This window comes from Salvelinus fontinalis, chromosome 42 (assembly GCF_029448725.1).
Source record: "Salvelinus fontinalis isolate EN_2023a chromosome 42, ASM2944872v1, whole genome shotgun sequence".
Taxonomy (NCBI): Eukaryota; Metazoa; Chordata; class Actinopteri; order Salmoniformes; family Salmonidae; genus Salvelinus; species Salvelinus fontinalis.
This window is the reverse complement of record NC_074706.1, coordinates 19,778,371-19,922,549: the sequence shown is the minus strand read 5'-3', so window position 1 is coordinate 19,922,549 and position 144,179 is coordinate 19,778,371. Positions and strand designations below refer to the sequence as shown.

Genomic DNA, 144,179 nt, shown 5'->3' with positions numbered 1-144,179 from the left:
TAAATTGACAGTTATGACGGAAGCCTATAGTTTTTTTTCTAGGCGTGAAGATGTTTCAACAAGTCCAGGCGATAACACGCTGCACTGATAACTCGAGCTTGGATCCCAAGTTTCTAAACCATCTTTGGTGTAGTGTCGCAATAATATTTGAATTGAGGAAGTGTGATCATAATCATTCCGATATTTTAGCGAGCCGCAGTAGAATACGTCCTAAATGCCCCCCAGCCTTCAGACGTGAGCAAAACAGACAACTTGCACTTGATATGCGTTTTAGGCTATGGATGAGAAAGTGAACTGTGTTAAGTTGGCTGTGTTAAGTTGGCTGGATGTCCTTTGGGTGGTGGACCATTCTTGATACACATGCGGAAACTGTTGAGTGTGAAAAACTCAGCAGCTTTGCAGTTCTTGACACGCTAAAACTGTGCACCTGGCACCTACTACCATACCCTATTCAAAGGCACTTAAATATTTTGTCTTGCCCATTCACCCTCTGAATGGCACACACAATCCATGTCTCAGGCTGTGTTCCTAATGTTTTATGCACTGTGTATGTATGTATGTGTATATATATATATATATATATATATATATATATATATATATATATATATACACATACATACATACACAGTATATATATATATATATATATCATTAGGCTGAATGTAGTTTTAGATATAGGCCTGTTGTAAATGTGTATCACACACAACTTTAAGCTACATATTCATTTGACAGAGATAATGAACTGCTCATTGATCAGCACAGCAATTGGTAAAACAAAATCATCCAATAACTTGTCTGCAGTACAAATCACATTATTGTGGGAGCACCTCCTCTAAGAATATGAATTAGGTTGTTTGACAACATAGCCGCCCCACAACAAAACCATAGTGTTAAAAAAAAAATGATATGGAATCGTTTTATAATAAACTTGAATAACAGTGTGCTGGGCTTGACTATCACGTTTTAGGTAAGACCCAGATGCAAACAGTGTCGAAGTAACAAAAGTGTATTACTAGAACAGGGGGCAGGCAAAACAATAGGTCAAGGGCAGGCAGAGGTCAGTAATCCAGTGTGGTGGGGCAAGGTAGGCAGGCAGAATGGTAGAAACCGGGAAAACTAGAACACAGGAACTATAGAAAAGACAGGAACAAGGGAGAAAACACTGGTAGGCTTGACGAACAAAACGAACTGGCAACAGACAAACGGAGAACACATGTATAAATACACAGGGGATAATGAGGGGAGATGGGAGACACCTAGTGGGGGGTGGAGACAAGCACAAAGACAGGTGAAACAGATCAGGGTATGACACTTGACTATGGTTAAGATTTTAATAAGAATCATGTCATGTTTCTGTGTGTGTAGCAAAGACTTAATTATATAAACCTTTATGCTTTTCTCTATAAGCTTTGCTTTTGCAGTCTGCAGCCCGTGAAGACCTGCTGATCACAGACGGCCAGTAGCACCTTAATTGGGGAGGACAGGATCATTGTAATGGCTGGAATGGAATACATGGAATGGTATCGAACACGTCAAACACATGGCTTCCATGTGTTTGATACCATTCCATTTACTCCATTCCAGCCATTATTATGAGCCGTTCTCCCCTCTGCAGCCTCCTGTGCTGCTGATATCCGGTGTTGCTGGGGGGAAGAGTGGACCTCTGAGGTTGCTGGTCACAAACCCTGGCCGCGGATCAGGACCCTGAATCAGGAGCCATCGCTCTTCCTTCCTTCCCGAGTCGAAAACCAAGACCCTACCGTGAGGGACAGAGACTCCACCACCACACAGAACACAACCAGTGGACAGGTAGACTGAACAACCTCAGTCCTGGTGGTCATCAGAGAGACAGAGGCTCCAGTCAGGGATCCAGTCTGCAGCCCAGACTCTTCTCTTCACAGACTCAGTGCAGGGATGGAGCAGGGCCAGGGGCTGATAGAGATAGACCCTCCTGTTCCTATGATACAAACACCACAGTATCCACGATGAACAGAGCAGGTCACCCTGGGCTTCAGCCTTCACAGAGAGTAGTGGGAGACCCCCCTGGTGGTACTGTGATGGAAATGCTGTGCTTTACTTATAACTAATTCATGTGTTCTATTCATGTGCTGTTCTAATAACCAATTTCTGTGTTCATGCAAATGACTGATTGAACGAATCCTCACTTATCAGTATCTGCAATTTGGCAGTCCGCCCAGACCTTGTTTTGAGAATGAAATATATCTGTTCAGCTTAGAGAGAAGAAGCCTTGTGAGGTATTGGTCTGTCACATGTTATGAACCAGTATTGGTCGGTCACATGAATGAAACAAAACGGTAATGATTAATGAATTATGCTAAATCATGCAAATATAACTTGTGTGTATAGCCGTATATAAGACAACTGCTGGGACTGCCCCAGCAAAGCTTCTGACAGACATTCAATATGGTGCATTAAGTTTGTTGGAACCTCTCCAGCGCGCCGACAATAAACAATGATTCATTTAAGATTGACTTCGAGTGTCCCTGTGTAAGAATTTCCACAACAGTAGTCTTTCGGGAAGTCTGTCTTCTCCTTCAGGGTCTCGTCTAATGCCTGGTGACTGGGTTAATAAAAGCCTGGACCTGGGTCTAGCCTTCCTCAGTTACCTCATGGTTACCTCACCAATATAAACAGGGTCAGGATGGGCGTTCAACACGAGAGGTACCTATCCTATAACACAGCACACAATCCCAACAACACCCGATCAATGGTTAGAGATCAAGGAGGGAGCTCAAATACTAACGACCTGAGTGTGGCTCCTGCTTCTACCTCCTCTGGTGTCATTGGGTCACAACATGGGAGCATTAGGATGGATGCAGACAATGCATACACCTGCCCCACATGTGGGAAGCGCTTCGCCCTAAAAATTGTCAAAAACCCCAGCCACCCCAGTCATAGACTGTTCTCTCTACTACCGCATGGCAAGCGGTACCGGAGTGCCAAGTCTAGGACAAAAAGGCTTCTCAACAGTTTTTACCCCCTAAGCCATAAGACTTCTGAACAGGTAACCAAATGCTTACCCAGACTATTTGCATTTATGTTCCCCCCCCCAAACCCTCTTTTACGCTGCTGATACTCTCTGTTCATCATATATGTATAGTCACTTTAACCATACCCACATGCACATACTACCTCAATAAGCCTGACTAACCGGTGTCTGTATATAGCCTTGCTACTGTTATTTTCAAATGTCTTTTTACTGTTGTTTTATTTCTTTACCTACCTACACACACCTTTTTTTCGCACTATTGGTTAGAGCCTGTAAGTAAGCATTTCACTTTAAGGTCTACACCTGTTGTATTCGGCGCACGTGACAAATAAACTTTGATTTGATTTGCATGTAACAATGGTGACAGGTGTGAGCAATAATGAACAGCCTGGTGACCTCGAACACCGGAGAGGTAGTATACGTAACAGTACCCCCTCCCTGATGCATGGCTCCAGCCACAGGACGCTGATCAGAAGGGCGGTCCCAGGGACCAGGAGCGGGCTGGTTGCTTCTGCTGAGGCTGGGAACGTATCGAGCCGGCTGAGGCGCGGGAGCCTGGCGAGCCGGCTGAGGTGCAGGAGCTTGATGAGCCGGCTGAGGCGCGGGAGCCTGTCAAGCTAGCTGAGGCATCCTCGGTAGACTCGGCAACGGACGCTTGTCGGGCCAAACGTCAAGACGCGGGAACCTGTCTAGCCAGCTGGGGCATGGGAACCCAAGCCAGCTTAGGTGCGGGAGCCTGACGAGCCGGCTGAGCCACAGGAGCCTGATGAGCCGGCTGAAGCATGCAAGCCTGACGAGCAAGCTGAGGCATCCCCGGTTGCTCTGGTAGGACCGACATCACCTACACACAAAAAAAACAACAAAAAAAACACTTTCTGATGCTTTCCTTTGGTGAGGCGTTATTCTGTAACGTGTATGCTGGGAGTTGGGAAGTAAGTACAGGGAGTGAGTTTAATAATAAATAACACAGGGAACAAAACAAGAAACATAAGTAGCATACACATATGAAACGCAAACAGAAACAATAATGCCTAGGGAAAGAACCAAAGGGAGTGACCTATATAGGGAAGGTAATCAGGCAGGTGATGTAGTCCAGGTGAGTCTGATGAGCCACTGGTGCGCGTAACAATGGTGACAAGTGTCCGTAATAATGAGCAGCCTGGTGACCTCAAGTGCCGGAGAGGGAGTGTACGTAACAGAAATGCCCTGGAATAATTGAATGAAGTACTGAAGGAATTGCGTAAATTGGCTCTGCAAAACAGAGTTTCTTGACTATATTTTGGCAGGTCAAGCGGGCCCTTGTGCAATAACTGGAGATGAATGTTGCACTTTTGTCCCCGATTGGTACTCTAATGTTACTGATCTCACCAAATACATTGCCACTGTGGCTAAGAACAATTCCCCACAGCCCGAGTGGAAGCTTGCAACTTGGTTGAAATCTGTGATTGGGAGTTGGGGATCCCAGACTGCCCAATGGGCTGGAACATGTGTTTTTTGCTTAGTCTGTCTAATTGTATTACTAGCATGTTGTAAGGCTTTTGTGCCTCCCTGGCTGAGAAGGTTTCGGCAGGCATTATGTTTAATGCTCCTCAAGAGGATGGTGAGACTGATTAGCTGCCGACACTGGACAAGCTTCTTTTCCCCCCTGTATATAAGGACAATATGTGAGAATAGGGGATTGTTTTTGTTTGACAAGTTTAGAAGGCCCAAGCGGATTTCTTTTATGTTTTGACCCTTTTATGTTTTGACTAGTCTAAGGAACAGTTCGTGCAGAACAGATGTCGCTGCAATCCGATGGTGGTAAGAACTATGTAAACAATGTTTAAACATTGAGAGATTTAGTCAATCCTGAGTTTACAGATCCCTTGTGTATGCGTGTGTATTTTAGATTGTAAAACCCAGAGTGAAGGGCTTGTAAGGATGGAGTGTCTGGTGCAACGTTTTGGATTTAATTTACCATAATATAAATATATTGATAGAACCTCCTTTGATAGAAGCTATAATCTAATGCTTACATTAATGTAATGATAATTATCCCAGAGTGATAAAAGGAGGGAATGTGAGGGAAATGTTATGTTTATGTATCAAATCAATGCTACTTTCTAATAACTAATTGGAAAGGTTCATGCAGGTGACTGACTGATCGTATATGGAGGAATCCTCATTATCATTGTTCCTCAACTTGTATACCGACTCAGGATGTGACACAGATGCAGACACGGGAGGCAGATAGTACAGTTCTCAGATGATTTATTGTAAACATGGGGCAGGCAAAGGGCAGGTAGAGGACAGGCAGGTGTTCGTGATCAGGTCTGAGTCAGGCAGTTACAGGATGGCAGGCAGGCTTGGGGTCAGTGCAGGCAGAAGTCAGAACCAGGAAAACTAGGAAACAGAACTTGAAAAAAGGAAGACTGGAAAGCATGCTGTTAAGACCTGACAAGACGAACTGGCAACAGACAAACAGAGAACACAGGTATAAATACACAGAGGATAATGGGAAAATGGGCGACACCTGGAGGGGGTGGAGACAAGCACAAAGACAGGTGAAACAGAACAGGGTGTGAGAAATTGGCAGTACGCCCAGAATATTGCTATGGGAACACGAGGTCTCTCAGTTTCAAGGTCTCAACTTGGAGAGAAAGCCTTGTGAGCAATTGGTCAGTCACATGTGCGAGCCACCGTTAGTGATGAATTAATTATGGTAAATCATGCAAATATAATTTGTCTGTGTATAGCCGTGTATAAGACAACTGCTAGGACTGCCCCAACAGAGCTTCTGATAGACCTGTACGGGTTTGTTGTAACCTCTCCAGCTTGCTGATAAAGGAGTTATTCATTTTAAGATTGACTTCAGGTGTCCTTGGTGTTGAATGTCCACCACAACAAGATGGCTGTGGCTAGGTGAGATGGCAGAAACAGATGTGGCACTTGAATCGGATGGCGGTGAAAAAAAAAGATGGGTGGACTTTTGTCCAAAATAATGGGAAAAGGAGCAAAATTGCTGTGGAAAATGTCTAGCTCTGATCATACCCTGTCATACCTGCTACAAGTGCAGTTTTTGAAAAAACAATCTGTAGTTGGGGACTAGTGAACTACATGTAGTTCAACTAGTAATGGAACTACATTTTGCAGTAGCTTGGTGGTAGTTTAACTAAATTCAAATCTATGCAGTGTTTTAAGCAGTTAATTACTTTTTTGCCGTGTAATGGTGTAGATAACTACTGGATCTACACAATATATTTTCTTAAGGGGTTAGCTTTAGTCCAGCTTAACTTCTTCCAGTGTGAAATAATTGGCATCTTGGTAAACTATATTTTCAGAGTAGCTTCCCCAAATGCTGGAAACAATGTATGCCAGTCTTGGTGAATCTGTTTGAAGCATCTAAAATGGTGGAGAAAGCTTTGGGTAAAGTGAAATCGGTGAAGATCACGAGAAATGGCCTTGTTTTGTGTGTTTCTGCTGATCAGAAAAGGTGTTGGGTCTCCCCCAAATTGATGAATTGAATGTGTCTTGCTTTGATCTGCGGAGCAGGGCTCCTGTCAAATGAGTAATTTCTGGAGTCTCAGAATAATTTTTTATTTAACCTTAATTTAACTAAGGACAGTCAGTTAAGAACACATTCTTATTTACAATGACCTGTGGTGTAAAGTACTTAAGTAAAAATACTTTAAAGTACTACTTAAGTAGTTTTTTGGGGTATCTGTACTTTACTATTTATATTTTGACTAGATTACTCCATACATATTCCTTGACACCCAAAAGTACTCATTGCATTTTGAATGCTAAGCAGAACAGAAAAATGGTCAAATTCACACACTTATCAACAGAACATCCCTGGTCATCCCTACTGCCTCTGATCTGGCGGACTCACTAAACACACATTCTTTGTTTGTAAATTCTGTTTGAATGTTGGAGTGTGCCTCTGGCTACCCTTAAATTTATAAAACAACAAAATGGTGCGGTCTGGTTTGCTTAATATAAGAAATTTGAAAGGGTTAATACTTTTACTTTTGATACTTAGGTATATTTTAGCAATTACATTTACTTTTGATGCTTAAGTATATTTTAAACCAAATACTTTTACTCAATTAGAAGTTTACTGGGTGACTTTTACTTGAGTCATTTTCTATGAAGATATCTTTACTTTTACTCAAATTACAATTAGGTACCTTTTCCACCACTGACAATGACGGTCTACCAAAAGGCAAAAGGCCACCTGCGGGGACGGGGGCTGGGATTAAAAATAAAATATAGGACAAAACACACATCACAACAAGAGAGACACCCCAACACTACATTAAGAGAGTCCTAAGACAACAAAATAGCATGGCAGCAACACATGACAACACAGCATGGTAGCAAAACAACACATCACAACAACATGGTAGCAACACAACATTATAGCAGCACAAAACATGGTACACACATTATTGGACATAGACAACAGCACAAAGGCAAGAAGGTAGAGACAACAATGCGTCAAGGGAAGCAGCCACAACTGTCAGTAAGAGTTTCCATGATTGAGTTTTTGAATGAAGAGATAGAGATAAAACTGTCCAGTTTGAGTGTTTTTTGCAGCTCATTCCAGTCACTAGCTGCGGCGAACTGAAAAGAGGAGTGACCCAGAGATGTGTGTGCTTTGGGAACCTTTGCTCTACTGAAGAATGTTCCTGGAGAACTATGCACGAAGGATGAATGATACTTGGATGTGGGATGATTTTTGTAACGTTTTTATTTTATTTTATTAGTAGTGTGTGTGGATTCATTACGTTTTTCCCTTATCCGTAATGGAATGTACTTTGTCTTTTCTTCCCGACCCCCATCCAGTTGGTGGTGGCTATACAACATTAGTTGTGGTACGCCATAAAACCTCTAAGAGGTTTAAAACGGAAGTTTTAAAACGGTAAACGGACGCGCTCCAGGACTTCACGGCCGAATCATTGCAAGGAATATTGAATGAAGATGTTCTCCCCTCCCAGGCTCCTGAGTCTGTGTAGGGATCTGAGAAGACATTTGAATCCGACTGAAGGAGTACATTTATTTTGTTGTAAATCCCTGTGAACTACCGAACTTAGTTATTATAATTTCTTTCTCCAACTGGTTATCCAAATAATAGTTTGTATTTGTATTTTATTAGGGATCCCCATTAGCTACTGCCACTCTTCCTGTCTCATTGCTACATCTCCCCAACTGGCTCGAGAGAAGCGAAGGTTGAGAAATGCATCCTCTGAAACATGATCCACTAAGCCACGCTGTTTAAACCGGAAGTCAGCAGTATCAATGTGTCGGCGGAAACATTGTTCAACTGACGACCGAAGTTAGCTTGTAGGTGCCCGGCCCGAAGAGTCGCTAGAGTACGATGAGCCAAGGAAAACACCGCCGGCCAAACACTCTCCTAACCTGGACGGCACTGGGTCAATTGTGGGTTGCCGGATGGGGCTCCCGGTAATGGATCGAACCCCAGGATGAAGTGGCGCCTCAGCTTAGACAGCTGCGCCACTTGGGAGGAAGGTGGAGCTTGCAGTGCAGCTTTGCTAACATCAGTTTAGCTGTTTCCACTCATGAAAACTGACAATGCTAATATGGCTGTAGCCATATATAGATTTAGCATGAACTATCCCTTTAAAACCTCTAACGAGTCACAAACCCGGATCCGGGATCCCCCCCATCAAAAAAGCTGACTAGCATAGCCTAGCCTAAAGCCACAGGGATATCATATAATAAAATGTTCATGAAATCACAAGTCCAAGACACCAAATGAAAGATACACATCTTGTGAATCCAGCCATCATTTCTGATTTTTAAAATGTTTTACATGGAAGACACAATATGTATTTCTATTAGCTAACCACCATAGCAAAAGACACAACTTTTTCCCCCACCATTTTTTCCCTGCATAGGTAGCTATCACAAATTCGACCAAATAAAGATATAAATAGTCACTAACCAAGAAACAGCTTCATCAGATGACAGTCTGATAACATATTTATTGTATAGCATATGTTTTGTTCGAAAAATGTGAATATTTCAGGTATAAATCATAGTTTTACATTGCAGCCACCATCACAACTCTCACCAAAGCAACTAGAATAACTACAGAGACCAACGTGAATTACCTAAATACTCATCATAAAACATTTATGAAAAATACACAGCGTACAGCAAATGAAAGACAAAGATCTTGTGAATCCAACCAATATTTCAGATTCTTTAAGTGTTTTACAGCGAAAACACAATTGAGCATTATATTACCTTACTACAATTGCCAACCACACAGCAGCATTGATTCATGCACGTTAGCGATCGCGAATAAACCAGCAAAAGATATTACATTTTTCACTAACCTTCTCAAAACTTCATCAGATGACAGTCCTATAACATCATATTACACAATACATATATTGTTTGTTCGAAAATGTGCATATTTAGCGGCACAAATCGTGGTTATACAATGAGAATAGTAGCCAAGCTGCAAAGAAAATGTCGGGAGAAATACAGGTTGGACAGGAAATGAAAGATACATTAGTTCTTAATGCAACCGCTGTGTTAGATTTTTAAAATTAACGTTACTACGACATACAGCGTGCGTTAAAGCGAGACCGCACTGAAATTAATGGCGGAATAGTAGTTTTACATTTTTCAACAGAACAACGAATTAACATCATAAATAGTTCTTACTTTTTGATGCGCTTCCATCAGAATCTTGGGCAAGTTGTCCTTTGTCCAGAAGAATCTTTGCTCGGTTGTAGATTGTCGCCTTCAACTTTGGAATTAGCAGTAAACATTAGCCATGTGGCGAAGACGTGTCCAACTCACTATAACGCAGCACTAAGAAAATTCCGAAAATCGCAATATACTGATATAAAATGATATAACTCGGTTTAAAATAACTACATTATGACGTTGTTAACACCTATATCGAATAAAATCAGAGCCGGATATATCTAAGGCCTATAACGAGAGCTTTCCAGAATGCCATCCTGAGGTCTGTCTTGCGTCATGGCGAACGTTGAAAAGAGTGCACCCCACGTACCAAGACCCTTTATATGGCCTCAGATCTGCCTAGCAACTCCATTCCAATTCTCACTGCTTGCTGACATCTAGGGGAAGGCTTATGCAGTGCATGTCGACCAATAGAATACATGCAAATTAATAAACTGACCCTAGAACAGAGTGCCCGATTTCAGATTTCTCACTTCCTGACAGGAAGTTTGCTCCAACTTGAGTTCTGTTTTACTCACAGATATAATTCAAACGGTTTTAGAACCTAGAGAGTGTTTTCTATCCAATAGTAATAATAATATGCATATTGTACGAGCAAGAATTGAGTATGAGGCAGTTTAATTTGGGAACGAATTTTTACAAAGTGAAAACAGCACCCCCATATTGACAAGAAGTTTTTAAAGTAACCAACTACTTTGCAGACAGAGTTCAGTGTGTCAAATCGGAGGGCCTGTGGCCTGTTGTCCGGACCTCTGGCAGTCTCTATGGGGGTACCACAGGGTTCAATTCTCGGGCCGATTCTCTGTATATATATCAATGATGTCGCTCTTGCTGCGGGTGATTCCCTGATCCACCTCTATGCAGACAACACCATTCTGTATACATCTGGCCCTTCTTTGAACACTGTGTTAACTAACCTCCAAACGAACTTCAATGCCATACAACACTCCTTCCGTGGCCTCCAACTGCTCTTAAACGCTAGTAAAACCAAATGCATGATTTTCAACCGTTTGCTGCCGGCACCTGCCTGCCCAACTAGCATCACTACCCTGGACGGTTCTGACCTAGAATATGTGGACAACTACAAATACCTAGGTGTCTGGCTAGACTGTAAACTCTCCTTCCAGACTCATATTAAACATCTCCAATCCAAAATCAAATGTAGAATCGGCTTTGTATTTCGCAAAAAAAGACTCCTTCACTCACGCCGCCAAACTCACCCTAGTAAAACTAGACTATCCTACCGATCCTCGACTTGGCGATGTCATCAACAAAATAGCTTCCAATACTCTACTCAGCAAACTGGATGCAGTCTATCACAGTGCCATCCGTTTTGTCACCAAAGCCCCTTATACCACCCACCACTGCGACCTGTATGCTCTAGTCGGCTGGCCTTCGCTACATATTCGTCGCCAGACCCACTGGCTCCAGGTCATCTATAAATCTATGCTAGGTAAAGCTTTCCTTCCAGTTCTCTGCTGCCAGTGACTGGAACTAATTGCAAAAATCGCTAAAGCTGGAGACTTATATTTCCCTCACCAACTATAAACATTAGCTATCTGAGCAGCTAACCGATCGCTGCAGCTGTACATAGTCCATCTGTAAATAGCCCACCCAATCTACCTACCTCATCCCCATATTGTTTTATTTACTTTTCTGCTCTTTTGCACACTAGTATCTCTACTTGCACATCATCATCTGCTCATTTATCACTCCAGTGTTAATCTGCTAAATTGTAATTACCTCGCTACCATGGCGTATTTATTGCCTACCTCCTCACGCCATTTGCACACACTGTATATAGACTTAATTTTTTTCTATTGTGTTATTGACTGTACACTTGTTTATTCCATGTGTAACTCTGTGTTGTTGTTTGTGTCACACTGCTTTGCTCTATCTTGGCCAGGTCGCAGTTGTAAATGAGAACTTGTTCTCAACTAGCCTACCTGGTTAAATAAAGGTGAAATAAAAAAATAAAAAAAATAAAGTCTCCCAGTTTTCAACTCACCCAATAGGTGGCGGTAATACACCTTTTTGGTAAAGGCTGCCAATAAAAACGAAAGTAAACGGAATTCCCTGTCTCTATTGAAAAGTTTTATCATCCGGCAAATAAATAGGATTGACCTACTATGGAGGCATTAATATTGCTATGGAAAATCGTGAGACTGGGTGTAGTAGTGTGATTTTGCTGCTTTCCAGCCTACTTGGGAATGGGCAGGAATGTAATAGTAGACCGGGTAGCCAAAGGGCTATAAACTATATATAATTTATATTCCCGCTCCACTGGGTAGAGGTGAGGACAAATGCAGTGGAGGCTGGTGGGAGGAGCTATAGGATGACAGGCTCATTGTAATGGCTGGAATGTGGTTTCCATATGTTTGATACCATTCAATTCATTACATTCCAGCCATTACAATGAGCCTGTCCATCCTATAGCTCCCCCCACCAGCCTCCACTGGCCAAATGTAAAATTAGAGCTATTATGAGAAATGTGTGGCAGAACAGGTGGGACAGTGAGCCCAAGGGCTGGAATTTATATGCCCTCTAAAAGGTGGGTGGACCAAGACTCAAAGATCATGTGGGGCTCTTTTTTATTTTCTTAGTAGTGCAGGATAAGGCAGGAAGGTTTAGATTTTCCTTAATGTTTGTTTATTTATTGTTTTAGTTTGTAAACTGTGATTGACTACACACTCCAGTACAGTAGGTGGCGGCATGCACCTCTAACGGTTGTTTGCGGACCGCCATAACACCATAAACGAAGAAACCGTAGTAAACGAAAGTGTACAGTGACCAAGAGCAATTTAATTGTTGTTAGACGTTTAACACCCTGGAACTCAAAATAAGATTAATTTGACCGCACAGTATCACATACTTACTCCCGATATTCTTTAAATTTCATTGGAGACGACTTGGTTGATAGATGTGAACTAGGTAACGCTAGCTAGCTGCTAACAATGGCTAACTGTATGGTTTTTCACACTCAAATGGCATCCATCATGGAGGTGCTAGCGAATGCAGCCGTGGCGGAGATCTGTAAACTCGTAGACGACGACTATGCAGTGTTTCGTTTGGAAATAACTCAAAGCCAGAAAGAAAACAAGGCAATGCGGAGGAAACTACAGCAACTAGAAATTAAGGTGGCACGGGACCGAGCAGACAGGACAATGCGAGAGCGCGTCCTCGCCAGTCATCCTAGTAATGTCAAGATCCTCGACCGATACAGAGGAAAGGCTAAAGGTACATTTTGTCGGAGGCTGCACGGTGTGTCTCCTTTCATATAGAGCTCAGTGCTTGTCGCCCCGTTCCCCTCTGCATGTGTTCAGATGTGTTACCCAGAATTTGGTCTTGGTCTGTTTTTGGATAGTATGCAATAATTCCCCATCTTGCTCGTAGACACTATCATATTCTAACCACATTCTTGATTTATTGCATTTCCAAATATTTACTAAATGAAAACAATGTGATGCATTGAACATAATACATCAATCAATAAGTAGTATATCAGAAGTGTTACCTTACATCCTTGCCAATTCTAGACCGTGTCAATAGAATACAATATACCTAACCACCTCTTTTCCTCCAATCACTCTCAGGTGAAGGACATCTCACTGGAGGCCACAGAAGATTTGTGAAACCAGCAGGACAAAATACATGGAGAGATGACCAACCAATCACTGTTGATGAGGGGAGTGGAACCTCAACCCAGCAAGTTATCATGATAGAGGTTAGTGTTATATAAAACATGAGTTACTTTGTAAATCAAATGTAGACAGTTTATTTCAGTAGCTTCCATGTACATCCTTATTTATCTGCCATATGGGAGCTTTTGAGACTTCCCTATGACATTGTTATACAATTCAACCCATATACCTGTAATAACCTCCTCTCTTCTTGTGTCAGTCTGCAGATGCAGAGGATGCAGGTCCTGGGGTCAAGCAGGAGAGGTCTGAAGAACAGGAGGACCCACGGCACAGCAGAGACATCCAGACTGGAGCGCACCCTGTAGCTACGGAGAACCCCACCACCGCCCAAGAGCAGTCCAGGACCCAACGCAGCATTATGGAGGTCAGTGGAACGCTGAACACCATCCTCAAGTCAGAGACAGACACCGAGACTTTAACGGGGATAAACCGACTGGGCTGTCCACCTGCTCCACGCGCAGAGTATTTACTTTACGGCAACCTCAGCCCGATGACTGTTCTGTCCCATCGGGACTCAGGTGACACTTTACAGACTGTCAATGATCCATCGTGTTCAGACACTACAGAGACAGAGATGATACCTGGTGACATGCCTGTGGTATTAGATACACAGACTAATCCAATGAGAGGGAACTGGAACCAGTACAGTAGTAGTGTATACTCTGAACAGTGCAGAGATAAGAAAGGGGAGGGTCTGGTCGTAGATGAGGTGACTGTGAAAGTGGAGGGCGACGTTTCTCTGACATGGAATGCATACGAAACTCACTTAGGAGGACACTCGCAGGGCAGCACCAGTGACTTCTTAGACTACAGAGAAAGCTTAGAGACGAATCTAAATGTCGCGACCCGCTCCCCTTTACACGCGTTCAAGGATCAGGACCCATTATCCATGTCGATGGGGCCTTCCGATTCACACAGGGAACAAAAGGCCAAGGCGCGGGGAGGGGGAGCCACCTCAGGCAATAGTAAAGAGAAACGGTTCCTCTGCATGTTCTGTAACAAAGGCTTCCGCTGCCCCCAGAAGGTGGACATCCACCAGAGGGTTCACACAGGGGTGAAACCCTTCAGCTGTACCCAGTGTCACATGCACTTCGCCCAGGCATGCACCTTGAAAAGGCACCAGAGGGTCCACACAGGGGAGAAACCCTTCAGCTGTACCCAGTGTCACATGTGCTTCGCCCAGGCTGGTGACCTGAAGAGGCACCAGAGGGTCCACACGGGAGAGAGGCCTTTCGCCTGTGCGCACTGCGGGAAGAGGTTCTCAGAGAAGAGCTACCTCAGGTTACACGAGCAGAAAAAACACTCCACTCTATAACAAACACTTATATCAAAAGACAAAGATTAATTTTAGTTGTCATCAGAAAATATCCACAGATGCATTTGGATATTCCTGGGTAGAATATTACATCCAGACATTGCGTTAAGGAATACTGTATATACAGTCCCTACAGTGCATTTGGAAAGTATTCAGACCCCTTGACTTTTTCCACATTGTTACATTACAGCCTTATTCTAAAATGTATGAAATAATTTCCCCCCCTCAATCTACACACAATACCCATAATGGCAAATCAAAAAAACATGTTTTTAGAAATCTTTGCAAATATATTAAAAATCAACTGAAATATAACATTTACACTACAGAGATGTGTGTATTCAGACCCTTTACTCAGTACTTCGTTGAACACCTTTGGCAGCAATTACAGCTTCAAGTCTTCTTGGGTATGACGCTACAAGCTTGGCACACCTGTATTTGGGGAGTTTCTCCGATACTTCTCTGCAGATCCACTCAAGCGCTGTCAGGTTGGATGGGGAGCATCGCTGCACAGCTATTTTCAGGTCTCGCCAGAGATGTTAGATCGGGTTCAAGTCCAGGCTCTGGCTGGGCCACTTAAGGACATTGAGACTTGTTCCAAAGCAACTCCTGCGTTGTCCTGTTGGAATGTGAACCTTCACCCCCAGTCTGAGGTCCTGAGCGCTGTGGAGCAGGTTTTCATCAAGGATCTCTGTGCTTTGCTCTTTTCATCTTTCCCTCGATCCTGACTAGACTCCCAGTCCCTGAGGCTGAAAAATGGTGCCAGGTTTTCTCCAGACGTGATGCTTGGCATTCAGGACAAAGACTTCAATCTTGGTTTCATCAGACCAGAGAATCTTGTTTCTAGAGTCCTTTAGATGCCTTTTGTTCAACTCCAAGCGGGCTTTCATGTGCCTTTTACTGAGGAGTGGCTTCCGTCTGGCCACTCTACCATAAAGATCTGATTGGTGGAGTGCTGCAGAGATGGTTGTCCTTCTGGAAGGTTCTCCCATCTCCACAGAGGACCTCTAGAGCTCTGTCAGAGTGACCATCGGGTTCTTGGTCACCTCCTTGACCAAGGTCCTTCTCCCCTGATTGCTCAGTTTGGCTGGGTGGCCAGCTCTAGGAAGAGTCTTGGTGGTTCCAAACTCCTTCCATTTAAGAATTAGGGAGGCCACTGTGTTCTTGGAGACCTTCAATGCTGCAGACATTTTTTGGTACCCTTCCCCAGATCTGTGCCTCGTAACAATCCTGTCTCGGAGCGCTACAGACAATTCCTTTGACCTCATTGCTTGGTTTTTGCTGACATGCACTGTCAACTGTGGGACCTTAAATAGACAGTTGTGTCCCTTTCCAAATCATGTCCAATCAATTGAATTTACTACAGGTGGACTCCAAGTTGTAGAAACATCACAGATGATCAATGGAAACAGGATGCAACTGAGCTGAATTTCGAGTCTCATAGCAAAGGGTCTGAATAATTATGTAAATAAGGTATGTTTTTTTATTTTTAATAAATTTGCTAAAACGGTTTTTGCTTTGTCATTATGGAGTATTGTGTAGAATTGTTTAGAATAAGGCTGTAACGTAAGTGTAAAGTCAAGGGGTCTGAATACTTTCCAAAGGCACTGTAGCTCCTTTCATATTTCCTTTGATCCTGACCAGTGGTGGAAAAAGTAGAAGTTATACGTGAGAATAAGTAAAGATACCTTAATAGAAAATGACTCAAGTAAGTGAAAGTCACCCAGTAAAATACTACTAGAGTAAGTCTAAAAGTATTTGGTTTTAAATATACTTAAGTATCGATCATTTCTAATTTCTTAAAAAGCAAACTAGACAGCACAAGGTGGTTTTTTAAATTGTATTTATGGAGAGCCAGGGACACACTACAAACAAAGCATTTGTGTTTAGTGCATCTGCCAGATCAGAGGCAGTAGGGATGACCAGGGATGTTCTCTTGATAAGTGTGTGAATTGGACTATTCTCCTGTCAAAATGTACTTTTGGGTGTCAGGGAAAATGTATGGAGAAAAAAGTACATTATTTTCTTCACGAATGTAGTAAAGTAAAAGTTGTCAAAAATATAATTAGTAAAGTACAGATGTTTCGTGTAGGTTTATCCTGGGGTGACGTTTTGATAACCATGTAAATCTTTCTCGGACAAGGTGAATTTTGTCACAAGCCGGCTCATAGCCTGTGACAAAAATGAGGGGACACGAACAACAGGTATAGGCCAATTCAAAAGTGTTCTTTATTATTAAACAAACTATTAACTTAAACTAAGAAACAGGAATGAGGTGTGGATGTATCATAATGTAAGGTGTATGTAAAGTGCATGGGTGCATGAATATGTGTGTGTGAACATGACTGAGTGGAAACTATGCAAAACTAAAAAGGAACAAACAAATCATGAGCATACCTGGAGGAGCAGAGAGAGAGAGAGAGCAAGACAGGGAGAGGTGATTAGTAAGCAGTTTTATACCCTGAGCCCAGGTGGCTCCAATCACTTAACGACCCTCCTCTGCCTGCAGGAGGAACCGCCCCCTGCACTGCAGAGGAGGAGCCGTGACAATTTGATCAATATATTCAGCTCTATTTACTCTGATTCTAAAATGCTAATTAGCATCAAAGTAGACATCATGCAAGACTACAAATCCATGCAAAGCCATCTCTAGCTGACACCTTTGCTAACTGGTTTGTGTCAATTTAAAACTTGCAGAAGACAGTTCACAGAATTGTCCATTTTAAAGAAATGTAGCCAATTTATATTATACAGGCGAATATATTGATAAGTCACCTTGTCCTCGAGATTTACACCATTATCAAAACGTCACGCCAAGGTAAGCCTACATGAAACACAGCCCTTATTTGAAGTGTTTCTTAAATCCCCTATTGGACAAATGAATGGTGGAAAAACAATTGGAAAAAGTTCCTTGTCTGACCGCTAGGTTATATGGGTATTATGACTCCTACTATGGTACTCTGTATGGAACTGGATGAGGTGAACAGGAAAGAATGAGTATGATGAGGCAAAGTAGATGATTGTGATGGTTGGTGTGATGGTGTCTGTAAAAATGCTTCAATGATGAAGAGTGAAAACCTTATCTTTGATGCTGGTGTTTTATGAGGGAATTTTAGTGCCTTAATTTATGTTTACTTGACATGAAGTAGTGAAGATGTGTGTAATGTTAAACCTTTTCCAAAGTATTCAACAATTCATTTTATCAAAGCGAGGGTACCAGATTTACAGAAAATGTAGTGTTACCATAGGGAGAAAAGTTATTCTACTTGTCACAGGTATAGTTTTGTGCAATTAAAGTACATTGTGAGTGTACAGTATGACCATGTTGTTGAAATTGAATACAAAATTGACTGACTTGGTATTTTTTGTGTCATTGCAGTGACTGAGTTTTGTATATCAGTCGTACCAAAACATACTTAATTCTTGAATCCACACATGGATTTGTCCAGTTTTGCTGGCGGGAGAGCCAGGACCTCTGACGTGGCCGGTCACAAACCCAGGACCCTGGATCAGGAGCTTCCGTCCCAAGTCGGAAGCAGGATCTCATTAAATACTGTTGAAGTAATATAGATACAGGTTTATCTGCCTCACCTAAAGCCTATTCTGGTGGGAAGCTGCTATAGACCACCAAGGGCAAACAGTCAGTATCTGGATAACATGTGAAATGCTTGATAATGCATGTGATATCAACAGAGAGGTATTTTCTGGGTGATTTAAATCTTGACTGGCTTTCATCAAGCTGCCCACTCAAGAAAAAGCTTCAGACTGTAACCAGTACCTGCAACCTGGTTCAGGTTATCAGTCAACCTACCAGGGTAGTTACAAACAGCACAGGAATGAAATCAACATGTATTGATCACATCTTTACTAAATGCTGCAGAAATTTGCTTGAAAGCAGTATCCAGATCCATCGGATGTAGTGATCACAATATAGTAGCCATATCTAGGAAAACCAAAGTTCCTAAAGGCTGGGCCTAATATAGTGCATAAGAGGTCATACAATACGTTTTGTAGTGATTCCTATCTTATTAATGTAAAGAATATCTGTTGGTCCGTGGTGTGTAATGAGGAGCAGACAAGACACTGCACTTGACATAGTTAAGAAGTTGCTTATTCCAGTTGCTAATCAGCATGCACCTATTAAGAAAATGACTAAACTTAAATCCCCATGGTTTGATGAGGAATTGAAAAATGGTATGGTTGAGAGGGATGAGGCAAGAGGAACGGCAAATAAGTCTGGCTGCACAACCGATTGGCAAGCTTATTGAGAAATCATGTGACTAAATTGAATAAAAAGAAGAAACTACACTATGAAACAAAGATGAATGATAGTAAAATAGCCGACCAATCAGTCTGTTACCAACCTTTAAACTTTTTGAAAAATTGTGTTTGACCAGATATAATGCTATTTTACAGTAAACAAATGGACAAACTTTCAGCATGCTTATAGAGAAGGACATTCAACAACATCACTTACACAAATGACTGATGATTGGCTGAGAGAAATTGGTGACAAGATTGTGGGGGCTGTTTTGTTAGACTTCAGTGCGGCTTTTGACATTATCGATCATAGTCTGCTGCTGGAAAAACTTGTTAGGGTTTTACGCCCCATGCCATATTGTGGATAAAGAGTTACCTGTCTATCAGAACACAGAGGGTGCTCTTTAATGGAAGCCTCTCCAACATAATCCAGGTAGAATCAGGAAGTCCTTAACTAATGGGGCTAGACAGCTTCCTTTTTTCAATCTTTACTAATGAATTGCCACTGGCTTTGAAGAAAGCCAGTGTGTCTATGTATGCGGATGACTCAACACTATACATGTCAGCTACTACAGTGACTGAAATGACTGCAACTCTTAAGAGCTGCAGTTAGTTTCGGAATGGGTGGCAAGGAATAAGTTAGTCCTAAATATTTCTACAACTAAAAGCATTGTATTTGGGACAAATCATTCTCTAAACCTGAACTAAATCCTGTAATAAATCATGTGGAAATTGAGCAAATAGAGGTGACTAAACTGCTTGGAGTAACCCTGTATTGTAAACTGTCATGGTCAAAACATATTTATACAACAGGAGCTAAGATGGGGAGAAGTATGTCCATAATAAAGTGCTGCTCTACCTTAACAGCACTATCAACAAGGCAGGTCCTAGTTTTGTCACACCTGGACTACTGTTCAGTCGTGTGGTCAGGTGCCACAAAAAAGGACTTAGGTTCAGAACAGGGCCGCATGGCTGGCCCTTGGATGTACACAGAGAGCTAATATTAATAATATGCATGTCAATTTCTCCTGGCTCAAGGAGGAGGAGAGATTGACTTCATCACTACTTGTATTTATGAGAGATATTGACATGTTGAATGCACCGAGCTGTCTGTTTCAACTACTGGTGCACAGCTTGGACACCCATGCATACCCCACAAGACATGTCACAAGAGGTCTCAATCTCCAAGTCCAGAACAGACTATGGAAGGAGCACAATACAACAGAGCCATGACTACATGGAACTATATTCCACATCAAGTAACTCATGCAAGCAGTAAAATTCAAATTTAAAAATAGATGTAAAAAAAAAACAACACCTTATGCAACAGCAGGGACTGTGAAGCAACAAACATAGGCACAGACATACACACACAATAACATACGCACTATACACACACATACACATGGATTTTGTACTGTAGATATGTGGTAGTTGTGGAGTATGGGCCTAAGGGCAGTGTGTTATGAAAACTGTAAATGTATTGTAATGATTTTAAAATTGTATAAACTGCCTTAATTTCGCTGGAACTCAGGAAGAGTAGCTGCATGGGGATCCATGATAAATACAGATACAAACCATGAGGGACAGAGACTCCATCACACAGAACACAACGAATGGACAGGTGGGCTGAACAACCTCCGTCCTGGTGGTCATCATATAGACAGTCAGGGATCCAGTCTGCAGCCCAGGTCCTTCTCTTCACAGACTCAGTGCAGGGATAGAGCAAGGCCTGGGGCTGATAGAGATATATCCTCCTGTTCCTATGATACAAACACCACAGTATCCATGATGAACAGAGCAGGTCACCCTGGGATTCAACCTTCACAGGGAGTGGTGAGTGGAACCCCCTGGTGGTAGTCTTTCAGGAAGTGCCTAGTGGCTCAGTTCATAGAAGGCCTGGGCTTGGACCTGGGTCTAGCTTTCCTCAGCTACCTCATGGTTACTGCACCGATACAGAATGTCAGGGTGGGCGTTCACCACAAGGTACCTAGCCGATAACACAACACACAATCCCAACACCCAAACAACGGCTAGAGGTCAAGGAGGGAGCTCAAAGATTAACCACCTGAGGGTGGGGGCTCCTACTTCTACCTCCTCTGGTGTCATTGGGTCACAACGTGGGAGGCTGCGCATTAGGACAGACGCAGACAAGCCGTACGCCTGCCCCACGTGTGGGAAGCGCTTTACTGAGGCAAACTATGGGAAGAAGCTACAGACCGTTCACAAGGGCAAACTATGTTACAAGAGCTTCTCCTTCCTGCTTAACCTTACCAGACATGGGAGTGTCCACAATGGGAAGAAATCGTAGCATTGTGGCTTTAGCTGACAAATTAGTCATCATGTGAAGTGTCTTAGGGTAAGAGGGTTTTTTGGATGACTAAATCCCTCAGTTGAGCATCTGGGTATGCTGTATTTCTCACATGATACAGACTTGTTGTTTGGTGTGCTGGCATAGCCAAAACACTCATTGACGTGTAACACTATATTTCCCCTCTAAATTTTGTTTTGCCTATGTTCTATTCATAACAATTATAAATGTCTCTCTTTTTTATAACACCTTTATATTATAACATCCCTCCCCTCGACATTATTTGGCATAATCAGGTGGTACCTGTTCCTTTATGTACTATAAATAGGTGATCACATTTGTTATTGAATGAGAATTCATGTTGTCCTTTTGATGGGTTAATTTGCCTTTAATTTGCTTGTATATTATTTAGAATTAAAATTGTCCTTGGCTTCCTTCAAACGTATAGGTTTCTGTCCTTGCCACCGATGGGAGCAATTATTTTTCAGTCATTTATGGTAATTTTTCTAAACAACTCTGCTCTGAGCTTAAAAGATACCAGAGAGTGCGAGGCTAAATCTGTTGGCGAAAATAAGCCCACAAAGTGAGACATTTTTGTATGGAGTTCAATTCTTCTTTTATTCCTTGTGTTACCATTTTATTTTTAAACTGCATCGTTGGGAAGGGCTCATAAGCAAGCATTTCACAGTAAAGTATACACCAGTTGTTTTGGCATATGCCACAAATAAAACTGATGAGTGTTGGATTCGGTCAACAACAAAAAATGTAATTGCTAATTTGCTACATGAGGCTTATTTGAGTGAATATCAGTTTCGTAATTGTTACGAATGCACTGATAGGTGGACACACGTGGCATTTCAGCAATTTACCCAAAAACTACATTAAATTGGAGTTGTGCCTGTTGTCATAGAGATACAGTTGAAGTCGGAAGTTTACATACACTTAGGTTGGAGTCATTAAAAGCCATTTTTCAACCACTCCCCAAATTTCTTGTTAACAAACTATAGTTTTGGCAAGTCAGTTAGGACATCTACTTTGTGTATGACAGAAGTAATTTTTCCAACAATTATTTACAGACAGATCATTTCACTTGTAATTAACTGTATCACAATTCCAGTGTGTCAGAAGTTTACATACCCTAAGTTGACTGTGCCTTTAAACAGCTTGGAAAATTCCAGAAAATTATGTCATGGCTTTAGAAGCTTCTGATAGGCTAATTGACATAATTTGGGTCAATTGGAGGTGTACCTGTGGATGTATTTCAAAGCCTACCTTCAAACTCAGTGCCTCTTTGCTTGACATCATAGGAAAATCAAAAGAAATCAGCCTAGACCTCAGAAAACAAATTGTAGACCTCCACAAGTCTGGCTCATCCTTGGGAGCAATTTCCAAACGCCTGAAGGTACCACGTTCATCTGTACAGGCAATAGTACGCAAGTATAAACACCATGGGACCACGCAGCTGTCATACCGCTCAGGAAGGAGACGAGTTCTGTCTCCTAGAGATTAACGTACTTTGGTGCGAAAAGTGCAAATCAATCCCAGAACAACTGCAAAGGACCTTGTGAAGATGCTGGAGGAAACAGGTAAAAAATGAAAAGTGACTATATTGAAGCAACATCTCAAAACATCAGTCAGGAAGTTAAGCTTGGTCACTGTTTCTGCCTGCGGTTACGAAACCCCTACCTGTCCCAGACCTGCTGTTTTCAACTCTTAATGATCGGCTATGAAAAGCCAACTGAGATTTATTCCTGATTATTATTTGACCATGCTTGTCATTTATGAACATTTTGAAAATCTTGGCTCTCTCTAATTTTCTCCTTCTCTCTTTCTTTCTCTCGGAGGACCTGGGCCCTAGGACCATGCGTCGGGACTGCCGCCCGTGGTGACTCCTTGCTGTCCCCAGTCCGCCTGGCCTTGCTGCTATTCCAGTTTCAGCTGTTCTGCCTGCGGTTATGGAACCGCCACCTGTCCCAGACCTGTTGTTTTTCAACTCTTAATGATCAGCTATGAAAAGCCAACTGAAAATTATTCATGATTATTATTTGACCATGCTTGTCACTTATGAACATTTTTGAACATCTTGGCATAGTTCTGTTATAATCTCCACCCGGCACAGCCAGAAGAGGACTGGCCACCCCTCATAGCCTGGTTCCTCTCTAGGTTTCTTCCTAGGTTTTGGCCTTTCTAGGGAGTTTTTCCTAGCCACCGTGCTTCTACACCTGCATTCTAGCTGTTTGGGGTTTTAGGCTGGGTTTCTGTACAGCACTTCGAGATACTATCTGATGTACGAAGGGCTATATAAAATAAAATTGATTGATTGATTGATTGAAATGGGTTTTCCAAAAGGACAATGACCCCAAGCATACTTCCAAAGTTGTGGCAAAATGGCTTAAGGACAAAGTCAAGGTATTGGAGTGACCATCACAAAACCCTGACCTCAATCCTATAGAAAATGTGTGGGCAGAACTGAAAAAGCGTGTGCGAACAAGGAGGCCTACAAACCTGACTCAGTTACACTAACTCTGTCAGGAGGAATGGGCCAAAATTCACCCAACTTATTGTGGGAAGCTTGTGGAAGGCTACCTGAAACATTTGACCCAAGTTAAACAATTTAAAGGCAATGCTACCAAATACGAATTGAGTGTATGTAAACTTATGACCCACTGGGAATGTGATGAAAGAAATAAAAGCTGAAATCAATCACTCTCTCAACTATTATTCAGACATTTCACATTCTTAAAATAAAGTGGTAATCCTAACTGACATAAGACAGGGAATTTTTACTAGGATTAAATGTCAGGAATTGTGAAACTGAGTTTAAATGTATTTGGCTAAGGTGTATGTAAACTTCCAACTTCAACTGTAGATGATAGAGAACTCATCATGGATATAATCCATTTTAGCAATGACATTGCCATTGAAGGCTTCCACCATTTTGTTGTAGTCAACTGGGTGGGGATTCTTATGAGTTGGGAGCAATCAGCCAATAAAGAAGAAAATTGACTACTTTAAAATGGAGATAGCTTCAATGGTACTGTCATAGACTGTATAAATATGCCCATACTGTCAGACACAAAGAGGATACCACATTCAAAACAACTGGGAACTCTGAAATCTAAAGAGAGTCAAAAAAGTCATCCATCTTGGAATTCCAAGACATGATTTGACAGTCCCCCCCCCAGAGTTCCCAGTTGTCTTGAATGCACCATCAGTACTCTCTTGTTTTTTATTTTATTATTTGTGTACTTGTTTGACATTTTACTGCATTGTTAGGAGCTAATAACATAAGCATTTCGCTGCAGTTGCTATATCATTTACTAAATTGAGTACACGAACAATTACATTTTGATCTCTTTCGTTGGCCTGTTGTTCCCACTTGCATCGAACCTCACATTAGCTAGAATGTTCCCGCCTGATCTCACCTCCTCCCGCCTGCCTTCCATCTTTAAAGGACAAGTCTTTCCATTTTTAGAGAGGTCACTTGAATATCTTGCCAATATAATAGAAAATGGTTTAAGAGCTTTGGTGTGTAATGTAATAGCAGAACCTTATTTCCAGTGGTGTAAAGTACTTAAGTAAAAAATATCTGTGCTTTACCAGTTCTATTTTTGACAACTTTTACTCCACTATATCCCTAAAGAAAATATGTACTTTTTACTCCCATACATTTTACCTGACATTTAAAGTACTCCTTACATTTAGAATTCTCAGGCAGGACAGCAATATGGTCCAATTCATGCACCTATCAATATAAGGCATTGTCATCCCTACTGCCTCCGATTGGCGGAATCACTAAACACAAATACTGCATTTGTCAATTATGTCTGAATGTTGGTGTGCCCCTGTCTGTCCATAAATAAAAATAACAAGAAAGTCGTGCTGTATAGCATTTTCTTTTTACTTTTACTAAAAGGTATGACAATTGAGTACTTTTTCCACCACTGTACATCTAAAACCAGATACTTTTACTCAATTAGTATTTAACTGGGTGACTTTTACAAATGACTTTTATCCTTTTCTATTAAGGTGTATTTACCTTTACTCAAGTATAACAATTGAGTACTTTTTCCACCACTGCATATTTTAAGAACAGCGCAAATACAATTTTTTTTTTTTAGCCACACCCTTTGAGCTATGACGCCTACCAATAACTTATATTCTAGCGTAAACGGAAGTAAATAATGAACAAGAACAATTTCTACGTTAGCGGTTTTATTTAGACGTTTTTGGACACAATGGAACTCAAAATATGACTAACTTAACTGCACAGCATCGCATACTTACCCCAGGTAGTGTTTAATTCGCGCTGGAGACTGGACTTAGTTTATAGATGTTATCAAGGTAGAGCTAGCTAGCTGCTATGATTTTTCACACTCAAATAGCCTCCATCATGGAGGTTCTAGCGAATGCAGCCGTGGCAGAGGTCTGTAAACTCGTCGATGACGACTATGCAGTGTTTCGTTTGGAAATAACTCAAAGCCAGAAAGAAAACAGGACATTGCGAAGGAAACTACAGCTACTGGAAATGAAGATGACACGGGAGCGCGTTCTAGCCAGTCGTCCCAGTAGTGTCAAGATCCTCGACCGATACAGAGGAATGGCAAGAGGTACATTTTGTAGAAGGCCGAGGCTGTGGGGCCTGTCGCCCCGTTCCCCTCTGCGCATGTGTCACTTTAGATGCGTTAACCCAGAGATGAAGAGGCGAAACGAGAGTTTTTCTCAACCCAAAATCTGTCCACGAAAATGAGTCCAGGAAGGCATTTTTGTATGGAAATAAAGGAGTGTCGAGTTTGGTCAACATAACATGTAATGGCTAATTTCCTACGTGAGGCTTATTTGATCAATATACGTTTCATAATGGTTAGGTTGTTACCGATGCACTGATATAAGTGGCATTTCTGCAAATCTGGAAAAAAACACCTTTATATCAGAGTTTTGCCTGTCATAGAGATAGATAGAGGACTCATCATGGATGTAACCCGTTTTTAGAATGGACATTGCCATTGAGGGCTTCCACCATTTTAAAGTAGTAGTCAACTGGGTGGGGATTCCTATGAGTTGGGAGCAATCAGCCAAAGAAGAAGAAGAAAATTGACTAATTTAAAATAGAGAGCCTGAATGGCGCTGCCCATGCTCGCAGACTCTATAATGGCACAGATACAAAGATGAGTCATCTATATACTTCCTCCCGCCTGCCTTCCATCTTTGAGGACATTATTATCAGGGCTGTCACTCGTAATATCTTGTCAATATAATGGAAAGTCTTTGGTTAACCAATTAACCAGAATTGGGTCTTTGTCAGTTTTTCGATTGTATGCAATAATTCCCCTGATTACTTATCTATCTTGCACAAAGACATTCCTATTATTTAATAATTGAAAACAATAAGATGCATGGATTATAATCAATCTATAAATAGTATATCAACCAGTTTTGCGAAGTGTTACCTTACTTAGAATTCTAAAACTGTCAAGTGTGTAGCGTTGAGCATTGACAGTAGCTAACCTAACCACCTCTTTCCTCCAATCACTCTCTCAGGTGAAGGACATCTCACTGGAGGCCACAGGAGCTTTGTGAAGGCAGCTGGACACAATACATGGAGAGATGACCAACCAATCACTGTTGATGAGGGGAGTGGAACCTCAACCCAGCACATTATCATGATAGAGGTTAATGTAATAGTATTACATCAAATTTACAGTACATCAAATGTGACCAGTTTATTTCAGAAAGGTTCCCCACCGCTATTCACTTGCTTACATGTACTGTACATACTTATTTATCTGCCATAGGGGAGCTTGCGAGACTTCCCTACGACATTGTAATACAATTCAACCCATGTACCGGTAATAACCTCCTCTCTTCTTGTGGCAGTCTGCAGATACAGAGGCTGCAGGTCCTGGAGTCAAGCAGGAAAGGTCTGAAGGGGAGGAGGACCCACAGCACAGCAGAGACATCCAGACTGAAGTGGCTGGAGCACCCCCTGTAGCCACGGAGGTCCCCAGCTCCGCCCCAGTGCTGCCCAGGACCCGAGGCAACATCACGGAGGTCAGTGGAACGCCGAACGCCGTCCTCAAGCCAGAAACAGACACTGAGACTTTAACACACAGGCTCTTACACACAGGATCTGACCACAGATCAGACCCAGAGAGACTGGGGCTGGGTAGACTGGGCTGTCCTCCTGCTCCTGGCTCAGAGTATTTACCGGTATTTCACCAGGGCCAGAGGACGATTCATTCCCGTGATGGTGATGGTGACACGTTAAACACTGGCGGTGATGATCCGTCTTGTTCTTACGCTACAGAGATGGACCCTGGCAACATATCCTTGGGTTTAGAGACACAGACTGATCTGTCTAGAGGGGACTGGAACCGATACAGTGGTAGTGTATACACTGAAGGATGCCAAGATAAGAAAGTGGAGGTTATAGTCGTAGATGAGGTGAAAGTGGAGGGCGATGCTCCTCCCACGTGGAATGCAGATTGTCACCTAGGAGACGGACACTCACAGGGCAGAGATTTCTTAGATTACAGGGAAAGCTTAGAGACAAATCTAAATGTCACAACCCAGTCTCCTTTACACGTGTTCAGGGATCGCGACCTAGTGTCAACATCGATGGGGCCTTCCGATTCACATGGCCGCGTCCTTTTCGATCAGGTATTGAACTCAAACGACAGGGCTAGAGCCCAGGCTCCGGGAGGAGGAACCACATCAGGCAATAGTAAAGAGAAGCGGTTCCTCTGCATGTTCTGTAACAAAAGCTTCAGCTGCTCCCAGAATGTAGAGATCCACCAAAGGGTCCACACAGGGGAGAAACCCTTCAGCTGTACCCAGTGTCATATGCGCTTTGCCCAGGCTGGCCACCTGAAGAGGCACCAGATGGTCCACACAGGGGAGAAACCCTACAGCTGCCCCCAGTGTGAGAAGAGGTTCTCCCGCCAGGACCAGCTGAAGATCCACCTGAATGTCCACACGGGAGAAAGGCTGTTTGCATACAAACGCACCTCGGGAAGAGGTTCTCAGAGAGGCTCTACCTCAAGTTGCACCAGCAGAAAAACCATTCCCCTCTATAACATAGAAAGTAACCATTCCACTCAATAGCTTCTGACGTTTAGATCAAACCCTGCATCAACAACAAAGAGGAATTTTCAGCAATAAAGATCTACAGATGCATTTGGAATAACAAGTGTAACAGATTTCAGGGTTGAATATTCCTGGGTAGAATATTGCATCCAGACATTGTGTGATATACAATGGGGTGATAAAGATGAGCAATAATGACTTTATTAAATAAATAATTCAAACACTGAGCTATATTGTATGTAATTTAGAACATCTAAATATAATTTATATATTATTTTATACTAATAAAATTGCTCAGAGAAAAATATTTTGTTTAACAAGTAATACTTTTTTCTCAAAAAGGTAGAGGTCCAAATTATTATCACTGCTAAAGATTCTCATAGATAAAGTAGCCAAGTTTGATATTTGGTCCCATATTCCTAGCACACAATGTCTAAATCAAACTTGTGACTTTACAAACTTATTGGATGCATTTGCTGTTTTGGTTGTGTTTCAGATTATTTTGTGCCCACTAGAAATGAATGGAAAATAACCTTTTACTGCAGTGGGCTAAATCAGGGTCACACAGAGTGTTTCTAGGTAGTCTTAAACAAATCTATTTTGAAACAAAAGTATACTCCTCACACACATGGTTATGGGCTTAAAAAAAGACACTTGTACCATGTCTGATATAGAGTTGAAATGTATAAATGTTTGGCTTTGCATAACAATATTATACTTTATATACATCAAAGACTGAAATATAACAAACCATTTGAATTAGAAACACTGGATTTAACAAACAAAAAAAAGGTGTCTATTAATAGCATTCCACCCGTGAGGTCACTAGAGGGCAATTTGGTCAGTTGACTGTAGGAATTAAGTATTTTTGCCCATATTCATAGCATGCCATGACTACATCAAGCTTGTGACTCTACAAATTTGTTGGATGCACTCGCTGTTGGTTTTGGTTGTGTTTCAGATTATTTTGTGCCAAATAGAAATTAATGGTAAATAATGTATTGTGTCATTTTGGTGTCACTTTTGTTGTAAATAAGAATAGAATATGTTTCTAAACACTTCTACATCAATGTGATTACTACCATGATTACTGATAATCCTAAATAAATTGTGAATAATGATGAATGAGAAAGTTACAGGCACACATATCATACACCCATGTTGGGCTGTGGTGGTCATGAAATTTTGTCAGCTGGTTATTGCCTTGCAAAAGACTGCCGGTCTTACTGTAATTGACCGTTAATTAACATAAACACGTTTAGCATCTCCATGCCTTCACACATATAAGCCGCATACAAGCCACTGATGAAGAAAAAAATGCTTTACTCTCCCAATAATTACAGAGGGCACTGTAGCTAGCTAGCTAAGGTTAGCATGCTAGCTACACTGACAGCGTCCTATTTGTTGATGATTATCATCAACCGCATGGAAGTTACCGCACCCAATTCGTGAATATGTATAAGTAGCCTTTTTCATTTTTTGGAGATGGATCCTAAACGTGCATTTCCTCCACGGTGGGGGAGTCCTTTGATGTACAGTCACATTCACCGTAACCTCTTCCCCAGGCTAATGTGCACAGCACATATGAGGAAGTGTCTGGTGGACGAGATTACATCACAGTAGTTGTCTGAGTCAGAGAGGAAGAGGTGACATGAGAGGATTTACTCCGCCCAAAATCTGTACACGTTTGGGGTTTGAAATGGTTCAGGGAAAATAACCGAAAACCGGAAAATAATTAAGTTTTTAGAAGAACAGAATAAGAACCGGGAACGAAAGTGATCTATACTGTTCTGCAACAAAATCGTTATTTTAAAAGCATGGGAACCGGTTAATAAATGTATTTTATGTTCTAGGCATTTGTTTCCAGTCCCCCAAAAAACGCAACAAAGCGAAGCGCCTATGCAAAGCCCGCACTCTGTCACTCAGAAACGTATTCCAGTGTCTGCCTGCCTGCCAGCTGAAAATCTCTGTGTGTATGCTACCTGCCCCTCCCCACCGAAGCGTAGTCTACTAGTGACGTTGCAAGCGTGATTCAGAAATTAGGGAGAAAGATTTTTAATTAAATAATGGATTAACTTTTTCTGTGCTAGTTAAGGATACTATAGTTATCACGTTTCACAATGGATTGATTAACTACAAGAAGGTAAGATGTGTTTTCGTTTTAATTCTGGTGCCGCTCTGCACATAATGTTATTAGATAGCTAACTAGCTAGCACTGGTCCAAAGTTAAGCCAACTCTCTGAAGCTCAAAGACATCCAAAGTTCCTTCATAGAAGGCCGCTCCTCTGTAGGTTTAATTCTGTGGCCCTAATTCAGCTAATGCATGTCATAACAACAAAATGCCCAGCGCTTCAACCTAAGCTCCTCTTCCACCCTCTCTTGCTCTATCCCCACCTGCAGTCGCATTTCGCTCCCAACACTTGTCTGTCCAATGCATGTAAATAGCTTGCCCGCTCCATAGTAAGCTGTTCTATCCTCACTGATTTGATGAAGTAGATTCATGTCGAGCTAGCTGTAAAAACATTTTAGATTTCAGGCGTTTAAAAAGGAACCGAAAGGAACGATATAAATCATAGTTTTTTTTGGTTTGGTTCGAACCGGTTCAGAACTTTGTTTTACTGGCCGGATCAGTGGAAAGGAACAAGGGGGAAAAATGGTTGTGTTCAGAACTAAAGGATTGGAAAATAATTTTGGTTACAATCCCTGGTCCGTGTGAGATAAGCCATGTTTTGTATGGAGGCCGATGAGTGTCGAACTACGTGAAAATTATTTGATCGAAAATAAGTTTCGTAATGTTTAGGCTGTTACAAATGTACTGATATAGGTGGATGCGGTTGGTATTACGGCAACTTTGAGAAACTATTTAGTTGTGCCTCTTGTTCATTCATGTATCTGCCCTCTCATTGGCTAGATATCGCCTACCTTCCATCGTTTAGGACATGCATGTCTATTGTTTGAGAGGCCACTCGAATATCTTGTCAACATAATAGATCATCTTTGTCTGAGTTCACAGCTGGCGATGCCTCATCGCAATTGGTTATTCCCCATCATTTGCAACAATGTCATTGAGCTTCATCACTATCTTTCCTTTGAGGTACCTTTGCTGTTTATCAACTTTTCTGAATTGATTTTACTCCTGGCTACTCTGAGCTGGGAGTTTTTTGTTGTTGTCTTAAAACAGGTTTTAACAGGATGCCAAGGACCTTTTCTGAGAGCTTTGTGGATACGGGCCCTAATCTCACCCCATTCTGCATACACCCAACAGTGCTTTATAACCAATATACACTTACTTACTAAATATACCTACACATACCGACACCCTAATAAACACCTACTGTACATGTCAAAATAGTTTGGTCAGGTTTGTCTGATAATGACTTTTGTCTTATCATAGCTGATTTATTTGTACCCACAACCACATATTTATGTCCACCATGATGGGTTTAACAACAATGAAGTAATTTTGTAACTACAGTATAGGACTCAAAAGTAGTGGGGATGGATAAACACTCCATGTTGAAAGTGTGTTTATTATCTGTGTGTACCTGAGGGAGTGTATGTATAATCTGTATCATCTCTCTCTTCCAGGAGGAGGAGGGTCCGGAGGTGCTGCGGGTGAAGGAGGAGGGGTGTGAGGAGGGTCTGGGGAACCCTGAGGGAACCATGGTCATTGAGAACAACCAGACTACACCACCTCCTGAACCCACAGAGGAAACAGCTGAGCAACACAGGACCACACACAGTCTAACTGAGGTGAGCCCACTGTGAACTACTGTCTGTATCCACAAAGTATCTTAGAGTAGGAGTACTGATCTAGGATCAGTTTTGCCTTTTAGATCATAATAAATAACATTATTTGGAAAGTTCCTAGATCAACACTCCTACTCTGAGACTCTGTGGATACGGGCCCAGGTCTTGATTCAATTTGTCTTAAGTGTGGGACCAGGCCTTTGAATTATCAAACCATTCGGGATTTTGGCAATGAAAACTGGAAGTCTTCAGTTACAGCTAGCGTGCTAGGGGTACCCAAACATTTCCATTCATTGTGCTAAGCTAGTTAGCGTTACTGGATGCAGATACATAATAATGATATCCACACGTTCATCTGACTCTGGGGAAGTATAAGAGTGTCTGCTAGATGACTAAAATATAAATGTAGATAAAGGGTTTCATTGCCGAAATCCTGAACTATTCCTTTAAAGAGTGTCAAGTAATCAAATCAACTCTTTTGCATAGTATGAAATCAACATGTTTGCATTGTACTCATAGCAATGCCTCATTGCCCAATCAGAAGATGATCCATAGCAGGGTGCTGATATCAGATTTATTGATCCAACATCCTCTCACTCTGTATCTCTTACAGTCAGTAGACATGGAGGATGGGAAGCCTGATCTGCTGCTGGTAAAAGAGGAGACAATAGAAGACGGATCAGAGAGCATTGATCTGCTGAGTGGACTAAAGATGGGGGAGCAAGTTAAGAGAGCTATTATTTTCTCTTCGTTCATAAAATGAAATCAATACAATTTACACTCAATGACCAGTTTATCTAGTACCGGGTCGAAATGCCCTTTGCCTCCAGAACAGCCTGAAAAGGTCATACTGGTCAAGGTCATACATTATAAAAAACACACATTATAATGTATCAACTTGACCAGGTTATTGACCAAATAAAACTCCATATGTAGTTGTTACATCCATTTTGTGACTTATAAATTAATCTTCTCTGCCATGTTTGTAAAGTCTATTTTCTAACCTCTTCCTGCAGGTGGTTGGCTGGAGGTTAAAAGAGGAGACTGGGAGGCCATCTTGGATTCCAAGACCCAGATGGGTGTAGCCATGGGCCCAGGGTACGACATCACCGAGGAGGCCAGAACCAGAGATGACATAGTGAAGGTCAATGGATGGGACAGCGTCCTTAACTCTGGGCTGGGGAACAACACTGTTAATCCCAACCAGAAACAGAGAGTGGAACACAAAACAACATCCGAATTTAGTCTCCATGACAACAAACTTGTTGAAACCAGGGCGAGATGTAGATTTGGTCTGCAGGGACAGGGCAGTGTCCAAATGCAAATAGAGCGAACAGACATAGACTCAGCTAGCGATGCTCCGTCCTGCTCCTATAGTTGTGATTCAGAGAGACTGATGGCGCCTCAGGTTAACCCCCTAACAGGTGCTGCCTTCAGCCTGCCTTCTATAGGATCTATCAACTGGAACATGGATCCTGAAACAACACAGACACACCCTGGCCTTCATCCTCCTCACACTCTCCTAATGTTAAACCAGACCTCAGACAATGCCAGTGCATCAACACTAAATGGCTACACAAGACCATTGAAAAATGACAGTAGTAGTAGCGCTATCAGTTGTTCCGGTGGAAAAGTGAAGTGCTTCCCGTGTTCGTTCTGTGGGAAAGTCTTCAGTTTCCCCAAACAGGTGGAGATCCACCAGAGGATGCACACGGGGGAGAAACCGTTCGGTTGCCACCTGTGCCGGGCCAAGTTCTCCCACTCGTCCAGCTTGAAGAGGCACCAGAGGGTCCACACAGGGGTGAAACCCTTCAGCTGTACCCAGTGTCAGATGTGCTTTGCCCAGGCTGGTCACCTGAAGAGGCACCAGAGGGTCCACACGGGAGAGAGGCCGTTCGCCTGTACGCACTGCGGGAAGAGGTTCTCAGAAAGGAGCTACCTCAGGATACACCAGCATAAAATGCACAGGGCCCATGTATAGACTATAGTGACATTTAATGTAGTTAGTTTGTTTGTAGTTAATTCTGGTGGTTTTGGATGTAGTAGCGAATTGGATGAGGTGAACTGAGGAACGAATGAGTATGATGACTAGATGATATGTCACGCCTGCTCCCGCTCCTCCTCTCTGGCGCTCGAGGGCGCCAGGCTGCCCATCATTACACACACCTGTCACCGTTATTACGCACATCAGCGCTCGCTGGACTCATTGCCTTGTTGATTGCCCCGTGTCAGCATTATTGTAGTTTTTGTTTTACCCTGTCCAGGCGCTGTCCTTATTCTATTCCTGTCTGTGTTTTATTAAATGTTCACTCCTTGTACTTGCTTCTCGTCTCCAGCGTCTGTCCTCACATGATATTGTCTGTAAAAATGCTTCACTGATGAAGAGTGACAACCTTGTCCCTTTAGGTTGATACTGGTGTTTTATAATGAGATACAGATGGTGCCTTAATTCATGTTTACTTGACATGAAGATGTGTGTAATGTTGAACCTTTTCCAAAGTATTTTTAAATACATTTTATCAAAGCAAGGGTACAAGATTTACAGAAAATGTAGTGTTACCATAGTGAGAAAATATATTATACTTGTCACGTATCGTTTTGTGCAATAAATGTACTGTACTTAAAAGTTAAGTGCATGACCATTTTGTTGAATTTAAATACAAAATTGACTGACTGTTGTTTTTGTATCATTACAGGGACTGAGTTTCCCTTATCTCAGTCAAACCAAAGTATTATACTTAATTATCGAATCAACACATGGATTTTTAAAAATAAACTCCAATAGCTCCATATTGTTAGGTACTTGAATCACAGTGGTTGTGTCCGAATACCCAAACTGGGGTTCTAGATACTAGGTCCTTTGAGTATGAGAAAAAAGAAAGATTAATAGCATAGCTGTGGGAAGTAGGGGTGCTGAGGGTGCTGCAGTACCCCCTGATAAATCTAAGAAAAAAATCAAATACATTTCCACTAAATTTGTGAACTAGGCATTTGTTACTTCCTCGTTCGACATTACCCCAACCCTAAACATCTTCTTACGGCCATGTTTAATAGTATGCGACATTTAGAAAATAGAGTTTACTTTAAATGCCCGAATGTCATACTCATTTTGGCACTGACAACAGCTGATCAATTAGATATGGGGACACGCTATCGAAATCAACTAATAGCGGGAAACAAGGCAATCACGCATGACGCATTCCCAGTATGCAAACTAGAAGGTTCAGTAGTATGCAACATTTTGAAACCAGAGTATGGTTTAAATGCCAGGGTGATATACTCATCTCAGCTCTTCAACTAGTAGAATTCGATGCACACTTTTCCACAATGCATTGGAAGCGGTGGGCTGCGAGTGATAGGCCCTAGTTCTCTTCAAGTTAGTGATGGGGGCTTAAATCAAATTGTGTCGAAAAACTATTAATTACTCTGAGCTTTTAAAAACAATGCACATTAGTGACATGCTGGTCAGCAATGAAAAGCAGCGTTTGATGTTCATCTAGAAGTTTTTCCCACAATATTAATAAAATCTCTGTGGAGCAGTGGTTAGCCGCAGGTCGCCCTGTTTTTGGTGTCCCAGACGAATGTTGGTGAAATTTTATTTTATTTAACCTTCATTTAACTAGGCAAGGAATTAAAAAGGAATTAAAAATGTAATTAAATAAAAATATAGGACAAAACACACACCACAACAAGAGAGACAACACTGCATAAAGAGAGACCTAGGAGGACAAATTAGCATGGCAGCAACACATGACAACACAGCATGGTAGCGACACAACATGACAACAACATGGTAGCAGCACAACATGGTACAAACATTGTTGGACACAGACAACAGCAAAAAGGGCAAGAAGGTAGAGACAACAATACATCATGCAAAGCAGCCACAACTGTCAGTAAGAGTGTCCATGATTGAGTCTTTGAATGAAAAGGTTGAGATAAAACTGTCCAGTTTGAGTGTTTGTTGCAGCTCGTTCCAGTTGCTTACTGCAGCGAACTGAAAAGACAAACCAGGGATATGTGTGCTTTGGGGACCTTTAACAGAATGTGACTGGCAGAACAGGTGTTATATGTGGAGGATGAGGGCTGCAGTAGATATCTCAGATAAGGGGGAGTGAGGCCTAAGAGGGTTTTATAAATAACAACAACCAGTGGGTCTTGTGACGAGTATACAGAGATGACCAGTTTACAGTAGAGTATGGAGTGCAGTTATGTGTCCTATACGGAACATTGGTGGCAAATCAGATGGCCGAATGGTAAAAAACATCTAGCCGCTCAAGAGCACACTTACCTGCCGATCTATAAATTATGTCTCCGTAATCTAGCAATGGTCGGACGGTCATCTGAATCAGGATTAGTTTGGCAACTGGGGTGAAAGAGGAACGATTACGATAGAGTAAACCAAGTCGAGATGTAACCTTAGCCCGCAGCTTTGATATGTGCTGAGAGAAGGACAGTGTACCGTCTAGCCATACTCCCAAGTACTTGTATGAGGTGACTACCTCAAGCTCTAAACCCTGAGAGGTAGTAATCACACCAGTGGGGAGAGGGCATACTTACAAAACTACATGATCTTTGCTTTGGAGGTGTTCAGAACAAGGTTAAGGGCAGAGAAAACTTGTAGGACATTAGGAAATCTTAGTTGCAAAATGTTTAACACAAAATCCAGGGAGGGCCCAGCTGAGTATAAGACTGTATCATCTGCATATAAATAGATGAGAGCTTCCTACTGCCTGAGGTATGTTGTTGATATAAATTGAGAAGTGTGGGGCCTAGGATCAAGCCTTGGGGTACTCCCTTGGTGACAGGCAGTGGCTGAGACAGCAGATGTTTTGACTTTATACACTACACTCTTTGAGAGAGGTAGTTCGCAAACCAGGCCAAAGACCCCTCAGAGATACCAATACTCCTTAGCCGGCCCACAAGAATGGAATGGTCTACCATATCAAAAGTTTTGGCAAAGTCAATAAAAATAGCAGCACAATATTGCTTAGAATCAAGGGCAATGGTGACATCATTGAGGACCTTTAAGGTTGCAGTGACACCCATAACCTGAGCGGAAACCAGATTGCATACCAGAGAGAATACTATTGACATCAAGAAAGCCAGTCAGTTGATTATTGACAAGTTTTCCTACCCTTTTGATAAACAGGGCAAAATAAGGACTAACTGTGGCTGCCTTCCAAGCAATGGGAAGCTCATCAGAGAGGAGAGACAGGTTAAAAAGGTCAGAGATAGGCTTGGCGATTACAGTGCCAGCAACTTTAAAGAAGAAAGGGTCTAAAGTGTAGAGAATCAGTATATAATCTAAACCGCTGTGAAATATATTTCCCATAACCACAAATATTGTTTTTTCAAGTAAAATAAGAAAAAAATTAAACTTAAGAATGAGAAGCATAGAAATAGCGCACATAGAACTGATCTACCAAGTCTTAGACGTGTTTTCAATGATAATGGTGGATCTATAACTCATATTTCTATGTGCATTTGGTTGGGTCGGAGGTGGCTCCGGGCCGTTGACCGTCGCTGGACGCTCCGGGCCGTTGACCGTCGCTGGAAGCTCCGGACTGTACACACGCACTGGTGGACGAGTGCGGGAAGCCAGCACAGGACAAACCGGGCTGGGGAGGCGCACTGGAGGCCTGGTGCGTGGAGTCGGCACAGGTGGCACCGGACTGATGACACGCTCTTCAGGGCGAATGCCGTGCAAAATACACCTAGTCAACATATCTCTCCGGTCTACCTCCTCTAACAGCTCCATCAACTCACCGATGGTCTCTGACTCTCTCCGCAGCTCTACCGATAGCTCCTTGTGCCCCCCCAAAAAAACATCTTGGGGTTTCTGTGGCAGCGGACTGAAGACACGCTCTTCAGGGCGAGTGCGAGGAACCGGCACAAGACGTACCGAACTGGGGAGGCGTACTGGAGGCCTGGTGCGTGGAGCCGGCACAGGTGGCACCGGACTGAAGACACGCTCTTTAGCACGCCTGCGCTGTAGCATACTCCTTGCCAACACCTCTCTCCGGTATCCCTCCTCAAACTCCTCCATCGACTGCCAGACGGTCTCTGGCTCTCTCCTCTGGTCAGCCGACCGCCCCTTGTGCCCCCCCCCCCCCCCAAAAAAAATCTTGGAGTTTCTGTGGACGCGGATCCTGGCGTCGTCGCTGTCCTTCCAGATTCCTTGGCGACTCCCTCCATGGAAGGGTCTCGCATCCTCCCAGGATTTCCTCTCAGGTCCAACTCACTTTTTCCTCCATAGCACGCTGCTTGGTCCTTTTGTGGTGGGATATTCTGTCACGATCGTCGAAAGGAGCGGACCAAGGCGCAGTGTGCATATAGTTCCACATAATTTATTTCAAAGTAAACCTTAACAAAAACAACAAAGAATCAACTAATGTCCAGTACAGAGCGCACGAAGGCACTAACTGAAAACAATATCCCACAACACAGGTTGGAACAATGCACAACTTAAGTATGATCCCCAATTAGAGACAACGATAAACAGCTGCTTCTAATTGGGAACCATACAAATACCAACATCGAAATAGAAATGCTAGAAACCCCCCTAGTCACGCTCTGACCTATACACTGTAGAGAGTCCTCTGGGCACCAGCACAGAGGAAGGCTCCGGCCATGGAGCGGTACTGGACGCCGTGCCTGGACTAGGCACCGGCGCAGAGAAACGCTCCAGCCATGGCACCGGCGCAGGATGCTCCGAGCCGTAGACCGTCACTGGATGCTCCGAGCCGTGGACCGTCACTGGATGCTCCGGGCCGTGGACCGTCACTGGAAGCTCCGGGCCGTTGACCGTCCCTGGAGGCTCCGGGCCGTTAACCGTCCCTGGAGGCTCCGGGCCGTTGACCGTCCCTGGAGGCTCCGGGCCGTTGACCGTCGCTGGAGGTTCCGGGCCGTTGACCGTCGCTGGAGGTTCCGGGCCGTTGACCGTCGCTGGAGGCTCCGGGCCGTTGACCGTCCCTGGAGGCCCCGGGCCGTTGACCGTCCCTGGAGGCTCCGGGCCGTTGACCGTCGCTGGAGGCTCCGGAACGTTGACCGTCGCTGGAGGCTCCGGGCCGTTGACCGTCGCTGGAGGCTCCGGGCCGTTGACCGTCCCTGGAGGCTCCGGGCCGTTGACCGTCGTTGTTGTCTTGGTTTCCAGTGGTTTGCAGAAGAGGATGTCTTCCATAATTGACTCCCCATAAACGTAAAGAACATATACCAGGAGCTGTGCCAGGCCTGCCACGTCTGTTGACTCACTGGCTTGTATGCAAAGCAGTAATTGTTTTAAAACATCTCCTGCCATGTCACTGATGGGTTGTGAAACAGTGTTTGATGGAGGCATTGTCTGTATAGTTTTTTGGGCCTTTCCCCCAGCATTGTCCCAGCCATATCCACAGCAGCAGGAAGAATTAAGTCCTCCACAATAGTATGTGGCTTTTGCCTGTCCTAGCCACTCGGTAGCTCACCATATAAGACGCTTCTAGCCCCTTCTTATTAATGGTATCTGTTGCTTTTATACATATCATACTACTCAAAAGTCGTCTTAATTCTCGCTCCAAAAACTCCTGGGGCTTATTTTTCAAATTGACATGTTTTGTTTCTAAATGTCTGCGCAAGGTAAAGGTTTTATTGAGTTGTGAGATAGTATTTTTGCACAAATAACACACTGTGGCTGAGGAAAGGCCCCACTTCCAATATAAGTGAACCCCGATATAAATGTAGTTCTCATCATATTTGCGCCTCTTCGATGGTCCAACGTCCCTGTCTGTTGTTCAGTGCTTTCCTGGGTAAGGGGGCACAGGCTCTTCGGCTGCATCAGATTCACAACTGTCAGTGTCCATGCTAGCTGGGCTCACAACAAGAGAATAGAATAGAATAGAATTACTGATGCTAGCATTGGATGTGCTCGTGGAAGCAAAACAACTTGTGTCAGACAGGTGCAGGTGTAGTACTGCTGGTTGTAGCAGTATTACCAGTAGAGCTGGTATGTGTCACCATGAACGTGGGCCTTACTTTTTTTAACCATTAATCAATTTTCGAGCAAACGGAATAAGCAGCAGCTACGTTTGGCTACATACGGACAGTTAGTTTAGAGAGAGTAACGGTTAATGTGATTGGATGTTAATCATTTGACAAGGCTACCTGTATTTGACATTGTGTTGTTATTTTGCTGAACACTAGATGGTTTCATTTTATTTTCTGGCAGACGAGAAAAAAACTCACCCAAATGTATTGCCCCGTTGGAAAATCAACTGTTTCAAAATGTGAATCACATTTTAATTTGGCGTACCTATTGACGGCATTGCGCGTACAATTGAAGTCGGAAGTTTACATACACATAGGTTGGAGTCATTAAAACTCATTTTTCAACCACTCCACAAATTTCTTGTTAACAAACTATTGTTTTGGCAAGTCAGTTAGGTCATCTACTTTGTGCATGACACAAGTAATCTTTCCAACAATTGTTTACAGATTATTTCACTTATAATTCACTGTATCACAATTCTAGTGGGTCAGACGTTTACATACACTAAGTTGACTGTGCCTTTAAACAGCTTGGAAAATTCCAGAAAATTATGTCATGGCTTTAGAAGCTTCTGATAGGCTAATTGACATCATTTGAGTCAATTGGCGGTGTACCTGTGAATGTATTTCAAGGCCTACCTTCAAACTCAGTGCCTATTTGCTTGACATCATGGGAAAATCAAAAGAAATCAGCCAAGACCTAAAAAATAAATTGTAGACCTCCACAAGTCTGGTTCATCCTTGGGAGCAATTTCCAAATGCCTGAAGGTACCATGTTCATCTGTACAAACAATAGTATGCAAATATTAACACCATGGGACCAAGCAGCTGTCATACCGCTCAGGAAGGAGACACGTTCTGTCTCCTAGAGATGAACGTACTTTGGTGCGAAAAGTGCAAATCAATTCCAGAACAACAGCAAAGGACTTTGTGAAGAGGTTGGAGGAAACAGATACAAAAGTATCTATATCCACAGTAAAACGAGTTCTATATTGACATAACCTGAAAGGCTGCTCAGCAAGGAAGAAGCCACTGCTCCATACCGCCATTAAAAAGACAGACTACGGTTAACTGCACATGGGGATAAAAATCGTACTTTTGGGGGAATGTCCTCTGGTCTGGTGAAACAAAAATAGAACTGTTTGGCCATAATGACCATTGTTATGCTTGGAGGAAAAAGGGGGAGGCTTGCAACCCAAGAACACCATCCCAACCGTGAAGCACGGGGTGCTAGCATCATGTTGTGGGGGATCTTTGCTGCAGGAGGGTCTGGTGCACTTCACAAAATAGATGACATCATGAGAAAGGAATATTATGTGGATATATTGAAGCAACATCTCAAGACATCAGTCAGGAAGTTAAAGCTTGGTCGCAAATGGGTCTTCCAAATGGACAATGACCCCAAGCACACTTCCAAAGTTGTGGCAAAATGGCTTAAGGACAACAAAGTCAAGGTATTGGAGTGGCCATCACAAAGCCCTGACCTCAATCCTATAGAAAATGTGTGGGCAGAACTGAAAAAGCGTGTGCGAGCAAGGATGCCTACAAACCTGACTCAGTTACTCCAGCTCTGTCAGGAGGAATGGGCCAAAACTTATTGTGGAAGGCTGCCCGAAACGTTTGACCCAAGTTAAACAATTTAAAGGCAATGCTACCAAATACTAATTGAGTATGTAAACATCTGACCCACTGGGAATGTGATGAAAGAAATAAAAGCTGAAATAAATCCTTCTCTCTACTATTATTCTGACATTTCACATTCTTAAAATAAAGTGGTGATCCTAACTGACCTAAGACAGGGAATTCTTACTCGGATTAAATGTCAGGAATTGTGAAAAACTGAGTTCAAATACATTTGGCTAAGGTGTATATAAATTTCCAACTTAAACTGTACCTACCCCAGTTTGGGAATACCTGTATTAAGGTATGTATACTTTCTCTCAAGTATGACAATTTGGTACTTTTTCCACCACTGGGAGGCAGAGACTGTGGAGCATTTTCTGTTATATTGCAAGCGGTATGTTGAGGAAAGCAGGATATTTTTCTGTTAGCTGGCTGAGTTGGGTGTAACCACATTTTCGCTTGTAACTACACTACATGACCAAAAGTATGTGGACGCCTGCTCGTTGAACATCTCATTCCAAAATCATGGGCATTTACTTGGTTTTGGCCCCAACCTTTGCTGCCATAACAGCCTCCTCTCTTCTTGGAAGGCTATCCACTAGATGTTGTAACATTGCTGTGGGGACTTGCTTCCATTCAGCCACAAGAGCATTAGTGAGGTCGGGCACTGATGTTGGGTGATTAAGCCTGGCTCCCAGTCAGTTTTCCAATTCCTCACAAAGGTTTCAATATGGGGTTGAGGTCAGGGCTCTGTGCTGGCCAGTCAAGTTCTTCCACACCTATCTCGACAAACCATTTCTGTATGGACCTCGCTGTGTGCACAGGGGCATTGTCATGCTGAAACAGGAAAGGGCCCTCCCCAAACTGTTGCCACAAAGTTATAGTCACAGAATCGTCTAGAATGTAATTGTATGCTGTAGTGTTAAGATTTCCCTTCACTGGAACTAGCCTGAACAGTGAAAAACAGCCTCAGACAGCCCCTTTAGCGGCCATGTAGTCAGAAGTTGGATCAAAGATAACATTGAAAGATCCATATAACTGTTTTTTTTTAAATCTACAATTATATTAAAAACTACCCTCCCCCTTCTTTCAATTTCCGCCTGAAGACATACCCAAATCTAACTGCCTCTAGCTCAGGCCCAGGAGCAAGGATATGCATATTCTTGGTACCATTTGAAAGAAAAGACTCTGAAGTTTGTGTAAATGTGAATTGAATCTAGTAGAATATAACACAATAGATCTGGTTTAGATAATACAATGAAAAAACCATACGTTTTTTCTTTTTAATTATTGTATCATCATCTTTAAAATGAACAAGATAAAACAAACAATCAGATATGAAAATGTGGACAATTTCAGTGAATAACATAAGAGGGCAACAGTAGTTGTGCAAAGTTTCAGAATGATAACTTCCAAAATGAGTGTGCTACATGACATTTATCATGAAGTCACCCAGGTGTCCCACACAAGTAGCCCAAATGTACCCAAGTGGCCAAATTGGTGAAGGTATAGATTTTGAAACAAATAACTATATACAAAATACCAAAATGGTATTCTAACACACCCCCCCCCCCAAAAAAAATGGAGGGGAAAAAATGGGGGGGGGAAATGGGAAAGAAAATATTGAAAAAAATATATATACATTTACAAAATAACATAGGTAACTATTTACACACTTTCAATATTTGGAAGACCCTCAGTCCTCTATCAAATCAAATCAATTTATATAGCCCTCAAGAGTAAATATGAACAGTTTACCTCTAGATGGCCCGGGAGGTGTGGAGCCAGAGACAGCAGGGGTCCAGCTGGATGAACCAGCTTCAGAGGAGGATGGACACGTTGGCGGCAGACACACGCATCTCGACCCTGCTCCCTCTAATCCATAATATGTAGACTGAGGAAGCATGCTGCTGGAGGAAGTATAGCCAATGTGTACTTTACACATTTCATAAAATTTTTATATATTGCAAATAAAATGTAAAAACAATCACAAATAATATTTTATATTATTAATTTCAAACAACGGCATTAGCATGAGAAGAACTTACCAGTCCAAAACAATGTCCTCTCCGTTCAAAAAATATGCTTCCATTTGAGTCATGGTCGCTAACTGAGTCGTCTTCCAAAAGCATATGTTTCACTTTCACGATCAATTTCCTCTATAATTTCGTCTACATTCGTATATCTAGTCTTAGATTTAGCTTTCCCTGACTTATTCGCCATGATGTTCGATTTATAAACATCTGAAAATGCTTGTTACCAAAACAGTGCTGTGCGTAATGAGTTTGGTTCCTTCCAGTATGATTCTTCAATGGCGAATGACGATCTTTACGCCAGAGTTTACTACATGGGTAGGTCTTCCAAAACACAAACATTACATATTGCCGTTTTCCTCTGCTCATTGGCTATCTACCCAGCTAGATTTCAAGACGATCAGTGGTCATTGGGTTAAAATACAGTCAATCAACGAAACAGCGGTCATATAATTGGTGCACAATGAGGTCGTTACTTGTCGTCTTCCAATCGTTTTTTTCGAGTCAATACGTGCCGCAAAATGACCTATCAAGTTTGGTTGTGTTACAAACAAACAGTTGATTGCAAGGAAACCAAACATGACTGGATAAAGTCAGGTTTAGTCTATGTATTTACATTGAATGTTTTGTAGAAAATTGAATGACACGAAATTCAACGAGATAAGCATTCACAAAATGTTTTCGTGTTAGGCTATAAAAATGGATTTAACCGAACAAAAGACCATTCATTGTGTAACAATGAGCCTTGGGATTGCAAACAGAGCAAGATCTTCAAAGGTAAACGATTTATTTCAATGCAATCTGTGATTTTGTTATGCCTGTGCTGGTTGAAAAAGTAGTTTGGTATGGGGCTCTGTGCTCAGATAATCGCATCGTATTCTTTCGCAGTAAATCCTTTTTTAAATCTGACAACGCAGTTGGATTAGCAAGATTCTAGGCTTTTGAAGCATGTGAGACACTTGTATTTTCAGGAATGTTTAATATGACTATTTGTGGCGATCACCGTATGTTGTCGAATTCAAACCCGTATCCGGGATCCGTAGATCAGAGAAGTTAAATTAGAAATTTAACATACCAATGTTTTGGAGGAGAGTGACTGCCATTTCTTCTCTCATGATGTTAACATCGTTGTCCGTATTTCAAAAGACAATCGACTCTTCATTCAGCAAACTGGGGAAAAAATTTGATGGGCATTTCAGTTTTCCCCCCAAAACTGATGTTACACTTAAGATTCTAATTTGCAAGTATACCACGACACAGCTATAATATAATTTGACAGTTCTGTTTTGCCTTTTAGTCAGTATACTTTCAGTAGGTTAATCGAAATCCCCACCCCCCCTTCTAATTTCCTTAATTTTGTGGCTAGAGTAAAATACTTTCTGTGCACACATCAGAGTCAAATACTTTCTATATAACAAACTTCACGTCACGATAGGCAACCGAAATGAATAATTAATGTATGTGTGTTAGATTAAACAGAGGAGGGAGTAAAATGTAGGCAAGCAATAAACATTTCAGAACAACTACTAGTCGAATAAGACATGGGAGATGACGAATTTTAGCAAAGAGATGTATTTATAGACTAATACACTTGAAACTAATAGCCAAACCGAAAACTGCAGACATTACTAGTGCCAACAACCGCACCAATTTTAGCATAGCGTTAATCAGCAGCCATATGCACGTGAGCTAGCTAATTAGCAATAGCACCCCTTTGCACGTGAGCTAGCTGATTGCTTACAATGAGGGAATCTTATTTGGACACATTTGTCTGCTTGAGCAGTAAGCCTAGGTTTACATGTACAGTTATGTAATCAATTTGATTGTTGATTTTCTGTGTTTCCTCAATGTATGCCTTGTGTTTGGCTGGCTCTAAATGTGTATCGTTGATGCCGACGGCCATTCCCTAAGTTACACATAGTCTACACAGCCTATACATAGTATATAAAATAATGAAATGAAATGCTTATTTCATGCCTTTCTAATTATCGTGCATTTTATGTCTATGCTTATTTTCTTTGATGTATAGAGACACATTAGTGTGTTATTGGAGGGCGAGAGTCCCAAAATGAAAAAATGCAGCAGCAGTCGACTTCATCACTGCCCTTTCTGCACATAAGGCTGAACAATATTTGGCCAACAACCACATCAAAGGTCATGCTTCACTGAGGCATAGCGGTACTATTTATTTCTTTGTTTATTGAATATATTTGACATTCACTTTTTTTGGCCTTATTTTTTCAGTTACATCAGTGTATTTAATTAAATTGTATAACTTGTTACTTTACTGTTATTCCTCTCTTTCAGAGTTAACAATCATAAAGTGTGGCTCAGTTGTAGAAATGCGAATGTCAGGGGGGAGCTTTTAGGCACAACACCGGAAACAGACAAGAAAACGGAAGTGAACAAGCCTTACAACAACTTTCACGTTAGCGGTTTTATTTAGACGTTTTAACATCCTGGAACTCAAAATCTGATTAATTTAACTACACATCATCACCGTATGTAGTGTTTAGTTCGAGTTGGAGACAGGATTTATTTTCTAGCTAACTAGCTAGCTAGCTAACAATGGCTAACTGTATGATTTTTCACACTCAAATAGCCTCCATCATGGAGGTTCTAGCGAATGCAGCCGTGGCAGAGATCTGTAAACTCGTAGACGACGACTATGCAGTGTTTCGTTTGGAAATAACGCAAAGCCAGAAAGAAAATATGGCATTGCGGAGGAAACTACTGGAATCAAAGGTGGCACGGGAGCGCGCAGAAAGGACAACGCGAGAGCGCGTCCTCACCAGTCGTCCCAGTAGTGTCAAGATTGTCGAACGATACAGAGGAATGGCAAGAGGTACATTTAGCCTGTTCATAGCGTGTTACCTCGTTCACCAATGCAGATATGTTCAGATGTATTACCCAGAATTATGTCTGTATATTGTATATAGAACAAGTAGAATCGGACAGTCGCTTTTTAAACAAAAAACAATTTAATAAAACAAATGTAGGGATCTGGCAGTTCTTGGGCAATGGTCTTCCACAGCTTTGATAGGCAGTTCAGAAAGGTATTATTTTGAGAGGGAGCATACATTGCATTCGGAAAGTATTCAGACCCCTTGACTTTATCCACATTTTGTTAAATTACAGCCTTATTTTAAAATTGATTATATTAACTTTTTCCCTCATTAATCTACACACAATACCCCATAATGACAAAGTGAAAACAGGTTTTTAATATTTTTTGCAAATGTATAAAAAATAAGAGAAATACCTTATTTACTTAAGTATTCAGATCCTTTGAGACTCAAAATTAAGCTCAGGTGCTTCCTGTTTCTAGTGATCATGCTTGAGATGTTTCAATTTGATTGGAGTCTATCTGTGGTAAATTCAATTGATTGGACATGATTTGGAAAGGCACACACTTGTCTATATAAGATCCCACATTTGACAGTGCATGTCAGAGCATAAACCAAGCCATGAGGTCGAAGGAATTGTCCGTAGAGCCCTGAGACAGGATTGTGTCAAGGCACAGATCTGAGGAAGGGTGCCCACACAAATTCTGCAGCATTGAAGGTTCCAAGAACACAGGCACCTAAATGCACCTAAAGTCTCTCAGACCATGAGAAACAAGATTCTCTGGTCTGATGAAACCAAGATTGAACTCTTTGTCCTGAATGCCAAGTGTTGCATCTGGAGGAAACATGGCATGCTGCGGGGATGTTTTTCAGCGACAGGGACTGGGAGACTAGTCAGGATTGAGGGAAAGATGAACGGAGCAAAGTACAGAGAGATCCTTGATGAAAACCTGCTTCAGAGTGTTCAGGACTTCAGACTGCTGCGAAGGTTCACCTTCCAATAGGACAACGACTCTAAACACTCAGCCAAGACAACGCAGGAGTTGCTTTGGGACAATGTCCTTGAGTGGCCCAGCCAGAGCCCGGACTTAAACCCACCCGAACATCTCTGGAGAGACCTGAAAATAGCACTCCCGATTCCAACCTGACAGATCTTGAGAGGATCTGCAGAGAAGAATGGGAGAAACTCCCCAAATACAGGTGTGCCAAGCTTGTAGTGTCATACCCAAGAAGACTTGAAGCTGTAATTGCTGCCAAAGGTGTTTAACAAAGTACTGAGTAAAGGGTCTGAATACGTATGTTTATGTGACAGCAGTTATTTTTAAAACATTTGCAAGCGTTTCTAAAAACTTGATTTGTCTTTGTCATTATGGGGTATTGTGTGTAGATTGATGAGGGGAAAAACTAATTAATCCATTTTAGAATAAGGCTCTAACATAACAAAATGTGGAAAAAGTCAAGGGGTCTGAATACTTTCCGAATTCACTGTAGGTAGTACAGCCAGGCTGGGCAGTGTGGTAGAGACAATACAATATTTACTGAGATCTCTGCATAGGATGGTCCAAGTCGGTTTTAGATAGAACACCTGCCTGTGGGGAAAACAACCTATGGTTACCTACATTGCCTTCAGAAAAGTATTCATACCCCTTGACTTATTCCACATTTTGTTGTGTTACAGGCTGAATTCATAATGGATTCAAAATATAAAAAATCTCAACCATCTACACACAACACCCCGTAATGATAAAGTTGTAACATGTTATTTGAAATTTGTTGCAAATTTTTTGATAATGAAATCCAGAAATGTCACCTTTGGCAGCAATTAGAACTGTGAATTTTTGAGTAAGTCTCCAAGAGCTTTCCACACCTGTATTGTGCAACATTTGCCCATTATTCTTTTCAACATTCTTCAAGCTCTGTCAAATTGGTAGTTGATCATTGCTAGACAACCCTTTTTAGGTTTTGCCATATATTTTGTAGTATATTTAAATCAAAACTGTAACTTGGCCACTCAAGAACATTCACTGTCTTCTTGGTAAGCAACTCCAGTGTAGATTTGGCCTTGTGTTTTAGGTAATTGTCCTGCTGAATGGTGAATTAGTCTCCCAGTGTCTGGTGGAAAGCAGACTGAACCAGGTTGTTCTCTAGGATTCTGCCTGTGCTCAGCTCCATTCCGTTTCTTTTTTATCCTGAAAAACTCCCCAGGCCTTAATGATTACAAGCATACCCGTAACATGATGCAGCCACCACTATGTTTGAAAATATAGAGAGTGGTACTCAGTAATGTGTTGTTGGATTTGTCCCAAACATAACACTTTGTATTGAGGACAAAAAGTTAATAGCTTTGCCATTTATTTTGCACTATTACTTTCGTACCTTGTTGCAAACAGGATGCATGTTTTTGAATATTTTTATTCTATACAGGCTTCCTTCTTTTCACTCTGTCTATTAAGCTAGTATTGTGGACTAACTACAATGTTTTTCATCCATCCTCAGTTTTCTCTCATCACAACCATTAAACGCTGTAACTGTTTTAAAGTCACCATTGGCCTTATGGTGAAATCCCTGAGCGGTTTCTTTCCTCTGGCAACTGACTTAGGAAGGACACCTGTATCTTTAAAGTGGCTGGGTGTTTTGATGCGCCATCCACAGTGTAATGAATACCTTTACCATGCTCAAAGAGATATTCAAAGTCTGATTTTTAAAATATTTTAGGCTTGCCATAACAAAGGAGTTGAATACATTGACTCAAGACATTTCAGCTTTTAAATTTAATTAATCTGTTTTAAAAAATAATGAAAAACAATTCCAATTAACATTATGGGGCACTGGGCACTGTGTGTAGGCCAGTGACTAAAAAACATACAGTGGGGAGAACAAGTATTTGATACACTGCCAATTTTGCAGGTTTTCCTACTTACAAAGCATGTAGAGGTCTGTCATTTTTTATCATAGGTACACTTCAACTGTGAGAGACGGAATCTAAAACAAAAATCCAGAAAATCACATTGTATGATTTTTAAGTAATTAATTTTCATTTTATTGCATGACCTACCAACCAGTAAGAATTCCGGCTCTCACAGACCTGTTAGTTTTTCTTTAAGAAGCCCTCCTGTTCTCCACTCATTACTTGTATTAACTGCACCTGTTTGAACTCGTTACCTGTATAAAAGAAACCTGTCAACACACTCAATCAAACAGACTCCAACCTCTCCACAATGGCCAAGACCAGAGAGCTGTGTAAGGACATCAGGGATAAAATTGTAGACCTGCACACGGCTGGGATGGGCTACAGGACAATAGGCAAGCAGCTTGGTGAGAAGGCAACAACTGTTGGTGCAATTATTAGAAAATGGAAGAAGTTCAAGATGACGGTCAATCACCCTCGGTCTGGGGCTCCATGCAAGATCTCACCTCATAGGGCATCAATGATCATGAGGAAGGTGAGGGATCAGCCCAGAACTACAGGGCAGGACCTGGTCAATGACCTGAAGAGAGCTGGGACCACAGTCTCAAAGAAAACCATTAGTAACACACTACGCCGTCATGGATTAAAATCCTGCAGGGCACGCAAGGTCCCCCTGCTCAAGCCGGCGCATGACCAGGCCCGTCTGAAGTTTGCCAATGACCATCTGGATGATCCAGAGGAGGAATGGGAGAAGGTCATGTGGTGTGATGAGACAAAAATAGAGCTTTTTGGTCTAAACTCCACTCGCCGTGTTTGGAGGAAGAAGTAGGATGAGTACAACCCTAAGAACGCCATCCCAACCGTGAAGCATGGAGGTGGAAACATCATTCTTTGGGGATGCTTTTCTGCAAAGGGGACAGGACGACTGCACCGTATTGAGGGGAGGATGGATAGGGCCATGTATCGCGAGATCTTGGCCAACAACCTCCTTCCCTCAGTAAGAGCATTGAAGATGGGTCGTGGCTAGGTCTTCCAGCATGACAACGACCCAAAACACACAGCCAGGGCAACTAAGGAGTGGCTCCGTAAGAAGCATCTCAAGGTCCTGGAGAGGCCTAGCCAGTCTCCAGACCTGAACCCAATAGAAAGTCCGTATTGCCCAGCGACAGCCCCGAAACCTGAAGGATCTGGAGAAGGTCTGTATGGAGGAGTGGGCCAAAATCCCCGCTGTAGTGTGTGCAAACCTGGTCAAGAACTACAGGAAACGTATGATCTCTGTAATTGCAAACAAAGGTTTCTGTACCAAATATTAAGTTCTGCTTTTCTGATGTATCAAATACTTATGTCATGCAATAAAATGCAAATTAATTACTTAATCATACAATGTGATTTTCTGGATTTTTGTTTTAGATTCCGTCTCTCACAGTTGAAGTGTACCTATGATAAAAATTACAGACCTCTACATGCTTTGTAAGTAGGAAAACCTGCAAAATTGGTAGTGTATCAAAAACTTCTTCTCCCCACTGTACATGTAATCAATTTTAAATACTGTGGGCTGTAACACAAAATGTGAAAAAGGAGTGTGAATGCTTGCTTAATGTACTTGTAGGTTACCCCATTGGCTCACAGAAAAAAACGTGATCCTTTTCAAACAATTTTCTTGTCTGCTGTTTTGGTAAATTACAAAACTACGTTTAAGAAAAGTGCCTTTTTAAAAATGTATTTTTAACATTGCCTGCTTGAGAGAGAGAGAGAGATAGAGTCCGAGACAAGGTAGCACGTACGGTGAACATGTCAGGGTTCCATAGCCGCAGGCAGAACAGTTGAAACTGGAGCAGCAGCACAACCAGGTGGACTGGGGACAGCAAGGAGTTCAGGCCAGGTAGTCCTGAGGCATGGTCCCAGGGCTCAGGTCCTCCGAGAGGGAGAGAGAGAGAATTAGTGGGAGCATACTTAAATTCACACAGGACACCGGATAAGACAGGAGAAATACTCCAGACATAACAGACTGACCCTAGTCCCCAGACACAAACAGTTGCAGCATAAATACGATAACCCCAGACAGGGCCAACCAGGCAGGATATAACCCCACCCACTTTGCCAAAGCACAGCCCCCACACCCCTACAAGGATTTCTTCAAACCACCAACTTCTACCCTGAGACAAGGCTGAGTATAGCCCGTAAAGATCTCCCCCACGGCATGAATCCGAGGGGGGCGCCAAACTCGGACAGGAAGATCACGTCAGTGACTCAACCTACTCAAGTGACGCACCCCTCCTAGGGACGGGATGGAAGACTACCAGTAAGCCAGTGACTCAGACCCCGTAATAGGGTTAGAGCCAGAGAATCCCAGTGGAGAGAGGGGAACCGGCCAGGCAGAGACAGCAAGTGCGGTTCGTTGCTCCAGTGCCTTTCCGTTCACCTTCACACCCCTGGGCCAGACTACACTCAATCATAGGACCTACTGAAGAGAGGAGTCTTCAATAAAGACTTAAAGGTCGAGACCGAGTCTGCGTCTCTCACATGGATAGGCAGACCATTCCATAAAAATGGAGCTCTATAGGAGAAAGCCCTGCCTCCAGCTGTTTGCTTAGAAATTAAAAGGACAACTAGGAGGCCTGCGTCTTGTGACCGTAGTGTACTTGTAGGTATGTACGGCAGGACCAAATCGGAGAGATAGGTAGGAGCAAGCGCATGTAATGCTTTGTACGTTAGCAGTAAAACCTTGAAATCATCCCTAGCCTTAACAGGAAGCCAATGTAGAGAGGCTAGCACTGGAGTAATATCATCACATTTTTGGATTCTAGTCAAGATTCTAGCAGCCGAATTTAGCTCTAACTGAAGTTTATTTAGTGCTTTATCTGGGTAGCCGGGAAGTAGAGCATTGCAGTAGTCTAATCTAGAAGTGACAGAAGCATGGATTCACTTTTCTGCATAATTTTTGGACTGAAAGTATCTTGTTTTTGCAAAGTTACGAAGATGGAAAAAACTGTCCTTGAAATAGTCTTGATATGTTCGTCAAAAGAGAGATCAGGGTCCAGAGTAACGCCGAGGACCTTCACAGTTTTATTTGAGACGACTGTACAACCATCAAGATTAATTGTCAGATGCAACAGAAGATCTCTTTGTTTCTTGGGACCTAGAACTAGCATCGCCGAGTTTAAAAGTAAAACATTTTCTGCCATCCACATCCTTATGTCTGAAACACAGGCTTCCAGAGAGGGCAATTTTGTGGCTTCACCATGTTTCATCGAAATGTACAGCTGTGTATCGTTCGCATAGCAGTGAAAGTTAACATCATGTTTACGAATGACATAACCAAGAGATAAAATATATAGTAAAAACAATAGTGGTCCTAAAATGGAACCTTGAGGAACACCGAAACTTACAGTTGATTTGTCAGAGGACAAACCATCCACAGAGACAAACTGATATCTTTACGACAGATAAGATCTAAACCAGGCCAGAACTTGTCCATGTAGACCAATTTGGGGAGTCAATCTTTCCAAAAGAATGTCATGATCGATGGTGTCAAAAGCAGCACTAAGGTCTAGGAGCACGAGGATAGATGCAGAGCCTTGGTCTGACGCCATTAAAAGGTCATTTACCACCTTCATGAGTGCAGTCTCAGTGCTATGATGGGGTCTGAAACCAGACTGAAGCGTTTCGTATACATTGTTTGTCTTCCGGAAGGAAGCGAGTTGCTGCGCAACAGCTTTTTATAACATTTTTGAGAGGAATGGGAGAAACAAATTTAGGCCGATTTTTAGTTTTTAAAATATTTTCTTGGTCAAGTTTTGTCTTTTTAAAGAGAGGCTTTATTACTGCCACTTTTAGTGAGTTTGGTACACAGCCGGTAGATAGGAAGCCCTTTATTTTGTTCCACATAGGAGGGCCAAGCACACGAAGCAGCTCTTTCAGTAGTTTAGTTGGAATAGGGTCCAGTATGCAGCTTGAAGGTTTAGAGGCCATTACTATTTTCATGAATGTGCCAAGAGATATAGAATTAAAGAACTTGAGTGTCTCCCTTGATCCTAGGTCCTGGCAGTGTTGTGCAGACTCAGGACAACTGAACTTTGGAGAAATACTCAGATTTAAAGAGGAGTCTGTAATTTGCTTTCTAATGATCATGATTTTTTCGTCAATGAAGTTCGTGTATTTATTTCTGCTGAAGTGAAAGCCATCCTCTCTTGGGGAATGTTTTTTAGTTATCTTTGCGACAGTATAATTTGTTTGGGGGGGGATTGTTCTTATTCTCCTCAAATAAGTTGGAAAAATAGGATGATCGAGCAGCATTGAGGGGTCTTCGATATTGTATGGTACTGTCTTTCCAAGCTAGTCGGAAGACTTCTGGAAGCTTGCTTCAGGGCTCGGTTATTTTCTGTATACCTGAAGCTAGTTTCTTATGACAAATGTTTTGTTTTTAGGGGTGTGACTGCATCTAGGGTATTACGCAAGGTTAAATTCAGTTCCTCAGTTAGGTGGTTAACAGATTTTTGTACTCCAATGTCCTTTGGGTTGTCCGAGAATTTATAGTACTGTTTTTGATTATCCTTGGTTAGGGTCTGAGCAGATTATTTGCTGCGATTGCAAACGTAATAAAATGATGGTCCGATAGTCCAGGATTAAGATCCACAATATTTATTCCACGGGACAAAACTAGTTCCAGGGTATGACTGTGGCAGTGAGTAGTTCCGGAGACATGTTGGACAAAACCCCACTGAGTCGATGATGGCTCCGAAAGCCTTTTGGAGTGGGTCTGTGGACTTTTCCATGTGAATATTAAAGTCACCAAAAATGTGAATATTATCTGCCATGACTACAAGGTCCGATAGGAATTCAGGGAACGCTGTATACGGCCCAGGAGGCCTGTAAACAGTAGCTATAAAAAGTGATTGAGTAGGCTGCATAGATTTCATGACTAGAAGCTCAAAAGATGTAAACTTAGTCTTTTTTTTTTATTGAAATTTGCTATAGTATATGTTAGCAACACCTCCGCCTTTGCGGGATGCGTAGGTTATATGGTCACTAGTGTAACCAGGAGGAAAGGCCTCTTCACACAGTAAATTCATTAGGCTTAAGTCATGTTTCAGTCGGGCCAATCACATCAAGATTATGATCAGTGAATAGTTCATTGACTATAACTGCCTTGGAATTGAGGAATCTAACATTAAGTAATCCTATTTTGTGATATCACAATCTCTTTCAATAATGGCAGGAATGGAGGAGGTCTTTATTCCAGTGAGATTGCTTATGCGAACACCGCCATGTTTAGTTTTGCCCAAACTAGATCGAGGCACAGACACGGTCTCAACGGGGATAGCTGAGCTGACTAAACTGACTGTGCTAGTGGCAGACTCCACTAAGCTGGCAGGCTGGCTATCTCATTGTGGAGCTAGAGGAGTTAGAGCCCTGTCTATGTTCATAGATAAGATGAGAGCACCCCTCCAGCTAGGATTGTGTTTGTAACTGATCATCAGGCCAGCTGATGCTGTAGAGCTCATCACTCTCCCAAACTGGGAGGGGGCAGAGACAATTACTCGATGCCGGCACATCTTTCTAGCTGATTTAAACACGGAAGCGGTGAGCGAGTTCATTAGAAAGTGCATTGACGATGTCGTACCCACAGCAACGATTAAAACATTCCCAAACCAGAAACCGTGGATTGATGGCAGCATTCGCGTGAAACTGAAAGCGCGAACCACCGCTTTTAACCAGGGCAAGGTGACCGGAAACATGACCGAATACAAACAGTGTAGCTATTCCCTCCGCAAGGCAATCAAACAAGTCCCAGTATAGAGACAAAGTAGAGTCGCAATTCAACAGCTCAGACACAAGAGGTATGTGGCAGGGTCTACAGTCAATCACGGATTACAAAAAGAAAACCAGCCCCGTCGCGGACCAGGATGTCTTGCTCCCAGACAGACTAAATAACTTTTTTGCTCGCTTTGAGGACAATACAGTGCCACTGACACGGCCCGCTACCAAAACCTGCGGGCTCTCCTTCACTGCAGCCGAGGTGAGTAAAACATTTAAACGTGTTAACCCTCGCAAGGTTGCAGGCCCAGACGGCATTCCAAGCCGCGTCCTCAGAGCATGCGCAGACCAGCTGGCTGGTGTGTTTAAGGACATATTCAATCAATCCTTATCCCAGTCTGCTGTTCCCACATGCTTCAAGAGGGCCACCATTGTTCCTGTTCCCAAGAAAGCTAAGGTAACTGAGCTAAACGACTACCGCCCCGTAGCACTCACTTCCGTCATCATGAAGTGCTTTGAGAGACTAGTCAAGGACCATATCACCTCCACCCTACCTGACACCCTAGACCCACTCCAATTTGCTTACCGACCCAATAGGTCCACAGACGACGCAATCGCAACCACACTGCACACTGCCCTAACCCATCTGGACAAGAGGAATACCTATGTGAGAATGCTGTTCATCGACTACAGCTCAGCATTTAACACTATAGTACCCTCCAAACTCGTCATCAAGCTCGAGACCCTGGGTCTCGACCCCGCCCTGTGCAACTGGGTCCTGGACTTCCTGACGGGCCGCCCCCAGGTGGTGAGGGTAGGTAACAACATCTCCACCCCGCTGATCCTCAACACTGGGGCCCCACAAGGGTGCGTTCTAAGCCCTCTCCTGTACTCCCTGTTCACCCACGACTGCGTGGCCATGCACGCCTCCAACTCAATCATCAAGTTTGCGGACGACACTACAGTGGTAGAATTGATTACCAACAACGACGAGACGGCCTACAGGGAGGAGGTGAGGGCCCTCGGAGTGTGGTGTCAGGAAAATAATCTCACACTCAACGTTAACAAAACAAAGGAGATGATTGTGGACTTCAGGAAACAACAGAGGGAGCACCCCCCTATCCACATCGACGGGGCAGTAGTGGAGAAGGTGGAAAGTTTTAAGTTCCTCGGTGTACACATCACGGACAAACTGAATTGGTCCACCCACACAGACAGCGTTGTGAAGAAGGCGCAGCAGCGCCTCTTCAACCTCAGGAGGCTGAAGAAATTCGGCTTGTCACCAAAAGCACTCGCAAACTTCTACAGATGCACAATCGAGAGCATCCTGTCGGGCTGTATCACCGCCTGGTACGGCAACTGCTCCGCCCACAACCGTAAGGCTCTCCAGAGGGTAGTGAGGTCTGCACAACGCATCACCGGGGGCAAACTACCTGCCCTCCAGGACACCTACACCACCCGATGTCACAGGAAGGCCATTAAGATCCTCAAGGACAACAACCACCCGAGCCACTGCTGTTCACCCCGCTATCATCCAGAAGGCGAGGTCAGTACAGGTGCATCAAAGCAGGGACCGAGAGACTGAAAAACAGCTTCTATCTCAAGGCCATCAGACTGTTAAACAGCCACCACTAACATTTAGTGGCCGCTGCCAACATACTGACTCAACTCCAGCCACTTTAATAATGGGAATTGATGGAAATTATGTAAAAATTTATCACTAGCCACTTTAAACAATGCCACTTAATATAATGTTTACATACCCTACATTACTCATCTCATATGTATATGTATATACTGTACTGTATATCATCCACTGCATCTTGCCATCTTTATGTAATACATGTATCACTAGCCACTTTAAACTATGCCACTTTATGTTTACATACCCTACATTACTCATCTCATATGTATAGACTGTACACTATACCATCTACTGCATCTTGTCTATGCCGTTCTGTACCATCACTCATTCATATATCTTTATGTACATATTCTTTATCCCTTTACACTTGTGTGTTAAAGGTGGTAGTTGTGGAATTGTTAGGTTAGATTACTTGTTGGTTATTACTGCATTGTCTGAACTAGAAGCACAGCATTTCGCTACACTCGCATTAACATCTGCTAACCATGTGTATGTGACAAATAAAATTTGATTTGATTTGAAGCTATGTTGCACTTGGTGACCTCTGACTGTGTCATCCTAACAACGTTCGTGCCGAGGTGGATAACAATATCCCTATACTCGCCAGTTTTATCCTTAGCCAGCACCGTCTTCAGATTAGCATTTACGTCTGTAGCCCTGCCCCCCGGTAAACAGTGTATGATCGCTGGATGATTATTTTAAAGTCTAATACTGTGCGGGTAATGGAGTCGCCAATGACTAGGGTTTTCAATTTGTCAGAGCTAATGGTGGGAGGCTTTGGCGGCTCAACCTAGTTACGGGTGGAGGAGAGACTGGAGAAGGCTCTGACTCGTTGCTTAATGGGGAGAACCGGTTGAATGTTTCCGTCGGCTGAATAAGTGACACCGGTTGAGCATTTAGACAGCATTTCTTTCCAGAAGCCATGAGAAAACTGTCCGGCTGCGGTGACTGTGCGAGAGGATTTATACTACTAGCTGTACTTATTGGTGGCTTTTTCATTGTTTAACTTATATGGTGATTGGCATCTAAACTTTCATAGTATAACCACTACAACCGGCAACAGTTCGTCTTTCAATCACCCACATGGGTATAACCAATGAGGAGATGGCACGTGGGTACCTGCTTCTATAAACCAATGAGGAGATGGGAGAGGCAGGACTTGTAGCACGCGCAGTGTGGGTGCAATAATTGAATAACATAGATTCCTACATTTATTTTGCAACGCTCGCGCACGCGACTCGAGCGGTGTAGTCAGGGTATTACACGGAACCCAAACCGGCTCTGCGCGTGCGCCATCGTGCATAAATGTATTTGGTCCCCCCACACCAAACGTGATCACGACACGTATGTTAAAATATCGAAACAAACTCTGAACCAATTACATTAATATGGGGACAGATTCTTGATTTACTGCATTATTTACTAAATGAAAACAATATGATGCATGGAACATAATACATCAATCAATAAATAGTATATTTTACCTTACATCCTTGCCTATTGTAGACTGGGTCAGTAGTGTACAATATACTGCTGACAGTGCTTGACTTAAATAGGTACCAGTACTCATTTTGGGTGCCGGTACTGTTTATATTTAGGTGCAGTATCTCCACAATACTTTTGAAGTAATATTCTATAAGAGGAACAGGAGTTGAAGCAGTAGAAAATTTGATGTGCTGGTACTCAGCTCTGGTGAGCTCCTGCACAAGTCAAGCACTGACGTTGAACATTGACAGTAGCTAACCTAACCACCGCTTTTCCCCCAATCACACTCTCAGGTGAAGGACATCTCACTGGAGGCCACAGGAGCTTTGTGAAGCCAGCAGGACACAATACTTGGAGAGATGACCAACCAATCACTGTTGATGAGGGGAGTGGAACCTCAACCCAGCACGTTATCGTGATAGAGGTTAGTGTAATAGTGTTGCATAAAAAATGTGTTACTTTGTAAATCAAATGTGGCCGTTTATTTCAGAACGCTCCCCTCAGCGATTCACTTGCTTACATGTATATCCTCATTTATCTGCCATAGGTGAGCTTTGTGAGACTTCACATTGTTATCCAATTCAACTAATGTAACGGTAATAACCTCCTCTCTTCTTGTCAGTCTGCAGATGCAGAGGCTGAAGATCCTGGTGTCAAGCTAGAGAGGTCTGAAGGAGCGGAGGACCCATGGCACAGCAGACACATCCAAACTGGAACGGCTGAAGCGCCCCATGTAGACAGAGAAGACCCCACCGCCCCAGCACAGCCAAGGACCCGACGCAGCATCACGGAGGTCAGTGGAATGTCGAACGCCGTCCTCAAGTCAGAGACAGACACCAAGACTTTAACTGTAACACACAGTCTCTTACACACAGGATGTGATCACAGATCAGACCCAAAGAGACTGGGCTGTCCTCCTGCTCCCGGCTCAGAGTACTTACCAGTATTTCAACAGAGCCAGAGAACGGTTAATTCCAGTGGGGATGGTGATGGTAACTCGTTAGACACTAGTGGTGATGATTCATCTTGTTCTTATGCTACAGAGATGGACCCTGGCAACATATCCTTGGGTTTAGAGACACAAACTGATCTGTCTAGAGGGGACTGGAACCAGTACAGTAGTAGTGTATACTCTGAAGAGTGCCTAGATAAGAAAGGGGAGGGTCTGGTCGTAGATGAAGTGACCATGAAAGTGGAGGGCGACGTTCCTCCCACATGGAATGCAGATAGTCACCTAGGACCCGGACACTTACAGAGCAGAGATGTCTTAAATTACAGGGGAAGCTTAGAGACAAATCTAAATGTCACGACCCACTCCCCTTTACACACGTTCAGGGATCATGACCAAGTGTCCACGTCGATGGGGCCTTCCGATTTACACAGCCGTGTCCTTTTCGATCAGGTATTGAACTCAAACGACAGGGCTAAAGCCCAGACTCAGGGAGAGGGGACCACATCAGGCAATAGCAAAGAGAAACGGTTCCTCTGCATGTTCTGTAACAAAGGCTTCAGCTGCCTCCAGAAGGTGGAGGTCCACCAGAGGATCCACACAGGGGTGAAACCCTTCAGCTGTACCCAGTGTCATATGTGCTTCGCCCAGGCTGGCACCCTGAAGAGGCACCAGAGGGTCCACACAGGGGTGAAACCCTTCAGTTGTACCCAGTGTCACATGCGCTTTGCCCAGGCTGGTGACCTGAAGAGGCACCATAGGGTCCACACAGGGGAGAAACCCTACAGCTGCCCCCAGTGTGAGAAGAGATTTACCCGCCAGCACCAGCTGAAGATGCACATGAAGGTCCACACGGGAGAGAGGCCGTTCGCCTGTACGCACTGCGGGAAGAGATTCTCAGATAGGAGCTACCTCAGGATACACCAGCAGAAAAAACATTCCACTCAATAGCTGCAGACGTTTAGATGTATTAAATATAAAGATTAATTTTCATTGTTGTCAGCAGAAAAGACCCACAGATGCATTTGGAATAATGTGAGTAGCGGATGTCTGTGTTGAATATTCCTGCGTAGAATATTGCATCCAGACATGTGATATATATTTTAGGCATATTGTGTTTGTACTGCCCAGGGATGGGCAGCTTTGATGGGGTGGGGGCCACAAACAAATCGGTCAGATCCCGCCCTAGCCTTTTGGGGGCCCTAAGCTATATTTTGCGAGTTTTAGCAATGAGGGAAAAAAATGTTTTAGAGTTAATTTCCTGCAATTCTACACATTTTGCCATGGGGCGTTGTAACGGTTGTCCTCCTCCTCTTGGGATTGGACCAAAGCGCAGCGTTGTTATACGACATGATATTTATTAAACAAGACAAAAACTAAACACACTTGAGAATTTACAAAATAATAAACGAAGTCAACAGACCTGAACAAACGAACTTACATATACACGAAGAACGCATGAACAGGTACAGACTAGACTACACAAACGAAACAGTCCCGTGTGGTACACAGACACGGAAGACAACCACCCAACAAACAAACAGTGTGAACAGCCTACCTTTATATGGTTCTCAATCAGAGGAAACGTCAAACACCTGTCCCTGATTGAGAACCATATAAGGCTAATTACCAATGACCTAAACATAGAAACACAAAACATAGAATGCCCACCCAAACTCACGCCCTGACCAACTAAACACATACAAAAATAACAGAAAACAGGTCAGGAACGTGACAGGCGCAGAGAAAATGTTGCAATTTTTTCTGCAATTTTACAATTTTTTTGCCATGAGGTGGATAGAAGATTGCCTTTTTTAATGTAATTTTATGCAATTCTACACATGATCAATGAGGGCCCCCAGGTCAGTAATTCAATCATGATTACTACAAGTTTGGAAATAATACGTATTTGGCCATAGGGTGGAGACAAATGCTTGCAGTTTGGGGGGGAGGGGGTTAATCCATAGACAAAAGGGTCGCTGCCAGTTGCCCATCCCTGGTGTAGGCTATATGTGACGCGCTCTATCATAATCAGTCGGAAGTAGCAATGACTAATTTGCATATAAATTGTGTTTTTGTCGAAATGTTAGATTTTTTTGCTATTTAGGGGTTTCATCTGGTTTTAACAAAACAATATATTTGCTTTCATTATCTCTGTGTGTGTTATTGCTAAATCCAGTATAAATATAGTTTTTAATCTTTTAAACGTAGGATGAAACGTAGCAACGGAGCACTTTCCCATCCGTTTGGTGGATGCTAGCTTGTAACACAGGGGTGTCAAACATACGGCCCGCGGGCCGGAACCGGCCCCCAAGGAGGTTCGATCAGGCCCGCAGGATAATTTGAAAGTGGAAAAAATGCATAAAAGACATGGAATTAATATTTTTAATTCGCTGCAATTCATGGATTATCCGCTAAGGGGCGCACTCTTTCCATCAGAGTAGAAGACAAGCCGCATCACTGAGACAGACTGAAAACAGCAGACGGTATCAATGCGCCATCTGCTGCTTGTTACGACGTTGTTAATACCTTGGTCTCTACCTCTCCGCTACACCCTCATTAGCCAAAATGTCGTTATCCAAACGGAGAAAAGTAGATAAGGAGTGTAGAATTTTCAAAGAAAAATGGACCACGTCCTATTTATTTACAGAGATGCACGGAAAACCTTCGTGCTTGGTGTGTTTGCAACAAGTTTCGGTATTGAAGGAATATAATATTCGACGCCACTACGAGACTCATCACAGCGAAAAATATGACGGCTTGCAAGGACAACTGAGAAGAGATAAGATTAACGAATTGCTGGCGGGTCTGAGGAAACAGCAGTCAACTTTCATCCAGAGCCGAGAAGTCAGTGAAGCAGCGGTAAAAGCCAGCTACCTAATTGCTAGCGAAATAGCATTAGCATCGAAGCCGTATTCCGACGGTGACTTTGTTAAACGATGCATGATGAAGGCGGCTGAAGTTGTATGTCCCGAGAAGCGACAAGCTTTTGCCAATATTAGCCTGATGAGGAATACTATAGCAGAGAGGATTTCGGAACTATCGGCAGATTTAGACAGTCAATTGAAACAGAGAGTCAAGTCATTTATTGCATTTTCTGTGGCAATTGACGAGAGCACTGACATCACAGACGTGGCCCAACTGGCCATATTTATTCGAGGAGTTGATGAGACATTGACTGTTACTGAAGAGTTTCTTGAGTTGGTGCCAATGATGGACACCACAACAGCCGAGGACATTTTCGGCTCTGTCGTTGCTGCATTGGACAGAGTTGGAGTGGACTGGTCCCGCGCTGTCAGCCTGGCTACAGACGGCGCGCCATCCATGGTCGGAAAGAAAGCAGGTGTCGCGACAAAGTTCAAAGACAAAGTACAAGCCCTTAATGGAGGAGATCGTTTCTGGACATTTCACTGTATTTTGCACCAGGAGGCATTGTGTTGCAAGTCGCTGAAAATGGACCACGTCATGGAGGTGGTTGTTCGCACTGTAAATTTCATCCGGTCCAGAGGTCTGAACCATCGTCAGTTTGACAAACTTCTCAGCGACAGCAACATTACCCACAGCCTGCCATACCACACTGAAGTGAGATGGTTAAGCCGAGGCGCTGTGCTGAGGCATTTCTTTGATCTACGAGAGGAAATCGGACAGTTCATGGAGAAAAAAGGAAAACCGGTGTTGGAATTACAATCTCAGGAATGGCTACGGGACCTTGCATTCTTGGTTGATATTACTGAACACTTGAACAATCTGAACAAAATGTTGCAAGGCCGCAAAAAAGTTGTCACACAGTTTTCTGACAACATACATGCATTTAAGTTGAAGCTGACTTTGTGGGAGATGCAACTGGCAAATGGCAACCCTGCTCATTTCCCCTGTCTGAGAGATGTGTGTGTGACCAGACCTGATGCGGACATGAAACGGTACAAAGACAAAATTGCAGGACTACTGCGGGAGTTTGAGAAACGTTTTCAGGTATTTGGTGAACTTGAGACAGAATTTTCAGTTTTTCGCTCACCTTTCACAGTTAAAGCTTCTGATCTGCCGGTCGAAATTCAGCTAGAGATAATTGATTTGCAGTGTGATGCAGATTTGAAGGGCAAATTTGCCTCTGTAGGTCTGGACAGATTTTATCAGTATCTACTACCAGGGTACCCCAAATTAACAGCCCTGGCTGCTAAAATTTTGTGCATGTTTGGGACAACCTACCTTTGTGAACAAATTTTCTCAGTGATGAATATCAATAAAACAAAAATGCGTTCAAGGCTCACAAACAAGCACTTAAATGACATTCTGAAAGTGACAGCTAGTCAGGACATGACACCTGGTGTTGATGCACTTGTACAGGCCAAAAGATGCCAAGTTTCAGGAACAAATACAAGTCCAGACTAGACTAACACCTTTAAAATGCTGCCTTAGATACTGTTTGCATTGAAAGAATACAGCTCTGTGAAGATGAATCCTTACTGTGGTGATTTAAAAAATGTGCACTTTAATGTTAGTCAGCAGCTTCAAAACAAAAGTTGTGTGATGGAATTCTACTGTTCATACAACTCCATAAATTTTCAGTATGTATTGTATGTGTATGTATGTTTCATGTATGAAGTTTACAGATTTACAGGACAGGCGAACACTTTCTTCATTACACATTTAAAATTACTCTCCTTAGTTTGTAAGGTGTACGCAGGGATTACATTTAGATTTTGTATGTGTAAGTGGTTTAAAAATTCCTTTCTTTAAAAGTCTCATTTAATCTTAAAGTGCATTACTATATTTTTCAGTACCAATTAAAGTTGTGTGCCTTTGTACAATCAGTGGGATCAGTTGCAATGCATATTTGTGAATGATAAAAGTAAATTGCACATTTGTCTAAGGAAATATGAGGTGTTTCATGAAATGTTTTGTAAAAGGATAGTTCATTAAATTTCAATATTTTCCTAATGTTCTTGTGCTTCTTTACACCAAAACAAAGGAAAGACATGATATTTTGGTTATTTATAGCAGAGTATGGTATAATTTTAATGGTCCGGCCCACTTGACATCTCCCTAGGCCGTATGTGGCCCACGATGCGAAATGAGTTTGACACCCCTGTTGTAACACATCAGGCTTTCGAGGCACTAGCTTATCTGCACTATCAAAAACACATCAGGCTTTCGAGGCACTATCTTATCTGCACTATCAAACCCTCCTCTATTCCGAAATCATGAAGGAATGACAAACTAGCTAGCTCGCTATATATTTTGAATCAAGCTACAAAAGGCTATTCAATCGGATGATTTTCCTGTAGTGTATCATCCGCGGGAAAAGGCTACACTCTCGCTCTTCAAAACCCATCATACGTAGTTACACTGTCGCTACTGCCTACACCGTAGCTAGCTAGCTTTGCTTTCAACTGCAGTGATGAATTTCCGGGAGAGAGAAATGGCTAGATTTTTAAATAGTAATGTTGTGCTGGGAGCTGGTTCAGACGATCAGTGGCATCAACTTATTGCCGACTACTTTTTGACCCTGCGCCACAGTGCAACGCCATAAACGACTCAAACAAGCTCACTGAAGTCGAGGCCGAGCACCTTGAGGAGGCAACCGAGGAAGACCACCCGTTAAAGGTTGGATCCATCAATTACGGTGCTTCAGTCGTTCGAGGGGAAATATGTCAGTGGTGGTGGGCAAGAAATGGAAAAGGCTTGCGAGTTCAGGTGCACTTGCAAGTCCAATAAAGGGAAGCCGTGATATTTGGTTTTTACCCCCGAGGAGATGGTCAAGAGACGTGACCAGATGAATTAGCCAACTCACCAATGGTAAGTGCTTGCCAATCAAGTAGTAGTCACGTTTATATGGGTGTGCTTGTTTTCTGTGTCTGTCTATCTGTTAAGTGTGTTTGGGTGTGATGAGGTGTGGCTTGGGGGCGGTGAGAGTGAAGTGGGATGTGTAGCACATGCAACCTAGCTATGTAGATAGTAGCTTATGGGATCTGTGTGTGTTGTGTGTGCTGGTATTTGTCCTAAAGACAGGTTACATAAATACATGAAATGGCCATCTATAAAGTTATAACATTTCTTTATATCGAACCTGACCCATTTACACTACTAGTAAAAGTGTGTGTGTGTGTGGTATTCACGCATGCATTTCAATTTGTACAGGTTGCGTAGTTTGTGTTTTATTGAAAGTGTTTATATCACTTTAAAATGTATTGGCTAGAATAGATGACGACAATGACTGAATGTTAAAAAATTAGATATTGTTAGTTGTCTTATTTTTCAGATGAAAAACATCTAGTGTTCATTGGCAAGATCTCTGGTTCCATGAACCTCTGCAAGGAAATGGTCACCTCGAACAGGAACTAACAAAAAGGAAACATCAGAGGACATATTTCTTTGAGAAAATCTCCGGAGAAACATTCAAGTTCTGACATGAGTAAGTTTTCATTCGAGTAATACAACCTGATGTCCTCTGTTCTTATTGGGGCTGCAGCAGTATTAACAAGTTCATGAGGTATTTAAGAAAAGATGAGTAGTAGGCTATATCATGAATATAAATAAAACAGCTGAGAATACATTGTGCCTTTCAGCACATTTAAAAAATGTCCTAATTTCTACAAAAAGCTGACTGCAGTGATATAGTTCTAAGGATCGTGGTGAGGCTCCATGGAAAAAGAGGTGTGGTGGTCGTCTCGCCAGAAAACAGGTGCTGTCCTACGAGGACACTCAGTGAATTGTCCACTATGTCAACAACTTCGCCGATGTCCACGCGGTGCCGCTCCCAGGACAGATCCCTGAATTTAAGAGGTCAGACATCCTGGCGCTACCGACATTTGAGACCAAAGTCCTGTGTGTGGCACTAGTACAAAAACGTTCATGCGTGATCATGGTGAGTGTTTTCCTAAATCTCGATACTTATATTTGTACCAAACGTTCGTCAGCTCAAGCCAGCGGCAAAGACTCTAACCAAAGCTCACACGAATCGGATCCAAAGAGACTTACTCTCTGGTGACGCGCGTGTGTAGTCAGATTTTCTTTAACGTTTCTCATTTTAGTTGTTGCTTAGAGACCAGGACTTACTCTCACCATTTTTAGCTCATTCTGTTGCTTGTACACTACATTACCAAAAGTATGTGGACACCTGCTCGGCGAACATCTCATTCCAAAACCATGGGCATTAATATGGAGTTGGTCCCCCCCTTTTGCTGCTATTACAGCCTCCACTCTTCTGGGAAGGCTTTCCACTAGATGTTGGAACATTGCTGTGGGGACTTGCTTCCATTCAGCCACAAGAGCATAAGTGAGGTCGGGCACTGATGTTAGACGATTAGGCCTGGCTCGCAGTCTACATTATAATTCATCCCAAAGGTGTTTTGATGGGGTTGAGGTCAGGGCTCTGTGCAAGCCAGTCAAGTTCTTCCACACCAATCTCGACAAACCATTTCTATATGCACTTCGCTTTGTGCAGGGGGCATTGTCATGCTGAAACAGGAAAGGGCCTTCCCCAAACTGTTGCCACAAAGTTGTAGGCACAGAATCGTCTAGAATGTAATTGTATGCTGTAGCATTAAGATTTCCCTTCACTGGAACTAAGGGGCCTAGTTCGAACCATGAAACACAGCCCCAGACCATTATTCCTTCTCCACCAAACTTTACATTTGACACTATGCATTGGGGCAGGTAGCATTCTCCTGGCATCCGCCAAACACAGATCCTTCCGTTGGACTGCCAGATGGTGAAGTGTGATTCATCACTCCAGAGAACGTGTTTCCACTGCTCCAGAGTCCAATGGCGCCGTGCTTTGCACCACTCCAGCCGACGCTTAGTGTTGCGCATGGTGGTCTTAGGCTTGTGTGCGGCATCTCGGCCATGAAAACCCATTTCATGAAGCTCCCAACAAACAGTTATTGTGCTGACGTTGCTTCCAGAGGCAGTTTGGAACTCAGTAGTGAATTCTGCAACTGAGGACAGACGATTTGAGCTTCTCATTCTTTGAGCTTGTGTGGCCTACCACTTCGCGGGTGAGCCGCTGTTGCTCCTAGACGTTTCCACTTCACAATAACAGCACTTACAGTTGACAGGGGCAGCTCTAGCAGGGCAGAAATTTTACGAACTGACTTGTTGGAAATGTGGCATCCTATGACGGGGCCACATTGAAAGTTACTGAGCTCTTCAGTAAGGCCATTCTACTGCCAATGTTTGTCTATGGAGATTGCATGGCTGTGTGCTCTATTTTATACACCTGTCAGAAACGGGTGTGGCTGAAATAGCCAAATTCAGTCATTTGAAGGGGTGTCCACATTAGAGGTCGACCGATTAATCGGAATGGCTGATTAATTAGGGCCGATTTCAAGTTTTCATAACAATCGGAAATCTGTATTTTTTTACACCTTTATTTAATCTTTATTTAACTAGGCAAGTCAGTTAAGAACATATTCTTATTTTCAATGACGGCCTAGGAACGGTAGGTTAACTGCCTCGTTCAGGGGCAGAATGACAGATTTTTGCCTTATCAGCTCGGGGGATTCAATCTTGCAACCTTACAGTTAACTAGTCCAACGCTCTAACCACCTGATTACATTGCACTCCACGAGGAGCCTGCCTGTTACGCGAATGCAGTAGAAGCCAAGGTAAGTTGCTAGCTAGCATTAAACTTATCTTATAAGTCTTATCTTGTCATCTACAAAATAGCTTCCAATACTCTACTCAGCAAACTGGATGCAGTTTATCACAGTGCCATCCGTTTTGTTACTAAAGCACCTTATACGACCCACCACTGCGACCTGTATGCCCTAGTCGGCTGGCCCTCGCTACATGTTCGTCGTCAGACCCACTGGCTCCAGGTCATCTACAAGGCTATGCTAGGCAAAGTGCCGCATTATCTCAGCTCACTGGTCACGATGGCTACACCCACCCGTAGCACGCGCTCCAGCAGGTGTATCTCACTGATCATCCCTAAAGCCAAAACCTCATTTGGACGCCTTTCCTTCCAGTTCTCTGCTACCTGCGACTGGAACGAATTGCAAAAATCTCTGAAGTTGGAGACTTTTATCTCCCTCAACAACTTTAAAAATCTGCTATCCGAGCAGCTAACCGATCGCTGCAGCTGTACATAGTCCATCTGTAAACTACCCACCCAATTTACCTACCTCACCCCCATACTGCTTTTATTTATTTACTTTTCTGCTCTTTTGCACACCAGTATCTCTTCTTGCACATGATCGTCTGATGATTTATCACTCCAGTGTTAATCTGCTAAATTGTAATTATTCGATTTATTGCCTACCTCATGCCTTTTGCACACATCGTATATAGATTCTCTTTTTTCTACCATGTTATTGACTTGTCTATTGTTTACTCCATGTGTAACTCTGTGTTGTTGTCTGTTCACACTGCTATGCTTTATCTTGGCCAGGTCGCAGTTGCAAATGAGAACTTGTTCTCAACTAGCCTACCTGGTTAAATAAAGGTGAAATAAAATAAAAATAAATAAAAAATAAAAAACAATCAATCAATCATAATTACTAGTTAACTACAAATGATTGATGATATTACTAGTTTATCTAGCGTGTCCTGCGTTGCATATAATCGATGCGGTGCATATCGTTGCTCCAATGTGTACCTAACCATAAACATCAATGCCTTTCTTAAAATCAATACACAGAAGTATATATTTTTAAACCTGCATATTCAGCTAAAAGAAATCCAGGTTAGCAGGCAATATTAACCAGGTGAAATTGTGTCACTTCTCTTGCGTTCATTGCACGCAGAGTCAGTGTATATGCAACAGTTTGGGCAGCCTAATTTGCCAGAATTTTACGTAATTACGACATAACATTGAAGGTTGTGCAATGTAACAGGAATATTTAGACTTATGGATGCCACCCGTTAGATAAAATACGCACTAATAGTGTTTCAAACGTCACTTGCTCTGAGACTTGGAGTAGTTATTCCCCTTGCTCTGCATGGGTAACGCTGCTTCGAGGGTGGCTGTTGTCGTTGTGTTTCTGGTTCGAGCCCAGGTAGGAGCGAGGAGAGGGATGGAAGCTATACTGTTACACTGGCAATACTAAAGTGCCTATAAGAACATCCAATAGTCAAAGGTTAATGAAATACAAATGGTATAGAGCGAAATAGTCCTATAATTCCTATAATAACTACAACCTAAAACTTCTTAACAGGGAATATTGAAGACTCATGTTAAAAGGAACCACCAGCTTTCATATGTTCTCATGTTCTGAGCAAGGAACTTAAACGTTAGCTTTCTTACATGGCACATATTGCACTTTTACTTTCTTCTCCAACACTTTGTTTTTGCATTATTTAAACCAAATTGAACATGTTTCATTATTTATTTGAGGCTAAATTGATTTTATTGATGTATTATATTAAGTTAAAATAAGTGTTCATTCAGTATTGTTGTAATTGTCATTATTACAAATAAAATAAAATAAATCGGCCGATTAATCGGTATCGGCCTTTTTTGGTCCTCCAATAATCGGTATCGGCGTTGAAAAATCATAATCGGTCGACCTCTAGTCCACATACTTTTGTATATATAGTTTATGTGTACAATTGTGTGCACGTGTATCCATATACGTGCACGGGTGTGCGCGAAAACGATGTAGAGAGACACTATCTGTATAGTTGGAGCAAGATGTAATTTGTGTGTGAGCGTAAGTGAAAAAGAAGAACATGGGCACTCGTCAATGGATTTCATGTATTGTTTTGTATTAGGTAAATAGTTGTTATTCATTATTTGAATAAATGTCTAAGAAGTAATTGCAAACGTTGACTGTGTTTTTCTCAAAAACATGATTTGGTGATACTCTGCATGTAATGGCATGTAACTTTCTTGTAATTTGGAGTAGAGCGATCATGATGGTCTCAGTCGAAAGGTAACATTCTCCTTTTTCCAGCACTGTGTTTTGGGGTCAATGTGACTGATTATGATAAAGCGAGTCACATATCATGTTCACAAATGCCTACTTCATTATTTCCATTCCACTACTTAATTATTTTCCCAAAACCCTTTTAATGAGAAAATGAATGCAGTTCATCAAGTTCATGCCGATTTAAAAAAATAAATAATAATAATAATAATATACACTGCTCAAAAAAATAGCAGCAGGACCGTGACCAAAACATCAGCCAGGAAGCATAGGAACTGAGAAGTGGTGTGTGGTCACCACCTGCAGAACCACTCCTTTTTTGGGGGTGTCTTACTAATTGCCTATAATTTCCACCTTTTGTCTATTCCATTTGCACAACTGCATGTGAAATTTATTGTCAATCAGTGTTGCTTCCTAAGTGGACAGTTTGATTTCACAGAAGTGTGATTGACTTGGAGTTACATTGTGTTGTTTAAGTGTTCCCTTTATTTTTTTGAGCAGTGTATATATATATAAAAATTATAAAATGTATGTGATTTTCATATGGTGTATTCAACACTTGTTTATGTTTAATAAAACAATTGGACTTTTCATTCTAAGACTTTCATTGAGACTCTCTTTAGTATACATCACATCTGATCTCACCCTATTCTACATAAATCCAAGAGCACTTTATAACTAATATACACTTACTAAATATACCCACACACTAACAAACACCTACTGTACATGTCAAAATAGTTTAGTCAGGTTTGTCTGATCATGACTTATCATTAAAAAAAAATGTTTTTACCCACAACATCATATTTATATCCACCATGATGGGTTTAACAACCATGAAGTCATTCTGTTACTACAGTATAGGACTCAAACGTGGTGGGGATGGGTAAAGACTCCATGTCAAATGTGTGTTTATTATCTTTGTGTATGTCTTTGTAATCTGTATCACCTCTCTTCCAGGAAGAGGAGGGTCCAGAGGTGCTGCTGGTGAAGGAGGAGGGGTGTGAGGAGGGTCTGGGGAACCCTGAGGGGACCATGGTCATGGAGGACAACCAGACTACACCTCCTCCTGAACCCACAGAGGAACCAGCTGAGCAGCACAGGACCAAACACAGTCTCACTGAGGTGAGCCCACTGTATGGTATTAGGTCAGAACCCGTATCCAAAAAGTATCTTAGAGTATGAGTGCTGCTCAGTTTCGCCGGTTAAATCACAATGAATAAGACTACATAGCAGGGATGCAAACTAGTCACCTTTCGTCAAAATTCGCCATTTTGAATCGTGTAGATCCGAGGAGAAAAGTTTTTTTGGGGGGTGGCTTTGGATCACTACTGGCTGTAAGCGAACGAGTGACGGACGTTTGGAGCAATACTGGCGGAATCCAAGGCTCAGCCAATTGTTCACATAACAACAGAATGCAGCACGCGACTGAAGAGAGAAGAGACAGAATCAGCGCTCTGGAAGGACAGGAGTAGGGTGCAAATGCAGTTTGCCAGTTAAAACCTTTTCTCAATAGGGGGTGCTGTTTGCACTTTGTAATAATTTAGTTCCCAAATTAAACTGCCTCGTACTCAATTCTTGCTCGTACAGTATGCATATTATTATTACTATTGGATAGAAAACACTCTCTATTTTCTAAAACAGTTTGAATTATATCTGTGAGTAAAACAGAACTCGAGTTGGAGCAATTTTCCTATGAGGAAGTGAGAAATCTGAAATCTGCAGGCTGTTCTGAGGTCAGTTTATTAATTTGCCTGTCTTCTATTGGTTGAGATGCACTGCATACGCCTTCCCCTGGATGTCAGCGAATAGTGAGAATTGAAATGGAGTTGCTAGGCAGATCTGAGGCCTTATAAATGGGCTGGCAACGTGGTGTACTCCCTTTCTTCTCTTCGCCATGACGCAAGACAGACCTCAGGATGGCCTTCTAGAAAGCTCCCGTTATAGCCCTTAGATATATCCGGCTCTGATTTTATTCGATATAGGTGTTAAAGACATCATAATGTTGTTATTTTAAACCAAGTTATATCAGTTTATATCAGTATATTGCGATTTTCGGGTATTTATTTGTGCTGCGTTCTAGGGACTTGGACACGTCTGGCCCACATGGCTAATGTTTACTGCTAATTCCAACGTTGAAGGCGACAATCTACAACCGAGCAACGATTCTTTTGGAAAAAGGACAACTTGCCCAAGATTCTGATGGGAGCTCATCAAAAAGTAAGAACTATTTATGATGTTAATTCGTTGTTCTGTTGAAAAATGTAAAACTCATATTACGCCATTAATTTCGGTGCGGTCTCGCTTTAACGCACGCTGTATGTCGTAGTAACGTTAATTTTAAAAATCTAACACAGCGATTGCATTAAGAACTAATTAATCTTTCATTTGCTGTCCAACCTGTATTTTTTAGTCAAGTTTAAATTTAGTTACTGATTAGATTAGGTGCCTCTCCCAAGATTTCTCCCGACATTTTGTTGGCAGCTTGGCTACTATTCTCATTGTATAACCACGATTTGTGCCGCTAAATATGCACATTTTCGAACAAACTCTATATGTATTGTGTAATATGATGTTATAGGACTGTCATCTGAAGAAGTTTGAGAAGGTTAGTGAAAAAATGTATATCTTTTGCTGGTTTATTCGTTATCGCTATTGTTGGCCTGAATCAATGCTGTTGTGTGGTTGGCTATTGTAGTAAGCTAATATAATGCTATATTGTGTTTTCGCTGTAAAACACTTAAAAAATCTGAAATATTGGCTGGATTCACAAGATCTTTGTCTTTCATTTGCTGTACGCTGTGTATTTTTCAGAAATGTTTTATGATGAGTATTTAGGTTATTCACATTGGTCTCTGAAGTTATTCTAGTTGCTTTGGTGAGAGTTGTGATGGTGGCTGCAATGGTAAACTATGATTTATACCTGAAATATGCACATTTTTCTAACAAAACATATGCTATACAATAAATATGTTATCAGACTGTCATCTGATGAAGTTGTTTCTTGGTTAGTGGCTATTTATATCTTTATTTGGTCGAAATTGTGATAGCTACCTATGCAGGAAAAAAATGGTGGGGGAAAAAAGTTGTCTTTTGCTATCGTGGTTAGCTAATAGATTTACATATTGTGTCTTCCATGTAAAACATTTTAAAAATCAGAAATGATGGCTGGATTCACAAGATGTGTATCTTTCATCTGGTGTCTTGGACTTGTGATTTAATGATATTTAGATGCTAGTATTTACTTGTGACGCTATGCTAGGCTATGCTAGTCCGCTTTTTTACTGATGGGGGTGCTCCCGGATCCGGGATTGTGATGAAGTAAAAGTTAACTTGCAGCAGCGCGTCCCGTGAACGATAACGAAGAGGTAGGTGAGAAGCCTGGCTACGGAGATGGGGGTGAGAAGGTGAGGAAGCGTACTTCATGAGCTGTAAACCGAAAAACAACTGGTATTCGGAAAGTGTGGTGGAACAAGTATTAGCATTGTTAAGTATCTTGCTAGCTGGATCGAATTCTCCGTAGGCTAGCCAGAGAAATGTTGCGCAACATTAGCCAACTTTGCTGATCAAATAATTGAGTTTATTGTATGAAAATTAGCTGGCTAATAAAGTCAGACAGCTAGCTAGCTAACGTTACAACATCAGATGAGCTAACGTTAGTAACCTAAATAATTCGCTATAGTATTAACTGGTATACGACTCCTTTTTTGTGTTTTGAGAATGACACAAATATTAATTTCCACAAAGTTTGCTGCTTCAGTGTCTTTAGATATTTTTGTCAGATGTTACTATGGAATACTGACATCTAATTACAAGCATTTCATAAGTGTCAAAGGCTTTTATTGACAATTACATGAGGTTGATGCAAAGAGTCAATATTTGCAGTGTTGACCCTTCTTTTTCAAGACCTCTGCAATCCATCCTGGCATGCTGTCAATTAACTTCTAGGCCACAACCTGAGTGATGGCAGCCCATTCTTGCATAATCAATGCTTGGAGTTTGTCAGAATTTGTGGATTTTTGTTTGTCCACCCGCCTCTTGAGGATTGATCACACATTCTCAATAGGATTTTCTGGGGAGTTTCCTGGCCATGGACCCAAAATATCGATGTTTTGTTCCCAGAGCCACTTAGTTATCACTTTTGCCTTATGGCAAGGTGCTCCATCATGCTGGAAAAGGCATTGTTTGTCACCAAACGGTTCCTGGATGGTTGGGAGAAGTTTCTCTCAGAGGATGTGTTGGTACCATTCTTTATTCATGGCTGTGTTCTTAGGCAAAATTGTGAGTGAGCACACTCCCTTGGCTGAGAAGCAACCCCACACATGAGAGGTCTCAGGATGCTTTACTGTTGGCATGACACAGGACTGATGGTGGAGATCACCTTGTCTTCTCCGGACAAGCTTTTTTTCCGGATGCCCCAAACAATCGGTAAGGGGATTCATCAGAGAAAATGACTTTACCCCAGTCCTCAACAGTCCAATCCCTGTACCTTTTGCAGAATATCAGTCTGTCCCTGATGTTTTTCCTGGAGAGAAGTGGCTTCTTTGCTGCCCTTCTTGACACCAGGCAATCCTCCAAAAGTCTTCGCGTCACTTTGCATGCAGATGCACTCATACCTGACTGCTGCCATTCCTGAGCAAGCTCTACTGGTGGTGCCCTGATCCTGCAGCTGAGTCAACTTTAGGAGAAGGTCCTTGAAGTTCTTGATGATCTGATAAATGGTTGATTTAGGTGCAATCTTACTGGCAGCAATATCCTTGCCTGTGAAGCCCTTTTTGTGCAAAGCAATGATGACGGCACGTGTTTCCTTGCAGGTTACCATGATTGACAGAGGAAGAACAATGATTCCAAGTACCACCCTCCTTTTGAAGCTTCCAGTCTGTTATTTGAACTCAATCAGCATGACAGAGTGATCTCCAGCCTTGTCCTCGTCAACACTCACACCTGTGTTAACGAGAGAATCACTGACATGATGTCAGCTGGTCCTTTTGTGGCAGGGCTGAAATGCTTTTTTAGGATTCAGTTAATTTGCATTGCAAAGAGGGACTTTGCAATTCATTTGATCACTCTTCATAACATTCTGGAGTATATGCAAATTGCCATCATACAAACTGAGGCAGCAGACTTTGGTAGAATTAATATTTGTGTCATTCTCAAAACTTTTGGCCACGACTGTATGCTGGATGCCAATAGAGGTGAAAGAAATGCCACACACGTTCACTCTTTCAATACAGTGGATAAAAAGGGGTATGCCAAGTGTACTCTGCCTGAAAGAGATCAATTATACCAACAAAGGGTATCATGCTCTGCAGTCACATTGTAGAACGGATGTCCACAGGAAGAAAGTGTACAATGTAATAACATTCAGTGTAGCCCACAGATATTGCTTTTGTTGTGTTGAACTTGATGTCTACTATAGTGGCCACTATAATAGAGCAAAATAGAATGCCTGTTTCATTCTATTTCTACTTTAAGATGTTTTTCCCCCCCAAGTGCAATATTTAGATGTGTGTTGGGTCACAAGCGTTCTATTTTAAAGGCTGTCATGGTAACAAGCGTTCTATGTTAAAGGCTGTCATGGTAACAAGCGTTCTATGTTAAAGGCTGTCATGGTAACAAGCGTTCTATTTTAAAGGCTGTCATGGTAACAAGCGTTTTATTTTAAAGGCTGTCATGGTAACAAGCGTTCTATTTTAAAGGCTGTCATGGTAACAAGCGTTCTATTTTTAAAGGCTGTCATGGCTAACTGGAATATTATTGTATTGTTTTTTTCTCAAGACTTGAGTGTCATTTGCCGTAATGTCTAGGCAACAAATAACATTGGATTGTTTTCCTTACATTTATTAGCTGTGAGTTAGGTTCACATTAACCACTTTTTATTTTACACACAGAGACTGATCATGTAGATCATATTCTTTGTTGTTTAATTAATGAGTTAAAACCTGCATTTACCCCTAGCAGGGATTTTTTTTTGCATGTTTCAATGCAAAAAAAAGAAAGTGTCACCTTTTTGGGCCCTCACCAGTTTGCATCCCTGTATAGAGGCAGGTGGGGACCTGATCCTAGATCAGCACTCTTACACTCAGACTGTGGATACTGGCCCAGGTCTTGATTAATTTTGTTTTAAGTGTGGGACCATGCCTTTGACTTATCAAATCATTAAAGAGTGTCAAGTAATCAAATCGACTAACATGTTTGCATAGTGCTCACAGCAATCCCTCATTGCCCATTCAGATGCTCTATAGCAGGGTGCTCATATCATATTTCTTGATCCAACATCCTCTCACTCTGTATCTCTTACAGTCAGTAGACATGGAGGATGGGAAGCCTGATCTGCTGATAGTCAAAGAGGAGACAATAGAAGACATATCAGAGAGCACTGACCTGCTGAGTGGACTAAAGATGGGGGAGCAAGGTAAGAGATGAATACATATTGTCTACATACAGTAATAGATCTTCAATGGGAATAGTGATGCACCTGGCTATGATTTTTTTCTCCATAAAACTCCATATGTAGAGTTCTCTGCCATGTTTATGAAGTCTATTTTGTAACCTCTTCCCGCAGGTGGTTGGCTAGAGGCTAACAGAGGAGTCTGGGTGTCCATCTTAGATTCCCAGACCGGTGCAGCCAAGATCCCAGGGGATGACATCACTGAGCAGGCCAGGACCAGATGCAAAATAGTGGAGGTCAGCGGATGGGACAGCGTCCTCAACTCTGGGCTGGGGAACAACACTGTTAACCGCAATCAGAAACAGACTGTGGAACACAAAACAACATCTGAACTTAGTCTCCATGACAACAGACTGACTGAGACCAGGGCGAGGCGTAGATTTGGTCTGCGAGCACGGGGAGGTGTCCGTATTCAGCTGGAGAGAACAGACACAGAGTTGGTTAGCGATGCTCCCTCCTGCTCCTATAGTTGTGATTCAGAGAGACTGATGGCACCTCCGGTTAACCCCCTAACAGATGCTGCCTTCAACCTGCCTTCTATAGGATCTATCAACTGGAACATGGACCCTGTGACAACACAGACACTCCCTGGCCTTCGTCCTCCTCACACTCTCCTGATGTTAAACCAGACCACAGACAATGCCAGTGCCTCAATACTAAATGGCTACACAAGCCCATTGACAAATGACATGGGTAGTAACGCTATCAGCAGATCCAGTGGCAAAGAGAAGCGCTTCCTGTGTTCGTTCTGTGGGAAAGCCTTCAGTTTCCCTAAACAGGTGGAGATCCACCAGAGGATGCACACGGGGGAGAAACCGTTCAGCTGCCATCTGTGCCGGGCTAGTTTCTCCCACTCGTCCAGCCTGAAGAGGCACCAGATGGTCCACACAGGGGTGAAACCCTTCAGCTGTACCCAGTGTAATATGCGCTTCGCCCAGGCTGGTGACCTGAAGAGGCACCAGAGGGTCCACACAGGGGAGAAACCCTTCAGCTGCCCCCAGTGTGAGAAGAGGTTCACCCGTCAGAACCAGCTGAAGATGCACTTGAAGGTCCACACGGGAGAAAGGCCGTTTGCCAATACGCACTGCAGGAAGAGGTTCTCAGAGAGGAGCTACCTCAGGATACACCCGCAGAAAAACCATTCCACTCTATAACATAGAAAGTAACCATTCCGCTGGATAGCTTCTGATATGTTGATCAAACCCTGCAAAAAGACAAAGATGAATTTTCATTGTTGTCAGCAGAAAAGACCCACAGATGCAGATTTCAGTGTTGAATATTCTTTGGGAGAATATTTCATCCAGACATTGTGTGATATATAAGGCATATATAAGCCTAAAAAGCCTACATATTGTGTTTGTATTGTGTAGGCTATATGATGTTCACAAATACCTATTTCTTTACTTCCATTAAACTACCCCCCAATACACTTTTAATGAGAAAGTGAATGCGGTTTATCAAGTTAATGCAGAGTTTTAGTTGAGATGTGTGTTTTTCATATGGTGTATTTAAAACTGGTTTATGTTAAATAAACACTGACTTTTCAGTCTGACTTTTATTGAGACTCCCTGAAGAGACTGAGTGTACAAAACATTAGGAACATCTGCTCTTTCCATGGCAGACTAACCAGGTGAAAGCTATGATCCCTTGTTGATGTCACCTGTTAAATCCACTTCCATCAGTATAGATGAAGGGAAGGAGACTGGGTAAAGATTGATTTTTAAGGCTGGAAACAATTAAGACATGGATTGTGTATGTGCGCCATTCAGAGGGTGAATGTGCAAGATAAAATATTTAAGTGTGTTTGTACAGGGTATGGTAGTAGATAGAGATAGAGAAATTAAGGTTTCTGAAGCATTGAGGATTTCCAGCCAATTGTGTCCAAAATAGGTTCATTACTTGAGGCTTTGATCAACACAGTGTACACTAGTGGTACCTGCTGATCAAAAGCATTTAGAACAGCCAAATTATTATAGATGACGTCGCATAGGGTATCCTTTTTGTCTTCTACAGAAGCCAATACCAAACCAATCAGGTAGCTAATCGACAAAACAAAGTTTCGGACGTCATTGAACACGTGCTTCTGATAAAATTATACAAGCATCGGCAAACTGCTTCGAAGTAAACTGCTTAGCGATTTCGACGCATGCCTCGGTGCTCTGGTTTCAAACGTAGCATCACGAGTAGTAGGCGCCAACCTGACAACTGTGGGAAGCATTGGAGTCAACATTGGTCAGCATCCCTGTGGAACACTTCTGATGCCTTGTAGAGTCCATGCCCTGATGAATTGAGTCTGTTCTGAGGGCAAAAGGGGGTGCAACTCAATATTCTGAAGGTGTTCCTAATATTTTCTACACTCAGTGTACATCACATCTTTCACCCTATTCTGCATACACACAACAGTGGATTATAACCAATATACACTTACTAAATATACCCACACTAACAAACACCTACTCTATGTGAAGGGAGTCAGTATGCTGCTAACAGCTTAGCTTCCACTGTTTGACTGCCCCATACTGGGCTTGAACCAGTGATCCTCTGCAACACACATGACCGCCCTCCTTGACAGCGTGCAAAACTACTTCGCCCTACAACAGGTACCTCTTGAATAGCTCCATCGGCAACATTTCAAGCTAGCTATGGAGTGAGTTTACGGTATGTTCTTAACTCAGTTACATGTACACTTCAAAATAGTTTAGTCAGGCTTGTCTGATGATGACTTTTGACTTATAGCTGACTCATATTTACCCACAACATCACATTTATGTCCACCATGATGGGTTTAACATCAATGAAGTCATTCTGTAACTACAGTATAGGACTCAAACATAATGGGGATGGGTCAACACTCCATGTTAGAAGTGTGTTTATTATCTGTGTGTACATACTTGAGGAAGTGTATGTCTAATCTGTATCACCTGGCTCTTACAGGAGGAGGGTCCAGAGGTGCTGCTGGTAAAGGAGGAGGGTCTGGGGAACCCTGAGGGGACCATGGTCATGGAGGACAACTCGACTACACCTCGTCTGAACCCACAGAGTAACCAACTGAGCAGCACACAGACCACACACAGTGTCACTGAGGTTTAGCCCACTGTCAACTACTGTCTGAATGGTATTAGGTCAGAGCCAATACAGTATAGGCAGGTGGGGATCCTAGATCAGCGCTCTTACTCTGAGACTGTGGATACTGGCCAAGATCTTGATTCATTTGGTTTTAAGTGTGGGATAATGCCTTTGAATTATCAAACCATTAAATAGTATAAAGTAATCAAATAATCCCTCATTACCCAATCAGAAGATGCTCCATAGCTGGGTGCTCATATCAGATTTCTTGATCCAACATCCTCTCACTCTGTATCTCTTACAGTCTGTAGACATCGAGTGTACAAAGCTGTCATCAAGGCAAAGGTTGGCTACTTTGAAGAATCTCAAATCTCAAATATATTTTGACACTTTTTGGTTACTACATGATTCTTCCAAATGTGTTATATCATAGTTTGTCTTCACTATTATTCTACAATGTAGAAAAATAGTAAAAATAAAGAAAAACCCTTGAATGAGTAGGTGTGTCCAAACTTTTGACTGGTACTGTGTAGTATGATGAAGCAGAGTAGATGATATGGTGATGGTTGGTGTGATGCTGTCTGTAAAAATGCTTCACTGATGAGAAGTGACAACCCTGTCCTGTTGTTTGATGCTGGTGTTTTATGAGGAAATTATAGTGCCTTACTTCATGTTTACTTGACATGAAGTAGTGAAGCTGTGTGTAATTTAATGTTGAACCTTTTCCAAAGTATTCTTACATTCAATTTATCAATTTAAGGGTACCAGATTTACAAAAGATAGTGTTACCATAGTGAGAAAATGTATACTTCTAGTTACATATCGTTTTGTGAAATAAAAGTACTGTACTTCAAGTCCCTTCTGTTAGAGTATGACCATTTGGTGAAATTAAATACAAAATCAAATCTGTGCTGACTTATTGAAAAAATCTATATAAATCTGAGGGACTGTGTTTCCCTTATCGCAGGCGAACCAAAACATTATACTTCATTCATGAATCAACACACATATGGATACTTTTTATAATAAACTACAATGGCTCCATATTGTTAGGTACTTGAATCACAGAGTTAGCGATGGGCTTGACTGTGGTTAACATTTTATAATGTCATGTTTCTGTGTGTACAGCGGAGAGTTTCTTATATAAACCTTCATGCTTTTCTGTTCAATATGTGTTTACAGTCTGCAGTCCATGAGGACCTGCTGATATCCGGTGTTACTGACAGGAGAGACTGGACCTCTGATGTGGCTGGTCACAAACCCTGGCCCCGGATCAGAACCCTGGATCAGGAGCCGTCGCTCTTCCTTTCCAAGTCGGATCCAGGACCGAACCAAGAGGAACAGAAACTCCACACAGAACACAACCAGTAGACAGGTGGACTGAACAACCTCAGTCCTGGTGGACATCAGAGAGACAGATGCTCCAGTCAGGGATCCAGTCTGCAGCCCAGACCCTTCTCTTTACAGTCTCAGTGCAGGGATGGAGCAGGGGCTGGGGCTGATAGGAACAGGAGGGTCTATCTCTATGATACAAACACCACAGTATCCATGATGAACAGAACCTGGGCTTCAGCCTTCAGAGTGTGGTGGGAGACCCCCTGGTGGTAGTATTTCAGGAAATCTGTCTTCTCCTTCAGGGTCTCGTCTAATGCCTGGTGACTAGGTTCATAGAAGGCCTGGACCTGGGTCTAGCCTTCCTCAGTTACCCGACCAATACCCCAGTTACCCCACCAATACAGATAGGTCAGGATGGGTGTTCACCACGAGAGGTGCCTAGCCTATAACATAGCACACAATCCCAACAACACCTAAACAATGGCTAAAGGTCAAGGAGGGAGGCCAAATACTAACCACCTGAGGGTGGTGGCTCCTGCTTCTACCTCCTCGCGTGTCATTGGATCACAACGTGGGAGACCGAGCATTAGGACGGAGACCAGCACTTCGCTAGGGCAAACTATTTGAAGGAGCACCAGACCAGACCGTTCACCCCAAGGAGAGGCCCTTCTCGTGCAAACTATGTTACAAGAGCTTCTCCTTCCTGACTAACCTTACCAGACATAATAGTGTCCACAATGGGGAGAAATGATAGCAGTGTGGCTTGAGATGTACACAGGGGATGTCTAGGAATTATTCATTAGCTGACATATAGTTATCATGTGAAGTTTCTTAGGGTAATAAGGTAATTAACTACATACCCCTCATTAAAACCCTTTGTTACCTTAGACTAAACCTAGGCTCAAACAAGGACAGTTTAATATTTACCTTACTGAGGTAATGTAGATGGAATAGTACTTATATTATTTTCTACTCTATTCTTGCTACCACTGTTATTTCTAAACAAGTCTGCTCTCAGCTCGAAAGATAGCAATCATAGGACATTTTGTGTAATGTACAATGAACAAAAATATAAACGCAACATGTAAAGTGTTGGTCTCGTGTTTCACGAGCTGAAAAAGATCCCAGAAATGTTCGATACGCACAAAAAGCTTATTTCTCTAAAATGTTATGCACAAATTTGTTTATATCCCTGTTAGTGAACATTTCTACTTAGCCAAGATAATCCATCCACCTGTCCAGTGTGGCATATCAAGAAGCTGATTAAACAGCATGATCATCACCCAGGTGATGAGTGGCCATACACGCGTTCTGCGGTTGAGGCCGGTTATGGCATTGTGTTGTGACAAAACTGCACATTTTAGAGTGGCATTTTGTCTCTGCAGACCACGTAAAATGTCACTCTGAAATGTGCAGTTTTGTCAAACAACCCAATGCCACAGATGTCTCAAGTTGAGGGAGCGTGCAATTGGCATGCTGACTGCAGGAATGTTCGCCAGAGAATTTTATGTTAATTTCTCTACCATAAACGTTGTTTTAGAGGGAGTCTTGTGGGCGAGCTGTTTGCTGCAGGGGCGAAAATCTGAGATCAACCTTGGAGGGGACAATTACATTAAATTTTCTCAAGAGCAATTCCTGAGGGGGACACCAAAAGTAGTGCTGTAACACATAGCATACGTTGTTAGATGTATATTGAGGAACCATAATTCCTACAACTGGATAATTGATAGGTACAGTAGTTAACTGAAGGGTTTTCCCAACTTGTTCAAATGTTTAAATCATTATAATTCTACTACTAATAATAGTTATAGCAGTGCTCCTTACCAGTCCAGTATGTATGCAGGTATTCGTACTTACAACCAGCAATATCAAGAAAGGTCAGTAGGTGACAATGGTACTGTACACTGTATGGGTGTAGTTTTCATAAATACAAAGAACATGGTGTGATCACATCTAAAAGAATCTCCATTGAGACCCATCACAAAGTTGGTCTCCGTATTGAATTGACCTTTTAATTGGACTTTTTCTGATACATTTATATAGTCATTAAATATGTCCACCTGGCCTGAGTCTACAATATCTTTGCAAGAACAAAAAGCTTAAAATAAGTAGTTCTAAAAGCAAAATAACTGCTTCAATGAAAAACCCAAATAAATCAAACAAAATATCCTTCAGTGTCTCAACTCAGCCAGTGTCTCAACTCAGCCAGTGTCTCAACTCAGCCAGTGTCTCAACTCAGCCAGTGTCTCAACTCAGCCAGTGTCTCAACTCAGCCAGTGTCTCAACTCAGCCAGTGTCTCAACTCAGCCAGTGTCTCAACTCAGCCAGTGTCTCAACTCAGCCAGTGTCTCAACTCTTCAAACAGCAGCTATGGACAAGTATGTCGCACAAAGTAGGCCATTTTAAATAAAATAACATGAAATAAATCATTTGTAAGTGTCCTGAAAACTACTAAACAAAAGAACAAATATCAATTACACCAGGGGTTCTCAAACAGGGGTCCATGGACTAATTGCAAGGGGTCCGTGAAATAAAAAAGTGTAATGAATGTAGTCAGTACCACAAGGTTTCCAGTAAGTTTACATATAATATAGAGGGGGTGGAGGTCCCTGAGGACTGCTCAAAACCTTGCCTCAAAATATGCAGGGGTTCCAGTACCCCAAAAAGGTTGAGAACCACTGCTATACACACTACTGAACAAAAGAACCGAGCATATGTTTGCGGGTTTCCTCAACAACACATCAGTTGTCACTTTCGCAATGCCCTCGTCTGTTGTCTCCGACACCGTGTACAGCCCAATAAACTCCTTGTGAGGGACATGGTCATGGTCAACATAACGCAGACAGACACTCTCCTGTTCAGCACCAGAGACATCTTGAGTACCATCAACAATTAATGAAAATTGTACAATCGGAAGAGACCTAATCTCAGCTGCAATGCCTGTGTACATTGTGGTACGCTCTGTTAACCACTTCAGTAAAATGGGATCATCCTCTTCTGCCCTAAGTTTCAAAATCTGGTATAAATTCCCACTGTCATCCGTGTGGCCTCTAAAGGCTTGTCCCTGTCTTACTACATGCCGCACCGAACTAACAATTTTCATCAAGCAATGCCTTGCGTCATCCAGCTGTTTAACCCACGGGCTGGACATAACTGGACACTGATTGGATTTAGCTGGTGTGCTGTTACAATTACAAAGTGGCGGTGGGTTTGGCAATTTTGATGTGCTGTGAATTTTTCAATGCCTTTTCTCCAGTTCCTAAATCCTGCACTAATGAAGGCAGCATCAGCTCTTTGGCCAAAAGATGGCTGGCTTGAAAACCCTTGGCTACAGTGAAAACACAACACTCCTTTTATTGATGGATTATAATGTAGCCAGGGGAAATCGCGAAACCATCTCTCTTGAAACGTCAACACTCTGTTGGCAAGAGTTTGCGGTTCTATAAATTGTGGGTGTGGCTGATATGGTTTTGTGCCATCACTGTGGTAACTGGACAATGCTGTGCCACTGTCCCCTATACTGGTGCTGCTGGCAACAAGGGTGACACTTGGTCCTGCCGTGGCTGTGACACGGTCCTCTGAAGTCTCTCTTCCTGGCTCTTTCCCTTTCACCCCCCTAACTGACTCAGCCTGTCTCCTAGAAAATAAATAAGGTGTTTGCCGTACTCCTAACTACCGGTACCCAAAACTACACAATTAATCACAACAGCAATACCATTGCCGTAAACAAATCTTAGTTTAGTCACCAGTTTAAGTTGAGAGTCGGGGTATCCATGGCATTTTCCAATTATGTCCCTATTTTACAAGTCAAAAAAATTGAGAACCTTTCATAATGTTGCCAAACAAAGACTCAACAAACTTACCTGAGACTCCCTGTCTCTGCCAGTCTGTCCCTGCATATCTGTCCCCAGCTCTGCTGTCTGTGTGCCATCTGTTGCCTGCTCTGCCTAATGACATCATTGTGAAACATTTCCATTAGCATTTCACTTCTTTCTTATGAACATTTTATCAACTAGTCTTTGAGATATTAGGATACTAGAGTTCTTACTATGCGTTTTGGTGTACTGACAAATACTCTGATGTCCGTCTTCTTACTTTTTTCTGCCATTTTTCTACCTGGCTGGCTGGCTGGCCTAGCTGCACACACACACATTTACACAACACATGCTGCAACCTTATGTAATTTAAATAGTTTGTTTCATATTGGCTGGCTTCCAACAATAGCTGAATTTGTAAAGCTAGCGAGCACCAATTCCATTTCTGTGTGTTTGCTATAATCTTTGCTACCTGGTTAAATAAAGGTGAAATAAAATAAAATAAAAAAAGTTCACTAGCAACAATTTATCTTTTGCAACGAGACCATTATATATATTTAAGACAATGGTAGAAGAGAGTGTAGTTCTGTTCTGTTCAGTTTGGACTTCAGTTTATTGCTAACCTTATCACAGGGACGTCGAAGCACTACAGCTGCATGCTGATCTTGGAATAAACTGACGATAGCAAATATTCCATCTTTGACGACGCCACATAAATGGAATAGGTACTAGCTAGCTTGATAGTTAATGTTTGCTTTAGTTTGCGCGCTAGCTCTGCAAATTCAACTAGTGTGTGAACCCTGCCAACATAAAAATAAATAAATAACATTGCTATGGACCTGCTATAGATTGACTGGATTAACCTCACGTCAGTTACGTACATGTCCCTTTCGGACAGTAGATACGAACCCTTTATTACCTTGCCAGCTAAAGAACTGGCAGTGGATCAAACCATTGTGAGGCAAAGGGCGGGGGGGGTCGCAATCTTTTGAAATTTAAATGCACTATTAAGTGTCTATAATCAGCACAAGTGCTTTCATTGCGTATTATTAATAGTATTGAAATTACATAGTTATGTTTACAGTGATATATTGGGGGGGACAAATCATATTTTTCCCAAGATGGGGGGGTCGTGTGTCCCCCGTCCCCCCTGGGATTTCCGCCTATGGTTTGCTGATGTCAACGTTGAAAACAGAGTGCCCCATGGTGGGGTTATGGTATGGGCAGGCATAAGCTACGGACAATGAACACAATTGCATTTTATCGTGATTTGAATGCACAGAGATACCGCACGAGATCCTGAGGTCCTTTGTCATGCCATTCATCTGCCGCCATCCTCAAGTTTCAGGATGATAATTCACGGCTCCATGCTGCAAGGATCTGTACACAATTCCTGTAAGTTGAAAATGTCCCAGTTCTTCCATGGCCTGCATACTCATCAGACATGGTCACCCATTGAGCATGTTTGGGATGCTCTGGATCGACATGTACGACAGCGTGTTCCAGTTCCCACCAATATCCAGCAACTTCACACAGCCATTGAAGAGTGGGACAACCTTCCACAGGCCCCAATACACAGCCTGATCAACTCTATGCAAAGGAGATGTTGCGCTGCAAATGGTAGTTACACCAGATATTGACTGGTTTTCTGATCCACTCCCTTACTTTTCTTTTGACCTATAGTTGTATATATCTGTATTCCTAGTCATGTGAAATCCATAGATCAAGGACTAATGAATTAATTTCAATTGACTGATTTCCTTATATGAACTGTTAACTTAAAATCTTCGAAATTGTTTCATGTTGCGTTTATATTTTTGTTCAGTATAAAAACCAGTACCGCGTTTCAAAGAACGGTGCGCGTACCTTTTCATATAACCACAACCTTTGAGCTATGACGCCAACCAATAAGATAATTTCCTTTCAAGTGTAAACGGAAGTGAACAGTGACCAAGAACAATTTCCATGTTAACGTTTTTATTGTTGTTATTTAGACGTTTATTAGCATGCTGGAACATAAAATATCACAAACCTGCCACAGGCAGTGTGTAATTCGCTTTGGAGACAGGACTTAGTTGAAATGTTATCTAGGTAACGCTAGCTTGCTAGTTGCTGACGTTAACGAACAATGGCTAACGTTAACTGTTTGGTTTTTCACACTCAAATAGCTTCCATCATGGAGGTGCTAGCGAATGCAGCCGTTGCAGAGATCTGTAAACTCGTAGACGACGAATATGCAGTGTTTAGTTTGGAAATAACTCAAAGCCAGAAAGAAAACAGGGCATTGCAGAGGAAACTACAGCTACTCGAACTGAAGGCATCACGGGAGCGCGTCCATGACAGTCGTGTCAAGATCGTTGACCGATACAGAGGAATGGCAAGAGGTACATTTTGCAGAAGGCTGAGGCTGTGCTCCCTGTCGCCCCGTTCCCCCCTGCACACATGTTCAGATGTGTTACCCAGAATTGGGTCTTAGTTAACCCATTCAAATAGACGGTAAATGTTATTTAAGCAATACGGCCCGAGGAGGTGTGGTATATGGCCAATATACCACGTCCAAGGGATGTTCTTACGCACGACGCGACCTGGACACAGCCCGTAGCCGTGGTAAATTGGCCATATATATCAAACCCCCGAGGAGGCTTATTGCTGTTATAAACTGGTTACCAACGTAATTAGAGCAGTGAAACTAAATGTTTTATATAAGTGAGAAAACAAAATTCAAGTAGAAAAGATACACTTGCAAAGTTGCACCCGGATGTATTTTGAGAAACACAGGAAATGTGGAATGTAATGGTCCAATGGAAATGTGACCGCAAGGTAAGAGGAAGTGTCGTAGCCGAGACAGCGGATTGGATTAAACAGTGCGTCGTCGAGATTGTAGTTCGAGGGAGCAAGCTGGGATCAGTACCATCAACGGAGAACCTGGGGATCCGGCTGTAAACTGGGTATACGGTTCTTGAGAGCTTGGTCAGATCTTGGATAGTAAGCAATAATTTCCCTGATTACTTAGCTATCTTGCGTAAAGACACAATATAACATTCTAACCAGATGTTTGTTTATTGTATTTCCGATTATTTCCTCAATGATTTTATTTTTTATACATAATACATCAATCAGTAAATACTATATCAAGAAGTTATGAGAAATGTTACCTTACATCCTTGCCAATTCTAGACAGTGTCAATAGTGTTTAATATACTGTTGAACATTCAAGGTAGCTAATCTAACAACTAGAGCCCGACCGATATTGGTATCAGCGGATAATTGAAACTATAACCGATATGGAAAAAGGTAATCTGATGCTTATCTGAACAATTTGTCACAATGTAAGAAATCAACATTTGAAGTAGTTATTGGACAGCAATTTATTAAAATTCAGTGTGGAAAAATGACACAAATTTTCCACTGTAACAGTATATCGGTAGATATATCTGCATCGTTAAGTTTTGCCCCCCCAATACCGGAATCGGTATTAGACCCCCCAAAAAACATTTAAAAACATATAAGCACCTCTTTTCCCCGATAACTCTCTCAGATGAAGGACATCTCACTGGAGGCCACAGGAGCTTTGTGAAGCCAGCGGGACACAATACATGGAGAGATGATAAACCAATCACTGTTGATGAGGGGAGTGGAACCTCAACCCAGCATGTTATCACGATAGAGGTTAGTGTAATAGAGTTGCATAAAACGTGTTACTTTGTAAATCAAATGTGGCCAGTTTATTTCAGAAAGGCTCCCCTCAGCTAGGGATGGGCATGGTTATTTGAATATCCAAACTGTTGTTAGTATTCCATTACTAGGGAGAGTATTCATTTGTCTAAAATTAAATAATGATCTATGTGACACTGCTACATAGCCTACAAGGGTAGACTATTACATTACATTTTTTTTATAAAACAGTTTGACAGTTTTCATTAAAAAAAAAATAAGGCACCGGTAGCCTACATACGTTTCACACTGGTGTAGCTTATTGTCGGTCAATCAAGAGGAACCATGTGTAGCAAGTGAAGTGGGCGCTTTCTAATCAATGCAAAATGGAATTAAAGTTACAGAATGAAGTTGGCTACAATGATCAACCAACAGGTATGCTGTTTCATATGAACGGAGTTGTAGACAAGGGAGGGAAGCCCAGAAAAATAGTCACAGTTAGCCTTGCTACTTTAGCTAGCTGGCTAACTTAGGTGTCTACTGTAGCTAGCTAGCTTCTTTACAACGATGCAGTCAAGACATGCACTACAGGATGGCATGACAGATCAACTATGGCAGCAACAAGTTCATCTAACTAGAGCGAGTTGGTTTGGCTACTTTCTCTTTCTCCCTCCGTGCTACACACACCAGCCCCTGCTCCTCTCTAAACCCTCCCCCACCCTTAGTGTAGAGCACCTTCTCTTAAATACATAAAAATATTATGATATTATTCAAATAGTGAAATCATTTCAAATGCCCATCGCTACCCTCAGCTATTCACTTGCTGTTACGCACGCCTCTGAGAAGAGGGAACGCAACTCCCTGCTACAACTCAACTCTCTGAAGTGCAAGAGGTGTGGACTGTAGGTGCGAGCAAGGATGACACAAAAGCAGATTTTACCATTTACTTGGATTTATTTTCTTACACGGTAATATGGGGAAAAGGGGCTGGACGGAACCAAAGCAAAGAAAGTAAATATCAAAGTTCCCCCTCTCCTATCTAACCTGCCTACCCACTTAACTTACCTAACTTAGCACCGTCTGGTTCCCTAACCAAAATACAGGGGGTGGTCCGCCCAGGTCTTACCTAGTGTGCCTAGACAGTAAATATACTACGGGTATATGTATGCCCGCGGGCCTCTTGCCTAAGCACTCCCAAAGTGCCTTCTCCTTCCCCCCTGGGAACAAATGAAACAGAGTAATTATTAATGATTTCACAAACACTCAAACACAGGACATAGAAAAACTGCTACCAACAACAACAGTACATACCAAACTTTCTGATACACAACCAACACTATATCACAATCAAATTTCTCTCTCTTCTCTCTCCTCTCTCCTCTCTCCTCTCTCTCCTCTCTCTCTTCTCTCTCTCCTCTCTCTCCTCTCTCAATCTTCTCTCTCCTCTCTCAATCTTCTCTCTCCTCTCTCCATCTTCTCTCTCCTCTCTCCATCTTCTCTCTCCATCTTCTCTCTCCTCTCTCCTCTCTCCTCTCTCAATCTTCTCTCTCAATCTTCTCTCTCCTCTCTCCTCTCTCCTCTCTCAATCTTCTCTCTCAATCTTCTCTCTCCTCTCTCCTCTCTCCTCTCTCCTCTCTCCTCTCTCCTCTCTCCTCTCTCAATCTTCTCTCTCAATCTTCTCTCTCAATCTTCACTCTCTTGGGCAGAACACTGGCTTTTATCTTCAGGTGGCAATGGTGATTAGAGTCAGCTGCTTCTTGACGAGGGGGCGGGGTCAGCTCCAATCACCAATTAGCCTGGTGTTGACCAATCAGCTGGTTGGGGAGTACTTCAGGAAGCCATCTCCTGAAACACACACACTAAAATACAAAACAGAACACAGAAACTGGGGAACGTAACACGCCCACCACAAAATTGCAAACATACAGTTTGTAATAACAAAAACCAACGCTTCCCCAGTTAGTAAACCCGTGATAGAGCGTCAGCAACCACATTCGCTGAGCCCTTCATATAGGCTATCTGTACATTATATCCTTGTACAATCAGAGCCCACCGCATAAGGCGGCGGTTCTGATTGTACATTTGCTTTAAGAACACTAAAGGATTATGGTCCGTGAAGACCATTACAGGCAAGGCACTGGATCCCACATATACCTCAAAGAACTGTAAGGCTAGCAATAAAGCTAGCGTCTCTTGTTCAATTGTGGAGTACCTTGACTGACACGAGTTGAACTTACGGGAGAAGAAACTGACGGGCCGATCCACTCCGTCTTCATCTTCCTGTAAGAGAACCGCACCCACCCCCACTATACTAGCGTCAACCTCCAACTTAAAAGGTATGTCAAAGTTGGGGGCGGCAAGCACTGGGGCACTACAAAGTAGCGCTTTAGCGGACTCAAAAGCATGGTTACAGTCCTTGGACCACCTAAATGGTACCTTGGGACTAAGCAGAGATGAAAGGGGAGCTACTACCGTCGAGAAATTCTTACAGAATGTACGATAGTACCCTACCATCCCTAGGAATCTGCGCAACTGGCGTCGAGTCGTGGGAGCAGGAAAAGCAACAATTGCCTCCACCTTGCCAGTTACTGGGCGCACTTGACCTCGTCCCACTTGTTTCCCTAAGTAAGTCACCGTAGCCTTCCCAAACTCACACTTGCGAAGACTGGTGTCTCCTTTTTGACATTCAATCACCTTCTCAGGGGTGACAGACAAAAGAATGTCATGTAATTGGGGTGCGATTTCGCAGTCCCCTTCCTGAGTTTTTACAGGAGTAAAAACTGTCGGACTTGCAGAAGGAATACTCGGTGCATTGTCTTCTACTTCAATATTCTCAAAAATGGAACTAGCCAAATCCACCACATCTCCAAGCTTGCGAGATTGTGCCCTCGTTAACACACAAGCAGGAAAAACATGTGGAAATGCTTGAACCAATTTCTCATCTGCAATTTTGATTTCTGGGTTGTCTACTACCTCTAACACAGGAGTAACATTACCACCAGCAATATCATTCCCTAATAGCAATGTGACTCCTTTTACTGGCAGTGTAGACACTACACCAACACGGAAATGTCCTGATACCAAGTCTGACACTAAGTGGACCCAGTGTAATGGTACAGGTACTGTTTTTGTCTCTATCCCCTGTAATATAACATGTGAGCCACAATACGTTTCAGGAGACCAGGGTAAAGCATCAGTAATGATTACTGACTGTGCCGCTCCGGTGTCTCGTAAGATTTTAATTGGCTTTTGATCAGCTTGTTCTCCAGTTAAGGAAACACAACCAGTAGAGATAAACGGAGCATAAACAGGATCCGGTTTCTCAAATGCTGAATCAATACCTCGGACCAACGGACGAGCCAAAGACTTGACTAAACCCAAAGTTTTCCTTTTTGGGGAAGGTGACTGGGACTGTTTCGGTTTATTTTTCAAAACTGGGCAGTCTGCAATCACGTGACCCTTTTTGTGACAGTAAAAACATTCACGAATTTCATGAAAAGACTTGTCAGAGGAAAAACGACCTGAATGAGGCACTGATGACGTAATCAGTCTACCTTCAAAACGAGGTGCACCAAAGACAGTCTTGTGTGTCAAAGCGTACTCATCTGCCAAGACTGCTGCCTGGGCCAATGTCACCACTTTCTGTTCATTTAAATGAACTACAATTCTATCTGGGAGGTTGCTTTTAAAATCCTCCAACAGCATCAACTCCCGAATATCAGCAAATGTGTTAGCTTTGCTGGCGGAACACCATCGATTAAACAGAGACTCTTTGTCCCTAGCAAACTCAACAAAAGTACGGTGAGAGGGTTTCTTGTGGTTCCTGAAGCGCTGTCTATAAGCTTCAGGCACCAACTCATAAGCCCGCAACACGGTAGTTTTAACTGTATCATAGTGTAAACTGTCTTCCAGGGAGAGAGCAGCTACTACTTCCTGGGCTTTCCCAGACAATTTACATTGTAACAGGAGTGGCCAAACCTCGAGTGGCCAATGTAGCGCAGCGGCCACACGCTCAAACGCAGAGAAATAGGAATCAACTTCCGACTCTCGGAATGGAGGGACTAAAGCTATATTTTTACTTACATCAAAGTGGGCTTGATGATCAGCAGCTTTTGGAGTCGTACCGGAGCCAGCATCTAGCTCCAGTTGTCGGATCCTCACCTCCTTGTCGGCTTCTATTTTCCTAATTTCAAGGTCAAAAAGCATTTGTCTCTCTTTATCTTTTTGCTCCATTTCTAACCGGGCCAGCCTCACCTTTAGCCTAGCGGTCCCGTCTGAACGACCTGAAGCAGAAGATAAAGGATCGAATCGAGGCAATGTAAAGGGGGTACGAGCAACCCCTTCCTCCGCCCTGTCCTCCGACTTGGCATCAGAAGGTCTACCCGTCTCCTCTCCTTGCAATGAGAGAATTCTTTCTCTCACTAAACCCTCCCTGACTAGCACTAAAAGCTCAGCCTTTAGGGCTTTCTCAGGGATAACAAATCCATAATGGTCAGCTATAGCTATAAGGTCTACTTTTCGAAACCTCACCAAACACTCAATAGAGGGCGCTTCAATGAACTTGGAGATGGCTGAGGCAGCCATCTTGTACACAACAATCTACTGAAAACACAAACTAAACAAGTCATCCAAACTCACAACCTACCGTCACACCTCAATCACTAACCACAGAGAGCTCAGTGCAGCAGGGTCCGGTGGGTTTAATGGTCTCCCGGATGAGCCCCCATTATGTTACGCACGCCTCTGAGAAGAGGGAACGCAACTCCCTGCTACAACTCAACTCTCTGAAGTGCAAGAGGTGTGGACTGTAGGTGCGAGCAAGGATGACACAAAAGCAGATTTTACCATTTACTTGGATTTATTTTCTTACACGGTAATATGGGGAAAAGGGGCTGGACGGAACCAAAGCAAAGAAAGTAAATATCAAAGTTCTCCCTCTCCTATCTAACCTGCCTACCCACTTAACTTACCTAACTTAGCACCGTCTGGTGCCCTAACCAAAATACAGGGGGTGGTCCGCCCAGGTCTTACCTAGTGTGCCTAGACAGTAAATATACTACGGGTATATGTATGCCCGCGGGCCTCTTGCCTAAGCACTCCCAAAGTGCCTTCTCCTTCCCCCCTGGGAACAAATGAAACAGAGTAATTATTAATGATTTCACAAACACTCAAACACAGGACATAGAAAAACTGCTACCAACAACAACAGTACATACCAAACTTTCTGATACACAACCAACACTATATCACAATCAAATTTTTCTCTCTCTTCTCTCTCTCCTCTCTCTCCTCTCTCAATCTTCTCTCTCCTCTCTCAATCTTCTCTCTCAATCTCCTCTCTCCTCTCTCCTCTCTCCTCTCTCCTCTCTCCTCTCTCCTCTCTCCTCTCTCCTCTCTCCTCTCTCCTCTCTCCTCTCTCCTCTCTCCTCTCTCAATCTTCACTCTCTTGGGCAGAACACTGGCTTTTATCTTCAGGTGGCAATGGTGATTAGAGTCAGCTGCTTCTTGACGAGGGGGCGGGGTCAGCTCCAATCACCAATTAGCCTGGTGTTGACCAATCAGCTGGTTGGGGAGTACTTCAGGAAGCCATCTCCTGAAACACACACACTAAAATACAAAACAGAACACAGAAACGTAACACTTGCTTACATGTTGTTGTAAATGAATATCACCTGGGAGCATGAGCAGCAGTGTGCTGCGTTTTCCTTTCTGTTTTCCATGAGTTTGCCTTCAACTCCAGGACCTGCGAAAGTACCTGGATGTGTGTATGTTCTTTTTATTTATTTTATTTAACCTTTATTTAACTAGACAAGTCAGTTAAGAACAAATTCTTATTTACAATGACGGCCTAGGAACAGTGGGTTAACTGCCTTGTTCAGGGGCAGAACGACAGATTTTTTACCTTGTCAGCTCGGGGATTCAATCTAGCAACCTTTCGTTTACTGGCTCAACGCTCTCACCACTTGGCTACCAGCCGTTCTTCAGCTTTTGTACATCCACATTTTCCTGCCATAGCCTCCAGAGACCCAGAAAAAAAAGTTTGGGCATAAAAATTGATAGTAAATATGAACAGAGAACATTTATTAACAAGCTCTTGTTTAGATCTTATTTCATGTGACAATTATACCACTGCTCTGAAAACTCAAACTATTCCTGAGATATTTACCTATTAGAAGAAATGTGAAAGGTAACGTAAAGGTAATGGCGGACTGAACGACGCTATGTAGAGCACCTCAAGATAAAACATAATATTCGAAATATCTGCTAAATAGACTAAAATATTAGCACTACATAATCTGGTGAGTGATAAACCTTCAATCTGGATAATAACACAAAACAAATCCTAAGACTAGAGACATTTATCGACAAATATTACGAAAACAGGCAACAACCAAACATGACGGAGAGTAAGACAGGGGAACCGTTTACAAAACGCAAGCGAGATTCTTCGACAGATACTGACGATTTAATATTCTCACCACCGGGAATGGTAAAGGTCGAAACCGACCTGTTAAAATCAATAAATGACAAACTGGGTTTACTTGAATTACTTAGTAAGGATATAAAAGAGTTAAAGGCAAGCCTAGAGATGAGTGATGAAAAAGCTGCGACATTGGAGAAGGAAACACACGCGCTAAAAGGGACAGTCAATAAGATTCAAACCGAAATGAATGGAATTAAAAAAGAGAACATCGTTCTGAAGGAAGCCTTACTGGAGATTCAAACTAGATCCATGAGAGAGAATTTGGTACTTACAGGTATCCAAGAAAAAGAAGGAGAAGTTCCTGAATCTATAGTTAGAGAGTTCCTCCGTACAGCGCTTCAGATTCCATGCGAAGTTGTCGACAAAATCCAACTTGAACGTGTTCACCGCTTCGGACAGAGAGGGCAGAGGTACGAACGCCCAATCGTTGCAAAATTTGCTTCATTTAAAGATAAAATAATGGTAAAAAGCCTAGGTAAAAGACTTGCTGGGACCAAAATTGGCATGAATGATCAGTTTCCGAAAGAAATTGCAGAACGGCGCAAAGTTCTGTATCCAATTTTCAAAGAAAACAGATTAAAAGCGAAACGAGTAGCTCTCGTCGTTGATAAACTATATATTGATAACCAGTTGTTCAGAGACACAAAGACTACTCCATGGTTATTTTAAAATTTACAAAGTTCTCATAGACGAGGAAAATAAACACAATTCAAGCCAGGTTACTGATTGTAACAATACAACAAAAAATATAGCTTTTTTATAAATCTTCACATATAACTAATTGAACACACAAGCACTATTTTTACACAGTGAAGATAAAAACTAAGTAAACAGAAGGCACAGTATGTGTGGATGGTATGGTTTGTGTTTATTTTATTTTTTATCTTATTTGTTATGTTTGGAAAGTTGAGTGAGTGAGTAATGAAATGGTTGCATATCCCAGAGCCAATGTATTGCTGTGAGCCGGGTATGAGAGGGCTTTCAATGTTGTTCAGATGATGGATATACTTTTATAATGAATTATACGTCTTATTTATTTATTGTCCTATCATGGAAAACTACATTTTTTTTATCTTAATAAATTATATCTAATTATTATCCTATTTTAATGGTACTGTCTATGGCCCTATACCCTAGACACCCACCTGAATGACCCAGATATTAAGGAGAAGTCCCTAACTGTTTTATGTGCTCGCTGTAAGCGGTCTAAATGCAGCTAAAATGAGGTCAGAGACCAAGAGCAGCACTGCCCCCTCAAGATTCTGAGCCTGCTTGGCAGGGTTGGTCCTGCAAAGCCAAAGCCCCCTAAAGGGAGAGGAAAATATACAAGGAATTTCTCAAAGCTGCTAATGAGAACCTTGACGACCTTGTACCTAGCCGGTGGGGATTCCGGTGGGGTACCCCCACCCAGGCAGTGGCAGTGCAGGCAACACTAGCTGCAGTAACCCATGGGGAGGGGGTCACACTCGGATATTCAGAGAGGGGGTATATTATTGTGGCCCTGGCGGCACAGAATCAAGGTCGGACTGCATGGAGATGCGTGGGGACATGGTCATGACTGGTGGCCGTATTGTGGGTGTTTTTTTCAGGAATAGGGTGTACATTTGACTGCCATTATCTAGGATATGACAATGGTAAATAAATTTCAATTTTTGCTTATTTTTTTGCGCGGTCTTGCAGGCCTTCTCATGCAGCTGCAACTGCAATAGCATTTGTAAATCATGACCCATCTTGAGTTGGGCTCTGGGATGGTGCAACTGTTGAGAAAGTGAGCTTATGGTTGTGTGGGGGTAAGGGCTGAGTGTGTATGTGTGTATCCCACAACTGTTGCGAAAGAAGAAGTAAAAGATGTAAGGTACAATAGAGGATGATCCACAGCTATATATAATACAAATCGAGGTGACGGCAATGGAAATGCATATGGCAATTGATTTACTTCAATTCGGTAAATGGAACTGTATGCTCTTTTCAAAGAATGGATCCCAGTCGGTTCAGGGCTATGGGATACAGGGGGTCGAGGGTGGTCTGCCGGGCATTGGGATGACAAGCCATCTCGAGATGAGGCCTTTTAGCGGGTGGAATAGTAGGGACCAATTGGAGGTTTACTTAGTAGAAATGCAAATATCATGGTACAACTATATAGACACTCAATCATTATGTTACTTTTTAATAGTATGTTTACAAAAATATATTCTGATTAAAAGAATGAAAGGTGTGTCTCATGGTAAGTGGTGAAATAAGTATAGCCAGTTACAATTGTAATGGCTTAGCAGAAAAGACGATCAGTATTTACCTGGCTAAAAGAGAAGGATTATAATATTTATTGTTTACAGGAAACCCATTCAACAGTTTTAGATGAAGTTTTGTGGAAAAAGAACTGGGTGGGCAAAATATATTTCTCCCATGGGCAAAGAAATTCAAAAGGGGTGATGATCTTAATTAACAATAATTTTGATCCAAATGTGCAAATTGTCCAAACAGATCCTGGATGGATTATTTTAAATATGTTATTGGACAATAAACAAATATGGCTTGTTAACCTATACGGTCCGAATAATGATGATCCAAGCTTCTTTGAAAATATATATAAGAACTTATCAACTCTACAAGCAACACTAGACTCTATTATTATAATGGGAGATTTTAATACGGTCTTAAATAGCTCTATAGACCGGAAAGGAAATCACACTACAAATTATCACCCTCAGGCACTTAAGGAAATCATGAATGTCATGGATATATTGGAATTAGTGGATATATGGAGACTTAAATACCCTGATTTAGTGAGATATACATGGCGGAGGCTGAATCAAGCTAGTCGTCTTGACTACTTTCTTATTCCATTCTCTCTGGCACCAAAAGTTAAAAAAGTGTTGATAGGGGATAGAATGCGGTCGGATCATCACATAATTGGCATATATATTTCTCTTACAGAATTTCCACGTGGGCGAGGATATTGGAAATTTAATCAAAGTCTACTAGATGATAAATTGTTTAGAACTAGGACAGAAGATTTTATAACTGACTTTTTCAGACATAACATAGGTACAGCAGATCCCCTTATTGTATGGGACACTTTTAAGTGTGCCTTTAGAGGCCATGCAATTCAGTACTCATCTATAAAACAAAAGCAATTTAGATCAAAAGAGTCCATATTAACAAAGGAAATTGAAGGACTAACAGTAGATAGCAGTTAGATAGCAATAAAAACGGTACCATAGAGGCACAGAATAATTTAGAGGAAAAACAAAAAGAAATGGAGGAACTTATTCAAGAAAGATCCAGTGTAATATATTATAAAAATAAAGCGAACTGGATGGAATATGGGGAAAAATGCACCAAATTCTTTTTCAATCTTCAATATAGAAATGCTACCAAAAAAAATGTATTAAAACTTGTGACAAATGATGGAGTCACGCATGATTCACCAAATGATATTTTGAAAGAGGAAGTAAAGTACTTTAAGAATATGTTTTCGTTTCAGGCTCCTCCATCTCCACTAACTGAAACTAATTGTATGGATTTTTTTCCTATTAATAATGTAAAATTAACATCTGAACAGAAAGACTCATGTGAAGGCCAAATTACAGAGGAGGAACTGCTTGTTGCAATTGGGGCCTTTAAAGATGGGAAAACTCCAGGGCTGGATGGCATACCAGTGGAAGTATACAAAACGTTTTTTGATATACTCAAAGGACCATTATTAACTTGTTTTAACCACTCCTATATAAATGGTAGATTATCAGACACACAACAAGAAGGTCTGATATCGTTATTACTGAAACAGGACCCAAGTGGTATATATAAAGATCCAGTCCAATTAAAAAATTGGAGACCTCTTACACTTCAGTGTTGTGATGCAAAAATCCTAGCAAAATGCTTGGCGCATAGAATAAAAAAAGTTTTGTCAGATATTATTCATCCTAATCAGACAGGTTTTTTACATGGACGATACATTGGAGATAATATAAGGCAAGTACTGGAAACAATAGAACACTATGAGATATCGGGGACACCAGGCCTGGTTTTCATAGCTGATTTTGAAAAGGCTTTTGATAAAGTACGACTGGAGTTTATATATAAATGCCTAGAATATTTCAATTTTGGGGAATCTCTTATAAAATGGGTTAAAATTATGTATAGTAACCCTAGGTGTAAAATAGTAAATAATGGCTACATCTCAGAAAGTTTTAAACTATCTAGAGGAGTAAAACAAGGTTGTCCACTATCGGCATATCTATTTATTATTGCCATCGAAATGTTAGCTGTTAAAATTAGATCAAACATTAATATTAAAGGATTAGAAATCCATGGCTTAAAAACTAAGGTGTCATTGTACGCTGATGATTCATGTTTTCTTTTAAAACCACAACTAGAGTCTCTCCAGGGCCTCATAGAGGATCTAGATACCTTTGCTATCCTCTCTGGATTAAAACCAAATTATGATAAATGTACCATATTACGTATTGGATCACTAAAAAATACACATTTTATATTGCCATGTAGTTTACCAATTAAATGGTCTGACGGAGATGTGGACATACTCGGTATAAAAATCCCAAAAGAAAGAAATGATCTCACTCCAATAAATTTTTATAGAAAGTTAGCAAAAATAGATAAGATCTTGCTACCATGGAAAGGAAAATACCTGTCTATTTGTGGAAAAATCACCCTAATTAACTCTTTAGTCATATCACAGTTTACCTATTTGCTTATGGTTTTGCCTACACCTAGTGACCTGTTTTTTAAATTATATGAACAAAAAATATTCAATTTTATTTGGAACGGCAAGCCAGATAAAATTAAAAGGGCCTATTTATATAACGAATATGAATTCGGAGGGCAGAAATTATTAAATATTAAAGCATTAGACCTCTCACTAAAGGCATCGGTCATACAAAAGTTATACTTAAATCCAAACTGGTTCTCTAGTAAACTGGTACGAATGTCTCATCCTATGTTCAAGAAGGGCCTTTTTCCCTTTATTCAGATTACACCTGCTCACTTTCGGTTGTTTGAAAAGGAAATAATCTCCAAAATATCCTTATTCTTTAAACAAGCCTTAGAAAGTTGGTTGCAATTTCAGTTTAATCCACCTGAAAGGACGGAACAAATAGTACAACAAATATTGTGGTTAAATTCAAATATAATAATTGATAAAAAAACTGTATTTATCGAAGAAATGTTTAAAAAAGGTATAATTTTTGTGAATGATATCATAAATAGGACTGGTGGAGTTATGTCACACATGCAGCTAACACAGACATATGGAAAAGTCTGCTCTACCCAAAATTACAACCAATTAATTGCAGCATTACCACAAAAATGGAAGAGGCAAGTAGAAGGGGAAAAAAGTAAGGAACTTGTATGTCGGCCCTGTATTAAAGAACATAAATGGTTAAAGAAAAGTGTGATAAATAAAAACATATACCAATTTCATTTAAGGACCAAAAAACTAACAGCTGTGCCATACAAATTGCAAAATAGTTGGGAAGAGATTTTCGATGTACCCATTCCATGGCACATGGTTTATGAATTGATACGCAAAACAACGCCGGATTCAAAACTTCGAATTTTTCAATATAAATTACTGTACAAAATTCTTGCAACTAATAGAATGTTATATATATGGGGTATACAATCTTCCCAGCTCTGCAGATTCTGTTGTGAGGAGGCAGAGTCATTAGATCATTTATTTTGGTATTGTCCATATGTAGCTCGTTTTTGGTCACAGGTCCAGGAATGGCTGAAGAATTGCAACATTTGCCTAAAACTAACGCTACAGATAGCAATACTGGGGGATTTGAAAAGCCATAGTCAATCAATCAATAATATAATAATTATTTTGGCAAAGATGTTTATTTTTAATTTACAATCTGTAGAAGCTATGAGAATAGGAAGGTTCAGGTCTCTTGTGAAGCATCACAGCACAGTTGAGAAATGTATGGCAAATAGAAATCCGAAATGGATGATGTTGGAAGATAGATGGGAGGGGTTGGGTGGAGCTGAAGGGTGGGACTAATAACAAGATAAACAATATAGGGCATACGGGATCTGTGAAATGTGTATAGGTGCGGAGCTTTTGTGAAATAGCACAGTTACAAGTGGAAATAAAATTGGATGGACAACAGAAATAGAGGAAGGACTAAGAACAAATAAGAGAGAACTATTGTAAAGTGGACTGTGTCTGTAAGATAGGTATAAGATGTAGAAATTGAAGGTAAAAGCAGAAGTGTTTATAAGTTTACTCCAATTGGGGGATTGGTGGTAGGGTCGCGGGGAATAATAAAAAAGGCATATTCTTTAAAAAAAAGTATGTATGTCTATATAGGTATGTGTATGTATATATGTGTATATGTGTGCATACGTGTATGGATATATATATTTACCCAAAAAAATATGGGGGAATGGAAATGATGCAGACAATTACATTGGAAGCAACATTCTTTCCGCAATACTAAGCTGATCCACCCCTAAAAAAAAAAAGAAAAAAAAAAAAAAGAAATGTGAATCTCAAACTCACAAAAATACAATTACACACAAGAAAAAATTATGAAGGTTGACACCACTACACGTGATAATTGAAAAGCCCAAAATGTCCTCTCATAGGTACAACAGGACCTAATACTGTGGCATGTATGGCCTTAGCGATACGGATCAAAAACGAATGTCCATTAAAGAACATAAAAATGAATTGCTGGGTCTCAGGAGGATATAGGAGCTTGTGCGACATCCCTATGATATTGTTATCCAATTCAACTCATGTACCACCTCTCTTCTCATCAGTCTGCAGATGCAGAGGCTGCAGGTCCTGGAGGATCGTCTCTGGTCAAGCAGGAGAAGACTGAAAGAACAGCCCCTTTAGTCACAGAGAACCCCACCACAGCCCCAGCGCTGCCTAGGACCCAATGCAGCATCGGTTCAGTGGAATACCGAACGTCGTCAGAGATGGACCCTGAGACTTCAACTGAAACCCACAGGCTCTTGCACACAGGATATGACCACAGATCATATCCAGAGAGACTGGGCTGTCCTCCAGCTCCCGGCTCAGAATACTTACCTGTATTTCACCAGAGCCAGAGGATGGTTTATTGCCGTGGAGACGGTGATGATAATACGCTAGACACTGGCGGTGATAACCTGTCTTATTCTTACGCGACAGAGATGGACGCGGGCAACATATCCTTGGGCTTAGAGACACAGACTGATCTGTCTAGAGGGGACTGGAACCAGTACAGTAGTAGTGTAAACTCTGAAGGGTGCCAAGACAAGAAAGTGGAGGTTATAGTGGTAGATGAGGTGACTGTGAAAGTGGAGGGTGACTCTCCTCCCACATGGAATGCAGATAATCACCTAGGAGACAGATACTCACAGGGCAGAGATTTCTTAGATTACAGGGAAAGTTTAGAGACCAATCCAAATGTGGCGACCCACTCTCCTTTACATTCGCTCAGGGATCGCGACCCAGTGTCCACATCGGTGGGGCCTTCCGATTCAGAAGTCCTTTTCGATCAGGTATTGAGCTCAAACGAGAAGGCTAGAGCCCAGGCTCAGGAAGGGGGAGCCACATCAGGCAATAGTAAAGAGAAACGGTTCCTCTGCATGTTCTGTAACAAAGGCTTCAGCTGCCTCCAGAAGGTGGAGATCCACCAGAGGGTCCACACAGGGGTGAAACCCTACAGCTGTACCCAGTGTCACATGCGCTTCGCACAGACTCGTGACCTGAAGAGGCACCAGAGGGTCCACACAGGGGAGAAACCTTACAGCTGCCCCCAGTGTGAGAAGAGGTTCTCCCGCCAGGACAATCTAAAGATACACCTGAAGGTCCACACGGGAGAGAGGCAGTTCGCCTGTACGCAATGCAGGAAGAAGTTCACAGAAAGGAGCTATCTCAGGATACACCAGCAGAAAAACCATCCCACTCTATTAACATAGAATGTAACCATTCCACTTAATAACTTCTGAAGTTTAGATCAAAACCTGCATTAAAGGGTAGGTAGCATAAAAATTAAACCGAATGTAACATATGGAATTGCATTAGAATACGCATCAAAAGTCTAAATGCAAAGTTACCTTACTTTTCTATTTTTCAAGTTATTACATAAAACCCATCAGAATGCCGAAGTCATGCCGGAAGATGTTTTTGCGCGGTGTGACGTAACATGGAGGCCCCAGGCAAGCCAGCCTATTCCCCATAATGTAAACTCCAACAGACATAACTAAACCATGACTACTGGTTTCAATTACATTTGAAACCAGTAGTCATCAGCCAACTTACAAGCAAATACTTTGAATTTGTTACAAATCAGCTTGCAAGGTTGCTAGCCAACTACATTTTACATTTGAGTCATTTAGCAGACGCTCTTATCCAGAGCGACTTACAAATTGGTGCATTCACCTTATGATATCCAGTGGAACAACCACTTTACAATACTAGCCTGCAAACGTCGGTAGGGTAAAGTACTTAGGTAAAAATACTTTAAAGTACTACTTAGGTAGTTTTTGGGGTATCTTTACTTTACATTTTTTACAACTTTTACTTCACTATATTCCTAAAGAAAATAATGTACTTTTTACTTCAAACGTCTTCACTGACACCCAAAAGCACTCGTTACATTTTGAAGGCTTAGCAGGACAGGAAAATGGTTCAATTCACACACTTATCAAGAGAACATCCCTGGTCATTCCTACTGCCTCTGATCTGGTTTACTCACTAAACACGAATGCTTTGTTTGTGAATTATGTCTTATAGAGAGTGCCCCTGGCTATCCGTAAATTTTAAAAACAAGAAAAATGTGCAGTCTGGTTTGCTTAATATAAGGAATTTGAAATTATTTATACTTTTACTTTGATACTTATTAAGTATATTTTAGCAATTACATTTACTTTTGATACTTAAGTATATTTAAAACCAAATACTTTTACTCAGTATTATTTTACTGACTTTCACTTTAATGTAGACCAAAGTTTTGGAAAAACTTAACACCATCTAACCAGTTATCAAATAATGTTACCAGTACATGCAGCAGTGGAGGCTCCTCTGAGGAGGAAGGGGAGGACCATCCTCCTCAGTGAAATTTAATAAAAATAAAAAGTGAAATATTAAGTTATTTTTTTCAGATAAAACTATACTAAATATATTCAAATGTCATCAAATAATTGATTCAAACACACTGTTTTGCAATGAAGGTCTATAGTAACTTCAACAGCACTTTCTGGGGAAGAACCATGGTGTAGCCGGAGGACAGCTAGCTAGCTTCCGTTTTCCTCTGGCTAGATTGACATCAATACCCCCCTTCCATAGACCTACATGATATTTATGACCACTTCCGGAGGATGACCTCCAACCATTCAAAGATTTTGCAGTATGGACTGACATCTTATCCATCCAATCATAGGATTATGATCAGAGAATGAACCTAGTGTGTTGTATTGGTGTTGTGCTGCAGAGCATTCTGGGAGGGTTCTGTGTGTCGAGAAGCTTGGTGACATTATTGGATAGAGATCGAGAGTAAAAAGTGATAGCAAGGCCAATTGAAATAACTTCCATTAACTGGACAAAAATACAGTTCTAAAACTAAGAAAACTATTTAAAATCTATCTCCTGTAATTTGATGAATTTGAATTGAATAATATCAAACTAACTTCAGAAGCAAGTAGCAGTAGCTAGCTAGCTACCAGCGCAAGCATGCAGTTTTCGCCAGCAGAATGGCTAACGCTACCGAAAATGTTGTGGACTTTTTGTTGAAGAACCACTTTCATTCTCTGGGTTACACAGAAAAGGTGCAAATTAAAACAAAGGTTCGACCTCTTCCTGAGAACAGTTTCATGAAGAAGGATGAAAAGGTGAGGGCGTTCACTACCAACTGGTATCAAAAGTGTAGCTGGTTAACAGGGAGCCTTCCATCAAGCCACCTGTATTGCTGGCCTTGCCTGCTTTTTGGAAAGTCAGAGCCTTGTGCAAAAGGGGGTACAGTGACCTGAAGAACATCAATCAAATGCATTTATAAAGCCTTTTTTACATCAGCTGATGTCACAAAGAGCTATACAGAAACCCAGCCTAAAACTCCAAACAGCAAGCAATGCAGATGTAGAAGCAAGGGGGCTAGGAAAAACTCCCTAGAAAGGCAGGAACCTAGGAAGAAACCTAGAGAGGAACCAGGCTCTGAGGGATGGCCAGTCCTCTTCTGGCTGTGCCGAGTGGAGATTATAACAGAACATGGCCAAGATGTTCAAACGTTCATAGATGACCAGCAGGGTCAAAAAATAATCACAGTGGTTGTAGAGGGTGCTACAGGTCAGCGCTAGAGGTCGACCGATTAATCGGAATGGCTGATTAATTAGGGCCGATTTCAAGTTTTCATAACAATCGGAAATCTGTAATTTTGGACGCAGATTTTTAAAAACTATATATATATTTTTTTTTTACACCTTTATTTAACTAGGCAAGTCAGTTGAGAACACATTCTTATTTTCAATGATGGCCTAGGAACGGTGGGTTAACTGCCTTGTTCAGGGGCAGAATGACAGGTTTTTACCTCGTCAGCTCAGGGATTCAATCTTGCAACCTTACGGTTAACTAGTAACGCTCTAACCATCTGCCTCACGAGGAGCCCGCCTGTTACGCGAATGCAGTAAGAAGCCAAGGTAAGTTGCTAGCTAGCATTAAACTTATCTTATAAAAAACAATCAATCATAATCACTAGTTATAACTACACATGGTTGATGATATTACTAGTTTATCTAGCATGTCCTGCGTTGCATATAATCGATGCAGTGCGCATTCGCGAAAAAGAACTGTCGTTGCTCCAACGTGTACCTAAACATAAACATCAATGCATTTCTTAAAATCAATACACAGAAGTATATATTTTTAAACCTGCATATTTAGCTGAAAGAAATCCAGGTTAGCAGGCAATATTAACCAGGTGAAATTGTGTCACTTCTCTTGCGTTCAATGCCCGCAGAGTCAGGGTATATGCAACAGTTTGGGCCGCCTGGCTCATTGCGAACTAATTTGCCAGAATTGTACGTAATTATGACATAACATTGAAGGTTGTGCAATGTAACAGGAATATTTAGAATGATGGATGCCACCTGTTAGATAAAATACAGAACGGTTCCGTATTTCACTGAAAGAATAAATGTTTTGTTTTCGAGATGATAGTTTCCGGATTCGACCATATTAATGACCTAAGGCTCGTATTTCTGTGTGTTATTATGTTATAATTAAGTCTATGATTTGATAGAGCAGTCTGACTGAGCGATGGTGGGCACCAGCAGACTCGTAAGCATTCATTCAAACAGCACTTTCGTGAGTTTTGCCAGCAGCTCTGCTGTTTATGAATTCAAGCCTATCAACTCCTGAGACTAGGCTGGTGTAACTGGTGTAGCTAATTAGCGGGGTGCGCGCTAATAGCGTTTCAAACGTCACTCGCTCTGAGACTTGGAGTAGTTGTTCCCCTTGCTCTGCATGGGTAACGCTGCTTCGAGGGTGGCTGTTGTCGATGTGTTCCTGGTTCGAGCCCAGGTAGCGGCGAGGAGAGGGGTGGAAGCTATACTGTTACACTGGCAATACTAAAGTGCCTATAAGAACATCCAATAGTCAAAGGTATATGAAATACAAATCGTATAGAGAGAAATAGTCCTATAATTCCTATAATAACTACAACCTAAAACTTCTTACCTGGGAATATTGAAGACTCATGTTAAAAGGAACCACCAGTTTTCATATGTTCTGAGCAAGGAACTTAAACGTTAGCTTTCTTACATGGCACATATTGCACTTTTACTTTCTTCTCCAACACTTTGTTTTTGCATTATTTAAACCAAATTGAACATGTTTCATTATTTGAGGCTAAATTGATTTTATTGATGTATTATATTAAGTTAAAATAAGTGTTCATTCAGTATTGTTGTAATTGTCATTATTACAAATACATTTCTTTTTTTTTTTTTCTTAAATCGGCTGATTAATTGGTGTCGGATTTTTGGTCCCCCAATAATCGGTATCGGCGTTGAAAAATCATAATCGGTCGACCTCTAGTCAGCGCCTCATGAGTAAATGTCAGTTGGCTTTTCATAGCAAAGCATTCAGAGTTGGAGACAGCACGTCCGGGACAAGTTGGCATGTCCGGTGAACAGGTCAGGGTTCCATAGCCACAGGCAGAACAGTTGAAACTGGAGCAGCAGCATGACCAGGTGGACTGGGGGACAGCAAGAAGTCATCTGTCCAGGTATTCCTGAGGCATGGTCCTTGGGCTCAGGTACTCTGAGAGAAGAGAAAGAGAGAGAATTAGAGGGAGCATACTTAAATTCACAGGACACTGGATAAGACAGGAGAAATACTCCAGATATAACAGACTGACCCTAGCCCCCCGTCACAAACTATTGCCGCATAATTACTGGAGGTTGAGACGGGAGGGGTCAGGAGACACTGTGGCCCCGTCCGACTACAGGTCCAACCAGGCAGGATATAACCCCACCCACTTTGCCAAATGTCACGAACCGGCTCAAAGCCCGTAACAAAAGGGAGACAACGTGGAGATAAGGAGTAACAAAATATATTTATTAAATAAAGTAACCTAAATGCAATTAACAATGGTGTGTGTAATAAGTAATCAGTCGTGTAAGTGAGTGTTTTGGCATGCATGAATGTGATAATGCGGTGTGTTGAAAGGTGCTAAAGCAAACAACCAAAAAGCCACAACAAAATCTATCAAGGTGTCTGCATGGAGAGAGTCTCCTCCATGAATGGGGAAGTGGTGCATTTATCCTATGACAGTGGGCCCAGGTGTTTCCCATGTAGCTGACGACCCTCCCAAGTCCGCCCACCGGCATCCTAATAAGGAAACAAGAACAAAGAGAGAATACGGCAGACAGAGTGGGAGGGTCGTCACACAAAGCACAGCCCTCACACCACTAGAGGGATAACTTCAACCACCAACTTACTACCCTGAGACAAGGCTGAGTATAACCCACGAAGATCTGCCCCACGGCACGAACCTGAGGGGGGCGTCAACCCGGACAGGAAGATCACGTCAGAGACTCAACCCACTTAAGTGACTCACCCCTCCTAGGGACAGCATGGTAGAGCATCAGTAAGCCAGTGACTCAGCCCCCATAATAGGGTTAGAGGCAGAGAATCCCAGTGGAGAGAGGGGAACCGGCCTGGCAGAAACAGCAAGGGCGGTTCGTTGCTCCCATGCCTTTCTGTTCACCTTCACACCTCTGGGCTAGACTACACTCAATGATAGGACCTACTGAAGAGATGAGTCTTCAATAAAGACTTAAAGGTCGAGACAGAGTCTGCGTCTCTCACATGGATAGGCAGACCATTCCATAAAAATGGAGCTCTATAGGAGAAAGCCCTGCCTCCAGCTGTTTGCTTAGACATTCTAGGGACAATAAGGAGGCCTGTGTCTTGTGACCATAGCGAACGTAGGTATGTATGGCAGGACCAAATCGGGAAGAAAGATAGGAGCAAGCCCATGTAATGCTTTGTAGGTTAGCAGTAAAACCTTGAAATCAGCCCTAGCCTTTACAGGAAGCCAGTGTAGAGAGGCTAGCACTAGAGTAATATGATCAAATGTTTTGGTTCCAGTCAAGATTCTAGCAGCCGTGTTTAGCACTAACTGACATTTTATTTAGTGCTTTATCTGGGTAGCCGGGAAGGAGAGCAATGCAGTAGTCTAATCTAGAAGTGACAGAAGCATGGATACATTTTTCTGCATCATTTTTGGACAGGAAGTTTCCGATTTTTGCAATGTTAAGTAGATGGAAAAAGATGTCCTTGAAACAGTCTTGATATGTCCGTCAAAAGAGAGATCAGGGTCCAGTGTAACTCCAAGGTCCTTCACAGTTTTATTTGAGACGACTGTACAGCCATCAAGATTAATTGTCAGATCCAACAGAAGATATTTTTGTTTCTTGGGACCTAGTATCAAAAATACATTTTCGATTATTCTTATTCTCAATTAAGTTGGAAAAATAGGATGATCGTGAGCAGCAGTGAGGCTAATTGGAAGAATTCCAGCCATTTCGGTTCCAAATTTCTGGAAGCTTGCTTCAGGGCTCGGGTATTTTCTGTATACCAGGGAGATAGTTTCTTATGACACATTTTTTTTGTTTTTAGGGGTGCGACTGCATCTAGGGTATTACGCAAGGTTAAATTAAGTTCCTCAATTAGGTGGTTAACCGATTGTTGTACTCTGAAGTCCTTGGGTAGTTGGAGGGAGTCTGGAAGGGCATCTAGGAATCTTTGGGTTGTCTGAGAATTTATAGCACGGCTTTTGATGATCCTTGGTTGGGGTCTGAGCAGATTATTTGTTGCGACTGCAAACGTAATAAAATGGTGGTCCGATAGTCCAGGATTATGAGGAAAAACATTAAGATCCACAATATTTATTGCACGGGACAAAACTAGGTCCAGAGTATGACTGTGGCAGTGAGTAGGTCCGTTGGACAAAAGCCTTTTGGAGTGGGTCTGTGGACTTTTCCATGTGAATATTAAAGTCACCAAAAATGTGAATATTATCTGCCATGACTACAAGGTCAGATAGGAATTAAGGGAACACTGTATATGGCCCAGGAGGCCTGTACACAGTAGCTATAAAAAGTGATTGAGTAGGCTGCATAGATTTCATGACTAGAAGCCCAATTTTTGTATATTGAAATTTGGTGTCGTAAATGTTAGCATCACCGCCTTTACGGGATGCGCATTAACACAGGAAATGAATCAGGTTAAGCCATGTTTCAGTCAGGCCAATCACATCAAGATTACGATCAGTGATTAGTTCATTGACTATAATTGCCTTGGAAGTGAGGGATCTAAAATTAAGTAGCCCGATTGAGATGAGAGATCACATCTTTCAATAATGACAGGAATAGAGGAGGTCTTTATTCCAGTGAGATCGTTAAAGCGAACACCGCCATGTTTAGTTTTTACCAACCTAGATCGAGGCACAGACACGGTCTCAATGGGGATAGTTGAGCTGACTACACAGACTGTGCTAGTGGCAGACTCCACTAAACTGGCAGGCTGAGATAACAGCCTGCACCCTATCTCATCAATCGTTCAGCGGCATAACAAAGCAGGGAGCATATACATGCCCACATCAGATTTAAGCTTCTGGGAAAAAGCTGGATCGCTTATGTAATGGACGTAGGTCTGCGTATTCAAACTGTGCAGCACAACGAGAAAGTAAGAAGAAACAGGGACGTTATCAAGCGGTTTATCGACACCACTGCATTTTTAGGCATGCAATAATTGGCTGTTTAGAGAACACGAAGAGAGGGAAAGTTCCGCTAACAAGAGCAACTACTTGCAACTACTGCTTCACATATGGAACTTTCGACTGTCTTTTCTGAGATGTCGTAATCAATTGTTTTTTGTCTTCCTAGTCAAATCCTGTCTTGCCCTCAGTGAAAAAGTTGAGCTATTCTCCAACACCATCCATCCATGATGAGCCTGTCCTGGACTGAAGCCTGTGAACACCTCAACTCATGCCTTATACCCTCATTCAATCACTGCTGTGATCCCTTCCCAACAATGTAAGTAGCCCTCTCATTCCCATTCCCCATAATATTGTACTATACATTTATTAATTACATGCTTTAGGTTTGTTAGATTCTGGGTTAAACTTGGAACATTGTTATATTCAGAAGTATAGTATCTAAGGAGTGAAAGAGACTGTTTTTTAAATCCGAAGTTCTCTAGGAGCCAGATGGCTTTGGAATGTGTTGGGTAGACGAGAGTGTCGTGTCTTTGACTATGCCAGATTAATTGCTATGACATGCTATTCTATAAAATTATTTCTCCGTAATTAATATTACCTGATTGAACTAATCATGTAAATGTTAATTAACTAGAGAGGTACACCACGAAAGAATATTTATAGAGCTGTTATCTTTCGAATAAACTCTTTAAGATTTAGTAAGATTTTACATCCATAAGTCACATTAATCGTCATTTTATTCAGTCTCATCTGAAAGTTGTAAGTCCTTGGTTATCTGCAAGAATCCTGGCTAACAAGTTGAATCAGCAATACAAAATTGGGTTTAATTATTTATTTACTAAATACCTAACTAATCACACAGAATCACACATATACAATTAAATCATAACTTGATCACAAATTACGTCATACAGAAAAACGTCGCTAGCGGGCGGAATAGATATGACAGCTTGTTACACAAAGGAAAGGGGGTTGAGTCCTAGTGAAAGAGCGGGAGACGAACATAGGCAAGCTGTGCTATCGTAAATACAGTATCTTATGCATTCTAAATTACCGCCCATTCGAAGAGGAAAATGCAACGAATATTTACTCTGAGCTGCGCTTCAGTAGGTTGGTGGTAGATGGACCGTGTCGCCAACCCGAGTCCTCTGTCCTTTGAAGAATGTCTCTGGTAGTCACGGGATACGTTGGAGTAACGTTGGTGTAGTAGACGGGATACTTGGACTGTCCTTCCTAACCTGCGTTTAGCTGTTCCTAACTCAACGGCTAGGAGATATCACTTCTGTAGTGAATACGAGTTCAAAGTTCATACCATTCACAATCAAAGTCCATGCTGATGTTGGCTTCATCTGTAGTTATTATCTGAACCATTCTGACACCGGACCGTCATCCTGGTGTACCCGGAACAGGAAGTTATATTCTTGTTCTTGGCTTTTATAGTGGAAGGAGAGGGGTGTGTCTGAAAAGTTTATAACCCATGCCTCTTCACAGGGGCGGACCACTGTGAGCAGAGGAAAACTTATGAAAGCACAGATCTCTCATTTGGAAGCTAAAATTACATTTCACCTCTTCACAAATAATGTCATATTCAAACATTTGAATTAAACAACAATTCCATGTGAATCCGATACCTCTGACGTTTAGACTTTCCACAGTAGAGTTTGTCATTCTATCATTGATGAGAATGTGTCAGAGGGCAACCGAACTGACATAATATACCTTAAGTACCCCCGCATATGTTCAGTTGGTCGGACTACCAGAATATAGTTCATTTCCCCCAACTCCTGATGTTACCCAGAATCTCTATGTTAACCCATGGGTTTCCTTATGTCACATCAGTTATAGTAGGGAGAGAGAAAAATGGGGAAAGAGGTATTTATGACTGTCATAAACCTACCCCCACTGCCAACGTCATGACAAGAGGAAGTCACAGCATTGCTATAGGGGATACGGGTGGAGGTTTTTGGATTAGGCCTCAAGGGGTTGAGGTCAGGTCAAATCCCCTTTGGTTTATTACCGTTTGTTTCTCCCTTATCACTTCGTCTTCCTGTCGAACCATAAAATATGTAAGGATTGGTGAGAAGGGGGGAGTGCCTAAATTGGAGTATATATACTTGTGGTGGTGGGAAAAGTTTTTGTCTGAATGCAGCTGTATTGACCCTTTGAGCAGAATAAACTTGGTTAAGCTTTCATAAATGTCCATTGAGTTTTTTACTCTAAGAATTATAACATAACAGGTTAAAATAGTGTGGTTCTCTCATCCTCCTCAAATGTTCAAGTCACAAGCCTCCACTGATATGCAGGTATCTAAGCCAGCAAGCAAGCCAGCTAAAGTTGGTTATTTTAGCCTGCTAGCTAGCCTAGCCAGATAACTAGCCATAGCTTGCAAACCACCACAGTCAACATAGCTAAGTAGTAAGCTAGAGAACAACTAGTCTACACAGGCAGGAACCCACATAAAAAGCAAGCAGATATAAATTAGAGAGAGGAAACTTACCGATTGACGGCTGAGTTAGCTACCAAAGAAGAGCCAAGGAGAGGCCTTTAGAGGGAGTTGCCGTTTCACCGGCCGAGGGAGAGTCAGATAATCCAATAGAGATATAGTGTGGTAAATCCACATTGAATTTACCTGGTTTATCTCCATCACTGCTGACACTAGCGATGTACTGGTAGGTCGGCAGGCTTCACATTCACGCTCGGCACAGCACCTGGTTTCCGTCTCATTCCAAATCTTGCATTCCACTGGTTATACTAAGGCTTTGAAGTCCTCCTGGGTGAAATGAGCACCGCATACAGTAGAAGTGCTCGCTTCAACCGGACAAACCGGTCCCATTTCAAAGCTAGCTTCTCATTTTTGGGCCACAAATGACTCGTAACCCAGTCCTTGTAGGTATTATTGCACTAGCTACGGACGAGGGAAAACTACTACTAACGCTCGACTACCACGCACAGGAGAAGAGGATATGCAGTTTTTCGCATTTATTTATATAGTTACTTCTTCGTGGATGTACATAGTAGCTCACCAATGCCAACACTTGGTCTTTAATTTAATAACATGCTAGAATGGCTAATAGCTAATGTTAGCCAGATTGAGCTGGCTAGGTTGCGCCGGTTCTCCATATGACGCTGACAATAGTGCATTGTGGGTAGCTCCGGAGATATCTGAAAATAATCATAAATATTTCAAGACAACTATTTTTGGAGTTATAGGTAACCACACCGTGACTATTAAGTCTGACCACACTACGTTCTTACTTTGAGTAAACTCATGGTTCCTACCCTTTTAAAGACAAAGATGAATGTTCATTGTTGTCAGCAGAAAAGATCCACAGATGCATTTGGAATAACGAGAGTAACAGATTTCAGTGTTGAATATTCCTGTGTAGAATATTGCATCCAGACATTTTGCCATAAGTCTAAAAAGTCTGTTTCATATTGGGTTTGTACTGTGTATGATAGAACATTTCATAAATGGGAGATATAAGAGATGGAAGAAATGGTTGTATTTTGCTCTACCTCAGGTAGGGGCATCTCAAAAACTTAAGCCCTTTTTGAGAATAGCTGGTAGACAGGGTATAGGCCAGTATGGTCCACCATACAAACAGGCTGTTCAGAGCCCTATACTACAAATGTAGTTTGACGAGTTAGCGAGGTAACTTTGGTCAACTCGGAATAATAGGTACAACGAAAATGGCTTAGCTTTTAGCCAGGTATATTTCTATGGTACCGAATCCTTCAGAACGAACCCTGGTCTGGTTTCCCCAAAAGCATCTTAAGGCTATAATAACACCTTGCCCAAACCGACTGCACGCGCGTGCGCTATCGTGCATAAATTTATTTTGCCCCCACCACACCAAACACGATCACAACACGCATGTTAAAATATCAAAACAAACTCTGAACCGATGACATTAATTTGGGGACAGGTCGAAAAGCATTAAACATGTATGGTAATTTAGCTAGTTAGCTTGCACTTGCTAGCTAACGTTAATTTGTCCTATTTAGCTAGCTTGCTGTTGCTAGCTAATTTGTCCTGGGATATAAACATTGAGTTGTTATTTTACCTGAAATGCACAAGGATCTCTACTCCGACAATTAATCCACACATAAAACGGCCAACCGAATCGTTTCTAGTCATCTCTCCTCCTTCCAGGCTTTGTCATCATTTAAATTATATGGTGATCGCATCTAAACTTTCATTGTATTACCACGACTACCGGCAAAACAGTTAGTCTTTCTATCACCCACGTGGGTATAACCAATGAGGAGATGGCACGTGGGTACCTGCTTCTATAAACCAATGATGAGATGGCACGTGGGTACCTGCTTCTATAAACCAATGAGGAGATGGGAGAGGCAGGACTTGCAGCGCGATCTGCGTCAGAAATAGGAACGACATCTATTTTAGCCCTTGGTGTCGTAGACGCTCGTTGGCGCGCAAGCAGTGTGGGTGCAATAATTGAATAACATGGATTTCTAAATGTATTTTGCGACGCTCGCGCACGCGACGTGTCCGGTCTGGTCAGCTTGTAACGTTCTACTTGCTATATTGTATTTACTTTGCCATCATGGCCTTTTTTTGCCTTTACCTCCCTTATCTCACCTCACTTGCTCACATTGTATATAGACTCATTTTTCTACTGTATTATTGACTGTATGTTTGTTTTACTCCATGTGTAACTTTGTGTTGTTGTATGTGTCGAACTGCTTTGCTTTATCTTGGCCAGGTCGCAATTGTAAATGAGAACGTGTTCTCAATTTGCCTACCTGGTTAAATAAAGGTGAAATAAATAAAAATGTGCGCAATCATGGGCCAAATCGGAGATTTAATGCATTTTTATAGGGTAAGCATTAGAACATGCTCCAACGATGCACTCAGCGACCATTCTCTAGGTGGAGTGTTTTGGGAAACGGATGTTACATTATTCGGAAAGATGCATCGTTAAAACACTCGTAAACCTAAATTCCATCACTATCGGCAAACGAACTACATTTATCTTGAATGAAGTGTCTGAGCCGCGAGTTGAGGACCAATGAAATCAGATTCCCTCCCTTTCACAAAGACAACTAATTTAAATATTTTATTAATCAAATGTGTTAAAAAATATAGTTATGTAAAAATACCTATCACATCAAATGTATTTGAAACTTCACGCACAGTAACTTTTGTATGACTTAATACAACTATTTTATTGATAGGAGTGGGGGAAAATATGCTTGTGCATTGATAAGCACATCAAAGCACACCAAAATAATAAAATAAAGACAGCACTTCTAAAAGCCTATTTCACACCCTAGCCTATTGAATTGGCAGGATAACGTTGCTTTAATTTTGATTTCAGGCACTAAATGAAAATTAGGCAGAGACTTCCCCATGGATTGATGTTTCAGCATTGTTTAAATAAAGAGTTTGGCGTTTGCGTAGTCATGAGCAACATGCACGTGCAGTTACAAACCTGCTAGAGTTAGCGGCAGGCAGATGAGTAATATCCAATGTCATAGTATGAATGAATGAGCTTGAATTGGATGCTAAGTGAAGCTAGCTAGCTTTAGAAGTGAGTAGATCTAGCTTGCTTCGTAGTATACCCCTCTTGTCCTGCATCTTCTGGTGACCTATTGAAAACAGTACAAGAATGATATAGCAAATTATGATGTGTGACGTATGCCTTTTCTTTTGATGACAAAACAAAGTAGCCTACACACTTGTGGAAGTTTGTCGCTTTCAGGGTCCAACTCCAGCTCCAACTGACAGGGTTTCAAGATCCAGCTCCAGCTCCAACTGACAGGCTTTCAGGGTCCAGCTTCAGATCCAACTGACAGGCTTTCGGGGTCCAGCTTCAGATCCAACTGACAGGCTTTTGGGGTCCAGCTTCAGATCCAACTGACAGGCTGTCGGGGTCCAGCTTCAGATCCAACTGACAGGCTGTCGGGGTCCAGCTCCAACTGACAGGTTGAATACCATGTGCCTTTTTTTGTTGTTGACGATTCTATCAGCCAATCAGGGCTTGTATCCACAAATCATCTCAGAAAAGCTCCTAGGAACCCTGTTAAACCTTGTTTTAAGAAGAAGAAAAAATCCAGCTCAGATTAGGTTTTAGGATGATGTTAAAACACTGCTCAGACAAACTCTGTGCCAGGAGTAAATCAGCTCATAAAAGTTTCTCAGCTGGTAATCACGACAGTTTGAGGTAGCGCAAAGGAAAGCTGGTGACGCTCATAAACATTGTTGCAAATGATGGGGAATAACCTATCGCGATGAGGCATCGCCAGCTGTGAACTCTATAGCATGCTTCAGACAACTACGGTGAACGTGACTACATCAAATGTTGCAATGGTAAAACTTTTGATATAATTTTCACCTGCCACGATCACTTTGCCTAGTCTTAATTCTTGCCTAATATGATGCCATATCTGTGATAATGCCTTAAATCATCTTTACCTGACAGGAAGTAGTGAAGCTGTGTGTAATGTAATGTTGACCCTTTTACCAAGTATTTTAAAATCCATTTCATCAAAGTGACATATCAGATTTACAGAAAATGTAGTGTTACCATAGTAAGACGTTTTTCTACGAGATCATGTATTGTTGTGTGCAATAAAAGTACTGTGCTTTACGTTATGTGAGTGTGTGACCATTTTGTTGAAATTGGCATGTTTTATCATCAGACCCAGCTCTGCCAGCTGAATTTAAGAACACACCACGTATTGTATATAGGAGAGGTCGCAATTTACGTGACAGATTGGTCCATGCCAACTGCCAGCCACAAAAAAAATGAGCCATGTTCTTTTACACCCTCTTCTGAATGGTAGTTATAAATGCAGAGGTTGCACACAGTGCAACAATATGATGAAGTTTGAATATTTCTGCCATCCACATACAAGAAAACGGGTCCAAATAAATGACATTATTACGCGCTCCACCACCCATGTTATCTATAATTAAATGTCCATGTGGGCTGTGTTATGTAGGTAAAACCTCTCGTTCTCTCAAATAGAATTAGTGAACGTAAAAGTTCCATCAGGAGTAACAACCAGGATTATCCAGTCGCAGTACATTTTAATGACATTTCTACCTTTTTTAGATTTTGTGGCATAGAGAAAGTCAAGATATCAGACAGGAGGTGATATAAATAATACTCTGAGCAAAAGAGAATGTTTTGGGATTTTCACCCTCCAGACATTATTCCTTAAAGCTCTTAATGATGAAATGCCCATGTATGTGGTTTTGTAAATGTGAACTTGATAGGTCGATGTCCTCATTGTGGTTTTAGTCTTGTTTAATACGTTTTATGTACACACTTTATTATAATACTTATGAAATGCACATTGTTATATTTGGTAACACTTATTTTCCCTCAACTCAAAACCCATTCGATGCATTGGTGGAGCAGTGTCTACATAAGGGTGCAGGTTGTAAACACTCAAAAAATCTCTGACAAAGGCCTTGAGGCCGATACGTAAAGCTTAATACAAAGCAGTGATACTAGCAAGAGCAGTGTGCGGGTTTCTTCTTTTATTTATTTATCTTGAAATGAAATACAAAATGTAATCTGTGCTGACTGACTTTGTTGTTTTTGTACCATTGAGTCGAGATAACAAACTCAAATGGCTCCATATTATTAGGTACTTGAATCCGTGTTAGAGACTGGCTTGGCTGTGGTTAACATTTTATTATAGCATGTCCTGTTTGTGTGTACAGCAAATAGGTTATGTAAACCTTTATGCTTTTTCTGTGCAATCTTTGTTATAAGTCTACAGTCCATGGTGGACTGAACAACCTCAGCTTTGGTGGTCATCACTGAGACAGAGGTTCCAGTCAGGGATCAAGTCTGCAGCCCAGACCCTTCTCTTCACAGTCTCAGTGCAGGGATGAAGCAGGGCCTGGGGCTGATAGAGATATATCCTCCTGTTCCTATGATACAAACACCACAGTATCCATGATGAACAGAGCAGGTCACACTGGGCTTCAGCCTTCACAGAGAGTTGTGGGAGACTGGTTGGAGTCTAACAGGAAGTCTGTCTTCTGCAGGGTCTCGTCTAATGCCTGGTGAATGGGTTCATAGAGGACCTGGGTCTAGCCTTCCTCAGTTACCTCACCAATACAGACAGGGTCAGGATGGGCGGTCACCACAAGAGGTACCTAGCCTATAACACAGCACACAATGCCAACAACACCCAAACAATGGCTAGAGGTCAAGGAGGGAGCTCAAGGACTAACCACATTGGTGGCATCTCCTGCTTCTACTTCCTGGGGTGTCATTGGGTCACAACGTGGAAGGCTGAGCATTAGGATGGACGCTGACAAGCCGTACGCGTGGAAAGCGTATCGCTGAGGCAAACTGTGAAGAAGCACCAGACCGTTCACACCAAGGAGAGGCCCTTCAAGTGTAGACTATATGACCAGCGCTTCTCTTTCCTGAGTAACCTTATCAGACATAGGAGTGTCCACAATGGGGAGAAATCTTAGAAGTGTGGTTTTAGATGTACCCGGGATATCTGGGAATCATTCTTTAGCTCTGACATATTATAGCTATCATGTGAAGTGTCTTGGGGTAAGAGGGCAATTAACCACATACCCCTCATTAACCCTTTGTTAACTTATCATTTGGAACAGGCTTGAGTAAATACCTGTTTTTTTTAGAGACAGTAAACCTGGGCTAGAACAAGGACAGTTTAATATTTATCTTACTGAGGTGATGTAGATGGAATAAATGTTCTACTCTAGCTCACACACTGTTCTTTTGTAAATAAGTCTGTTCTCAGCTTGAAAGATATTGATCATCAGGGTTTGGTAGGTTACTTTCTAAGTGTAATCCGTTAGTTACTTGTCCAAATTTGAATTCAGTAATGTAACTTTTGGATTATGTGGTGGATATTATAAAATAAGGATTTGCTGGATTCCAAGTCAAACTAAGATTCTTTATTTTTCTGAGCTCAGGAGAATAACAGAGTTACACAGCGCAGTCAGTCCGAAATCCGAAGCATTGGGTGTCAAGCACATATCTTTATAGTTTCCTGTTCTTGGGCGGGACTTTCAGTTCTCCTTTCATCTATACAAGGACACAGAAGCAAGCTAGTTTGTAACACAGAATTATAATCAGAACAGAAGATTATAATACGACAGTTTTACAAGGTTAGTCACATACTCAGTTATGTGGACACATACAATTAATATTTCCCATTACAATTACCCAAACTCAGTAACGTAATATGATTACTTTGGTACTTTTGGATTACTTTCCCCTTAACGGTCAATAGAAAACGAAATGGATCCATCAAACGTATTTGTCATCATAGGCAGGGTAGCCTAGTGGTTAGAGCGTTGGACTAGTAACCGAAAGGTTGCAAGTTCAAATCCCCGAGCTGACAAGGTACAAATCTGTCGTTCTGCCCCTAAACAGGCAGTTAACCCACTGTTCCTAGGCCGTCATTGAAAATAAGAATTTGTTCTTAACTGACTTGCCTAGTTAAATAGAGGTAAAAAAAAAAAAAAAAAAATAGTGTTCTCTGACTTGTGGTCAGACTCAGTCAGATGGAACAAACTTAAACTTGCACCTTTTTTCAATGCTGAATTGAATGTCAATGAGAAAACAGAATAAATTCAACCACACATTTGTTTCATTACAAAAACTGTCTGGTGAAGTCCACCAAAAATATTGCATGTAACAGTTACATGAACTACAGCATGGTCAAGCAAGGTAATGTTTCTGACATTTTTGGACTGATAAACAACTATTAATATAGAACCGCAGAGAGTTACCGCAAGTCGCAAAGAAAACAGGAGCAGCCTCCATTATTCCAGCACCATTTCAACATAATCTAATCACCTATGCTTACTTAGTCTAATACAGTGACAGTGTAATACAGTGACAACTAAACAATACCAACAACAATTTAGTCCACTCAATGTAAGCTAAATATGATGTGGCTGTCCATGGTACTGATGTGTGTGTGGGTGTATGTACAGTACCATTCAAAAGTTTGGACAGACCTACTCATTCAAGGGTTTTTCTTGACCGCAGAGTGAAGGAAAAGCAGCATATGTGGGAACTCCTTCAAGACTGTTGGTAAAGCATTCCATGTGACGCTGGTTGAGAGAATGACGAGAGTGTGCAAAGCTGTCATCAAGGCCAAAGGTGGCTACTTTGAAGAACCTCAAATATAAAATATATTTAGATTTTTTTTCACGCTTTTTTTGGTTACTACATGATGTGTTATTTCATAGTTTTGATGTCTTCACTATTATTCTACAATTTTATTCTGCAATGTAGAAAATAGTACAAATAAAGAAAAACCTTGGAATGAGTAGGTGTGTTCAAACTTTTGACTGGTACTGTATATGCAATCCCGACGTGTGTGTGTGCAAATAGAAAAAAACATGTTCACTCACTCTACTTGTAGCGAAATGCCAATGCCATCCTCCTCTTTCATGTTGCCTAAACTACACACTTTTAGATTTTGTTGTCCTAGGCTACCTGACAAATACTTGCTCGCTAACTTCCTTTCATGGGCAACAATACGTCAGGCCAGCTAGTTAATATTAGCATACTACATCTAGCTAGCTACATGTTGAACTTCCATCCTCACAGGCCAGGGGCACAATGTATGAATTTATGGTTGGGTCAGAATTGTTGTTATAATCATTGGCCAATACGGAGAATTAAGTAAAATCACAAGTCCAAATTCTTTTCTCCATTGATGGCTAATTTAGGAAAGGGGCGATTTTAGTTAACACAAGGAGATGCAACAGTTCAACTTTTTTACTGTCAATAATTAAGTTTGGCTTGTGATGTGATTGGTCAAATCAAATCCAAACTGGCTTGACACTTATTTTGTTTGTTAGGGAGCCAGAACCATTCGCAACTGACCTCACTGTTTAGCTCAACACTGATTGGCTGGGTTTTTTTTAAATATCAGGAGGCCAAATGCTCGCTGGCTTTCCTGGTATTCCATGCTACTGGCAACAATGTCATGCACATTCTGACCAGATAGATACAGCTAAACATACTGAAACCAAGCCGTTTCAATCGCTCGGATGCTTTCTCCGGTGAGATACATTCAGCCTATTATGAATTGAAACGCAGAGACGAAATATTTCTTATTTTCTTGGTCAATTTTTTGGGGAAGCATGGTTTCCCTTGCCATCCATGAATACACGCCACTAAGTGAGTGTGTTAGCGAGTACATGTACTTAGTTACTCCCCAACACTGCTGAACATAGGATATTTCATGTGTAATTTAATCACCTGTACCGTATTTCAAAGAACCGCGCGCAAACCTTTCATTTAACCACACCCTTTGAGCTATGACGCCTACCAATAAGATATTTTCTTTTCAGTGTAAACGGAAGAACAATTTCCACGTTAGGGTTTTAATTTATCTGGTCGTTTATTAACAATCTATATAACAAAATGACTAATTTAACTGCAAAGCATCACATACTTACATCAGGTTGTATTTAATTCGCGTTGTAGACAGGACTTGGTTGATATTTTTTGAGCTAACGCTAACAATGGCTAACTGTATGTTTTTTCACACTCAAATAGCCTCCATCATGGAGGTGCTAGCGAATGCAGCCGTGGCAGACATCTGTAAACTCGTAGACGACGACTATGCAGTGTTTCGTTTGGAAATCACTAAAAGCCAAAAAGAAAACAGGGCAATGCGGAGGAAACTACAGCTACTTGAACTGAAGGTGGCACGGGACCGCGCAGAGAGGACAACACGAAAGCGCGTCCTCGACAGTCGCCCCAGTAGTGTCAAGATCCTCGACCGATACAGAGGAATGGCAAGAGGTACATTTTGCAGAATGCCGAGTTTATTTTTAGAGACAGTGCACATTAATCAACGTTTCAGTAAAAGTGCCGGTTTTAGTCAGCCGGCTAATACAGATAAGAAATGAGCAGTGAGCACATGCAAAGCAACATAGGAAAAGCAACACGTAGCACAAAAAGCAACAAAACACAATGCATAAAAGCAACAAACAGTGTTTACACACCTCTCAAGCTACAGACAACAGATAATATGGAAAGCAGCAACGCCCAGCTAGGGATTATGTTCACACGTCTGATAGTCCTTTAGCCATGTCTTTGAGTTTTTGTGATGGTGCAGTTATGTGTTTCTGATGTCAGTGTGTTCCAGACATGGGAAGGTCTCACAGAGAAAGCTGTTTGACTAAAGGTGCTTTTCCTTAAGGGAACTAACTATACTGTCACTTCTCATGGGAGACCTTGTGGCTGCTGCCATGGGTTTGGGTTTTCTGTTTGACAAAAGTACTAAGTGGAGGTGGAGCCAGGCCGGTTAGGATCTTGAATACAAGACATGCGTAGGTGTGTTGCACAAGCTTTTCTCAGATCTGAGGATGTAACAGGGATGATGTCTATCAAGCACTTTGAGAGCCTGTTTGTAGACAGACTGAATGGGTTTTAATGTTGTACAGCAAGCTTGGGCCAAACTAGTCAAGCAGTATGTTAAGTGGGGGAGTAGCATAATTGAATTACAGTTTTGCTGCCTCTGTAGTTAAACTATTTCTTATGTATCGGAAATTAGCTAGGTTCCACTGAGCATGTGTTTAGATGTGTTGCCCAGAATCAATGGTGGGAAAATTACTCAATTGTCATACTTGAGTAAAAGTAAAGATACCTTGATAGAAAAGTATTCAAATTAAAGTGTAAGTCACTCAGTACAATACTGGTTGAGCAAAAGTCTAAAAGTATCTGTTTTTTAAAATGCAAAATGCATCATACCGGCTGTGTTTCTGTATTTTGAAAGTTAGATATCTTGACATCTTGATTGCTGACAGTCCCAAAATGTTTTGCATATATCAACAATGGACTAATGAAACAAATACCAAAATATAGTTTTGGTTGGAGTTTTCCATGAAGTACAGTAATGGAAAAAGGTACTCAATATTCATACTTAAATACTATACATGAAATTCCTTATATTAAGCAAACCAGAGAGCATGATTTGTATTTTTTTACAGACAGATAGGGCACACTACAACACTCAGACATAATTTACAAACTCAGTATTTGGGTGTAGTGAGTCCGCAAAGATCAGAAGCAGTAGGAATGACATTGCATTATATTGATAGGTGAGTGAATTGTACCATAATTATGTCTTGAGTATTTTTACTTAAGTACTTTACACCACTGCCCAGAATTGGTTCTTGGTCAGTTTTTGGATAGTATGCCATACTTCCCCTAATTACTTAGCTATCTTGAATTTTTTATTTATTTTACCTTTATTTTACCAGGGAGGTCAATTAAGAACAAATTATTCTTACATACACAATATCATATTTTAACCAGATTCTTGATTTACTTAATTTCCTATTGTCATACTCAATTAAAATAATGTGATGCATGGAACAGAATCAATCAATCAATAGCATATTATGAGAAGTAGCAACTTATGAGAAGTATTACCTGACATCCAGAGCCGGATTACCGAACGGGCATGAACAAGCTCTATTTTCATTTCATCTGACCAAAGCACCGGTTCCAATCCAAGTGCCAATGCCATTTAGCAAACTCCAGGCGTTTACATATGTTGGATGACATGATAATAGAGCTCTTTGGCCATGCACACCAGTGGTGGGTTTGGCGTTGAAATGAAGATGCATGAGCAGAAAATAACCCCATACCTACTATAATATATGGTGGTGGATCTTTGACGTTATGGGTCTGTTTTGCTTCCATTGGTCCTGTGGCCCTTGTTAAGGTCAATGGCATCATGAACTTTACCCAGAACCAGGACTTTTTAGCCAAAAACCTGGTTGCCTCAAACATGGCCGCAAGTGAATCTTCCAGCAAGACTATAAGCCAAAGAATACATCAAAATCCACAAAGAAATTATTAACTGGCCATAAAATCAACATTTTGCACAGGCCATCACAGTCTCCGGACTTGAAACCCATTGAAAACCTATGGTTTGAATTGAAGTTGGCAGTCCATAAGCGCAGACAAAGGATATCAAGGATCTGGAAGGATTCTGTATGGAGGAATGGTCTATGATCCCTCCCAATGTGTTCTCCAATTCATAAAACATTTTAGAAAAAGGCTATGCGCCATTATCCTCGCAACGTAGGGTATTGAAAGGAATTGAAAACAGGTGTACTTTTTTTATGACTTGTTAAACAAAACCTCTGAGCAATTGTAAGAAAATAATATAATTTCCCCCTTTTTTTCCTTTTTAATTGCTCAGTATTTATCAAGGGTGTTAATAATTTCGGACCCCACTGTAGGTGCCCTGGGGCCCCACGTGTGGTAGTCCAGCCCTGCTTACATCCTTGCCAATTGTAGACAGTGTCAATAGTGTACAATATATCGTTGAGCATTGACAGTACCTAATTTAACCACCCCTTTCCCCCCAATCACTCTCTTAGGTGGAGGACATCTCATTGGAGGCCACAGGAGCTTTGTGAAGCCAGCAGAACACATCTCGTGGAGAAATGACCGACCCATAGCTGTAGATGAGGGGAGTGTAACCTCAACCCAGCATGTTATTGTGATAGAGGTTAGTGTCATAGTGTAACATAAAAAATTACACTACATCAAATGTGTCCAGTTTATTTCAGAAAGGCTCCCCTCAGCTATTCACTTGCTTACATGTACATCCTTATTTATCTGCCAAAGGGGAGCTTGTGACGACAACATTGTTAACCGATTAAACTCATGTACTGATAATAACCTCCTCTCTTCTTGTCAGTCTGCAGATGCAGACGCTGCAGGTTATGGAGGATCGTCTCTGGTCAAGCAGGAGAGGACTGAAGGAGAGGACCCACGACACAGTAGAGACATCCAGACTGGAGAAGAGGCTGGCGTAGCGCCCCATGTAGCCACAAAGATAATCGCCGCCTCACCCCAGCCCAGGACCCGATGCAGCATCACGGAGCTCAGTGGAACGCTAAATGCCGTCCTCAAGTCAGAGACAGACACAGAGACTTTAACTGTAACACACAGGCTTTTACACACAGGATCTGACCACAGATCAGACACAGAGAGACTGCAGCTGGGACCACTGGGCTGTCATCCTGCTCCCGGCTCAGAGTATTTACTTTACGGTAATCCAAACCCGAGGACTGTTCATTCCCATCGGGACTCAGGTGACGTGTTAGAGACTGGCAATGATCCGTCTTGTTCTTACACTACAGAGATGGACCCTGGCAACATATCCTTGGGTTTAGAGACACAGACTGATCTGTCTAGAGGGGACTGGAACCAGTACAGTAGTAGTGTATACTCTGAAGGGTGCCTAGATAAGAAAGAGGAGGTTATAGTCTTAGATGAGGTGACTGTGAAAGTGGAGGACGACGCTCCTCTGACATGGAATGTAGACGAGCCTCACTCAGGAGAAGGACACTCACAAGGCAGAGATTTATTAGATTACAAGGAAAGCTTGGAGACAAATCCATATGTTTTGACCCACTCCCCTTTACACACGCTCAGGGGTCGCGACCCAGTGTCCATGTCGATGGGGGCTTCCGATCAGGTATTGAACTCAAACAACAGGGCTAGAGCCGAGACTCAGGGAGGGGGAGCCACATCAGACAATAGTAAAGATAAACCGTTCCTCTGCATGCTCTGTAACAAAGGCTTCAGCTGCCTCCAGAAGGTGGAGATCCACCAGAGGGTCCACACAGGGGTGAAACCCTTCAGCTGTACCCAGTGTCACATGTGCTTCGCTCAGGCTGGTGACCTGAAGAGGCATCACAGGGTCCACACAGGGGAGAAACCATTCAGCTGCCATCTGTGTCAGGCCAGTTTCTCACACTCTTCCAACTTGAAGAGGCACCTGAAGGTCCACACTGGAGAGAGGCCATTTGCCTGTACGCACTGCGGGAAGAGGTTCTCAGAGAGGAGATACCTCAGGATACACCAGCAGAAAAACCATTCCACTGTATAACATAGAAAGTAACCATTCCACTCGATAGCTTCTGATGTTTAGATCAAACGCTGCATTAAAGACAAGATACATTTTCATTGTTGTCAGCGGAAAAGATCCACAGATGCATGTGGAATAATGAGAGTAACAGATTTCAGATTGTTTAATATTCCTGGGTAGAATATTGCATCCAGACATTGTGTGATATATATTGTGTTTGTACTGTGTAGGCTGTTTGATGTTCACAAATGCCTGTTTCATTACTTCCATTCAACTACTTAATTATATTCTCAAGACTTTTAATGAGAAAATTAATGCAGTTTATCAAGTTCATGCAGATGTTTTGCTGTGTATGTGTGGTTTTCATATGGTGTATTTGAATTGTGTTTTATTTAGTTAACACAAAATGGGACTTTTCATTCTGACTTTCATTGAATCTCTTTTTAGTATACATCACATTTGATCTCACCCTTTTCTGCATAACCAGGCAGTGCTTTATAACCAATACAGGGACAGAAAGTAGCCTATGAATGGGAGGCTAGGAGCCATTTGCAGTGCCTTCAGAAAGTATTCACACCCCTTGACTTTTTTCACATTTTGTTGTTACTGCCTGAATTTAATATTTATTTTTTGTCACTGGCATACACACAATACCCCATAATGTCAAAGAGGATTTATATTTTTGTGGAAATGTAATACATTTATATAAAATGAAAAGTCTTGAGTCAATAAGTATTCAACCCCCTATAATGGCAAGCCTAAATAAGTTCAGGAGTAAAAATGTACTTACGAAGTCACATAATGAGTTGCATGGACTCACTCTGTGTGCAATAGTAGTCTTTAACATTATTTTTCAATGACTACCTCATCTCTGTATCACACACACATATATTGTCACTCAGTTGAGCAGTGAATTTCCAACACAGATTCAACCACAAAAATCTCTTTGAGCATGGTGATGTTATTAATTACACTTCGGATGGTGTATCAATACACCCAGTCACTAAAAAGATACAGGCGTCCTTCCTAACTCAGTTGCCGGAGAGGAAAGAAAGCACTCAGGGATTTCACCATGAGGCCAATAGTGACTTTAAAACAGTTTAAAACAGAGTTTAATGGTTGTGATAGGAGAAAACTGAGGATGGATGAAAAGCATTGTAGTTACTCCACAATACTAACCTAATTGGAGTGAAAAGAAGGAAGCCTGTACAGAATACAAATATTCCAAAACATGCATCCTGTTTGCAACAAGGCACTAAAGTAATACTGTAAAAAATGTGTTATGTTTGGGGCAAATCCAATATAGCACATTACTGAGTACCACTTTCCATATTTTCAAGCATAGTGGTGGCTGCATCATGTTATGGGTGTGCTTGTAAACGTTAAGGCCTGAGGAGTTGTTCAGGATAAAAAATGTATGGAATGGAGCTAAGCACAGACAAAATCCTAGAGGAAAACCTGGTTCAATCTGCTTTCCACCAGACACTGGGAGATTTATTCACCTTTCAGCAAGACAATAACCTAAAACACAAGTCCAAATCTACACTGGAGTTGCTTACCAAGAAGACAGTAGCCCAGTTAAAGTTTTGACTTCAATTTGCTTGAAAATCTATGGCAAAACCTGCAAATGGTTTTCTAGGCTTGAAGATTTTGGAAATTAATATTGGGCAAATATTTCACAATCCAGGTGTGGAAATCTCAAAGATTCAGCTGTAATTGCTGCCAAAAGGTGCTTCTACAAAGTGTTGACTTAGGGGTGTGAATACTTATGTAAATGCGATATTTCTGTATTTAATTTTCAATAAATTAGAGAGCATTTCTAAGAACATGTTTTTACTTTGTCATTATGGGGTATTTTGTGTAGATTGGTGAGAAACATATTTTTTTAATCAATTTTGAATTCAGGCTGTAACACAACAAAATGTGGAATAAGTCATGAGGTGTAAATACTTTCTGACGGCAATGCACATATTTTGTGTCCTCCACCACCACGGCAGTCGTGGACATATTTTAGGAATTCCAGAGGACCCGCAACACATCAACCTTCTGAGTTTGCGGAATTTTCATGACACTTACTGTAAGCATAAAAAGATAAGAAAATAAATTAACTATTGGCATAATGTGGGCACCAATTAAACATTTTAAGAAAGAGGATACCAAAATCAGATATTAGTTTGATAATGTCAATTTTGAACTCCTCTCTAAATGGTAAAGTTTTGCTTAATCCTAATACATGTTGTTATATTCAAAAAACGTTTTCTTATAAACACACCGCTCGATAATCCTGAGGACATTGTCATGGACAGAGTTTCCCCAATTGATGACAGATTGGCAGTCTTAAAAAAAGAAAGGTAAATGCAAAAATTCAAGAATGTGTAAAGTGACAATAAAGAGAATGAAATATAATATTTTCAAAAGTTATGTGTCTGTCAAATCATTCCTGCAACAAACATTGTTAGAAATGGTACACGTGTGTGAATTTGAGTGAGCGACAGGGAGAATAAGCAAGAGAAAAAAGTGAGAAACTTTAAATGATTTATCTGTTGAATCAGGACACAAGGTCTTTGCACCAGAAAAAAGGCTAGTTAAAAGGATTTTATTTTCTTTACAAGCATATAGTATTAGAAGCAGTACTATATCAATTGGTTCGATTTACACTACGATAATGCAATCATGGGCAGATAAATAGCCGCCATGCTTCTACACCTGCATTGCTTGCTGTTTGGGGTTCTAGGCTGCGTTTCTGTACAGCACTTTGAGATATCAGCTGATGTAAGAAGGGCTTTATAAATAAATTGGATTTGATTTGAATAGCATGTCTCTGGGAATCCAATCTCAGTGAGACCTGATGCAGAGAGAACACGTTAATGGTCATCAGCACAGCTAGTACAAACCTGGCTCTTACCAAGCTGGTTAGTAGGGATCAATACACATTGAAGATCAGAGTTTCAAAGAGAAAAACAAATGTTTTGCTCACAACTTGCCAATCACTAAGGATTTAAGGAGGTGTGGTCACTCTCTCTTCTTTCCCTGGGATGTGGCAGAATCGGTCACTGGAAACTGAGTGTGTGGCCAAGCACTGCTTTAGAGGCCATCAGGTCAATGAGTGCGGTTAAATGCACACAATAATATGATTATTGCGGACAATCAGATTAATATAATAGTTCGATTAAAACGAGAATAACTATTTCCCTAATAATGCTGTTTACATGAACGCATCTGAAATTAGGCTACCTGATGGCACTCTGATATACAGAAAATCGGCAATCAAAGTAAACCTTCTACCACAGCGAACTTTATTTTTGGGAGGCGTATTTGATTCTGAGTTCGGACATATAACTTTTGTATGTGAAAACGACTTCTGAGACGCATACATTCGGTTGTTTCCAACACATTTAATTCGCGCTAAAGACGGAGGCTCACTCGGCTGGTGCTGGCACATGCGCAGATGAAATACACGGCTGGAATCCCAATTTAAGTAATTTCGACATCCCAGCGCTGGGTCAATATTGGCCAAACACAGCATTGGGTTAATTCAACCCAGCGGGTTTGAGTTGTGCATCTAACCCAGCTCCTTGGTTTGAGTGCTTGACCCAACTGCTAGGTAAATGTGACTATTTTGCTGGGTTAAACAACCCAGTGTGTTGGATTGTGACATAAACACAGCACATTAGGTTGGGGGATTGACCCAGCTGCTGGGTAATTTTTTATGTAATCCTTATTTTCAGTGTCATCCTAATTAAAATGTTGCTTGCATATTTTTGCCCTCTCTACCATTGCATCCACTCCCTTTCCTACACACACAATCAAGATACAATGTTGAATTTGAAATAATTCATTCGCATTGCCTGCATTTCAGAACATGCATCCCAGAATGCCAGAGAATGATCAATGTACAAGAACATATTCATTTTTAAATAGCACATTGAAACAAAGCCCTATTGCCTAAATATGTGTTATTTCACAAGATAAGATTTCATAAGACAGGATTGATCATTAAAATGTATTTATATTATTTCATGAACCAAACAGTCCAAACATCAGACTAAAGACTAAGCTCAACTGGATGTGCCCCCTCCGATTGCAATCTGAGAAAAACAAAGCGTGAGTGTGTGTGACACTGTCTGTCTTAAGTGGTGTTAACACAGATCCATCTGTAAGACAGTGCCAGAGCTGATCAATAGATATTCACATTCCCTGACACACTTCAGCTATCTTGGGTGACAGCACACACACACACACACACACCATGTGGTTTTGCCATACAATAATGGTCTACTTTTGGGTCGAGATAAAACATTGTTGCACAAGTGTAAAATATTACAAATCAAGATCTGTCACGTTCCTGATCTGTTTTCTGTTAGTTTTGTATGTGTTAGTTGGTCAGGACGTGAGTTTGGGTGGGCAGTCTATGTTTTCTGTTTCTATGTTTGTTTAAGGGTTGCCTGGTATGGCTCTCAATTAGAGGCAGGTGTTTGGCGTTTCCTCTAATTGAGAGTCGTATTAAGGTAGGTTGTTTCACATTGTTTGTTGTGGGTGGTTGTCTCCTGTGTCTGTGTATGTCGTTGCGCCACATGGGACTGTTTTCGGTTTGTTTGTATGTTCGTTCTTTTATGTAGTCAGTTTTCCCTGTTCATGCGTTCTTCGTGTTTCATGTAAGTTCGTTGTCCAGGTCTGTCTACATCGTTTATTTGTTTTGTAATTATCCAAGTGTATTTCGTTTCGTCTTCGTCTTGTAAAATAAATCATCATGTCATATCACAACGCTGCGTTTTGGTCAAATCCCTGCTTCTCCTCTTCGGATGAAGTGGAAGAGGAGAACCGTTACAGAACCACCCACCAATATACGACCAAGCAGGTTGGGGGAGCGCAACAAAAGAACCAGGACTCGTGGACATGGGAGGAGATATTGGATGGTAAGGGACCCTGGGCTCAACCAGGAGAATCTCGCCGCCCCAAAGCTGAGCTGGAGGCAGCGAAAGCAGAGAGGCGGCGATATGAGGAGCTAGCTCGGAGGCAGGAAAAGGATCTGGGCTACACTACGTGGGAGGAGATCGACAGGTGGGCGATCAACCCAGGGCGAGTGCCGGAGCCCGCCTGGGATTATCTGGCGCAGTGCGAGGAGGGATACCGGCGTATGGAGGCAGCACGACGAAGCGGTAGGAAGCCTGTGAGAACCCCAAAAATTTCTTGGGGGGGGGGGCTTAAAGGGAGAGAGGCGAAGTCAGGTAGGAAACCTGCGCCTACTCCCTGTACTTACCGTGGAGAGCGGGAGTACGGGCAGACACCGTGTTACGCAGTAGAGCGCACGGTGTCTCCTGTACGTGTGCATAGCCCGGTGCTGGTTATTCCACCTCCCCGCACTGGCAGGGCTAGATTGAGTATTGAGCCGGATGTCATGAAGCCGGCCCTACATATCTGGCCACCAGTGCGTCTCCTCGGGCCGGCTTACATGACACCAGCCTTACGCATGGTGTCCCCGGTTCGCCTACATAGTCCGGTGCGGGTTATTCCACCTCCCCGCACTGGTCGGGCAACGGGGAGCATTCAACCAGGTATGGTTGGGCAGGCTCAATGCTCAAGGGAGCCAGTACGCCTACACGGTCCGGTATTTCTGGCGCCACCTTCCTGTCCCAGCCCAGTACCACCAGTGCCTACACCACGCACCAGGCTTCCAGTGCGTTTCCAGAGCCCTGTTCCTCCTCCACGCACTTTCCCTATGGTGCGTGTCTCCAGCCCAGTGCCTCCAGTTCCGGCACCACACACTAAGCCACCTGTGCGTCTCCAGAGCCCTATACGCACTGTTCCTTCTCCCCGCACTCGCCCGGATGTGCGTGCCCTCAACCCGGTACCTCCAGTTCCGGTACCACGCACCAGGCCTATAGTGCGCATTGAGAGTCCAGTGTGCCCTGTTGTTGTTCCCCGCACTAGCCTGAAAGTGTGTGTCCTTAGCCCGGTGCCTCCAGTTCCGGCACCACGCACCAGGCCTACAGTGCGCCTCATCCGGCCAGAGCCATCCGTCTCCCCAGCGCCGTCTGAGCCATCCGTCTCCCCAGCGCCGTCTGAGCCATCCGTCTCCCCAGCGCCGTCTGAGCCATTCGTCTCCCCAGCGCCGTCTGAGCCATCCGTCTCCCCAGCGCCGTCTGAGCCATCCGTCTCCCCGGCGCCGTCTGAGCCATCCGTCTCCCCGGCGCCGTCTGAGCCATCCGTCTGTCCCGAGCCATTAGAGCCGCCCGTATGTCCCGAGCCGTTAGAGCCATTTGTCAGTCAGGATCTGCCAGATCCGCCAACCAGACAGGATCTGCCAGAGCCGCCAACCAGACAGGATCTGCCAGAGCCGCCAACCAGACAGGATCTGCCAGAGCCGCCAGCCAGACAGGATCTGCCAGAGCCGCCAGCCAGACAGGATCTGCCAGAGCCGCCAGCCAGACAGGATCTGCCAGAGCCGCCAGCCAGCCATGAGCGTCCAGAGCCGCCAGCCAGCCATGAGCGTCCAGAGCCGTCAGCGAGCCATGAGCGTCCAGAGCCGTCAGCGAGCCATGAGCGTCCAGAGCCGTCAGCGAGCCATGAGCGTCCAGAGCCGTCAGCCAGCCATGAGCGTCCAGAGCCGCCAGCCAGCCATGAGCGTCCAGAGCCGCCAGCCAGCCATGAGCGTCCAGAGCCGCCAGCCAGCCATGAGCGTCCAGAGCCGCCAGCCAGCCATGAGCGTCCAGAGCCGCCAGCCAGCCATGAGCGTCCAGAGCCGTCAGCCAGTCATGAGCTGCCTCTCAGCCCAGAGCGGCCATTAATCCAGAACTGCCCCTCAGTCCAGAGCTGTCTCTCTGTCCGGAGCTGCCCTTCAGTCCGGCGTTGCCCCTCTATCCTGAGCTACCTCTCTATCGTGACCTACCTCTCTGTCTTGAGCTATCTCTCTGTAGTGAGCTACCTTATCCTGGTGCTGCCCCTTATTTTGAAGTTACCTATTAAGTTAAGTAGGTGTAATAGGAGGGTGGTCATTTTAAGGGGGCGTAAGCTGTGATTGACTATGGTGGGGTGGGGACCTCGCCCAGAGCCTGAGCCACCATCGTGGTCAGACGCCCACCCAGACCCTCCCCTAGACTTTTGGTGGTGCGTTCGGAGTACGCACCTTGAGGGGGGGGTTATGTCACGTTCCTGACCTGTTTTCTGTTAGTTTTGTATGTGTTAGTTGGTCAGGACGTGAGTTTGGGTGGGCAGTCTGTGTTTTCTGTTTCTATGTTTGTTTAAGGGTTGCCTGGTATGGCTCTCAATTAGAGGCAGGTGTTTGGCATTTCCTCTAATTGAGAGTCATATTAAGGTAGGTTGTTTCACATTGTTTGTTGTGGGTGGTTGTCTCCTGTGTCTGTGTATGTCGTTGCGCCACACGGGACTGTTTTCGGTTTGTATGTATGTTCGTTCTTTTATGTAGTCAGTTTTCCCTGTTCATGCGTTCTTCGTGTTTCATGTAAGTTCGTTGTCCAGGTCTGTCTACATCGTTTATTTGTTTTGTAATTATCCAAGTGTATTTCGTTTCGTCTTCGTCTTGTAAAATAAATCATCATGTCATATCACAACGCTGCGTTTTGGTCAAATCCCTGCTCCTCCTCTTCGGATGAAGTGGAAGAGGAGAACCGTTACAAGATCACTACTAAAGGACATGGACTAATGACTCATTACTTAAGTAATAACTGTATTTCATTCATAAAGCACTTTTCACAATCCCCAAAACGTAACATTTGTATTTAAAATAAGTTGTTGTGACAGAATGAAAGCATACCAGAACACACTTCAAACAAACGAGCCACATACCATACTGTAGGCAAAAAGTAGGCACAAATGCATAAAAAAAACGGACTAAAAGTAAATTTAACAGAGCTATAAACAGTGCCCTAAGAGCATATTGTAACGGTTCTCTTCCTCCTCTTCATCCGAAGGGGAGGAGAAGCAGGGATTTGACCAAAACGCAGCGTTGTGATATGACATGATGATTTATTTTACAAGACGAAGACGAAACGAAATACACTTGGATAATTACAAAACAAATAAACGAAGTAGACAGACCTGGACGACGAACTTACATGAAACACGAAGAACGCATGAACAGGGAAAACTGGCTACATAAAAGAACAAACATACAAACAAACCGAAAACAGTCCCGTGTGGCGCAACGACATACACAGACACAGGAGACAACCACCCACAACAAACAGTGTGAAAACACCTACCTTAATATGACTCTCAATTAGAGGAAACGCCAAACACCTGCCTCTAATTGAGAGCCATACCAGGCAACCCTTAAACAAACATAGAAACAGAAAACATAGACTGCCCACCCAAACTCACGTCCTGACCAACTAACACATACAAAACTAACAGAAACAGGTCAGGAACGTGACATAACCCCCCCCTTAAGGTGCGAACTCCGGGCGCACCAGCACAAAGTTTAGGGGAGGGTCTGGGTGGGCATCTGACCACGGTGGTGGCTCAGGCTCTGGGCGAGATCCCCACCCCACCATAGTCAATCCCAGCTTTCGTCTCCCCCTACGAATGACCACCCTCATATTACACCCCCTAAATTTAAAAGGTAACCTTAAGATAAGGGGCAGCACCGGGACAAGGGGCAGCACCAGGATAAGGTAGCTCAGGACAGAGATATAGCTAAGGACAGAGAGGTAGGTCAGGATAGAGAGGTAGCTCAGGATAGAGGGGCAACTCCGGACTGAAGGGCAGCTCCGGACAGAGAGACAGCTCTGGACTGAGGGGCAGGTCTGGATAAATAGCCGCTCTGAGCTGAGGGACAGCTCATGACTGGCTGATGGCTCTGGACGCTCATGGCTGGCTGACGGCTCTGGACGCTCATGGCTGGCTGACGGCTCTGGACGCTCATGGCTGGCTGACGGCTCTGGACGCTCATGGCTGGCTGACGGCTCTGGACGCTCATGGCTGGCTGACGGCTCTGGACGCTCATGGCTGGCTGACGGCTCTGGACGCTCATGGCTGGCTGATGGCTCTGGACGCTCATGGCTGGTTGGCGGCTCTGGACGCTCATGGCTGGTTGGCGGCTCTGGCAGATCCTGTCTGGTTGGCGGCTCTGGCAGATCCTGTCTGGTTGGCGGCTCTGGCAGATCCTGTCTGGTTGGCGGCTCTGGCAGATCCTGTCTGGTTGGCGGCTCTGGCGGATCCTGTCTGGTTGGCGGCTCTGGCGGCTCCTGACTGGCTGGCGGCTCTGGCGGCTCCTGACTGGCTGGCGGCTCTGGCGGCTCCTGACTGGCGGCTCTGGCGGCTCCTGACTGACGGACGGCTCTAGCGGCTCCTGACTGACGGACGGCTCTAACGGCTCGGGACAGACGGGCGGCTCTAATGGCTCGTGGCAGACGGATGACTCAGACGGCGCTGGGCAGACGGATGGCTCAGACAGCGCTGGGCAGACGGATGACTTAGACGGCGCTGGGCAGACGGATGGCTCAGACGGCGCTGGGCAGACGGATGGCTCAGACGGCGCTGGGCAGACGGCTCAGACGGCGCTGGGCAGACGAGCAGTGCAGGCGGCGTTGAGCAGACGAGCAGTGCAGGCGGCGTTGGGCAGACGGCCGACTCTGACCTGCTGAGACGCACAGTAGGCCTGGTGCGTGGTGCCGGAACTGGTGGTACCGGACTGGAGACACGCACCTCAAGGCTAGTGCGGGGAGCAGGAACAGGAGTCAGGAGCCGCCAGAGCCGCCAGCCAGTCAGGAGCCGCCAGAGCCGCCAGCCAGTCAGGAGCTGCCAGAGCCGCCAGCCAGTCAGGAGCCGCCAGAGCCGCCAGCCAGTCAGGAGCCGCCAGAGCCGCCAGCCAGTCAGGAGCCGCCAGAGCCGCCAGCCAGTCAGGAGCTGCCAGAGCTGCCCTCCAGTCATGAGCTGCCCTCCAGTCATGAGCTGCCCTCCAGTCATGAGCTGCCCTCCAGTCCGGAGCTGCCACCCAGTCCGGAGCTGCCAACCAGTCCGGAGCTGCCTCTCAGTCCGGAGCTGCCATTAGTCCAGAGTTGTCCCTCTGTCCTGAGCTACCTCTCTGTCCTGAGCTACCTCTCTGTCCTGAGCTATCTCTCTGTCCTGAGCTACCTCTCGGTCCTGAGTTGTCTCCCCTATTTAGAAGGGGCCTTGGTGAAGGTTCCTGGACCATGGTCGGGGGCGAGGGTCGCCACTCAAAGGACGCTAAGGAGGGGGACAAAGACAGTGGTGGAGTGGTGTCCTCGTCCACTGCCGGAGCCGCCACCGCGGACAGATGCCCACCCAGACCCTCCCCTTGAGTTTTTAGGGGTGCGCCCGGAGTTCGCACCTTGAGGGGGGGGGGGGGGGGGGGGTTCTGTCACGTTCCTGACCTGTTTTCTGTTGTTTTGTATGTGTTTAGTTGGTCAGGGCGTGAGTTGGGGTGGGTATTCTATGTTTTGTGTCTAGTTCGTCTGTTTCTGTGTTCAGCCTAATATGGTTCTCAATCAGAGACAGCTGTCAATCGTTGTCCCTGATTGAGAATCATATATAGGTGGCTTGTTTTGTGTTGGCGATTGTGGGTGGTTGTTTCCTGTCTCTGTGTTTGTGTTCTGCACCAGATAGGACTGTCTCGGCTTTCACGTTTGTTATTTTGTTATTTTGTTAATGTTCATCGTTTATTCGTTATATTAAACATGTTGAACACTAACTGCGCTGCATTTTGGTCCTCTCCTTCATCCCAGGAGGAAAGCCGTTACAGTGGGGAATGTGCAAGACGCTCCTTTCCAATAAATATCGAGGGTCTTATTCTGGTGACATGGAAACCCATTTAACTTGTATTTATTTTTATTCGATACATGGGAATTTAACAGAACAAGTTGTTTTTATGTGCACTACGTCATCACCCACAGACTTTAATATGCAAAAAGTCTGTTTGATGGAAACATATCTCCGGCGGGGAAATGCGCTTATTGTTTTATGCAGATGTTGGAATATTCGTAATGATAATCTGTCGCAAATTGAATAAAACTTACCTAATGTCTAGGAGTGTGCAGTGATGCGTAACATATTTTGGAATGCTGTTCCTTTCATTCAAGGTTTACAAATGATATCATCTAATTTCCAAATCAATCTTCCTATTCCTATCCACTATTTAAACTTACAGGCTACAAGTAAATGAAGGACTTTCTGCTCTCATATCTTGTAGACTGGTGTTGGGAGGACCACTGGCAGAAGTCTTAACGCGAGGTCACCCTGAGAGACGAATATTTAGTGAATAACTTGATTGTTTCAGGCCAAAAAAATAATGAGCATCTGACGCACCACCAGCAGGGTCTTTTCAAACTAGACTTGCACTTCGAAGAGAAGATATTGGGCCTGCTTCTCTCGGTTGGCGAAGCAACGTTTTTTGGCCTTGAAGATTGCTACTACTTATGAATACCGAGGTAAAATCAAGTTGGATATTCGCGCTTTCAAACCTCAATAGCTTTCAAACCATTTGAGCCACAGACTCCAAATAAGTGTCATGATGTGTGAAAAAATTGGGCACAACACTGCACAGGTTATTTTCACGATTTGGACATTGATTCGCTTTCCAAAGCTACTAAACTTGTGGAAATGTGAGCAAAATGTTGTATTCCTAGTTGAATTAGTTAGGGAGCATAAACAAAGTACAAACCTTTTTTACATTCGAATTTCAATAGCTCCTTGGTCATGTGACCTACTTGACTCAAACAAGGTTCAGAATGTCCACTGACTCCCCGTCTATATTGCACACCCTTTGGTTGTTCATTTTCATCTCACACGATTTTACATGAATTTGTCTAACTTTATAATTTCAATAGCCCCTTGGTCATGTGACCTACTGACTTCAAACAAGGATCAGAAGGTACACTCAATGGGCCTACACATTGCACACCGTTTGGTTTGTTCATTTTCATCTCACACGTTTTTACATGAACCATAAAGGAAAAGGGCAAAGTACAAGAGACATGTTATTAATTGTCCAAAGCAGGGATGGAGAGTGAGCTAGTGAGGTAGGCTGCAGTGGGTTTGCTGGTCAATACATATACTGAACAAGTAACCAGAGCAATAGTAGCCAGAAAATCAATAAATAAAAATGTAATATTGACAAATTAAACAGAAATTGTAGACCTTTAATCGTTTCCAACATGTCAACAGACACTTTACTTCAAATAAGTAGAAAACATTTCACAGTATTAACTTTCTCTTTATCCCTGGTTGATGTACATTTCAGAGCCTCTTCAGTGTGGATGGGGTATAGCATACATTTTCAACAACAAAGACAGCACTTCAGAGTGTTGTTCACTCTGAACTCTTTTGTCTTCATTCCTAGGCACAGCACATGGAACCACCGTTGGCATGCAAAACATTAAATCTAAAACAAAACAAAGCCTAACACCTAAGTGGCTGTTCCACTGGATGTCATTAGGTGAATGCACCAATTTGTAAGTCGCTCTGGATAATAGCGTCTGCTAAATGACTTAAATGTAAATGTAAATGTAACACGTTATAAATAATATCAAATATCAATGCAGTATAACAAATTAGCCATCCATTGTGTTATATCATAAAGTGTCTTATATGCCGTCACTGTTGTCAAAAGATTATAAACATGTTAAATAAAGTTACTAGTCAGTCTTTGGGCCACATCCAGGTTCTTTATCAGTGGCACACATGAAGCAGTTGTTGGCTTTGTTGAACTCTGAAATCATAGGCATGAACTGAACATATGGCTGTCCCACACAACTACATAAAAATAAAGAATTTACATTTACTTTAGAATTAAATGTCATTACATACCAGACATTTTTAGTATATCCTCTGCCATTTCTTTTTGCAGTTGCTCCTTGTGTTTTTGTGAAGGTTGTATATCAATTTGGGAGGGGATGTTGGGGAAGTTCTGTGCATCTTCCTTGGCCATCTACACCAAAAAAGTAAATAGAGTTTTTGACCTAATTGTCACATAACAGCTAACCATTCATTATTGAAAATATAACTATCAAACCTGCATTACAAAGACCCCGCAGCTGAATGTGTCCTGCTACATGGTGTGAGTTATTTCCCCTCCTTTCCACTTTATGTCCACCCAGTCGTCTTTTCCATGGCAGGATCTTCTCATTTTGAAGTATTCTCTTTTTTATGTAAACATAATGGAATTCTGATTAGTTGTAGGTAAATTAATACACAGGCCAAAACTGTATGCTGATTTCCTTATCACTATGATCTAGTAGAGCTAATTTCCTTTATGCCCCATTCTACACACAGCCTAAAATATAGGGACTGAACCATTTACAGGAGAATAATAAAAGTAGCATATAGGATGCAACCCTATCACAGAGTGAATACATGTAGTGTTTGTAGACTTTAAGAAAAAACATTAAGTGACAGTTTCATCAGTACATGCTTAAAGAAAGTCATATCACAAAGATCACAGAAGCCTCCAACACTCTACTCAACAAATTGGATGCAGTCTATCACAGTGCCATCCGTTTTGTCACCAAAGCCCCATATACTACCCACCACTGCGACCTGTACGCTCTCGTTGGCTGGCCCTCGCTTCATACTCGTTGCCAAACCCACTGGCTCCAGGTCATCTACAAGTCTCTGCAAGGTAAAGCCCGACCTTATCTCAGCTCACTGGTCACCATAGCAGCACCCACCCATAGCACGCGCTCCAGAAGGTATATCTCACTGCATAGGCGGAAATCCCAGGGGGGACGGGGGGGACACGACCCCCACATCCTGGAAAAAATATGATTTTTCCCCCCCAATATATCACTGTAAAGATAACTATGTAATTTCAATAATATTAATAATACGCAATGAAAGCACTTGTGCTGATTATAGACACTTAATAGCGCGTTTTTAAGTTTCACAAGATTGCGACCCCCCCACCCTTTGCCTCACAATGGTTTGATCCACTGCCAGTTCTTTAGCTGGCAAGGTAATAGAGGGTTCGTATCTACTGTCCGAAAGGCACTCAATGTACGTAACTGACGTGAGGTAATCCAGTCAATCGCGCCATAGCAATGTATATATTTTTTTAATGTTGCAGGGTTCACACACTAGCTGAATTTGCAGAGCTAGCGCGCAAACTAAAGCAAACATTAACTATCAAGCTAGCTAGTACCTATTCCATTCATGTGGCATCGTCAAAAACGAAATATTTGCTATCGTCAGTTTATTCCAAGATTAGCATGCAGCTGTAGTGCTTCAAAGTCCCTGTGATAAGGTTTGCGATAAACTGAAGTCCAAACTGAACAGAACTACACTCTCTTATACCATTGTCTTAAATATATTTAATGGTCTCGTTGCAAAAGCTAAATTGTCGCTAGTGAATTTTTTTTCTCACCTTTATTTAACCAGGTAGCAAAGATTATAGCAAACACCACAGAAACGGAATTGGTGCTCGCTAGCTTTGCAAATTCAGGTTTTGTTGGAAACCTGCCAATATGAAACAAACTATGTTAAAATTTCAAAACGTTGCAGCATGTGTTGTGTAAATGTGTGTGTGTGCAGCTAGACCGGCCAGCCAGCCAGCCAGGTAGAAACATGTCAGAAAAAAGTTAAAAGACGGACATCAGAGTATTTTTCAGTACACCAAAACGCAAAGTAAGAACTCTAGTAGCCTAATATCTCAAAGACGAGTTGATAAAATGTTCATAAGAAAGAAGTGAAATGCTAATGGAAATGTTTCACAAGGATGTCATTCGGCAGAGCAGGCAACAGATGGCACACAGACAGCAGAGCTGGAGACAGATATGCAGGGACAGATTGGCAGAGACAGGGAGTCTCAGGTAAGTTTGTTGAGTCTTTGTTTGGCAACATTATGAAAGGTTCTCAATTTTTTTGATTTGTAAAATAGAGACATAATTGGAAAATGCCATGGATACCCCCACTCAACTTAAACTGGTGACTAAACTAAGATTTGTTTAAGGTAATGGTATTGCTGTTGTGATTAATTGTGTAGTTTTGGGTACCGGTAGTTAGGAGTAGAGCAAACACCTTATTTCTTTTCTAGGAGACAGACTGTGAGTCAGTGAGGGTGGTGAAAGGGAAAGAGCCAAGGAGAGAGACTTCAGAGGACCGTGTCACAGCCACGGCAGGACCAGGTGTCACCCTTGTTGCCAGCAGCACCAGTATAGGGGACAGTGGCACAGCATCGTCCAGTTACCTCAGTGATGGCACAAAACCATATCAGCCACACCCACAATTTATAGAACCGCAAACTCTTGCCAACAGATTGTTGACGTTTCAAGAGAGATGGTTTTGCGATTTTCCCTGGCTACATTATAATCCATCAATAAAAGGAGTGTTGTGTTTTCACTGTAGCCAAGGGTTTTCAAGCCAGCCATCTTTTGGCCGAAGAGCAGATGCTGCCTTCATTAGTGCAGGATTTAGGAACTGGAGAAAAGCCATTGACAAATTCACAGCACATCAAAACTGCCAAACCCACCACCACTTTGTAACTGTAACAGCACACCAGCTAAATCCAAACAGTGTCCAGTTATCCAGCGCGTGGGGTAAACAGCAGGAGGACGCAAGGCATTGCTTGATGAAAATTGTTAGTTCGGTGCGGCATGTAGTAAGACAGGGACAAGCCTTTAGAGGCCACACGGATGACAGTGGGAATTTATACCAGCTTTTGAAACTCAGGGCAGAAGAGGATGAACCCATTTTACTGAAGTGTTTAACAGAGCGTACCACAATGTACACAGGCCCCAAAGCACAGAATGAAATTCTGAACATCATGGCCAATACAGTCATTCGAGGCATTGCAGCTGAGATTAGGTCTCTTCCGATTGTACAATTTTCAGTCATTTTTGATGGTACTCAAGATGTCTCTGGTGCTGAACAGGAGAGTGTCTGTCTGCGTTATGTTGACCATGACCGTGTCTCTCACAAGGAGTTTATTGGGCTATACAGGGTGTCGGAGACAACAGGCGAGGGCATTGCGAAAGTGGCAACTGATGTGTTGTTGAGGCTCAATTTGCCCATGTCTGGCTTATGTGGGCAGAGTTACGATGGTGCCTCAAACATGGCAGGAAAATACACAGGTGCAAAGGCAATTGTGAAGAGGCAGCAGCCATTAGCCCTCTATGTCCATTGTGGAGCACACTGTGTAAATCTGATTACACAGGCTGGCTGCTCAGCCTCCCCACTAGTCCGGGATTCCCTTTCTTGGGTCCATCAGTTAGGTGTCCTATATGGCCAGTCAGGAAAGTTTAAGAGCATGTTTGAATCAATTGCCACGTCCAAAGATACAAATCTGACCACCCTGAAACCCCTATGTCCAACAAAGTGGACTGTGCGGAATACTGCTATTAGAGCTGTGCTAGGGCAGTATGAGCGGGTACTCAGCAGCCTAGAGGAGATGGCAAAAACTGCATCCAAGACAGCTTCAACTGCCAGTGGCTTATTCGAGCACTTCAGCAAAGACAAGACTGTGTTGGGCCTCACACTTGCCTCTGCTGTTCTTGGAGAGCTTGAATGTCTAAACATTTCACTGCAGAAGAAAACTCAGACTGTCTCTGGTATGCAGGCTGCAGTCGAGTGTGTGCGGTCATCTCTTAGGGGCAAGAGAAATGACGAAAGCTACTTTGCACTGTATGAGAAAGCAAAAACTTTGATTGACTCTATTGAATCCATTGAATCCATTGAGACGCACTCAAGATGATTTGCTGGCAAAGCAGTGGATCACTATAGGGCAGAATTTCTTTAAGTGTTGGATGGTGTGGAGGTTCAGTTTGGCGACCGTTTTGACCAGGACAGTCTAAACGTCCTGCAAAAGTTGGAAAGAGCGCTTCTCACGGGGGAGTTGGATGAGTCTCTAGATTAGTACCCTGAGCTGAACATAGATTCTCTTTCAGTGCAGATCCCTCTCTTTCACAACAAATACCCCTGTAGCAGCAGTGGAGAGGCAGCAGAGGTCCTTAGGAGGCTTCCAGTGGAGGTACGGGGGTTGTTTGACCAAGTTGAGGTGCTGATCAGAATTTTGTTTATGGTGCCAGTGTCTTCATGTGAGGCTGAGAGGAGTTTCAGTGCACTCCGCAGGTTAAAGACTTGGCCACGGGCTAGCATGGGCCAAGAGAGACTGAACGGTGTAGTTGTCTGTAATGTACATAGAGCAGGGGTGTCAAACTCATTTTGCATCGTGGGCCACATACGGCCTAGGGAGATGTCAAGTGGGCCGGACCATTAAAATTATACCATACTCTGCTATAAATAACCAAAATATCATGTCTTTCCTTTGTTTTGGTGTAAAGAAGCACAAGAACATTAGGAAAATATTGAAATTTAATGAACTATCCTTTTACAAAACATTTCATGAAACACCTCATATTTCCTTAGACAAATGTGCAATTTACTTTTATCATTCACAAATATGCATTGCAACTGATCCCACTGATTGTACAAAGGCACAAAACTTTAATTGGTACTGAAAAATATAGTAATGCACTTTAAGATTAAATGAGACTTTTAAAGAAAGGAATTTTTAAACCACTTACACATACGCATATAAAATCTAAATGTAATCCCTGCGTACACCTTACAAACTAAGGAGAGTGATTTTAAATGTGTAATGAAGAAAGTGTTCGCCTGTCCTGTAAATCTGTAAACTTCATACATGAAACATACAAGCAATTCGTTAATCTTATCTCTTCTCAGTTGTCCTTGCAAGCCGTCATATTTTTCGCTGTGATGAGTCTCGTAGTGGCGTCGAATATTATATTCCTTCAATACCGAAACTTGTTGCAAACACACCAAGCACGAAGGTTTTCCGTGCATCTCTGTAAATAAATAGGACGTGGTCCATTTTTCTTTGAAAATTCTACACTCCTTATCTACTTTTCTCCGTTTGGATAACGACATTTTGGCTAATGAGGGTGTAGCGGAGAGGTAGAGACCAAGGTATTAACAACGTCGTAACAAGCAGCAGATGGCGCATTGATACCGTCTGCTGTTTTC

At 42.3% G+C, this 144,179-nt stretch overlaps 5 protein-coding genes and 2 long non-coding RNA genes across 11 annotated transcripts; 5 read left to right on the top strand and 2 right to left on the bottom strand.

Annotated features, from left to right (window-relative positions):
* The first annotated feature begins 12,483 nt into the window (after nt 1-12,483).
* Nucleotides 12,484-18,111, top strand: LOC129841471 (gastrula zinc finger protein XlCGF48.2-like). The gene is made up of 3 exons (XM_055909755.1): nt 12,484-12,973; nt 13,330-13,460; nt 13,637-18,111. The coding sequence occupies exons 1-3, from the start codon at nt 12,691-12,693 to the stop codon at nt 14,750-14,752; spliced, it is 1,530 nt and encodes a 509-aa protein (XP_055765730.1). The 5' UTR covers nt 12,484-12,690; the 3' UTR covers nt 14,753-18,111.
* Nucleotides 16,578-25,695, bottom strand: LOC129841483 (uncharacterized). Its single transcript, XR_008757335.1, has 2 exons — nt 25,611-25,695; nt 16,578-20,775 (listed from the first exon to the last, which is right to left on the bottom strand). It is a non-coding gene; the product is annotated as an uncharacterized LOC129841483 (long non-coding RNA).
* On the top strand, nt 25,458-34,785 carry LOC129841453 (zinc finger and SCAN domain-containing protein 21-like). The gene is made up of 6 exons (XM_055909721.1): nt 25,458-25,933; nt 26,865-26,995; nt 27,201-27,374; nt 31,998-32,162; nt 32,773-32,884; nt 33,176-34,785. Exons 1-6 carry the CDS (start codon nt 25,687-25,689, stop codon nt 34,138-34,140), a joined length of 1,794 nt encoding a protein of 597 aa, XP_055765696.1. The 5' UTR covers nt 25,458-25,686; the 3' UTR covers nt 34,141-34,785.
* Nucleotides 34,786-46,220: 11,435 nt separating this feature from the next.
* On the top strand, nt 46,221-78,292 carry LOC129841433 (zinc finger and BTB domain-containing protein 18-like). The gene is made up of 6 exons (XM_055909696.1): nt 46,221-46,682; nt 58,772-58,902; nt 59,101-59,271; nt 71,256-71,420; nt 76,599-76,710; nt 76,861-78,292. The coding sequence occupies exons 1-6, from the start codon at nt 46,406-46,408 to the stop codon at nt 77,898-77,900; spliced, it is 1,896 nt and encodes a 631-aa protein (XP_055765671.1). The 5' UTR covers nt 46,221-46,405; the 3' UTR covers nt 77,901-78,292.
* An 8,592-nt stretch (nt 78,293-86,884) lies between these two features.
* On the top strand, nt 86,885-116,950 carry LOC129841468 (oocyte zinc finger protein XlCOF8.4-like). 4 transcript variants are annotated; one of them, XM_055909750.1, is made up of 5 exons: nt 86,885-87,346; nt 88,501-88,631; nt 101,887-103,038; nt 110,503-110,652; nt 116,063-116,950. In XM_055909750.1, exons 1-3 carry the CDS (start codon nt 87,091-87,093, stop codon nt 103,033-103,035), a joined length of 1,536 nt encoding a protein of 511 aa, XP_055765725.1. In that variant the 5' UTR covers nt 86,885-87,090; the 3' UTR covers nt 103,036-103,038; nt 110,503-110,652; nt 116,063-116,950. The 4 variants fall into 4 exon arrangements, with proteins under 4 accessions (XP_055765725.1, XP_055765724.1, XP_055765722.1 ...); XM_055909749.1 differs by having other exon boundaries at nt 101,887-103,092; XM_055909747.1 differs by having other exon boundaries at nt 101,887-110,652.
* LOC129841480 (uncharacterized) lies at nt 111,154-121,871 on the bottom strand. 2 transcript variants are annotated; one of them, XR_008757331.1, is made up of 3 exons: nt 121,783-121,871; nt 116,040-119,386; nt 111,154-115,949 (listed from the first exon to the last, which is right to left on the bottom strand). It is a non-coding gene; the product is annotated as an uncharacterized LOC129841480 (long non-coding RNA). The 2 variants fall into 2 exon arrangements; XR_008757330.1 differs by having other exon boundaries at nt 111,154-119,386.
* On the top strand, nt 121,849-128,612 carry LOC129841461 (zinc finger protein 34-like). The gene is made up of 3 exons (XM_055909733.1): nt 121,849-122,131; nt 124,726-124,856; nt 125,049-128,612. The coding sequence occupies exons 1-3, from the start codon at nt 121,849-121,851 to the stop codon at nt 126,243-126,245; spliced, it is 1,611 nt and encodes a 536-aa protein (XP_055765708.1). The 3' UTR covers nt 126,246-128,612.
* The last annotated feature ends 15,567 nt before the right edge of the window (nt 128,613-144,179 follow it).

Excerpts from the sequence above, each read along its gene's own strand:
- LOC129841453 (XM_055909721.1), top strand. The coding sequence starts at position 25,687 with ATGATTTTTCACACTCAAATAGCCTCCATCATGGAGGTTCTAGCGAAT. Across the intron at positions 26,996-27,200 it reads AGCACATTATCATGATAGAG|TCTGCAGATACAGAGGCTGC; the intron begins GTTAATGTAATA and ends TTCTTGTGGCAG. Across the intron at positions 32,163-32,772 it reads CCACACACAGTCTAACTGAG|TCAGTAGACATGGAGGATGG; the intron begins GTGAGCCCACTG and ends TATCTCTTACAG.
- LOC129841433 (XM_055909696.1), top strand. The coding sequence starts at position 46,406 with ATGGCTAACTGTATGATTTTTCACACTCAAATAGCCTCCATCATGGAG. Across the intron at positions 46,683-58,771 it reads ATACAGAGGAATGGCAAGAG|GTGAAGGACATCTCACTGGA; the intron begins GTACATTTAGCC and ends TCACACTCTCAG. Across the intron at positions 58,903-59,100 it reads AGCACGTTATCGTGATAGAG|TCTGCAGATGCAGAGGCTGA; the intron begins GTTAGTGTAATA and ends TCTTCTTGTCAG.
- LOC129841461 (XM_055909733.1), top strand. The coding sequence starts at position 121,849 with ATGGCTAACTGTATGTTTTTTCACACTCAAATAGCCTCCATCATGGAG. Across the intron at positions 122,132-124,725 it reads ATACAGAGGAATGGCAAGAG|GTGGAGGACATCTCATTGGA; the intron begins GTACATTTTGCA and ends TCACTCTCTTAG. Across the intron at positions 124,857-125,048 it reads AGCATGTTATTGTGATAGAG|TCTGCAGATGCAGACGCTGC; the intron begins GTTAGTGTCATA and ends TCTTCTTGTCAG.
- LOC129841471 (XM_055909755.1), top strand. The coding sequence starts at position 12,691 with ATGGCTAACTGTATGGTTTTTCACACTCAAATGGCATCCATCATGGAG. Across the intron at positions 12,974-13,329 it reads ATACAGAGGAAAGGCTAAAG|GTGAAGGACATCTCACTGGA; the intron begins GTACATTTTGTC and ends AATCACTCTCAG. Across the intron at positions 13,461-13,636 it reads AGCAAGTTATCATGATAGAG|TCTGCAGATGCAGAGGATGC; the intron begins GTTAGTGTTATA and ends TTCTTGTGTCAG.
- LOC129841468 (XM_055909750.1), top strand. The coding sequence starts at position 87,091 with ATGGCTAACGTTAACTGTTTGGTTTTTCACACTCAAATAGCTTCCATC. Across the intron at positions 87,347-88,500 it reads ATACAGAGGAATGGCAAGAG|ATGAAGGACATCTCACTGGA; the intron begins GTACATTTTGCA and ends TAACTCTCTCAG. Across the intron at positions 88,632-101,886 it reads AGCATGTTATCACGATAGAG|TCTGCAGATGCAGAGGCTGC; the intron begins GTTAGTGTAATA and ends TCTTCTCATCAG.